At 40.7% G+C, this 144,179-nt stretch overlaps 1 long non-coding RNA gene across 1 annotated transcript; it reads left to right on the forward strand.

Annotated features, from left to right (window-relative positions):
* The first annotated feature begins 101,619 nt into the window (after positions 1-101,619).
* On the forward strand, positions 101,620-105,954 carry LOC134299690 (uncharacterized). The gene is made up of 2 exons (XR_010006951.1): positions 101,620-102,504; positions 105,112-105,954. It is a non-coding gene; the product is annotated as an uncharacterized LOC134299690 (long non-coding RNA).
* The last annotated feature ends 38,225 nt before the right edge of the window (positions 105,955-144,179 follow it).

Consider the following 144,179-nt stretch of genomic DNA (forward strand, 5'->3'; position numbering starts at 1 on the left):
TGTTGTACTTGTCTTGCCTAGCACTTTATAGTTGGCCTTGCTCACTCTGAAGCCCTGGCCATTATCTACCCCTGCTGATGGAGCATTTTGTAACTAGTTTTTTTAAAATTTTGGTCGTTGTTTTGAATTGTATAGTTCTTGTTTCATGTTTATTATTCTTTATTTTGTTTAATTTGTTGTATGGTTTCTTTTGCTAGGTTGGAAATCGCCCTGAGTCCTCTTGAGTTTCTGGGCCGTCTTCAAGGGCAGCCCCATGTAGAGAGCATTGCAGTAATCCAATCTGGATATAACCTAGATGTGTACCATCATGGCCATGCCTCTGAAAATGGGATCAAAATCAGTGTTTCTCTATGAACCTCATAAGATGGTTTTCCTCCTTCATTTCTACACATTTCAAAGGCGGACTTCCATGGAGCCCATAAAAGAATACAGAACTGTTTTTGGTGGTTAGTCATAGGACTCTGTCTCCACAGCGCAGAAACAAGAGAATTAGAAAGATGGTAAGGAATTGACTCCACTCCTCTCCCTGCATGTAGAAATGCCTAAAAATTGGTATTTTCCTGGGGATGGGATTGGGCAGTGGTGGATTTCTTTGTTTACACTCCTTTTTGTGAAGTGCCTTTCATACTCCTTCTGTCCCATTAATGGTTTAAAGATAGTGTGGTTCTATTGAAAGGAGTGTTTAAAAGTGTGCTGGTCTATTTGAGAGGAAGAATTCAAAGGGGGAAAGGATCAATTGAAAGGAGTGTTTTAAAAGTGTGCTGTTCCCCTTAACATGGGAGGAGACATTGCCCACTTGTGAGATGGGGTATGAAGCAGATGGTTAAGTGAGAAACAGGAGGAGGTGATGGTGTGTGATGAGGGTGAGTAAATTCTCCATCTTCTTTAAAGATGGGACACTACTAAACAAAGAAGATGATTCATCCCGCTTCCCCACTCCTCCTTTTGGGATGAGGTCTTATGTTTTCTGAAATCAGCTTCCCTAACTAGCACATGTGTCTGACTATGTTTGGCTTCCCTTTTCTTTGTAACGAACACCACACTTAAATCACAATTTGTCTTGACATGCTTGCAACATGTTTATTTTGCAAAGAAAAAAAAGGCATCTGCTTAAATGCTGGTATGCCATTCATGATAAACAAGGTACATGTACAAAGCATTACACTGCACATTATGTGTAAACTTGCTTTCCACCAGTGTATTATTGGCACCTGCCAAACATGCTAGCCTACATGTAAATACCTAACATGTCTGAATGTTGCCTTCCTATTTCTCATAGGATAAAGCTGCAAGATTCCATCATTGATAGAGAAGATATTGATGGAAAGCTTGTTAAAATGTCAGTAACACATTATTATCACTTTGGTATTGTGCTAGTTGAATGTATTTCGAATTTATTTTTCACTTGATCTCTGCAGGAATAAATAAGGGGATTTTGTTGACTCAAAGTGAAGCCAGAAAGAAATATTAATTCATCAGAGCTTTTTGAATATAAGAAGCTCCCTAGTTCCTCGACAAAGCACTGACTTCATCCTGATAATGTCCTGTCTCACATTCACGGATAAGGGTATTTTCGGTATTGTGATATCATCAGTTAATAATAAAGGGCACAACCTAGTCAGAGTCAAGAGCTCTAAATCCCATCGATTTCAGTGGCAGGATTAAGCAGGCCCTTTAATTCCATCTTCCTAAAACGATAGAAACTCAAAAGTAGTTGTATTTCACTGGTAGCTTAGACTGAAGATTTTTTGATGGTGATACTAATTAAGAATCCATGTGTGTGTGACTGTTCAGAAATAAGTATCTTCTTTTCAAACTGAGCCATTATCTATTATTTCATAATCTGCTTTAAGATTAGCTTTTGATGGGTTTTCCTGTCCTCATCTACCAGGATAGAGAAGGAAACCAATACAGGTAGAGGCAAAAGAAAGATTTGGTGGGAAGAGTACAACTAAATATTCTCTTTGATGCTGAATTCTCATTTGGAAAATCCACTGTTCAACTTCTTAATAAATCTGTTTCTTCTTCTTAGTGAAGTACGTTTAAGTATTGCAAACTAGAGCAGAAATTTTTTAAGATATCTTCAGTAGCCAAATAAGTTTTCACTTCACTACAGAACAGAGTGGCCTTTGGCTGAATTTGGCTCTTAAAAGGTAACATGAGGAAAGGAAATTTTGCTCCATTCTCCCACATCCTTCTATAATTCTCATCAAATTTAATGTTACATCATTATATAGCTCTTAGTTAGAATAAATACATGATGATTAGAACAGTGGAACCTTGAAAAGATACTTTCTCTTTGAGGCAGTGTAAAAGAAAACAGGAAATCAAAGGGTGGACTGGGTGGGAGGGCTGGACCACAGCATTGAGAGTGGTGCAAAATGTCACTAGCATTGCTGCAGCAAAATTGCAAGAATCTTCAGAGTGTTGTGGGCATATTGTAGATGTCACTTTTTTCTGTTTTACTTCCCTATTCTCAAACTGCCCATTCAGTTTTTGATGAGCAACCAGAGAGGACCTCCAGCTATGTTGACTTCTTCCCATTTCATGCAGACGATGACTGTGCTAGACAAATAGCCTCATCATAATGGCATCAGGAGGAAAGAAGGAGCAGCCAGGTGAATCAGTCACCACTCGCACAGCACTCTCTCCACAGCACTGTCCCCATCACATGAGAAAAGCGTCACCCTCCTGGCAAGGCCTCGTGCTGGCTCGATTAGAATTAGCACAACAGGGAAAGCCTCCAGTGTTGGAGGGAAAATGTCTGGTGATCCTTTCACCCTGGCTGGGGACTGGGTCTCCACCAGAACTCAAACAACATCATGCTTCTACTAGAACTCATGCAACATTGTGTGATGTCTAGCGTGGGACTCTGACCTCCAAATAGGGTGAAAGCATCCTAGGATGTTGAATTCATCCTGTCTGATGAGGTCCTGAATCTAATCTAATGTGAGTACTGGAAATGGGACAGTGGCATCCAGTGAACTTGGGGGTGGTGGACGTACAGGGTGCATGGCACAAGGAATTGTTATCCTCAACACATCAACAGAAAACCTTCCCTTTCTATTATTTGAGTCATCTGATTCACTTTGACTGCTTCTACACAGCCATAAGGATCAGCATGTGGATTAAAGAAATCTAGTTCCACTCTGGAGAGTCTCCAACACACTGCAAGAATCATTAAAAAGTTCCTGATGTGTCCACAAAGCTCCCCTCCCCTTTTTGAGAGTGCCATGTTCATTTACCCAAATTTCCCTGTGGTGGTGCTGTTTACACGAGTGCTCACATGTCCCTCCAAATTTCTATTCTACAGTGTTCATATCAACTGCAGTGCATTGTATCACTGATTTTGGACTTTCCTGACATTTTAACATGTGTTTTCCATGTGGATATGCATTGCAGTGCATGTAAGGTGTGTGCGTTTTCTAGACCCCCAGCCCAATTCACATCATTTTGGATTTTACAGCACATGTAGTTGGGACCTCAGTCTAACAATAGAGTAAGTCCTGCTTCTCTAGTTTTTTAAACCTATCTTCACAAATGTTCAGCAAGACTCTAAATTCTCTTTTGAAAGTAGCAAATGAGGATTTAGAATATCACATAATGAGAAAGCTGGGATGGAGAAATATTATATATCACTAATGTTTGTTTGGTTCTCTTTTCAGATTTGCCATTGTTAGTTACACAGGTCAACAGAGCAAATTTCAATTCTGGTCAAAGTTCTGACCAAAGCTATGCACATTTTGGCACTTTCATCTTGCTCTGATGCTTATTGTTCCAGCAGACTCCAATTACCTTCATTTTCATTTAATCTTATGGAAAAGGAAATAAAGCACAATAAAATATTGCTCCCAACAGGGTGGTTACATGGCATAATCTGCATTTCTGTTCTATTTCAGGCTGCCTCAAGGGGACAGTGTGTTGCCAAGGTTATACTGCTATAATCATCATGTATTTATGCAAAATAAGAGCTATGTAATGGTGCAACATTAAATATGATGAGATTTACAGAAGGGAAGGGGGAAAGAGGAACAAAAGCCTCCTCTTCTTCTCATGTTACCTTTTAAGAGCCAATTTCAACCCTAGGTCCCTCTATAGATGTACACACAGAAAACACCTGCAAGTGTCTATGGCCAATGTCTAAATCATTCTCTTTAGGTTAATGGGGATTAACATCCCCATTGATGTATCAGAAATGTTGGCTTTTAGATCGTCAAGTGCTTCTTTATGAAAGTGTGTCTTTTTAATATAAGCAATAAAAGAGTCTTTGTTCCACAAGCTTCAAAGCCAGTGCTGCCTTGGCAGTTTTGTGGCCTGTCACCCAAACATGCAGTAGATTGCAATCAGCTCATCATCCTCCTGCCTTTGCATTTGTTTGTGTAAACAGCGGTCCCAGTTCAGTCATGTGATGAACTTTCTTGTCAGAAGTGCTAAAATCACATATATTCTCTTACAAGGGTCTAGACATACCCTTTCATTCCAACAATAATTCAATAAGTTGCAAAAGAAACCCCAGACTAACTGAATGAACTAGAGAATGAACTAGACAGTTTTTGGCAGATTTTCCTTTCAGAAGTACACAAAAATGTGGTCCATTTTGCTAGCCACTCAATTTGATGTAGGGGAGAACATAGCATTTTCAGGCAATAGTTCCAAGATAGCCATAATAGCTGGGGGGGGGGTGGGGGGGGTCAGTGGTATTTTAATTCAAAAACAAGAATTGGAATGAGGAAAAGGATGGGAACACAAAAATTCTTTCAGGATCATTTTTTTTAATTGTGAAACTCAACATGACTTTGGGACTTGTATAAAAGGTTCTCTAGAGGAAGTATTTAGACCAGACATGGGCAAACTGTTTTGCCTTGGGGCCGCTTTGTGGGCCCGGCCAAGAGAGGGCGGGTTGCTGAGCATGTGCTGGGTGGGATGGGCCCAGGGGAGGGAGGGCCTTGTAAAGGGCAGGACCGGGAGGGAGCAGGCCCAGCTCATCCTCAGGTTGTCCTCCTGGCATAAGTATGGAGGTGCTCGCCCCATCCTTATGTCAGGAGGAAAATGAGACATGTGGCAACTGCACCCATCCTCCCTGATCCTTCTCCCTCAATCTTTGGGCTGTCCTCTTGGCATTATGCCAGGAGGAAGCCAAGACAGGTGATGGCTTAGAGCACTATGGAGGGCTCTCAGCAACTACGTGCCTTTCTCAGGCCATCCTCTCATCATAAGAAAAGGGTCACTCACATCAACCTTATGCTGGGAGGAGGGTAATACATGCAGTGGCTGAGGGCGCTGCAGAAGGCTCTCAGCTGCTGTGTGTCTTCCTCCCCCATCCTTTCTGCATAAGGATGCAGCAGGCCACCATGTCCTTATACCGAAAAGACAGGGGAAATTAAGAGGGCCTGAGGTAAGCAACAAGGGGGCCGCATTCGGCCCCCAGGCCTTAGTTTGCCCATGCCTAGGCCCTCCTGGTGATTCTACTATCCATTTCTACTGAAAATTTCTCATTAAAGTCTCATTAAAGGACTTAGAAAATTGCTAAAGAGAATACCCTGCTGGATCTAGGGCTGCTCTGAGGAAGATAAACAAAGTGTAGACAGGATCCTAACAAACCTTTTGAATCAGAAATGGCCTTCATTTGAAAGGTGCTACAAAAATAATTTCAAACCTCTAATGTCAGAATACAGACAGCCAGAAGGCAGAAAGGTAGGGATTGTCATTGAAAAGTTTTTAAAACTCTGGTCACTGGTATTTTGAACCTGTCTGATGGAGCAGACTGAAACTGGATTTTAATTTTTGTGATTGTTTTAGCAGGGTTGTATGTTTTTTTATTTTATGATGCTTAATTTTGTTGTATGGTCTCCTTTTGACAATTTAATGTTTTGCCTTATGTTGGAAACTGCCCTGAATCCTCATGGGGAGATAGGGTAGTATATAAATAAATTATTATTATTATTATTATTATTATTATTATTATTATTATTATTATTACTATTATTATTTCTGCAGTTTTAAAAGTGATAACACATCTATGTGGTAGCTGTCCAGAATCTGCCCCTGATCTTATAGAGGAGGAAAATGATTAGTGGACCCTCACTGACAATGGCTTTCCCTTTAGCACCATCTCCTGCTCATAGCACCTATGGCCCTGTTTATGACCAATGATCTTTCTTTTTAAAGCTCATATAAGGGCCAGGAGGCATGTCCTATCCACCCACCCCAATTCTCCTTCTATTTGTCTTTTCCAAGGACTCACTATATATAGAGCCATGACAATCGAAATCAATGTGCCTCCTGTATGCTTCCCTGTGTTTCCATTTACCTCAGCTCTTCTGGACTGTCTCATCATATTTGGGTGAAGGTCCATATTTCATGACATTGTGTTTTACCCTTTGCTGCAATAAGACTGTCAGGGACTGTTAAAACACAAAGTCCATCAATAGCCCCTAACACCACCATGTTCTTGTGTGGTGAGTCTGAGTGTTTCTTTGGTGTACTTTCCTCACTGTAGTTGTTAAAAATATGTATTTTGTCATGAGCCATTTTGCAACTGTAAAGTGTTATAACAATATAAAAATTAATATTAATGAAGGGAAAGTGGAACAGTAGGAGGGTGGAGTTACACCACCCACCTGGAAGTGGCACAAAAACAGCAGTTGTGTGAAGCCACCTGTCCAGGATGATAAATTGTCTTTGCCTCTCCTAATGTGAATAGCATTGTAAAAAGCAGGGTATAGATCAATTAAATACAAAAATATTATATATTTAATATGCATTAATTTACTAACACTAATTTTAACATTCCTATCATTCCCCCTATCCCTTTCCCTACCATACCTTTTGGAAACATATTAATAAAAATAAATATTCAGTAAATAAATAAATAATCTATGGTTATTATATATATATGGAAATATATGTTATTGTGAGACTGCCAGTGGTGGTCTTTTAAATATGTTAACTTTATTTTTTTGCTAATTTTAATCCATGCAGATTAAAATACATGCTGTATTTTTGGTTCACAAATATATATCCCCAAAACAAGGATTCTAGTGTATTATAGGGTTCACAAAGCTCATCATATTCAATGTGGCTACTCAAGAGCAAGTCTCATAGGCTTACTCCCAAGTAAGTGAATATAGGATTTCAGTCATTACTATGTGTAGTGTAGCCAAGAATAAGCATATAAACACATGTATCAGGAGTCAGTGTTTTAAAACCAGACACAGTGAACAATTGACCCTCATTTGTTAAATTATGTAATTGCAAATAATGACATGACTCACAGATGGAGAAAGTATCTCCTCTATGCAATTTCCTTCCATTCATGACATTGCAAGATCAAAACCAACAGAATGTCCAAACAGGAAGTTGCTTCCAAATTATAGCTCTTCCTTTGAACCTGACATCCTGACTTTTCCCCCATCACTTTGAACATGAATAATTGGAAAAGCTCAGGTTACAGAGTCCGGTTCTTTTGAAAGCAGAGCTGTCTACGTGAAGGTTACTTCTAGCTCAGGGGTTAATCAAAGACCAAGATTTCCATGTGTGTCTGACTGCTAGAAGAAGATGGAGGGAAAGATTAAATACTTCCCTTGAGAACTGCATTCAGTCTCCATTGTTAATTGAAATTCATAACAGTTTTCCTCTGTGTTTCTTCACTATTCTTTCTGTTACCAACACAATTCCTATGTCATTTCCCTTCAAAATGTGGGACAATACGATGTTTATAGTGTGTGTATGTGTATGTATATTTGTGTATGAGAGATAGATGGATAGAGTTTATGGGTCTTAGGAACGGTCCCCACATTGATGGATGTTAAAACCTGGAGTCATCCACTAAAACTGAAATTCAAATAGTAGTTCATTTTCTGAAGCTTTGCAGAATGCATACTTAAGTTAAATGGTAGCATTTTGGTATCTTTAAGGGAGAGGATTGTACAAATTCATGCAAGACAGTAACAAATTGCCTTTCCAATTTAAAGTGGTTTGCAGTGATACATATTTTCTAGACCTATTTCAAACTAACTTCAGAGCAGAATTTGAGTTAAGGTCACTATGGCTGGTTTACTGTCTGATCTTCACCAGGACATTGATAGCGGGAGTGTGTCCCTGCTGATATTTTTGGACTTTTCAGCTGCATTCAATACTATCCTTCCACAATGTTTGAGAGATTGAGAATTCATAGAATCATAGAGTTGGAAGAGACCTCACGGGCCATCCAGTCCATCCCCCTGCCAAGAAGCAGGAAATTGCATTCAAAGCACCCCCGATAGATGGCCATCCAGCTTCTACTTAAAAGCCTCCAAAGAAGGAGCCTCCACCAAACTCCAGGGGAGAGAGTTCCACTGCCGAACAGCCCTCACAGTGAGGAAGTTCTTCTTGATGTTCAGGTGGAATCTCCTTTCCTGTAGTTTGAAGCCATTGTTCTGCATCCTAGTCTCCAGGGCAGCAGAAAACAAGCTTGCTCCCTCCTCCCTATGACTTCCCCTCACATATTTATACATGGCTATCATGTCTCCTCTCAGCCTTCTCTTCTGCAGACTAAACATGCCCAGTTCTTTAAGCCGCTCCTCATAGGGCTTCTTCTCCAGACCCTTGATAATTTTAGTTGCCCTCCTCTGGACGCTTTCCAGCTTGTCAACATCTCCCTTCAACTGCGGTGCCCAGAATTGGACACAGTATTCCAGGTGTGGTCTGACCAAGGCAGAATAGAGGGGGAGCATGACTTCCCTGGATCTAGACGCTATTCCCCTATTGATGCAGGCCAAAATCCCATTGGCTTTCTTAGCAGCCGCATCACATTGCTGGCTCATGTTTAACCTGTTGTCCACAAGGACTCCAAGGTCTTTTTCACATGTACTGCTGTCTAGCCAGGCATCCCCCATTCTGTTCAAACACAAATGACCTCCTATATATACAATTGAAAATAAACCAGTTCAGTAAACAATATGTCTGGCAAATTAGTTATACTGTTTAAATTCACAGTAATAACAAACACCATCAAATGGATTGTCCAATGTACATTGACATGCAGTCGGCGTTAAATTCACAGTGATAACAAACAGCCTCAAATGGATTGTCCAATATACATTGAAATGCAATCGGCGTTGTGTATTCTAATGCCGAGAAGAGTAAGTCCGCCACGACCAGTTTCGGCCCTGCATCAGGCCTTCCTCTGGTGGTACAGTTCCAAATTTAACACTTGTTCTCCTTAGAGATACATGTTTTTTACAGTGGAATGGGTGTGTTGGATTCTAATTATGAGTAGCACCCTCTGGGTTCGTTCGCTTAGCCAATTACAGGTCCACCTAACCATAGTTTTGCCTAGCCCACATTTGATTAGTTTGTTTGCCAGAAGGTCATGGTGGACCTTGTCGAAGGCCTTATTGAAATCCAGGTATGCTACATCCATGGCATTCCCTGCATCTACCCAGTTTATAACTCAATCGAAAAAAGAAATCAAATTAGTCTGGCATGACTTGTTTTTGATAAATCCGTGTTGACTATTAGCGATGACTGCATTTGTTTCCTTAAACGTCTTTTACAGAATATTGCCTGGTATTGGTGTAAGGCTGACCGGACGGTAATTGTTTGGGTCGTTCTTTTTTCCCTTCTTGAAAATAGGGACCACATTTGCCCTCCTCCAATCTGCTGGGACTTCTCCCGTTCTCTAAGAACTGGTGCACTATACCTCAGTGGTATAGTGCACCAGTGGCCCCATTTTTATTTCTCAGGCAAGTTCCCAGTGGCAGTGGTAGGAGATAATTACTCCTCAAAACAAAAAGCTGTTATATGACATATAACAAGGTGATATTCTGTTGCTAATGCTGTTTGACACAATGGCTATTATCTTCTACCCAGTGCTAGAAACAATACGTTTCTGTGCAACACTTACTGGAAAACATGAGTGGGTGGCTGCTATTGCTCTCATGCCCTACTTGTAGACTTCCCAGGATCACAACTAACTGACAGTACAAACACTGAGCCACCAAACTCATTTTACTCCCTCTTTACCTCAATCACCATAGTGAGTCCCGAGCTCAGGAACGTGCAAAAGTCACTTGACAGTGATCAATGCTGAATATCAATTGAAAAGACTGTGATTTATATATTTGTTAATTTTAATTAAAATTTTGGTATCGGTTCTACTCTTTTATATATTTTTACTCTTATAGATATAATATTATTTATGCCATACATTACTAAAATGTCATTATTTATTATAATAAGCATAGACACTTTTGTTTCCAGTAAAGAGTCCATGAAGTGTAGTGGTTTGAACATTGGACTAAAACTTTGGATACCTGTGTTCAAATTCCACCTTGGCTATGAGGTAACCTTGAGTAAGTCACATTTTTGAAACATAGAGGAAGGCAAAGGCAATCCTCTTCTGAATATATCTTAACAAAGAAAACACCTTAGGGGTGCCATGTCGGAAACAACTTGGAGTCAAACAAAAACAACATTGACAGAGTTAGAGTAAATCCTCTAAACAAAGAATCTACTTTTACAAAAACCTGGAATGCTTCTCCAGCCCCATCCTCCTCCTGGCCCTCTATCTAGATGGATGTCATTTAGTAGCATCAGCATTGAGATAATCTTGAAGCAGGGCTTGACAAACAAGCTTTCAGTGTTAGGTTATAACTGCGTTGCTATAATAATCAAAGTAATAAAGCCAGAACTGAAAAAAGAATGGGATTATGCTCTCACCAATATTATTATAGTACCAGCCTACAATAGGCTAGGTAATAAGCATGTGCTTCCTCAGTCCCTGAGTACATATGAAACACAAAATAGAAGGGAAAAGAAGGGTGGGGGTGGAAAGAGAAACCTGCTTCTCCTGGCATATTAAAAAAGAATAGTGTGGGTTGTTGTGGGTTTTTTGGGCTGTATGGCCATGTTCCAGAAGCATTCCCTCCTGAAGTTTTGCCCACATCTATGGCAGGCATCCTAATGCTGGAGGTGTAGGAAACAGAAAGGGACATTCATCCACATGTGGTGGACGTGTGTGACCATACAGGCATTTTGGGACAAGGTAATTAAAGAGACAAATAAAATGCTACATAATAAGATTTTAAAAAGCCCAGGATTGTGTCTATTAGATCTACATAGAGAAAACAATAACCAAAAGGACCAAGAAATATACCAATATAGCTTTGCAGCAGCAAGATTGACCATAGCCAAAGACTGGAAAGGGGGAAAAGGTTTAACTAAAAAGGACTGGAGAGAAAGAATGCGGGAATATATGCTAATGGGCAAATTTACCAATAATAGGAAGAACAAAAGTAATGAGGACTTTTTAAAAACATGGAAGTTGGCCATAGCATATCTGAATAGCGAGTCAGTAACACAGAGGAGTTCCATTAGAAATTTAGGGTTACTATTAACAAGGATAGATCAATTTGCTTAAAGGCTTCATAGTGCTTCAGGGTTGGAAGTAATGGTGAAGGGTGCACGGGTGTGGGGGAGCAGTTTTATTTTATGTGGGATAGGCGTTTTGGGTGCGTGCAGGGTTTGTTGTGTGTAATACGTTGTATGTCTTTGTTTGAATGTTAGGGTTAAAAGGTAAAGGTTTTCCCCTGACGTTAAGTCCGGTCATGTCTGACTCTGGGGGTTGGTGCTCATCTCCATTACTAAGCCGAAGAGCCGGCGTTGTCTGCAGACACCTCCAAGGTCATGTGGCCAGCATGACTGCATGGAGCGCCGTTACCTTCCCGCCGGAGCGGTACCTATTGATCTACTCACATTGGCATGTTTTCGAACTGCTAGGTTGGCAGGAGCTGGAGCAACAGCGGCCGCTCCTGCCGCTCCCGGGGTTTGAACCTGGGACCTTGAATGATAGGGTGAACTCTTATATTTAATTTCTTTAAAAAAATGAGTAGAAACCTAGATTGAAAATAGTGGATAACATGTAGAAAGAGCAACTCTATATGTTTTGAGTAACAGAAAATAATATGTACTCAGTGTTAGAATTAACAGGCTGATTGACTAATGTAGATATGCATGTATATTTCAAAATGATTGTTATCTGACTATATCTGCTATAAATTTACTGTTTGTTATGTAACATTTCATTAATAAACTGTTTACCCACCCCCCCACCACCACCCCCACCCCAAAAAAAGCCTGGCTTCTTCCTGCCTGAGTGAATCCTTCATTGGGAGGTGTTAACTGGCCCTGATTGTTTCATGTTTGGAATTCCCGTTTTCTGAGTGTTGTTCTTTATTTACCATCCTGATTTTGGAGCTTTTTAATACTGATGGGATTTTGTTCATTTTAATGGTTTCCTCCTTTCTGTTGAAATTGTCCACATGCTTCTGGATTTTAATGGCTTCTCTGTGTAGTCTGACATGGTAGTGTGGTCCAGCATTTCTGTGTTCTCAAATAATATACAGGGTGTTTGAAAAAGAACTCCCTAGTTTTAATGTGTTTTTCAAACACCCTGTACTGTGCCCAGGTTGGTTCATCAAGTGTCTGCTATGACTGGCTTCTCTAGTTGAATTAGTCTGCAGTGCCTTTCATAGAATAGTGTGTTTGACCACTGAAATAGAAATAGTTAAAAAATGGTGGTTGATGAAAACAAAAGTCTTCCCTAGATGTATTTTAGAAGAAGCCTTCAAACATTCTCAAGAAGACTGAATATGTTTTTGTTTGCTTATGCAAGGCTAACGTGATATGGTTGTTCCATTTCAGAGGAACATATTATTAGTTTGAATGCAATATCTTTTGAAACACGTTGAGATGCTCTTTGTTTTTGTATACCAATTTTGTTCACTTTTTTTCTGCTTCTGGTACCAAAGCTTCTGTTATGCTAAGGAAGATATATGGTTCACTAACTGAGGTCTACTTGGACTTGTATTCACTCTGGGGTGTTTCTGTGATATTTCCCCCCTTAATATATGGCCTGTTTCTTATGTAGAGCAATTTTTAATAAATTACTTTCATGTTTAGAACTGAAATTTAAAGCATGTTGGTACCAAACCAAGCAACATGGAAAAACATTTCGTTTCTAATAGAAGCAAGATACACACTGATCTTCCTGTCCAGCAACTTTGAAACACTCAACAGGATAAGCCAGCCGGCAGATGCTTCCCCGCATGTGATAAAGTGTAGATGCACTTTATTGTTTCATTTTGATACATCATAAAGTGTGTGACTACTGAACAGGCTTGTGCATTTCGGCTGAACCTTGATCTGTTTCTGCTGGCTGAATTCCAAGAGATCTGTGGGTCTGTTTTCATGAGCCTCCTGAAAATGGATGGGTTGCTGAATAGCCATTTCTGGTTGAAAGGTCTGGGAAGATCTGACCCATTGAGCTCCCCTTACGAGCTCCCCTTTCTGTTCTTGGGATTCTTTCCTTTCTTCTTTCAAGGGATCCTGGGTTTGTAAAACAGGGTTAAGGAAGCACCCCTCCTGGGACCCTTTCCTTTTTTCCTTTCAAGGGTGTCTGGGTTTAAAGAACGGGGTTAAGGAAGCATCCTTCCTGGGACCCTCTCCTTAGACACACCTTGCGTAAGACACGTAAGACACCTTGCGTAAGACACCTATTCTGATTGGCCCAACAGGCAAGGCTCACAGGGAAACCCCGTCCGAGCAGCACACGGCTTCCTCTCCATGCCGTGTGGTGATGGCCATCCAGCCAAGACAAACAAGCTGGTTTGGCCGAAGGGAACAGACCACTCCAAATCTGTGCAGAAGCCTACTACTGAATAAAGTAAATAGCTAAAATGAAATTAGAATCATTCCAGTTATTTAAAAAAACACACTGTAAAAATAATGCATGAACTGTTTCTATATTTCATAGAAAATGCATATAAGAGAATGAATTTACTTCATGGAGGAAAAAAAACCAACACAACAGTGATAGGATCTCTTTTTTGTTTCCTATTCTGATAGAAGACAATTTCTACAATGGCAGCACTCTTTTTCTTGTTCCTTTGATTTATGATGAGGATAAGTAAGGGAGGAAGGTACTTGGCAATCTCCTTCCAAGTCGTTATATAAGTCCTCATTATTTCCCAGCAAGCCAGTCTGCCCTGTTACACATCTTCAATGTCAGCAAGTAGAAATGCACTGGCTCCATAGACATCAAATATTCTTAACATTGGAGGGCCTGTTGCTAACTTTTGTGGGTTCACTAGCTTACAAGCTTACAAGCTTACAAGCTTACTGCATGCAAGTTCAGTTCTGACTGACAATGAGATCTATGTCTATCCTTCCAGACCAGATTTTTACTGTGCAAGTGCCTTGCCTTGACTGTAGAATTTTATCAGTCAACATTACCTTCTATCTCTTGTGCTATTACATTGCTGCTTCTGTGTTTTTTCTCTGGATACTCTGCAGGGAGAAAGGAGGGATATAAATCAAATAAACCAAAAAAATCCCCTTTGCACAAATAAAAGCTATTAAGAAGTGAATTTCCAAATAGCTGCACAAAGCCAGTTGCTCAAGACAGATATCACTTCCTCTAGCTCAGTGGTTCTCAACCTGTGGGTCCCCAGATGCTTTGGCCTTCAACACCCAGAAATCCTAACAGCTGGTAAACTGGCTGGGATTTCTGGAAGTTGTATGCCAAAACACCCAGGGACTCACAGGTTGAGAACCACTGCAGGCCTAGGTGCACCTTAATGCAATTGGACACCACTTTGATTGCCATGGCTCAATGAAATTGAATCCTGGGTGTTGTAGTTTTACAAGATCTTTAGTATTCCCTGCCAAAAAAAGTGATGTTGCCTCATTAAACTACAGATCCCAGGGTCCCACAGCATTGAACCATGGCAATTAAGGGAGTCTCAAACTGCAGAGGCTCCTTAGCAATGAAAACTTATTTTACCAACTTTGTTCTTTCAGGCTGGATCTACACTACCTTATAATAGTTTCTGAGCCCAGTTTATCTGCTTTGAATTGAATTATATAAGTCTAGACTGCCATATAATCCAGTTTAAAACAGATAATCTGGATTGAGAAACTGGATTATATGGCAGTGTATATGGGGCTTCAGTTTCTTCCACAGTGTTCATATTGGTAGATAGGAGCCATATGATTCAGTTTCCCACAAAGGTGTAGCCCCACTTGTTTGTTTGTTTTTGGTAAAATGCATTTGCTGATTGTGCATAACTAAAGTCACTACATTTTTGTTTTATGGAACAAGCATTTCATTTTCAGAAGTCGTTGTGTAATTATCTCATGCTTTCCACCTTAATGGATTTTATGGAGGGAGGAAAGGTCAAAATATATGATTTTCAGTAAACTATGTGAAGGAGGTACAAAGGTCTGAAGCATGGGTGCTGTTAGGCAAGAAAAAGTGAATTTCAAGTCAGAAATCTCAACCTCCAACAGTTGTGAGATCTTGCTGCAGGATGCACAGCTTTACTTGAAAGTAAGTCTTTGTGGAGACTTTATGGCAAGTCAGCTTCAAATTACAAGGGTCTCCCCATGTTCATTATGGAGATGTGATGTATGGAAATAGCTCACGGTGCTAAGAGCAAATCACAGCTGGAAAATATTCTGAGCAGTAATGCCTTTGGTACTGCTGACAAACATAGACTACTTGTGTTTCAAATGCTCATTAAACTGTAGTTCCTTTAAGTCAGTGTTTCCTGAACAGCTGAGGCACTCTATTTGGGCATTAATTGGAGGTACACTTCATTTTCAGCAGGAAAAGGCCAGGTTTTAAGATGTATGCTGGCACAATCTGCCTATTTGTAATTCATGAGTAAGGCAAATAGACAAATTAATTTTATTAACAGAGCTTATACATCAAGCATTTCTTTCCCCGATGTATCTCAGGCTTGATCTTGATTCCTTGAAACTTGCTTGCAAGGAGACACACTGATATGGTAACGGATGTCTTAAATTTTAATTTTAATGAGGAATAGAATATAATAACTTTATTATCATTGTACATTGTACAATGTAAATAAATGCTTACCCCAGCACACATCACAAAAACAACACACCCATTGCTTCACATTCCTTTTAATTAAAGGATTTCTCATGGCACACAAGTAGCCCTTTCCTGAAATGTGAGCTCTTCCCTCTTTCTGAGGACACCATTTAAGAATGGCTGCAACCTTGGTTACTAGATGCAGTAGTGCTTCTGTGTCAAAAGAGGGAGCCCCAAATACTAAGCAATAACGAAACAGGATCTTATTTTAAATAAGTAAAAAAAAAAAAAATAGATCGAATGCAGCCACACTTTACTTTGCAAGGAAATGCACACAGGAACAAAACCTGGAAACTAAAACAAAGCAATTGGGTTGAGAATAAAAAATTTCAAGGGCTGCTGAAATATTTTCTTACATGATAAATTGATATGGTTGTTGTATGTCTTTCGGGCTCTGTGGCCATGTTCCAGAAGCATTCTCTCCTGACGTTTTGCCCACATCTATGGCAGGCATCCTCAGAGGTTGTGAGGTATGGATAAACTAAGTAAGGAAAGGAAAGAATATATATATCTGTGTAGAGTCTGGGGTGTGGCAAGGGTCCTTTGTCACTGGGAGCCCTTGCCACACCCCAGACTCTACACAGATATATAAATTCTTTCCTTTCCTTACTTAGTTTATCCATACCTCACAACCTCTGAGGATGCCTGCCATAGATGTGGGTGAAACGTCAGGAGAGAATGCTTCTGGAACATGGCCACACAGCCCGAAAGACATACAACAACCCTGTGATCCCGGCCATGAAAGCCTTCGACAACACATTAAATTGATATGCATTACAAGTACGGATGGATATAAAATGTTGTTCTGTTTGCATTTTTATTCACACCAGGAATGTAGCAAGAGCAGTGGGTGATGGTGATGATTATTATCCCATGTTGCTCTCCGAAAAGAGACTCAAGAAAGCTAACAATGTTTAAAAAATAAATTTAAAATCAAAAGGATTTAAACATTTAAACAGAATTAAACATATAAAGTAAAGGTAAAGGTTTCCCCTGACATTAAGTCCAGCAATGGTATTCCCCATAGTAACCTACAGATGTGAGAGCTAGACCATAAGGAAGGCTGACCGAAGGAAGATAGATGCTTTTAAACTTTGGTGCTGGAGGAAAATTCTGAGAGTGCCTTGGACCGCAAGAAGATCCAACCAGTCCATACTCCAGGAAATAATGCTCGACTGCTCACTGGAGGGAAGAACATTAAAGGCAAAGATGAACTACTTTGGCCACATAATGAGAATAAATGAAAGCTTGGAAAAGATAATGATGCTGGGGAAAATGGAAGGAAAAAGGAAGAGGGGCTGACCAAGGGCAAGGTGGAAGGATGGTATCCTTGAAGTGACTGGCTTGACCTTGAAGGAGCTGGGGGTGGCCACGGCCGACAGAGAGCTCTGGTGTGGACTGGTCCATGAGATCACAAAGAGTTGGAAGAGACTGAACGAATAAACAACAAACATTAAAAACAGCTAAAACCGTCAAAATAATTGAAAATATATTTAAATACATAAATACCAGTCAGCATTCTCTGTCTCAGTTTTAAAAATGCACTTCTTTAAAAGCATGCCCAAAAAGAAAGGTTTTAGCCTGCTGCCAATGAAAATGAAGGCATTGTCGCATCAAATAAAGTCTACTTCAGTCCTCAAATATATCATATCATTGACACAGTAAAAAGAGTTTAAGCATCCAAAGGAAAGGGCAAGGAAATGGAGACGTGGGGATGTGAACTCAGCAAATATAGTTCTAGGTATGAAAGTTTTTATTGTTATATTCTCTGCAATGTTACAAATTTGTGAAGCAAAGGGACATTTTATTTGAGTGGGCAGAATTCTTTTTGAGAGATGCATACAATGCTCTGATTTCACATCCTCATATCTAGAAAAAATGCACACTTTCTGAATCCAGGCACAAAAAATAATATAGATACTTGCAAGATAACACTGAATCAAGGGAGAGATAAATGTAAATAAATAGGTGTGTGTGTGTGTGTGTGTGTGTGTGTGTGTGTGTGTGTGTGTTTGAAGAGGATGTGATAGTAACTTGGAGTTGTTTGGAAATAAGTGTGAAAGTGTGCATCTACACTTTAGAATTAATGCAGTTGCCACCACTTTAACTGCCATAGCTCCATGGTATGAAATCAAGGGAGTTGTACTTTGGTGATTCCCCAGCATTATTTGGCAGAGAAGACTAAAAACCTGTAAAACAACTACTCCCAGGATTTCAAAGCACTGCATTCTACAGTGTAGATCAGGCATGGGCAAACTTGGGCCCTCCAGGTGTTTTGGACTTCAACTCCTACAATTATTTATTTATTATTTATTTATTTACAACATTTATACCCCACCCTTCTCGCCCGAGGGGACTCAGGGCGGCTTACAAAAATTGACAATTGATAGGCCAGTGGTTCTCAACCTGTGGGTCCCCAGGTGTTTTGGCCTACAACTCCCAGAAATCCCAGCCAGTTTACCAGCTGTTAGGATTTCTGGGAGTCAAAGGGCAAAAACATCTGGGGACCTCAGGTTGAGAACCACTACGATACGCTATTAGGAGATGAAGTCCGAAACACCCGGAGGGCCCAAGTTTTGCCCATGCCTGGTGTAGATGCACCCAGTATTTCTTCTTGGTGTTGGACTGCCATTTCAAATGTAAAATTATGGAATATGGCCAGCAGAAATTTTTGAATTGAGAAATTCAATCCTTCTTTTGCCTCAATAAATGCGAGCTATAAAAGAGAGGAAACAGATAGATAGATTTTATTTTTTTCACCTGTACTAAAATAAATCTGCATTTATTTCAATTTTGTTGTGAGCCTCCTTGAGGCCCAGTTATGAGAGAAAAGTGGGATATAGAAATTCAAAAGTTAAATACATTGTACACTTTCTTTGAATCCCTTTCCTGCTCCTTGACAAAAGGATATTGAAGCAGTGCTTCACGCGCATTTGGAATGTCCACATTTTTTTATACGTACCTTTTAAAGGGTTCCCCTTAGAGACAGTCTGTGGTGAAGACTTTGGAGTATAAATTGTATTTGCCTCATTGACAGTGAAGGACGTACAGGTTAAGGAGAGCCCATGAAACCTCAGACTGAAACCAGATCAATGACACATCTCTAACATGAAATCTGCTTAATGAGAGAGTAACATCTGGGATCCTCACTTGCTTGTCTGAAATGTATGCTCATCTAGTCATTTTGGGAAGTCTGGCAAAGATCCAGATCATGGCACCAGTAGCAGCTTCAGGGCTTTGGAACATAGATCTAAAGGAGGCCAATTTGTCTCTTAGCCCACACTGTACTTACAGCCTTGGTGCATATGTATAAAATAAATTATCTAGTGAAATGCAAGAGGATGTTTAAAGCCTTGTGGTTTGGATGTGCATGTATCACAACCGTTCCCTAATTTCAGGCTGCCACAATACTAAATTATAACTATGGTTGGAAATTCCCAACATACAACAGGCCTACCAGACAGATTTATACCTTTTTAATATATGATTTTAAACAGAATATAAAAGATTGGCATGTATCCAGTTTGTGAATTAGGTTCTTTAGTCATTTTAAAGAAATGTTCCAGAGCATCAGAAACATATAACCTAAACGTATTTATGTTAATTCAGATCTAATAGTTTTAATGGTGAGTGTACAATCATATAATATTTACATAATATATTTAGAAGTTAAGTCCCAACTATTAAATTATGCTTACTCTTGGACAAGTATACAATGAAATTGTCAAATACAAATATTTGCATAAGGAGAACAAGAATGTGTCTGTAGAAGAGTCACTCACTTTTTCACCTTTTCTTCCTTTATCTAATGACATACCCCACTTTTCTTTTTTCTTTTCTTTTTAAAAAAGATGTCACAGATAAAATTACCTTATTTATTTTCATCAGTGGAAAGAAGACAACAGTCAGAAAGACACAGCAATTGAAATGGATTTCAGATCTCATCACAGATACTAGCAGGATATCTGGGGAGTCAATGCTTTGCAGAGTTTTGCCAGGAATCTCTTTTTAATAAGAGATATAATACTTCACTCCTTTTATTCTTTAATAATAAATACTAAATAATAATAATAATACTAATAATAATAATGATGATGATGATGATGATGATGATGATGTATTGCCCACTTCTTTTTGCAGCTTGAGGTGGGATTTTTATGAAAGCAGTACATAATTTTTAGAAAATCTCATTTTGGACCTTACCCCCATGGCAACCAGAGTCCTTCTGGAGCACAAGCAAACAGATTGTTTTTCACAGGAGATGGGGGCTCACTCCCTTTCTAAGGCTGGACTACACATGATCAGACAAAATTGGGCCACCAATTCTCATATGACATTGAGACTCCTTAGGCATTATCAATAAGAATCATTATAAATAATCAACAGTAAGTCACTGTGGACTTCATCAGATGGAAGTCCATAAGCCAGGGGACAGTGGGGGAATCTGTGGAGTTGTGGGGAGGATCCATGGGGCAGCGGGGAAAACCATTGGGCAGTGCCTCGCATCACCCCTGTTCCGTCCCCCAGGACGATGGTTTGCCTTACCTATTGGTCGTTTGTTTGTTTTCCCTCCTTTACATTTTGTTTGAGCCTCTGGCTGCAAAAGCCTAGGAAAAATGGCTTGGAATCTGCAAGAGCTGGCTGCAGTTTTCTTTGCAGTGATTGGTCAAAGAATGCAACATCTTAGGACCGCCCTTTTTACCAGGGTCTAGTCTCCATTTTGGAGCTTCATTCTGGCTATAGTCTTCCAACGTGCTGGAGCTGTGCAAGGCTAACTGGGACAAATCATCCTCAAAACCAGGCCAATCTAAGCCTATCCAAATTAGATAAGTATTGAATTATATTGATCTGGAATAGGAAATCTAGTTAGGGGAGCAGGGTTATTCTGTCGCTTCTAGAACTAATCTTTGCTGTAAAGATAGGGAAGGAAAGAGTTTCTCCTTCTAATATAGGCAGCGTGATTAGGGTATAGTGGTTTTATAATCACCTTTGCTTTCTGGAACCAGGGATAATTCTGTACCTAAAACCTATAGAAATTTGTTTCATTTTCTGCAACTTTAAGATCTGTGCCAGGTTTACAACCTTGTATGAATAAACATCCTTTTTTGAAGTTATCCAGACTCAGTCGTTCAATATCTATAGGACAGCTTATAGGGATTTGCAGTTCGCCCGGATAAAGGACAGCACGTTTCAGTTTTATAGTTTTTTATTGTCCGGCGGACGGCACAACCCCCTTACCATTGCACGGCATTTCTGGTCTGCCCCGGCTTCCTCCCGTACTGTCCCTGGCTTCTTGAATGAGAACACAGGGAGTTACCCATGTTCTTAGGCAGCCTTTGAACATGCTGCAGAAATGGAGCCAGGACAGAGCCCCACCAGAAGTAGCTCTATGTCATGTGATGGGCTCTAGTGTAGTGGTCTGAACATTGGACTATGACTCTGAAGATTGTTCCATCCATGGAAATCCAATGGATGATACTGGATAATTTACATTCTATGTGCCCCAGAGGAAGTAAAGGAAAACCCTCTCTGAAAAACTCTTGCTGCTCCCCCCCCCCCCCCACCATGCAATAAGTTCTCTTTCAGGCCACCATACATCAGAAATGCCTTGAGTCCCCTCCGGGGTAGAGAAAGGTGCGATAGAAATATCGCAAATTAATTAATTAATAAAATGACTTGGAGGCACACAGCAGCAAGAAATGTCAAGTCAGTTATTGTCACTGAGCTCTCCCAGGAATAATTGAGGGTGCTTGCAATTTAGAAGTAAACTACACTGAACAGATGGGACCCCCTTCTAAGTATACATAGTGCTCATAGTTTTCATATTTAATGGTGCTTCAGTAGTAATAGAAGGAGAAAGCAATTTGTCCTTCCCCTCCAATCAGGCAAAATTAATTACAACCTGCCCACCAATGTTGAACCCTTCCCATCTCCTTCCTAAAAATATTCAAAGGCCTCTGAGCCCTGGTAACACTGGATGTGTGGTATGATGAATGCATGCATCTTCAGGAACAAGTGCATGTACTGCCCTGTCTACCATTCAGTTGCTAAAGGTGTGATCAAATGTGATCTTAGCCGTATCCTGCACACACTATCATGGCCAAGACTAGAGAAGAACCATAGTGATATCACCAACAAGTGGTGAAACAGAGTGAAACAACCACTCTCTTCACTTTTGATGAGGATGAAGCTACCACCTCAGAGGGTCAAGAAGAGCAGTAGTAACCCCTAAGTGTTTCTTTGAGTGCTACTGATTATTTCTCTTTGTTGGAAGACAGGATAAGTGTCACATCACCTTTATGGCATGCCTAGATCACCCTGCTGCCCTTAGATGGAAGGCAATTTCATATTGTCAGTGTTAGAGCAGATTTCAAATGCCATTCCAGTGTGTTTGCATACATTGCATAAAGACAGGCACCATCTTGTCCTGTAACTCCAGAAGCAAGACATTATTTTTTTTTTTGGGGGGGGGGGAGGCTCTGTCTTCTGTTCATATAAATCTTACCTCTTGCTACAGTTTATTAGCAAAGGGGAAAATATTAGAAATGGTGAGTGAAAAGTAATATAACTGGGGGAATTTTGCAGAGAGATATATTTTCACCATGTATCAGAATAATGGACATGAAATGTAAGTGCAATGAGTTGTTATCTTTAAGTATGAGAGTGGAGTTTTTAATTTTCTACAGTTCTGTTATTAATCCTATATTTAAGTATAAAACATATACATCACTAGAAGGGACATTGTTTTCTATTGTTTTAAGCATATTGAATTGGATTGGGGGAAGGCTTCATAATGAATTATATAATTAATTCCTTTGGGAAAGTCACTTTTCTCAAGTTGTAATGATCTGAAATAGCCAACTATGAGCCAAAGGGGAGATTCTTCAAAGTACGTATGTGAGCATGTGGCTTTTGATATGTGAACCAGCAGGAAGAAATCTTACCATTCTTCACGTTCTCTAGTTCCAACCACATTTGAGGAAGTGTTGACAACCTCTTTAACAAATTTAAAATGATAAATACCTGAGAAAAATATTTGAATTGACAACATTAATATTTTTATTTCAGGGAAGATTAAAACAGTCAGTAAAGTGTTGTTTCTACCTGTTCCTATACACTGCAATAGCATTTCATCCCCATACATATTTGTGGTTTTTCTGAGGAATCACTTGATATATTATAGTAAACCAAACAGCCCTATTTGCTTTCCTATAAGCCCTTATGTAATATAGATATAAAAGTATAACTCAGTTAATGGAATAGATGTGTTCCTGGATGTTTCTTTCACTGAACATTTGATATTGGAGGCAGAAATAGCATGGATAGAATAGAATTAGGGTTCTCTACTGGAAAAAAGAAGAGTTCAATACAATCCTTTGATACAGAACAAGAACTATGTATAATCAGGTCAGGCAAACCTTGCATAAGTTATAAAAAACATTTTGAACTTTCTTCAGAGGGGTAGAAGGCTTCTTCTGAAATGTATCCAGGAAGATCTGCCTCCCGACCCACCCACCTTCCTTTCTTTTCTCACACAGCTTTGAACACAAATCTCCCCATATAATTTTTATCCAAGTTAGGTTCATTTTTTTTAATAGAGCCTCTAAGACATGAGCCAGCCCCAAAAATTAAGCCATATGACTTTTTCTTAATACTCCCTTCCTCTTTGTGATATTCCTTTTAGCAGCCCATTGTATGGATCTGCATTTTTTGACATGCTGGAGGGGGAGGGGTATGCCGAGCCAGGCTTAGCTGTACTCTTCTCATTGTTTGCATATCATTGCATACAGAGGGTTTTTAAACTAAGGACCTTGTCACATTGAGGTCCAGAATCTGGGGGACAGGAGGGAAACTGTGGCACAGTGTAACACTTTGTGTCTTTACCGTGGTCGGTTGTGGGATTCATAGAATCATAGAATCACAGAATCATAGAATAGTAGAGTTGGAAGAGACCTCATGGGCCGTCCAGTCCAACCCCCTGCCAAAAAGCAGGAAATCGCATTCAAAGCACCCCCGACAGATGGCCATCCAGCCTTTGCTTGAAAGCCTCCAAAGAAGGAGCCTCCACCACAGTCCGGGGGAGAGAGTTCCACTGCCAAACAGCCTTCACTGTGAGGAAGTTCTTCCTAAAGTTCAGGTGGAATCTCCTTTCCTGTAGTTTGAAGCCATTGTCCGCGTCCTAGTCTGCAGGGCAGCAGAAAACAAGCTTGCTCCCTCCTCCCTATGACTTCCCCTCACATATTTGTACATGGCTATCATGTCTCCTCTTAACCTTCTCTTCTGCAGGCTAAACATGCCCAGTTCTTTAAGCCGCTCCTCATAGGGCTTGTTCTCCAGACACTTGATCATTTTAGTCACCTTCCTCTGGACGCTTTCTAGCTTGTTAACATCTCTCTTCAACTGCAGTGCCCAGAATTGGACACAGTATTCCAGGTGTGGTCTGACCAAGGCAGAATAGAGGGGGAGCATGACTTCCCTGGATCTAGATGCTATACCCCTATTGATGCAGGCCAAAATCCCATTGGCTTTTTTCACCGCCGCATCACATTGTAGGCTCATGTTTAACTTGTTGTCCACAAGGACTCCAAGATCTTTTTCACATGTACTGCTGTCTAGCCAGGCGTCCCCCATTCTGTATCTTTGATTTCCATTTTTTCTGCCGAAGTGAAGTATCTTGCATTTGTCCCTGTTGAACTTCATTTTGTTAGTTTCGGCCCATCTGTCTAGTCTGTCAAGATCGTTTTGAATTCTGATCCTGTCTTCTGGAGTGTTAGCTATCCCTCCCAGTTTGGTGTCGTCTGCAAACTTGATGATCGTGCCTTCTAACCCTTCGTCTAAGTCGTTAATAAAGATGTTGAACAGAACCGGGCCCAGGACGGAACCCTGCGGCACTCCACTCGCGACTTCTTTCCAAGATGAAGACGACGCATTGGTGAGCACCTTTTGGGTTCATTTGCTTAGCCAATTACAGATCCACCTAACCGTAGTTTTGTCTAGCCCACATTTTACTAGTTTGTTTGCCAGAAGGTCGTGGGGGACTTTGTCGAAGGCCTTACTGAAATCCAGGTACGCTACATCCACGGCATTCCCTGTATCGACCCAACTCGTAACTCTATCGAAAAAAGAGATCAGATTAGTCTGGCATTACTTGTTTTTGGTAAATCCGTGTTGACTATTAGCAATGACTGCATTTGTTTCTAAGTGTTTGCAGACCACTTCCTTAATGATCTTTTCCAGAATCTTGCCTGGTATCGATGTGAGGCTGACCGGACGGTAATTGTTTGGGTCGTTCTTTTTTCCCTTCTTGAAGATAGGGACCACATTTGCCCTCCTCCAATCTTCCGGGACTTCTCCTGTTCTCCAAGAACTCTCGAAGATAATTGTCAGTGGTTCTGAAATAACCTCAGCTAGTTCCTTCAATACTCTTGGATGTAGTTGATCTGGCCCTGGCGACTTGAATTCGTTTAGAGCAGCCAGGTGTTCCTGGACAACTTGTCTCCCTATTTGGGGTTGGATTTCCCCAAATCCTTCATCCATTTCATGTTGCTGAGGTTGAAGATGGCTTTCTTTTTGTGAGAAGGCCGAGGCAAAGAAGGCATTAAGCAGTTCTGCCTTTTCCCTGTCCCCTGTCGCCATCACCCCATCTTCTCCTTGCAGAGGCCCTATCGCCTCCTTTTTCTTCCTTTTTCTACCAACGTAAGCAAAAAAGCCTTTTTTGTTGTTTTTAATGTCCCTGGCAAGCCTGAGCTCATTTTGCGCTTTAGCCTTGCGAACGTTTTCCCTACAGGAGTTGGCTATATGTTTGAATTCTTCTTTGGTGATTTCTCCCCTTTTCCACTTCTTGTGCATGTCTCTTTTGAGTCTTAGCCCGGTTAGAAGTTCTTTGGACATCCATTCTGGCTTCTTTGCACTTGTCATTTTTTTTCTTTGTTGGCACTGTTTGCATTTGCGCCTTGAGTATTTCACTTTTAAAAAAACTCCCATCCATCGTTAACTCCCTTGTCTTTTAATATTGGCGTCCATGGAATGCTGCTCAGTATTTCCTTCATTTTTTGGAAGTCAGCTCTCTTAAAGTCCAGAATGCGTGTTTGACTTGTCTTAGTTTCAGCCTTCCTTTGTATGGCAAACTGCAGGAGCACATGGTCACTTGCCCCTAAGGATCCGACAACTTCTACTGTATTGATCAGGTCTTCCACATTTGTTAAGATTAGATCAAGAGTTGCTGATCCCCTTGTTGCCTCTTCTACCTTCTGGACCATAAAATTATCTGCAAGGCAAGTGAGGAATTTGTTGGACTTTGTCCTCTTGGCCGAGTTTGTTTTCCAGCAGATATCAGGATAGTTGAAGTCGCCCATGACTACTATATCTCTTCTTTGTGCCTGTTTGGTCAGCTGCTGACAGAAGGCTTCATCAAGTTCTTCATCCTGGTTTGGAGGTCTGTAGTAGACACCCACAACGAGATCTTTTTGAGTCCCGGTTCCCTTGATTCTTATCCAGATGCTTTCAAGCTGGTTTTCCGGATTACAGTCTTGCATTTCTTCTGCAATGTAACTGTTTTTGACATATAAAGCTACTCCCCCTCCTCTTCCCTTTGTTCTATTTCTGTGAAAGAGGTCATATCCCTCAATGGCTACATTCCAGTGATGGGAGTCATCCCACCAGGTTTCAGTGATGCCTATGACGTTGTACGTGTGGTGCTGTGCTAAAAGTTGGAGTTCGTCTTGCTTATTTCCCATGCTCTGTGCATTAATGTAAAGACATGTAAGCCCCTGTGACCTTCCCCTGGGCTGTTTATTTGGGGTTATTATGCTCTCGGTACTTGGTCCTTGCTGTGTTTGTGCAGCCCTCCGTTTAGCCTTTTGGCTGTTCCCTGTGGTCGTGGGTAATATAGTGTTTGCCAGGCTGTTGTTCCCCTCCCCCAGTGGATCTAGTTTAAAGTGCGCCTGATGAGGTTTGTGAGTCTGTGTGCAAAAAGATGTTTTCCTACTTGTGAGAGATGCACCCCATCACTTGCCAGTAGGCCATCCTCCTGGAAGAGTAGACCATGATCAAGGAAGCCAAAATGCTCCTCTTGACACCACAAATGCTCCTCATTCCCTCCCACAATGTTTCCCTTCCATCTCCGGCCTGCTCCACATCCTGTACACCCAACTACTCTGAAGCGCTGCAGGCATGCTACGGGCCTGCTGCTTACCAAAAGTATCCCTACATCATTTGATGAGCTCCAGGGGACTCAGTACCAGTAGTGCCGAGAAGACTCCATGTGATGATGTGCTAAGATACACATCTATAAATATTCATGTTCCCTTTTGCATTTCCCAGCAACTTGTATTGGGATACAGAGTTCTCTCACACTGGAAGTAAAACATAAAATATTATGTTTAATAGCCATTAATAGCTTACTCCATACCAATGGCCTATTCCAAAATGAAGTTCAACAGGGACAAATGCAAGATACTTCACTTAGGCAGAAAAAATGAAATGCAAAGATACAGAATGGGGGACGATGCCTGGCTCGACAGCAGTATGTGTAAAAAAGACCTTGGAGTCCTCGTGGACAACAAGTTAAACATGAGCCTACAATGTGATGCGGCGGTGAAAAAAGCCAATGGGATTTTGGCTTGCATAAATAGGGGTATAGCATCTAGATCCAGGGAAGTCATGCTACCCCTCTATTCTGCCTCGGTCAGACCACACCTGGAATACTGTGTCCAATTCTGAGCACCGCAGTTGAAGGGAGATGTTGACAAGCTGGGAAGTGTCCAGAGGAGGGTGACTAAAATGATCATGGGTCTGGAGAACAAGCCCTATGAGGAGTGGCTTAAAGAACTGGGCATGTTTAGCCTGCAGAAGAGCAGGCTGAGAGGCGACATGATAGCCATGTACAAATATGTGAGGGGAAGTCATAGGGAGGAGGGAGCAAGCTTGTTTTCTGCTGCCCTGCAGACTAGGACGTGGAACAATGGCTTCAAACTACAGGAAAGGAGATTCCACCTGAACATCAGGAAGAACTTCCTCACTGTGAGGGCTGTTCGACAGTGGAACTTTCTCCCCCGGAGTGTGGTGGAGGCTCCTTCTTTTGAGGCTTTTAAGCAGAGGCTGGATGGCCACCTGTCAGGGGTGCTTTGAATGAGATTTTCCTGCTTCTTGGCCAACTCTACGATTCTATGATTCTATATCATTAGCTTACTCCATACCTTATCCTAGACAAGGGCAAACTTTGGCCCTCCAGGTGTTTTGGATTTCAACTCCCTCAATTCCTAACAGTTGGAGGGTCAAAGTTTGCCCATGCCTGCCTGTTCTATGACTCATTTATACTGACCATTTAATGTGCCTCTGAGCTGACTTTAAACTCCAGTGACCACAAAATGTATGCTTTCAATGCATGCTGCAGTCCAAATTATAGGATATATAGTCAGCACATTAAAGAAAGTGACAGGAAAGTTCCAGTTAAGCCCTTTAATGCACTGTTTCAGCTCTCAATATATCCCAGATCCCAAGGTAAAATGGTTTCTGCAGAATATGGGGCATACTGTAGTTGACACTTGCTTTTGCTGAAGTGCTTTGTAGTATTTGGAGTGGGCTGCTCAAAAATGCCTCAAGGACATAGCTGGTTGGTAGGGGCGTTCTGTTATTTGAGAAACAGAACATATGCCATATACCAGTCACCCATGGAAATTCATGATGACCATATCTAAGAAACTAGAGCTGATGCGGTCTATCCAATTCAATTTTCTGATTCAGCCCCCTCCCCCAAATGCTAGGACACCAAAATTTTGTTGTGTGTTGGGCTGTGTAATTACCTTTCTGCTAACTTTTCCTCTCTTTTTCATTCGTGAAAATGGGGGGGAACCACAGAATGGTTTGAGGTTTCATAGTTCATGTAATCACTTTCCTGGACTCAAACTAGTTCCTGACCTATCAATCTAATCACCTATATAGTGAAACTGGCTTCTTCGAAAACAGTTCCAAGTTGCATATAGTGTTGATGTTAATGTGCCCATATTGAACTTAAGGGACTCTAAAATGTGTTACAGTTTAAAAGAAAACATATCCCCCTTCTACACTGCCATATAATCCAGATTATCAAAGCAGTTAATCCAGATTATCTGCTTTGAACGGGATTATATGAGTCTACACTGCCATATAATCCATTTCAAAGCAGATAATCTGGATTTTATATTGCATTGTAGAGGGGGCCACAGAAAAACAAATTGACTTACATTACAAAATATGTCCTGCCATAGATTTATTTGCCACAGTTTTTGTCAGAGGGTTTTATTACACCATCCTGTTGTTGAAGCAAATGAAACCATACAAATATGGAAACAATCATTATCACACTTCTCTGAAATCATGCAATGCCACTGCTTTGGCAATTTGTGATCCCATAACGACTCTTTTGCACCACCTTGCCTTCCTCACCATGTATGCTCTGCATACAAACCTTTCATTTTGAAAATGTATTTTTGCTGATAATGTGCAATTGCTGTTATTTCACAATTAGTAAAATTAATCAGTAAAATTAAGAAATGGGGTAATGTCAACCTTTTCCTGATGGGGAAGAGCAGGGTAGGAGGAGAATTATGGTAACTCATGCCATATGAAAGTAAATAAATATATAAAAGAAAGTATATAAAGAAAGTAAATAAATATATAAAATATCTGACATATTATATTTATTTAAAGAAAGTAAATAAATACATAAAATATCTGCTGAAGCAGACGGCAATGCATGACAGTTATGCTGGACAGTTCTTTCTTTGAGTCTCAAAGGTGAACCTGCATGGTCTCTTTGCTCGTCGGGGGAGGCCCTCCTCTCGTTCCCGCCACTCTCACAATCGCGGTTGGTGGGGACGAGGGAGAGGGCCTTCTCCATTGTGGCCCCCTGCTCTGGAACTCTCTCCCCAGGGAGATTAGGCATGCCCCTACCCTCCTAACTTTTCGGAAGAGCCTGAAAACCTGGCTCTTCCAACAGTCCTTTGGTGAATTATTTCGCCCTCATGGTTAGGGATCGTCCCATTGTTTATAGGATCTCTGCTGCTCTTTATTCAATTCCTCAGTCAGATGTAGGTTCTATGCTCATGCCTTCCCAAGTACTTTATCTGGATAACAGTTCCGGGTATCTACCTCTCCCCCAGTTTATGCACTTTCCCTGGCCCTGTTAATTTTTAGGAGCCTACCCAGGTTTTTATCCTAGTATGTTTGATTGTAAAATGTTATTTTAATATGTTTTATTGATTTTTTTTCTTTTTTACTGTCGTGCTGTTTTATATTGTTTGTATTCACCTGGGCCTGGCCCCATGTAAGCTACCCCAAGTCCCTTCGGGGAGATGGAGGCGGGGTATAAAAATACCAGAGGCAGTATTGGAACAACAGCAATGACTGGAACCATTGATAGGTTTTTCTGCCAATGAAAACATATGCTTCACTTGAACTGTAAAGCAGCAACAGGAGAAACATGATGCCATGTGAAAAAATCCAGGTTATCCTGTTGTAATTTAGTTTTTCCAGGCTCGTGTGATAAAGTTCTCAGTCTCCTCTAGAATCTTTTTTTTTTTTTTCAAATTAAGTAAACTTAATGAAAACTTAATGGAGCTGATCTCTTGAAAATCATTCTAACCTGTTATTCCCTTTATGAAAGCACTGACTTGATCTGATACTTACTTACTTAAGCGATCCCTCGTTGTCCAAGTATGATGGCCTTCCAAGTGTAGTGTCTTCGCAGTAGATACGTAGGTGACTGATACATTACTGGGCAAATATATATCTAAGATGTTCTACAAATCAAACTGTTGTAAATTATATTGTGTTGCAATGCTAGCAAATGATGGAATCTCTGCAAATGATGGGTCCCATGAGGTCAAAGAAATGTGGTGCAGGCATAAAAATCCCTAGCTGTTACTAGCTGAGATGATCAAATTGTGCCAATTAATCAAAGAATCTTAAAAGAGGATAATGGAGGATAGAAAAGGTATGGATTTAAGAAAAAAATGATCTGATGATCCAGGAATTTAGAACAAGCCATGAAAAGTGGTAAAAGGCTTAGGAAATGTGTGTGGAATTTCAGGAAAAGAGCAGTCCTAAGAAATGGAAGAAAAGTGGAGAGTCAAAACGGAGAAAGAGTAAACGAGAGAAAACAACCAGTAGGTTCCAGAAGGTTAGGGAGTCATAGGCTTATTTCATAAGAATCACTTAAATCTTGAAAGTTCCAAGGAAGGATGTATTTTACCTAATTACAAATTCTGTTAAAATGTGTTCAAGGCTGTTTTTAGGTTCTCCAAAAATATGTCAGGCACTAAACACCTCAAGGCTAATAAAATAGTGCAAGTAGTTTATGCATATGCATATATACTGCATGTATATATACACCATATAGGTATGTACTATTTACAGAAGCTTGCTGTAATTATGGATTGCATTCTGTCAGCAATTCTTCTGTAAACATCATCTTCGGGATTTGCTCCACGGCCATAGGATTAAGGACCATAGCTAAAATTTGGCAGAGAGGAACTTGGCATAGATTTCAAATATTTTTTTCCCAGATTTCTCCTTGTAAAGAACTGGCTTATAACATATACAAATGCAAACAGAAACAGCTGTTTGTCAAGCTTTATTTGCACAGGCATAATTTAAAAAACAGCTCTCACCCAAAGAAAGGTTCTAAACTGAATGGAAACCACATTTTTTAAGAAAGTCTACTTCACAGATCTGTCACTATCTTGTATCTGATTTTTTTTTTTTGGAAAAATAGGGTTTTTTCTTTTTCTTTACACTTCTTGCCCATCACCTATAGCATTTTTTTTTTATAACTGCACCTTTGTAATGATCAGATGAAAGGTTTGTAGAGTTGAGAAGCTTTTCTAAGGAATTTGACATCCAATATCTGTTCAAGAAAAAAAGGAGTTGATTGAATAGGATTTCAAATGCATTCGATTTGCAACATCTAAATTGAAACATTCTGAAACTGATCTCAGTAGTGTTAAATCAGGACATGCCCTCTGATAGTGACCAACAAATACACAAAGTGACTGTGGCCAAGCCCAACATTCAGCAGGGATGATCCATTTGTGTAGTCATCCATCCATCGCTGTTTGACACAATTCAAATTCATTTACAAATTTGCAGATTTATATATACACGTGCACCCACCTTATATTAATTCAATATCTACTTATCAGACCTATTTATAAAAAAATGATTTATTCCTGTTTACCAAGGTAATTAGATTATCAAATTCATTTACATGCCCCCATATCTCCATCCATTCATGCACTTCCAATTCACGCAGAGAGATACTAATTCATGTACCATGATTCTAACAATTATACATACCCCATTCATCAGCACACATCTATCTGTACACTCCCATTCTCATCCAGTTACTCACAGACAGTCCTACACACATTCACCTCAGTCACACCTCCTCCACTACATACATTCAGATGCACTAATCCTCCCAAAGCATTTACCCTGTTCATTTCTAGATAACTGGCATCAACTTTGACATATGGTAACCCTATGGTGAAGAGACCTCCAATCATCAACAGCCCCATTGAGTCTTGTACACTCAGAGCAGCCATGGCTTCCTTGATTGAATATATCCATCTGGAACACAGCATTCCTCTTTTTCTACTGCCTTCTACTTTACCAAGCATTTTCTAGCAAGGAAGGATTCTTTGTGGCACGTCCAAAGTACAACAGCCTCGGTTTAGTCAATCTGGCTTTTAGTAAGGGGTCAAGATTGATTTTCTCTACAATCCATGTATTGGTCCTTTTGTCAAGTTATGATATCCATGACACTCTTCTCCAGCACCATATTTCAAATGAGCAGATTTTTTTCACTGTCCTTGTCTATTCATTCCGTTCATAAACATAAGCACATTAAAAAAGACTTTCCTTTCGCTTCCTGTGGTGACCCAAATCTCTAATAGTAAAGAAAAACGGAGAAGAAGTGAAGAATAATTTGTGATCAATTTCATGATTTGTTTGTTTGTTTTTTCTGGACTGGACATTGAAAAAAGCATTTCTCCCAACAAGGAAACAGAATATGATCAAGAAGGAAAAGTGCAGCCTTTTCCATCTGTGATAGCAGTCTCAGCTTCCTTACGAGAAAGCAGAGCCAGTCTATAAATTAGTTTGCTTTCCGGATTTGCCAAAATATTGCAGTGGGTTTTTTTTTCTTTTAAAAGTCAACAGCAATTGGCTAATCTCACAGCATTTCATCTCCCTTCTTTCCCCCCACCTCGTTTTCTTGACAATCTCTGCCACACAAACAGCATAAGTGAGGTTGCAATCTGTTCATTTCAAGTTGTAACTAAAATGTAACATATTAATGATGAACAGATGAACAACATTGGACTAAAAATGCCCCCCCCCCCCAATCATAATGACACTGTCATTTTTCCCAATACAAAAAGGTAGTCCTAGATATTTTTTTAAAATGAAGAAATTCCAAGCCGGAACATGCGGACAAGGTTCCTTGCACGCATATTAAGGTGCAGATGAGTCCTTCAGGTTGAAAATGAAAGGTCATCAGCTGCTATGTTTGTGGCCAAGATGGAAATGAACATTTTTGCTCTAGGCACAATGCTGATTTTGTCATTTCCAGTGAGCTGGAACCGTGAATTTGGCAAGCTCATTCATCAAGGCTTCTGAGGGTATGGGTAGGAGGAGTACATCACTGAAATTTGAGGTAGATTTCCATCCTTGGTGTTCCTTGTCAGGATTTGTAAATTACACCGCATTTCTTTAAATGATAACAGGATCAGTATCTCAGGCTTAGCCACAGGTATCATTGTAATTGGAGTGTGGTGGCTATTGCTGAGACTATAGTATATAAGTTGCAGTAACCCTGTGTTAGGTTGAAGAGTGTTGGAGATTGATGGATGAAGATAGGAAAGAGTGTTTGTACATACTGTGTTACCATTTGTACTATTACTGCAACCTAAGAAAGAAAAGCCTTTCAGTTGGAACAAACAGCTTTTTGTCTGCATATTGTTTTTGTTCCTGAGGAGACCACTTCACTGCAATAAGGTATTTGGCTCCCTACCAGGAGCGAAGAGTCCCTTCTGCTATACAACAGGGAATTTCATGCTGATTTGAACCCCTGACCTCCTTGAAGTCCTTTATTTGGTGCAAGTTAAACCATAACAGTTCTGAATCTCATGGGTATGGGTTTCAAAATCAATAACCTAAAAAGAGTCCAGTCATCAGAAATGCACTGATTGGGAATGATAGATCTGTAGTCAAGCCCTTTTAGACTTATTTATTTATCGTGTCAGACGTGAACCAAGGGTACAGTTGTAATTAAAAATTTGGCATTATACTAAATGTCCTTTGACCAGTAGCTGGTCACTTGGGGTGCCTCTGGTGTTGCTATAAGAAGGTCCTAACCTAATGGTGCAGTGATTTTCAAACTTGTAGAAACTCAAAGGATATAACCAAAAGGTTTTGATAGATATGACTATTTTATTTTATTAACATTTACATTATACATAGAAAAAGATGCAAACATTAAGCAGAACAATATCTAATATTTGAACAAAGCTATTAAGCACAGAATGCAGAATAAACCAACAAATATCCTTATGCCAATGTTACCCAGCTTCTCCTTCTCGTTGGCCGTGATGTCCATCTGCATGGATATTTGACAGCCTTTAAAGAAAGCCTACCTCCAGCCCCAGGATTGCAGCAGTAATTCACCAGGAAAGCAGTGCAGTAAGTTGCTTTCAAAGCAGAAACCAGCTTTCTCCCACTTGCCCAGTGTAAGACAATGCTACAGCTGCAAAAGAAGCAATAGCTTTGGTTTATGCCACTGATGCTGTTAGAGCGAGAGACTGCCTGTTCATCCTGTGTTTAGTGCCATTTGATGGCAATTTGAATGATGTCAAATAATACTGTTTTTAAAAGTCTGTCTCATTTAGAGTCACCTATACTTTTATTACAAAAGAACTGCTGCAATTTGAACCTTCGGAAAACATACAACACAGCTGCATGTGTTACATTTATTTTGTGGTCCTGGAAAATGTAAACAAAATTGCTGAGAAATCTTGCAATTAACATCTCTGTGATTTTCCAAGATATTTTGATACAAAGGTAAATTTCCTTCATTTACTGGCCTCTTTCCTTTCAGTTATTTGACGAGGATGATACATTCTTTATTCAAGTGATTGTGTATGTTGTATACATTCCCAGGTGGAATAAAAAATAGTCTCAGAACTGTAAAATGGTAATATTGGTCATACAGAGTCAAGAGAAGTTTACCTTTAGTAATATGAAAGACTGATGTATCTGTGTGAAATTACTGATATCCTTTTTCTTTTAATAATAATAATAATAATAATAATAATAATAATAATAATAATAATAATTTTATTCTTGTATCCCGCCCCATCTCCCCGTAGGGACTTGGGGCGGCTCACATGGGGCCTTGCCCAACATCACAATATAAAAACAAATCAAAACACATAAATTTACAACAATAAATCAACAATATCAGTAAAACCATCATAAAAACAATATTGCAGGAAAAAGCGTTAAAAACAGATATAAAACACGAGTCTAGGCCAAAGGGCGAATGTGTCAAATCGGGGGGAGGTAGTTACGTAATTGACATAGTCATTAAAGTACTAGAAATGACAATAATGACAATAAGAAGGCGAATCAGTGGGTCTATTATTATGTAGGCAGGCAACTTGAACCAACAGAATTCACTCATCAAAGGCTTTCCGGAGAAGCCAGGTTTTCAGGTTCTTCCGGAAGGAGAGGAGGGTGGGGGCCAGCCTAATCTCCCTAGGGAGCAAGTTCCAAAGCTGGGGGGCCACGACAGAGAAGGCCCTCTCTCTCGTCCCCACCAACCGCGCCTGCGAGGGTGGTGGGAGCGAGAGAAGGGCCTCCCCCAACAAGCGAAGAGATCATGCGGGTTCGTAGGGGGAAATGCGGTCTCTAAGGTAGGCGGGTCCCAAACCGTTTAGGGCTTTGTAGGTAAGAACCTGCACCTTGAATTGGGCTCGGAAGGTAAATGGCAGCCAGTGGAGCTCCTTAAACAGAGGCATTGAACGTGCCCTGTAATTTGCTCCAGTTAGAAACCTGGCTGCCGAGCGTTGTACTAGTTGCAATTTCCGAGCCGTCTTCAAAGGCAGCCCCACGTAGAGCGCATTGCAATAGTCCAGTCTAGAGGTAACTAAGGCATGGACCACCATGGTCAGATCAGACTTCTCGAGGTATGGTCGCAGCTGGTGCACAAGTTTTAATTGTGCAAAGGCCCTCCCGGCCATGGCTGACACCTGAGCCTCAAGAGTCAGCCCCGAATCCAGGAGGACCCCCAAGCTACGGATCTGCGCCTTCAGGGGGAGTGCGACCCCGTCAAGCACAGGTTCCCACCCAATACCCCGATCAGACTTGCGACTGACCTGGAGGACCTCTGTCTTATCAGGATTAAGTCTCAGCTTGTTCGCCCTCATCCAGGCCAACACAGCGGCCAGACACTGATCCAGTATCCGAGGGGCTTCCTTGGATTTTGGTGGAAAAGAGTAATAGAGTTGGGCGTCATCCGCGTAGAGATGGCACCGAACTCCAAAACCCCAGATGACCTCACCCAGCGGTTTCATGTAGATATTGAAAAGCATGGGGGACAGAATAGAATCTTGTGCGACCCCACAGGACAATAGCCAGGGGTCTGAGCAGGTGTCCCCCAGCTTCACCATCTGGGAACGCCCCCTATTTTAATATCATTTTGCCAGCCAAAAAGGAATGTGTAGTCAGATATTTATATATGGACACTGCTTCATTATTGATGAAATGCAAGTCTAAAATACCACTGTTCACACATTGTAAAAGAACCTTTTGATTAGACTCTGCATCAAATACAACAACTGGCTGAAAAAGATCTTGTAAGGACTTATCTGGTGTATTGTCCAATTCCACAACAGGTTTTGTTGTCTTTTTAGGTTAAGATTTTCTGGGCTCTTTTTGTTGAGGTGATATTGTCCCATGAATTACAAAGCCTCCTAAATGTTTAGTCTTATATTCCACACATTCTCCATGCCAATACTTCATTGGTTTGGTATGCCTTTCTTTAGTCTGACGAACATTTCGTATGTTGGTGGGCAAGACTCATTTGTACTTTAGTGTATTTGAAGCCAATCCATCCAGGGAGTCTATGAAGTCTCCAAATTCATTTGAACTTGATTCCTTGCTGTCAAATGTCTCCTCATAATTGGATATTTTGCTGTCAACAAGTGGGTCACTGTTCATATTTACATTTGGAATAGAAGAATAGCTGTCTGCACTCCTCTGAGGACATGGTTATGTATTTTCAAAGAGAAGACTTTTGCAAATGCTTATTTGATATGTAAACGTGCATTTGTCAACTGCACATAGATTTTCATGTTAAATTTGAAAATGATGATTGTATAATTGGGAATGGGATAGAACCGATTCATGGGTCACACATACTGGGGGCCCCATCCAGACAGGCCCTAAAATGTGCACCCTCCCACTTCTTCAAGTGCGGCGTTCAGATGACGTTCCACAGAAAAGTGATTGCATTCACCACAAAGCAGGAAAACCAGGACTGAAGTGTTAGAGCAGAATTTTGTCATAGCCAAAGCTGAGCTGGTGCAGACACAGCTGTCTTCACTGATAAGGCAGGCAGCAAATACTCTAGGGCTGCATGAAATCATGTTAATTGCTTACTCTGTGAGAGACATGCAAGCCAGCTCACAGACTCAGCCTTGTTCTTGAATCCAGACTATTTATCTGCATGCTTCCCTATTGATTTTGATTCTCTACCTTTTGACTGACATCTTGAATCTCCTAATTGACCAATTGAGTTATCATTTCCCCAAGTGAACTACAACACTGAACTTCATGCCCCATCGGCTCTAGCCAGCATAGCCAATGGTGAAAGGATGGTGGGCTTTCCAGTTCGACAACAATGGGAAAGCTAGAAGTTTTCCATACTTTCATAGAAGAATAAAATGGAAGACTCAAACGCAAGGAGGAAAGGACCAGCAACCATCTAAAGCATGGAGCCCTTGGGGCTCCGCAAAGCATACTGAGGTGCTCCACAGTTCCCCCTTCCCCTCCAAACTTTCCCTCCTCTTTCCTGCTCCTTCCCCATCCCCTGTCTCCCTCATTGCCAAAAGCCTCCCTTCCCTACTTCTGTTCCCACCAAAATCCTTTTTCCCTCCCACTGCTCATGGGATACTTTGATTGTGCTTTCCCTGCATGACAGAAGGGAGTTGAACTGGATGCCTCCTGGGGTTTATGCTGCTGCTGCTGTTGTTGTTGTTGTTGTTGTTGTTGTTGTTGTTGTTACTACTACTATCACTACAAAGGTTGGTTGGCCATCTGTTGTGGTGCTTTATTGTGATTTTCCTGCCTGGCAGAAGGGGGTTGAACTGAATGGCCTCTTTGGTCTTCCACTGAAATACTGTTCAGTTTATGTTCATTAAAATTGTTCTTCAAAGGTTTGCCCATGCCCGAAAAATATACTTTATATACAACACAATACAATACAATACAGTACAATACAATACAATATATAAACATTTATTGGGGCTTCACAAGAAACTTTTGCTTCAAAAATGGCTCCGCAGCTGAAAAAGTTGGAGAACCCTTCATCTAAAGGGATTGCCTGAATGGTTCCTCCCTCCCACAATTATCATATAGAAGAACTTGTTTTATATTTCATGGCAGTACATTCTTACACCTCATTCTTACATACCTGCAAGAGTGCTAACCACACTGCTTAAACTCGAACTGTCATAAATCCTGCTTATGCTAATTTGACACATTTTCCATGCCTGGGTGAAAAGGTCTCATGACAACTGCTTCCTCCTTATTTCCACCATATATTAAAAACTCAAAATTTGTATCAGCAGAAGTCCAGAGAAAAAGAAATGAAGGGGAGAGGGGAAGGATCTGCATATTTATGACATAAGCACTGGTACTTAGGATAAAAGCTTCCCTTTTATCACAGGCATTTCTGCTTAATTAAAAACAATAATTTATAATGTGGCAAAACGGGATCTCAATGAGGATGGGAGTAAGAGGTACTGGTAAATGACAGTCAGTGGTGACCAGAACTATTCAAATGTGTTGAAACCTTTACCACATATTAACTGAAAAATCACTTCTCAGCTACTAGGTACCTGACAAACATTGTCCATTGGTATAAGAGTTAGATCAGGGGTCCTCAAACTTTTTAAGCCGAGGGCCGGTCCACAATCCTTCAGACTGTTGAGGGGCTGGATTATCATTTGAAAAAAAAATACAAACAAATTCCGATGCACACTGCACATGTCTTATCTGTAGTGCAAAAACAACAACAACAACAACAACAACAACAACAACAACAATGAAAGAACAATCCAATATTTAAAAATAAAAACAATTTTAACCAACATACATTTATCAGGATTTCAATGGGAAGTGTGGTCCTGCTTCTGGCCAATGAGATAGTCAAGTTAATTAGGGTTGTTGTTGTTGTTGTTGTTGTGTGCCTTCAAGTCATTTCAGACTTTGGGTGACCCTAAGTCTAAAATTTATTTTTTATTTACTGCATTTATTTACTACATTTGTATCACACCATTCTCACCCCAAAGCGGACTCAGAGTGGCTTACAAATTATATGTACATACAATATATTATATTATTAGCATAGCACAATATTAGCATTATATATTACTATATTGAACTATACCACTATACTGTAATATTATTAGTAATATTATATGTAATATAGAATATATAATTATTATTATTATATGGTATTATTATTAGTGTTATATTGTATTACATTATATTATTATTATCAATATTATATGTATATACACTATATTATATTATAAAACTGAGGGCGGGGGCCAGGTAAATGACCTCAGAGGGCCGCATCTGGCCCCCGGGCCTTAGTTTGGGGACCCCTGAGTTAGATAGATTGTGCTTTTATTTACCCCTTTTAAGACAGCTTCCAAAATGACTTCAAGGACAAAAACCAAGGAAAAGTAACCTACCCCTCTGTTTTGCTTTCTTCTATATTTGAATGTTGAGCGGTGAGACGTGTTCTGGTTTGGGTTTTTTTTTTTTGTTGGTAAAACCTGAACAAAACCAAACCAAAAATGCTATCTGTCCCCTTACTCATATAACCACTGCACTTCAGTACTGTAATATAGCATGAGGTGTTTTGTGTGTGTGTGTTTTAAAACACCAATTTTTACTAAAAATTTTGCAAACATATGGTGTAATATGGATACATGGATAGACGAAGCAGTTAGCAGTTGCTGTGGTACTTCTGGCTTATTTCCACTTTACAAATTCATAGGAAGCTAAAATATCGCGCTGGTGACATATGCTTACCGGTTCTCCATTTACTGCCTGCAGCGATGGGCTGCCGTATTCTAATGGTAATTCGACAATCTGTTCGCTGACAGCTCAGGGGGCCAAAATGATATGCACACTCCTGACAGGGATACCGCTTTCATGAAACATTTACTTCTCTGCACCTGAATATTGGAGCAATCATATAGGGAGTCGACATGCCATGAAATAGAGTTAGACTGAAAATTTGGAGAAGAAAATAGCAGACTGTCACTCAAAATAAACTTTATGTGATACCCAGCAGAGCTATCTGAAAAGACACTTCAATATATGGCATGCATGTACAGACGCTAAGGTTACAGTGTATACACACACACACACACACACACACCCATCCCTCACAGCTTATTTTTTTTATTTTTCCTTCAGTGGCCCTTTGGAAAATTACCCTCAAACTCTACTTGAAAAGCATCATGCTGTCTGCTTTGCTTCCCTTGCTTTAGCTCATATCCCAAATCTACATTTGATGGTGGTTTATACCGTGATTCAGAGTTTACCTGCAGAGATTCTAAACAATGGTGTGCCTCAGAGGAAACCAAGGAAAGAGTTTAAGTTTCTAATCCTGGACTATTTCCTCTTCTTTTAAATACCCACCTGAGCTTAATGAATATGCATTGGGGATCTGTGCTAGTAACAAAAGACTCTGAAAGTTTGTACTTTACTTATGTTCAGTTGCAAAAGTATTGGATCGTTTAATCATTTTTAAAATGCTGCCATCTTTTTGCAACATTCTTTGAAAATAGGATGCTTCTATCATTTCCCTGTCATAAGGCAAAACTTCAAGGCAAATGTTGCCACCTACTGATGCACAGATGCATACATATACACACATGCTAGAAGTTATGTATAACAAAAAATAGTATTCTCAAATTTAGCTTAGTCCACAGTTATCCTGATACACCATTTCAGAGCCCTGAGAGCATATGCATGCACGCACACATTCATCCTTTTATTTATAACCCGGCTTTTTCCCAGATGACTTTATCACATGAGGCTGTAAAGTGCAATTACAGCAGGATAAAAATGCCTGTTGATGGGGCTCATCACATGGTGTGGTGGCTGTATTGTACCTGCCTTGTGCTGGAAACGATTGAATAATCTATTTTCATTGATGAGAAAAACCCATAAATACATTCACTATCAGTTTTGTTCCACCTCTGTTCCTTATGTGATATTTTTCTTTCACTGCAGTCCCATTGGAGGATGGTCTCCTGAGAATGCTTTAACAACTGCAGCAAAATAGCAAAGAGAAAATGAAAAGAAAAAAAACCCTCAGAAGGGAAACACAGGTTGAAAGTTAGGCTGTGTGGAAGACTAATCATGAGAATTTGCATCAGAAAAGTACCAGCATCTTGCAATCGCGCTGATGTGACAGAGACTTATTCCCATTTTTTTTTTATTTGCATAAACAATACTGTTGTAGCAATACAATAGTCTAGTGTGAAAAAGCTGAGGAACTTTTAAAAAGGCAGAACATTTCAATAAAAGCCTTAGTTAAAAAGACATTCAAACATTTACATTATATTAAATGACAACACAATTAAAGTCATATAATAATAATAATAATAATAATAATAATAATAATAATAATAATAATCTATATCAAATATTATCCTTAAATTAACACGTTCAATTGCTGTTCTTTCAAGTCGTTTTTTATCAAATCCCAGTTGTTTGTTTTTTCAGTCTGCCATGATTATTTTTTAATAAATACATCAACTTATCCATATTCATTATTTCTAACACCTTATTTATCCAACAATTTATCTTAGGAGTTTCTTTCTTTTTCCAATATTTGGCATATTGCTGGCGTAATGAGATAGCTAAATAGTTTTTTTTCTTTATCAATGTTAAGCATCCCTAAAAGAAAGTATTTTGGGTCCAGATTTATTTTAATTTGCAACATTTTTTGAATTTTTTGATGGATTTCTTTTCAATAATTCTTTGCTTTTTTGCAGGTCCACCAACAGTGGAAAAAAGTTCCCACTTGGTCACCGCATTTCCAACATGGTTGAGGCTTTTTTGAAGATAACATTGAGAACAGAACCAGGCCCAGAAGGACTAACAGCACTATACTATAAGGCTTAAAAAGACCAACTATGGCTACCTTTACTCCAAACAATAAACAAAACATTAAGGAATACAATTCCAGACTCATGGAGATTCATGGCCATTAACATTAATCAAGGTGATTAATTACAACATTCACACTGGCCTCCAACAGACAGGAGTTCTTTCTCCCACCCTGGATGTTCCACAGGTATATAAACCTCCCTTGCTTAGTTTTCCAATATACATCACAACCTCTGAGGTGCCTGGCATAGATGTGGGCGAAACATCAGGAGAGAATGCTTCTGGAACATGGTCATACAGCCCGTAAAATGCACAGCAACCTATTAAATATAACTTTGATTCCTAAAGAAGGCTAAGTCCTGGAGGATCCAAAGAATTACAGACCTATATTCTTGTTTAATAATAGTTACTTTTTTTTGCTATGATCCTAGAAGAGAAACTGAAAAAAGTTTACAGACTTAAATACATGAGGATCAGGCAGGATTCCTACCAAGAAGATGTGTAAGTGACAGTACTAGACGTATTTTTGGACATTCTAGAACAGTGGCTCCTAACCTTTGAGCCTCTAAGTGTTTTGGACTTCACTCCCACAGTTCCTAACAGATGGTAAGCTGACTGGGATTCCTGGCAGTTGAAGTCCAAAACACCTGGAGGCCCAAAGGTTGGGAACCAGTTCTAGAATATTATGAGGTTCATAATGAAAAACAGGCTGCTTTGATATTTTGGATGTTCAAAAAACATTTGACAAAGTGTTGTGGCCATTTATGTGGGCTGTCATGCAGAAAACAGATTTTGGGGAAAAAATTCCAAAAATGGATTAAATTGATCTATAATAAGCAAAGTGCTCAAATTTTGTTTAATGGGGAATTAACAAAATCAAGTAAAATTCAGAAAGGGACTAGACGAGGGTGTTCTCTTTCACCACTGTTTTTAATGGTGATAGAGGACTTGAATACAGCAATAAGAATGGATGAAGATATTAAAGGAGCAAGAAAACAAGGTCAAAGTTACAAGTTGAAAGCATTTGCTGATGATGTAGTGATATTTTTTAGAATATCCCTCATATATTTTTGGGAATTCTAGTTTGAAATAATATGGAAAGAGATCAGGATTTAAAGTCTACAAAGAGAAAACAACTGCTTTGACTAAGAGCTTGACCAAAGTGGGACCAAAAACTTTAAGTGAGAAACTGAGTTAAATATTTGGTTAAATATTTGGAAGTTAATATCTTCATGAAAAAATCTAACTTAATTAAGAACTATGATAAAATATGGAAATAAGTTTTTAAATAAATCTGCATAGATGTAAGGATTTACAACTGTCTCTTATGGGTAGGATCTCAGCGATTATCACTTAAGATGTTCTTCTGATTCCAAACTTTACCAATTATAATTAATTATATTCCATTTAAACAATGGCACAAAAACATTCATTTGGCAAGGAAAGAGGCTCAGGGTTAGGTTTATATTACAAGATGATAATACAGGAGAAGGAATGGGCCTCCCTAATTTGAAAATGTACTATCATGCTTGATATTTGACATGGTTGAAGAACTGTTTAACCCATAGAAATAAAAGACTACTACAATTAGAGAGAATCTGAAATTTGGGATACACGCTTACATCTGTATGACAAAATAGAAGCAGATTCAAATTTTAATAACCACTTCATAATAAGATCAGTATTGCGAATGGGGAATAATGATAAGAATTAATTATATCCAAAGATGCCATTATGTTGTTCCCCACATGAAGAATAGTTTTAAAAATAAATTTATCTGGAAGAAAAATGGTCGACTTACAAAGATTTGTTGTTATTGCATGATAAGTAATACAGGTTAAAGACAAAAAAAAGTAATAACAGAGAGGCTTACAACTCACACAACACTACTAAATGCATCCTACGCATACAACAATAAAAATTAATCTGTAAGTTTCCCACTCTCTGCCTGTATCACATGACTCATTTTAATAATGCTCTTTTATGTTATGTTGTCCTCATCTTTGGTGGGGAAAAAGTGATAAATACATCCCAGCCTTTCTTAAAATTGGTCAAGGATTTCTCCTTGATTAACATAACTAGTTTGTCCATCTCAGCTAGTTCACATATCACAATATTTAATTAATTATACTCTCAATTATACAATATTTCACCTGTTTTCCTTTCTTTTCATATTTTAACAACAGTTTATACATTTTAGCAATCAAATGATCATCTCCAGAGTATAGTAAGGTCTCAAATTCTGATCTCTCTGTTACAAATCCAAATAAGTTTCTGTCCATCTTAAATCTTTCTGCAATTTGTCTATGCGATGGCAGATGATGGTGTTAGGTTCCTAACAATATAATAACCTGATGTGGTTTGGTGCTTAAAGTGATGGCTCCTTCCCATCTGAAAGAAATATTTGGAGGTGAGCAGGACGGTAGCCAGAAAATTGGGAGGGGGAGTTGAAAATTTGGGCGGGGTTGAACCCCTCCCCCCCCCCCCACACACACACACTACAGGCCTGTCAATATTTGCTTGAGATAGTGCTTGTAGTTCTGGAGGGACTCTTAATTTTTTTGGATCTCATAGATTCAGCATGGAGAATTGGTTAACCAGCTAAAATTCATGAGTAAACTCCTAACACTCCCCCCCCCCCCCCCCCCCCCGGCTACAGCCCTGGAGGTGAGTGCTTTCAGATAGAGGCAGTTCTGGAAATCCAGCAGGCTGATGTGGTGTACACATAGAGTTATGGTCTGTTTACATTACTCTCTTTATTAAGTGTTAAGATGTATTAAATTATGTGCATTGATTTTATTTCCTTGTGATGCAAAACCATGTGATATAGGATGGGGAATAAATATGCTAATGAATAAATAAGTGAAATGGCTGCCATAGCTCCCAACAGCCCAAACCACTGCATGTTGAAAGCCGGATTATCCAAAGTGGAGCATATGCTGCAGTTCCAAAGAGAGAGAGAGTTGTACTCAAACACAGCACAAGGTGGCAATTTGGTATGTGAGAATGTCTTTGCAATTCATTTTTGGATAATAAAACAAAATACCAGAACTTACAATGTCTTGATATTTATATTTCAGAATTGCAAGTGTTGTGATGCAAACTATGTAGTAAGTGAAATAGGTACCTACCTATCTGATATTAGCCTTTGAATTCTCATCTGTCTCTCTCACACTGATCCACTTGTGTCCAATTGGTTGAAATTGCTCCATCTTAGTAAAGTACTGAGGTTACAACCATGTCCGTGTTTACTGAGATAAAGTCCCAAATAAATAAACAATACTAATGTCTAAGGATACAGACATAGAGCTTGTCCATACTGGCCTGATAAAATAGTTTAGAGACATCACACTGGCAACAAAGATCCCCAAGTTAAAGCAGTGGTATTCCCCGTAGTGACCTATGGATGTGGGAGCTGGATCATAAGGAAGGCTGAGCGAAGGACGATAGATGCTTTTGCACTTTGGTGCTGGAGGAAAATTCTGAGAGTGCCTTGGACCACAAGATGATATAACCAGTCCATCCTCCAGGAAATAAACAGTCCTCCGACTGTTCACTGGAGGGAAAGATATTAAGAGGCAAAGATGAAGTACTTTGCCCACATAATGAAAAGAGAGGAAAGCTTAGAAAAAGATAACTGATGCTGGTGAAAATGGAAGGAAAAAGGAAGAGGGGCTAACCAAGGGCAAGATGGACGGATGTTATCCTTGAAGTGACTGGCTTGACTTTGAAGGAGCTGGTGGTGGCAATGGCCAACATGAAGCTCTGATGTGGCCCGGTCCATGAGGTCACAAAGAGTCAGAAGCGACTGAACGAGTAAACAACAACAAATACTAGCTCTATGCCCAACATTGATTGGAAAGTGAACCTGGATGTCCAAACAACATCCAAGGACTTCCAGTCCTTTACACATGTAAAATGGGTTCATCCAGTGTTATCCTGCATTGTGCAAAGTCAGGGAATGCTCTGGAGTTTTGGCAATACTTCAAAGCATTCTCACTCTTCAAGATGTGTGTGGACAGCATGAACTTCTCTAATCCAAACCAGTCCACTGTCTAAACGGGCCAGGGCTGTCATCTCCTGCTCTCAGTGACAGAGCTGCCACTAAACATCATTGCTGATATTGATACTCCAGACTGGTCTCAAATTTTATGACAGGTATAGATGAGCCTATAGATTATATCCACAATATAGAGTTTCAGCAGTTTAATACCACTTTAACGTCCATGACTTCATTATCCTAAAAAAATCCTGATGGAGGACTTAGACTTTTTTTCCTAAAGTCACTTCCTTGGACTCCATTAATTTTAAAGCAGAAAAGATTATGTAACTCACCAAATCCCAAGATCCCTTAGGATGGAAGCACAGACATCAAAGCAGTATTAAACAGATGTAACTGTATAGTATAGACACATCCATATGATAATGCTTTAAAAACTCTGTGATCTCTGGATCTGATCACCTTCCAAACAGAGTAAAGATGAATGATCCTACAGACAGATTCCAATATGTATTACATTTCAAAAATTCAGACACTTGAAAGGATCCTGCTAGTTCCTTGCTCTGTTCCTTAAACCAGAACATCTGCAGCGGGTTCACTTGTTATCTGATATCACTGTAACCCGTGCTGTACATCACACTTCAGTGATAATTAGTGGAACAAATACAGCAAACCACCCAAAAAGGAATGTGCATGTGAGGGTATAATATAAACCAGACTTCAAAATTTGCATTTTCTTTATTTCCTTTTACTTAACAAATGGACAAGTCGACTGAATGTTTACAACAGCTGAGCCCCTTGAAAGAACCCATTCTGAACAGCTAAATCAACTCAGGAATAAGCAGAGAGGCATATGAGGATTAGGAATCTAATACGCCTTATTGGTTTGCAATACATTTGTTGAAAACCAGGGCTCCATTGGGATTTACATAAAGTACAAGGTGAAGAAAAGCTATCTTGCCTGGAAAATAGAACTTATCTTTTATGGAAAAGGAAGCTCTTTTAATGATGATGAAGAGGTGCATTGTAGGAACAGTCTTCATCTAAGAACATTCCAAATACTTTCCAGTTTACAGCTCCAAACCCAAATTTAGCGTTACTCACATAAATCTGTCTAATTTTAACAAGTTTTGTGGCATGTGCAACTGAGGCAGAAATGGCAGTCATTATGAAAACATTATTGCAGGGAGGAGGCACCATGAAAAAATTTTGATATCTATTTTCCCTCTCTTTTGCTCAGGCAATACATCCAGATTTTTACCAAGTGCATCTTCCACACCGACAAGAAATAAAGATGATTAAGGATTTTGTTGTTCCCATCAGATTGAATTGTTTTTATAAGCATGGGTTTGGCATCCCCACATTAACTTTCTTATTTTGATTCTCTAACTCAGTGGTTCTCACCATTTTTTTGACCAGGGACCACTTTCACCAGGGACCAATTTGACCAGGGACCACGCTCCAACATTAGTACCAAAAGGGTTACAGATCAGTTTTTGATCAACTTTAGATTTGGTTTTGTTATTTGGGGTGCTGACTCAGAATATTGCATTGGACAGATAACATCAGCTCTAGTTTCTGATACAGAATATATGCCATCCAGTAGTCACCATCTGGTCGCCCACAGAAAACCATATTGAATAATCTAGAGCTGATGTGGTCTATCCAATGCAATTTTCTGAATCAGCACACTAAATAACCTCAGGAACAGGTCTAATAACAAAGACACCAAGGCATCACCACTTCCAGCCACCACATGGAATGGCTCTGCTCAAGGGGAGGGAGGAGGAGAAGCAGCAGCAGTCAGGAGGCTTATTGCACTTTTCCCTTCTGACATCCCCATTGCCTCGGCACTAGAAGAGGGTTTCATGAGACCAGTCACTCTCATTTCAACAGTGTAGTAACGGTTAGGCTGCAGACAATATTTTAGTTTTTGGGGACCACTGGTGGTCCATCCACAGGTTGGGAAGCATTGCTCTAGCTGAATAGAATGAATAGATAGTGGTTGCATCCTATCCCCTTTTAGAATTGAGAACAGAAGGCTATTTTTTTGTCCTTGCACTCTGTCCAAAACCTCCTATGCCCCACAATGTCCAGCTCCTAGGACATACAGGAAAGAGAAAATTGAGATAAGGCCACCAAGAATCCATATGTACTTTCCCAGCACACACATATTTTTATCCAATGGAGCTGACATTCTAATCCCTTCCAAAAACAAATGCCTCCAAAGCAAAGAAATAAGCAATTAAAATCTCACAATACATATTATAGGGCAAGAGCTTATTGAAGCCAAGGATCAATATTGAATAGGGCCATTCAGCTCTTAGAACTGCTTCCATCAGCAGAACTGAGAGGGAAATATCTTCTTCTCTCTACAGTTCTAATGCACTTCACCCACCCCATCCAACTCCACCCTCCAACCCTTACCCCCTCCCCGCAAAAAAGGATCAGCTTGGAAAATCTTAGGAACCATTTTCCAAGTAGCATGGAACGCTGCGAGCAACAGGAAAGGATATTCTGCTATGCTAGTAGCCAGGCCTAACACAGTATTGGATTAAGCTTAATGCTTTTATTTATTTTATTTATTTACAGCATTTATATTCCGCCCTTCTGACCCCGAAGGGGACTCAGGGCGGATCACATTGCACACATAAAGGCAAACATTCAATGCCATGACATAGAACAGAGACAGAGACAAGACGTAGGCACTGGGCTGGCCTCGAACTCATGACCTCTTGGTCAGAGTGATTTGTTGATTTGTTGCAGCTTTTAGTAAGAAGTGCAAACCATTTAAAAAAACAATTATGTTAAACAGAAATGTAAAACAATGAAAATGCTTGCATGAATTAAGACCCTATTAAAGAAAATATGAGACTGCCAGAGTTTTAAGATCATGATTGGGATGGCTTCTGCTTGGCTCCATTAACATTTGTTGGCATGTTTGGTAGTTGCTCCCAGGCCATGGGACACTTTCCTGAAAGAGACCAGTCTGGACCACTTCCTGTTCTTGCATTGTACACAAGTAAAAGCCTTTTTTTAAAAAAATCAAACATTTAGTGACTAAATGACTATGTGGAAAGGTCTTTGCATGCACATGATGCCTTTTGATTTTTATGGTTTTAAATGATCTAATACTGTTTCAAAGTGCCGGTGCTTTAAGATAGTAGCTAATAAAAAGTTACTACTATTTTTAATTAATGTATCTTACATTCATGTGTGAGCCACCCTGAGCCACCAGGTCACAGGCAACAGCAAAACATGAAAGCCATATTGCCACTTTCTTCCCTTGCCAGTATAAAGAAGTAGAGTTAATAATATGGCAGTTCTGGAGAATTAAATCCTTGTTCTTAACCTGAAACAAATTAAAGCTGCACTCCTCACATCTCTATATCACACCTAGACAATAGGAAAGGAAGACATCTCTTCTATAAAAAAAAACCTTAACCAGAAGGTCCTAGCAGAGTTTGCTTCAGTTCATGTGACAACAGCACAGACATTTCTAGCTTTTTGATACTTCATAGGCAGCAATGGAATATAATGTCTATTCAAAGGCATGCCTTTAAAACTGTTATGTTCCTACTGTAATGTTGCATCACCATCCAATTCATTCAGGAGAGGGAAGTTATCAGCCAGAAAAAAAACCATAATAATAATAATAATAATAATAATAATAATAATAATAATAATAATAATAATAATAATAAACTTTATTTATATCCCGCCACCATCTCCCCAACGGGGACTCGGGGCGGCTTACATGGGGCCATGCCCAAAACAATACAATGTAAACAGTATATATATATATATAAAAGCACAGCACAAAACAATAAGCAATACAGTAAATAATATCCAATACAAAATAAAACAAGGAGACAATGAAAACAAGGGCAGACCACATGAACATTAAGTTAAAACTCGGGGTGAGAAAGACATAAAAATAAAAACCACAGCGAACAGGGTCATAAGGGAGTGGGGTATTCTGGAGGATAGATATTAAAGGGAGCAACGGAAAAGAAATATTAAATGGTTACTCTCCGAAAGCACAGCGAAAGAGCCATGTCTTCAAGTCTTTCTTGAAGATCTAAAAACCATCTAAGCTCAAGGCCAAGGCTGAGGAGGAGGAGGAGAAGAGGTGTCTGCTTCGAAGGAAATTCTACCCAAAAGGCTGCCACGTGAAGAAACCTCAGTGGTACTTGTTTGAATGAGGATTGGGTCAACCAGGAAGGACCCCCTTAAAAGACCAGTAGAGAAGGCTGGTGGAAATTAGACTTCAGCAGGCAAAGCCAGCATGGGACGAGGAGGATGACATACTTATGGTGGCTGGAATATAATTCTGGGTGCCCCAGAAAGCGCTATGGGAAGGGAAGGAGGAAGACTAGAAAAAGAGGCATCCAGAAATAAGGTCTTCCAGTGCAAAGCCACTACTCTGGCCACATGCCAGCAAGGAGGAGAGCTTGCTTACCACAGTCAGAAGGCAAATGGAACTTCTCCAGAGGGGAAAGAAAGAGAAAAGATCTACCTGATATGAGGCCCTACCAGAAAAAGACAACGAACTCCAACAAGGTGGCTATCCAAGTGGTAGATCTAAAAAAAGTCATAGTGGCTCAGAAGCATCTCAGGAGGAACTTCTGGAACTTTTTCAGAAGAGACACAACCAGAAGAAGTGCCTGAGGAGAGACAGCCTGGAACTGAAGCAACTGAAGCCCACAGCCATCAAGGACGACCAACTTTTGAGGTGATGAAGCAAATCAGCAGGGTTGAGAAAGCATCAGAGAACTGGAGTAAACAGGCAAGTCAAGAAAGAAGGGAAGCATGAACTCAGAGCCCAGAAAGGCCATTGTTTGGGAGTTTCTTAGAGGGTGAAAAGATAATGATGATCAAGCAAGACAAGAAAACCTGTCCCAATAAACACAGCACCTGGCTCATCACAGAAACTAGGTTGCACGAGATAGTAAACCATGTATTGGTATCAACCACATGGCAATATTTCATTCTTGGAGCCCCACTTCCTGGTGGCTGAGAGATCTAGGCTGGAGTGGCCCAGTGGGCACCTCTCACACCATCTCTTTAAGATCCTGCATTGGGCCACATCCAATAGCTCATCAATCAACCAGCAAGTTGGTCAATGACAGGATCTAGATTCATGTGTGGAGTAATTATTATATACAGCTGTAGTCAAAGTTGCAGCCTATTTTCCTCCAACGTATTGGGTTATTTCTGATCTTTGGGGTTGTATGAAGATCTACCATCTAATCATGCAACTAAGTTTTCCCTGAACTATACATCTATAGAAAAGGCCTCCCTAGGACTGATCTCTCAAGAATCTTAATAGCTTAATGAGACTTTACCCATCTCTTCAGACATTTAGGGAAGGGTTGACTTTACTATTTCTTTGGAATATAATTCAAATTTTAAAGGATGCTTTCTAGTATTCTAGCTGAACTTGCGGACCGAAAGGTGCCAGGTTCAAATCCCAGGAGTGGAATGAGCGCCCGCTGTTAGCCCCAGCTCCTGCCAACCTAGCAGTTTGAAAACATGCAAATGTGAGTAGATCAATAGGTACCGCTCCAGCAGGAAGGTAACGGCGCTCCATGCAGTCATGCTGGCCACATGACCTTGGAGGTGTCTATGGACAATGCCGGCTCTTCGGCTTAGAAATGGAGATGAGCACCAACCCGCAGAATCGGTCATGACTGGACTTAACGTCAGGGAAAACCTTTACCTTTACCTTCTAGTATTCATTGCTTCCAGGAACATATTTTCATCAGTCTGCCCCCAAAAAATACACAAATGCACATTGACTGAGAAATAAATCCCATTGGTTGTGATAGTTTTCTGAAAAACCATCATTGTATCAAATTATAAGACAAACGTTTACCTGGAACCAAATGTGTACTCTGTATACAAGAAATACTTTGTTCTGATTATGAGATCAAATATTCTTTATATATCCTGAGAGTTCTCCTAGGTCTGTGTGCACCTTTCCAAAATTCCACAGTGAATTCCCTTGAACTATGTGAGAGTGAGAATGTATGTAAAAATATGGTTGTAGCTCAGCATTCAACCATAACTTTGGCATTTCCTGATTTTTGAAAAGGAAAATACACTGTTGGCCTAGCTCCCTTAACTTCAGTGAAGTCACACCAGGAGAAAACCTCTTCAGCCTCCTCGTGCAGAACTGTAACATTATCACATAGCAAAGAATTTGATTCTCTAGGCTTTTGAGAGTAGAGAAATGGTGGAAAATAGCATTCAGATAAACCATCTTTTTGTTTTTTTCAAGATATTTGCAATTCGGCTGTAATATAGGATGCATTCCACACATCTATCATCCACATGCATTTTCTGTAGGTACTGTGGGAATTCCTCTTTCTCATTTGACAGTTAAAATCTCCCAGGGTTAATCTAAATTACTTAAACATCAGTTAGTAAAGAGATCTTGTAGCACCTTTGCAATGCAGCACTCACATTAGTCTGGGGCATCCAAATGATGCACCCAGGCAAATGCATTTGAACCTGGAGTAACCATGAGTTAAAAAAAAAACACCAGTAAAGATTTGGCTCTTCCGGGAAGATCTGAATCTTTGTGGGTGCTGTGGCAATGGAGACTGCTATCTCAGATCACCATTCACTATTCCAGATGGCATCCCCAGAGCAGCCCAAGGAGGTGGTGTGGCAGTGCCCCGCCCCCAAGCCACCCTGTACTTTTGACTGCCTACAAACAATATGGATGCTGTCCTGCAAAAAAACCACAGGATGTTGTCCCCTCCCCATCCTGGATTGCATCACTTAGGACACAAAGGGGCTTTGCAGGAGGGAAGGGACTTCTTTCTCCAAAGCTCCATCATGTCCTGAGTGACACAGAATTAGGAAGGGAACACCCTCCAGTGACAGTAAGAAGGCTTTTCCTTCAATTGAGGGAATGGGTGGAAAGAGACTTAGGAGACACTGCCCATGCCCAGCCATGCTAAGCTAGCACTGGCATGGCTGACCTGGATGAGGTAGGTTATTGCAGCCACATGTAAATTAAATGCTCATTTTGCATTTGCGTGGAAGGGCCCTAACTAAGAAAATTAGTTGGAAGCATAAATTTTTGAAGACTTAAATAAGCAAGGTTAACAAAGGCTGCCTTTGAAAACTCTTCCTGGGCATGCACAAAGAGAAAAAAGAGAGTCAAGGACCTCACCACATGGATAAGGTCCAACACCATGATTTGCCAGTCTCTGTGGTGAATCATGGCTGTGGGAGGAGCAGCTGGGCAATCCCGGTGCCCTGGCTGCCAGCTGACACTTCCCCATCCCACGCGATGAAGTGTCGCCCCTGCGCCAAAGCTCCATTGTTCCTTATGGAACATGGGGCAGCCTCTGTGTTGGCAGCATCCCACCACACTGTCAAACCAGTCTGCCCATGGAGCCCACCAGAAGTTGTAGTATGTCTTTTGATATGCAGCATGGGGCTCCACAGGTGAACAGGGGCAGAAGCATCCTAGAATGCTTCAATTACCCCATGAAAGCAAATAAGCCTTATTAGTTATTTCCAGCATATTAAAATAAAATATAGATCAAGTGATATTCCTCATAATCCAAAAGTAAAATACTAGAAAAGTGGAGGTTAATAAAAAAAGGAAAATAGTAAATCTTGGATGCCTTTTTGGAAGAGGCCTCAAAGTAGTGTCACTACTTTCAAATGTTTTTGTTTACTTGTGCAGTACATACCAGATGACATGTTTTAGTACTTAATAAATGGTCTGCTGTAAAATGTCCAAATGGTTTTTATAAAAGAAAAATAGTAGTAGCATAGGAATCTAACTCTATTCTTTCTGCGCCTTTTCTGTCCCTGGTGCCAAAGTTTCTGTTTTAAAAGTAACACTTATACTTGGTTAACTCAGATATTAACAAACCAAATGAGAAATTACTGCCATTCTGTTGGTTACTCCCAACTACAGCAAATCCATCCAATCACCTGTTGAATGGTAAATCAATGCATGGGTAAATCAGACTTTCTAGATATTGTGATATTCCTCACAATATCATACCCAGCATGCACTATTAACTTTCATTTTGTATCTGGGTGTGCATAAAGAAAGGTATAGTACCTTCATTTTTAATTTGCCAAATGGCATTAAAGGGTAAGTGGCACTGTTGGGAGAATTTATGTCTAATCTAAGGCCCAGAGGTCCTTTTTCTATACAAAATCATCTTTAAATGAACTGAGCTATGCCAGATCAAAACTAAATTCCATCCAGGCTAAAAGCATTAAAATGGCATTCATTAGTGAGGGCACTATAACATATGCCAAGCAGATAAGTTGAATGCCCTAAATTTTACAGTCCACAAAGACAAAATTGAGCAATTTGTTATAATCCACAAAGATGGAAAGCTGAATGCATGTCCTACACAAAATTACATACCTTGTTTGAAAGCAAGATTGTGTTCGGTCTAATCAGGGCTCACAAGCTAAACAAGAAGAAATTGGACCATAATTATTTTCTCCGAAGTGAACAAAAGAGCCATAAGAGCAGCTAATAGGTCCCTTTGAAGATTTTGAAAACCCTGAAATGAAGACGTGCTCCCTGTTTGCTGCAGAAAACTGCCCTTATTATTTGTTTTAGGCTCACCAGTGAAAATGTAACACTCATTTACTTGCTTGGTGATTTTATTTATAAGAGAACAGAAATCTCAGTCTCAATGGACATGACTAGAACTCTCTCTTTTATGTAGTGAATATCTTTTAAAGTCTAGAAACCAAGACAAGGAGCAAAGGATTCAAACTGCAGGAAAAAGGATTCTACCTAAACTTTAGGAAGAACTTCCCGACTGTAAGAGCTGTTCAACAGTGGAACAACTTTGGAGTCCAATGGAGTCTCTTTTTCTGGAGGTTTTTAAGCAGAGGCTGGATGGCCATCTGTTTGGAGTGCTATGATTGACAATGAGTATGTATTTGTGCATGGCAGGGGATTGGGTTGGATGGCCTTTAGAGCCTCTTCTAACTCTATGGAAACAGAACTAGAATTGTCTTCTCAAATCTAATGTCTCCCCAACTTCTAATATTATTAGCCATGTTCTATTTCATTGAAACTCTGTAGGAGAGAATTCTAAGTACACCTCTCCAACGTACAAATCCCAGAATGCTGTAGAAATGACTCATGAGATGGCATCAAACTGATATACTAATGTTGTGTAGATTCCTATAAGGATAGGAAACCAGATGCCTTATAGATCTTGTTGGACTTCAAATTCCATTATCCCTGACTAGGCTATCTGGGGTTTATGTGACTTGGAGTCCAGGAACATCTGCAGGCCATCACCTTCCTATTCTCCTTAAAACGTACTTACTTACTTAGGCGATCCCTCGTAGCCCAAAGATGATGGCCCTCCAAGTGTAGTGTCTTGGTGATGGATGCGTAGGTGGCTGTGGAGACCTATTCTTGACCTGCATGTTCTTCTGCAGTGAGGACATCGGTTTCCAGGTGAAAGGTGGTCCCAGTAAGGGTTGGCTTGACCGTCTTCATCTTGGCACGTTTCTCCTTTAAGCCCTCCATTCGTGCCTCTTCGAATTCTGCAGCACTGCTGAGCTCCAATTAGAGTGCTCAAGGGCCAGGGCTTCCCAGGTCTCAGTGTCTATGCCACAGTTTTTAAGGCTGGATTTAAGACCATGTATTAGCAACTGCTTTGTGAGATTGTGATGGAGCATTCAGACAACATGACCAGTCCAGTGGAGTTGATGGTGGAGGAGCATTTCTTCAATGCTGGTGGTCTTTGCTTCTTCCAGCACACTGACATTTGCCTGCCTGTCTTCCCAAGAGATTTTCAAGATTTCTCAGAGGCAACGCTGCTGGAATCCTTCCAGGAATTGAGTGTATAGACAGTCCATGTTTCACAGGCGTATAACAGGGTTGGGAGGACAATGTCAGAACCCTGGCAGCAGAGCACCAATAACCATACGCAGAGGCCAATCTCTATCTAATATCTTTATTAAAGAAATATATAAAAGCAATAAAAACAAGTGAAGAATATAGTTCAGAAGCAGACCTTTCAAAAGAAGTCAAATATAGTCCAAAAATGTATTGTCCAATATAAGATATTAGAGTTCAAAGTTTTAATCCACTTGACCGAAACACACACTTTGCCAAGCAATAGTGTGGGGAATTAGCAGAGTCCTAGAGTTCATTGAAGCTTGACAACAAGGCTGGAATTAAACTTGATTCTTGGCTAGATTCATAACTGGAAACAAAGGCAAAACATGAGCGTGGAGCAGGGTCCGTGGTAAAACTGCAAGGCTAGGCAAGGCTTGAAAACTTGATCCGAGAAGCAAGGAACTGGGGTACGAAGTCCACACACGATCTCTCTCCTGAAGCTGATCAATTGACTCCGCAAAGAATTCCTCGCGCCAACCACCTATATTGGGTCTCGTTTTCCCGCCAACAGAACTCTTTCCCTAGAGAACGAGAAGCGAAACCCAACTCTGTCCAGATGTGTGACTCCTTAGAATTTCCCAAGGGAAGCAAACCTAATCAGCTTGATTTCTGGCAGCAATGCGTAAACTCCTCCGTTGAGCGTCTCTGTTTCCCCTTTCTCTGGAATAAGATTCTTTTCTGGGAAACGGGGGGGAGTTCTGCCCAAGGCCTGTTTGGCTGAATTCTTGAGGACAAACATCAACATCCTGCAGGTGAAGAGACTCCGGCTCTTGCTGAACCGGCAAAAACCCCATGTTTTCCTCTTCGTCTGCCACAATAGTACTAGGAACAGGACTACAAGGCCCATGAGTCATCACAGACAATAACTTAATAAACAATCACCTTGATATCCCGACGGATGTCCCATTCCTCAAACACTCTCTGCTTCATTCAGAGAAATGTTGCCCTCGCTTGTATTTCAGTGTCAATGTTAATTTTTGCGGAGAGGAAGCTGCCAAGGTAGCTGAAAGGGTCAACATTTGCTAATGTTATGCCATTAAGCTGTATTTCTGACATTGCAGAAGGATTGACTGGTGCCTGCTGGAAGATCTTGTTAATATAAACGGGCTAGCAAATCAGCCAGCATCTCAGGAAAACAGAAAAAGAGTTTGTCCTCCCACCAGTGCAGTGTGCCTGACAAATACCAGTATTTATTTTTAACATTACAATTGTCTAATTAAAGCAACATGTTTTCATGGCATTCCAAATCACTTAAATTGGAAAAACCTGGATTTCAAATGTCTGTGGTGATTTATTCAGGCCCTAACCCCCTCTAGATTCTCTGATCTTCATCTAAGCAGTTATGTTCTTTTTGCTTTAATGAGGTTGTCATTTAAAATATCACAAGTGCTTGTCATTTTAGTGGCATGCAGAAAACAAGCAACTAGCTTGTTAAGAGTCACTTGCTGTATAAATGAGATTGACAGTGTTCATTGAATTGCGATTGGATCCTTGAACCTGCAGTTCTCAGGTCTATATAACTTCACTTTCATACAAGCTGTAGGCCATCCCAGAAGAGCATTTACAGATATCATGATTATGGATTCCCTTCAGTTTGAGTGTGGGTTTTTTTTATTCACAAATGTAAGGCATTATTGGGGGGGGGGGGTAGCACCATTACTTTAGTGACAAAAAGATTATATAAGTCCATATATGGACATTAAGTTTAAAATGTACATGGTTGTGTAGTCAGTCTTCATAGGGGCAACACTATCAGGAACACTATGACCTGAACATTGGGGCTCACTGTGATGGTAAATTTCCCCCCTGCTGCCTCATAGACCAAGCCATAACAGTGACTAATGGTTATGCCAAAAAATAACCTCATTAGGAAAAACCACCCATCATTAATGCTATAATATGGACAAGATGGTGCTTCTTCCATTTGATGGAAGAAGCATTGTGACTGGGCAACCAGACAGATATTGCTATACCAGTGGAGATGGAATAATGTTTTTGAGTACCCCAGAGGGATTTAAAAAAGGAGAGGACTTAGGATCACCTGGTAGGTGGCCATTATAGTTATGATTTTTTATTTCACTCTACCAGATGTTACTGCTTTAAATGTTGGGTTCTATCTAAGAGCCTTTCTACATGGACTGAAAATGCAGGCCCAATATGGACTCCCTAAACCACCTCCAAGTCCCCCCTGCCCAGTCACACCAAACATCAGTATCCCAAGTATCCCAAAATCAGTAACCCTGATTTTTTTTTTCAAAAATGCATAAATTCAAGCAAAAACAAATAAAAGCACATTTAAATTCTGGCACCAGCCACCAGGAAGGCTCTGTTTGCTTTGAGGATAAAAGTAAAAAATGGCTCAATATTTCAATTCAACCTCACCTACAACCATTCTACTCAGGTCCCAACAGGCCTTCCTAAATCCCAGCAAAATCCTAGGTCAGTCCATTTTGGTGCAGCCCACTCTGGCTGGCAAAGATGGAAGTAAGTGAGAGTCTGCACAAAGGAGGAGAAATACAAGGTTGCATGTGTGTAGGGGGAAGATTTCTTCAGGTACACGTTTTTTCTGAGTCCTAAGGTTTGGAAGTAGAAGGGGAGCTCCTAATTACTTATGAGCACCATGCAAGGTTAAGGGCAGAATTCGGGAACTTAAAATAGTGATTTCAGTGAAATGGTCAGAGCTTAGCTGAATCACACTTCCAAGCACAAGGTGTCAATGGGATGAAAAAGACAGACTCTTTGAATTAATCTATATTTCCTTGAAAATGGTCAATCCACGAAAGAAAGGGCATGTGGTGTCCCTTGATCACAGATAGAGTGATGGCCTCCAGTCATCATCATCAGCACCATTCTTTTTCTTATTCCAATAGTTTCAAGGTAACGGAAGTACATGCAAACTTGTCATTTTAGCTTGGAACTGGGTTTATATTTAACAGCTTAGTTACTACAGTGTAATGAGGTTGTTGATATGAGCTTGCTTTCAGAGGTGGTCCTCCAGCAAGGCCAATTAGGCACTCGCCTGTGGCGCATTATTACCGAGGGTGCCGTTGAGCCCCCCCCCCCCATGTGCGCCGGGAGTCTTGGCCCACCTAGGCCGCTCCACGCAGTGCCAGGCCAAAGCAATCACTCGGCGCAGCCCCAGGCGATCAACTGCGTGGACGGGTGGGCGTTCCGTGTCTGCTGGGGCGATTGGAAGGCCTGCGCATGCGCACAGGCCCATCGACCATGCTTTTTGGGCAATGGGTCTATGCGCATGCACAGGACTTCCAATCGACCCTGCGGATGGGTGGCTGGGGCCTCCATGTCCGTGTGCGCCAGTGTGCGTGCTTTCCAGGGGACCGCCACCACTGCCACATGTATTTTTCAGCGATTTGTTGGGGGGGGGGGGAATTCGGGGGGGGGGTGCCAAAATTCTGGTCGCCTACTCCCACAAATTACTTCGGAATGGCTCTGCTTGCCTCTATCACCAAAAACACCTGGGATCAAAAGAGAGCTCTAGATGTGGATGCAAGACAATAACAGCACAAAACAAATGCAATAATTAATCAAGTAAAGGGATTGATCCAAAGTGAAAAGATACTCATCAAACAAAAGGATTCTAGGCTGGATAGTCTGGTCACATACTTCATAGCAAATCAATGAGAGTTTCATCAAGACTAAGTGGCTGACATTAAACAATGTCTGCACATGGAAACATCTGGCTTTGGCTGCCTTATCCTTGAAAACAATGAGTATACATGCTCAGAATCCTATTTGACATGTCAGGATGGAGAAAAATCTGTTTGGAGAGAAACGTGTTTGACCTGAATATAATAAAGTGAATCAGCTAGCAACAGAATTGCACATTTTAGTTAAACAGGTTCCATATACATTATCTCAGTAATGCAGCGATGATGTAAGGCTAGACAATTTGTTAGGAGGAAGATAGGGCATATTTAATGTTGATGAACGCTGATTTGAAAAAAAGATTAAAACTTCTAACAGCCTTATCAGATGGGGTGATTTTAGCATCCTAAGATGCTTTCACCCCATCTGGTGGACAGAGACTGACACTAGACATCACTCAACATTATGTGACATCTGGCTTAGGCCATGCCCCCAACCAGGGTGACAGTGTGTTGCTGTGTTGAACTAGCCCCAATGGAGCCAGTACAGGGCCTCCTTGCAATGGCACAATGGCAACACTTTCCCCATGTGATGGGGAAAGTGTCATCCAAAGGGAGTTGCGCACGGGGTGACAGATTCGCCCGCTACTCCCTCTTCCCTCACAATTCGTTTCTGATGAGGTCCCTAATATATATGAGGAAGAGAAGAAATCCTTTTCTCATTGACATTTGTACAGCAATACAGAAGAAAGACCTGAACCTTTGTCACTTAATGCCCCCCCCCCCCCCCCCACACACACAATACCATTCTTCATCAACAAGGACATATTCATTTTTGGTGAAGAGGGCAGGGACTACACTGCTTTAAACAGTGTTTCTCAAACTCTGCTCTTCCAGGTGTTTTGGACTTCAGCTCCCAGAAATCCCAGCCAGTTTACAAGTTTTTACAAATTGTGGGAGCTGAAGTCCAAAACATCTGGAGGAGCAGAGTTTGAGAACCCCTGGATTAAGAGATGAGTTTGGGGGCAAATAGCATCAGGAGATGTAGTTACAAAGGTGTAGCAATGTGATACATGTTCATTTCCCAATGTAGTAACTTTCTGGTATTTTTAAGGGAGGGTAAGGTGAGGGAGCCACAAAGTTATGGAAACAGCCTCTTGGATTGATTCAAAAATATATTAAGGTGTTTCTCAGCAGGCCAGGAAGGAACTAATTTCTGAGCCATTTTAATACCATCTGAAGAATTTCCCTCATTAGTTCTATGTAACCCATGTTCTAGCATAAACCTGAATGTTAGTCTTAATTTTGTAAATCCATAAAAACAATAACATTTGAATCCATAAAATCATAACATTTACTTGTGTATAAGTCTAGAAATTTTAGTTACAATCAACTCCAAAAACTTGAATTGACGTATTTGTGGATCATTGTGAGTACTGTAGCTTAACTCTTTATCAAAAAAGAATAATCCCATTCTCTGAGTATAATGGCACATGTGAAGAGCTTAGTCTGTCATGGGAGACTGTAAAAGAAGCACCAGACCACTCTGCTGTTTCCATCATGGCATCATTTCTGGCCTTTATGAATGCCTGAGTGGGCAAATGGTGGTGGCTAGGGCAGCTGATCCCCTGAGACAGCATTGTTGCTTTCCCCTCTCATGGGTGATATCACAATCCATAATTTGGGCCCCAAAACCTTCCCTTGACTTAAACATGAGCTCAACGTACATATATGAGTGTATTTCAACTCAATGTTTGTTAGGCTGTATGCCCCTCACTTCTCCCTTTTATGCTTATCAACATGAGCAAAAATGAAAACCCAGTCTGAAAAATAGCTATGGGAAACGGAAACAGGTTTGAATATAGACATAACTCAGTTAACAAAGACTCTAAGTGCAGCTTTACAGAAACTTTTATGTGCCTGCCCACACCTCCTATGTTCCTTCTTGTGCTCCAATTAAAATAATTTATTTTTCTCAAGATTAGAATTGGGAAGATGGTGAAGGACAGTTGATTTAATTAAATTTTGTGTTGCAGCAGCATGTCTGCAGTATTTGTGTGTTTTTGTATTTGATATCACTGTATGCTTGTTTTATATCTGTGAGCCGCCACGAGTCCCTCTGGGGAGATGGTGGTGGGGTACAAAATAAAATTATTATTATTAATAATAATAATAATAATAATAATAATAATAAGGCCAAAGGTATAGCAGACTACTGCTGTAGCCAATTATAGCTGTATGTGCCTCCCATAGCAAACAAGGCAGCAGTTGCCTCCAGAATCCTTCACTGAGACACCCACAAAGAGCAAAAGAGAGAGATTTCCAACAGAGGTTTTCTCTTGGGCAAAAAAGGCCCAACTATTCCTTCATTCACCATTTTTCACTTCCATGGAGTGTTGCACCCCTACCCTCAGTAAATGTGGAGGGCTGACTTTATAATTATCTAATTCTTACAAATCCTTTTCTGAATATTCCTAAACAGAATAGTATTTGAAGCCTAAGTTTTAATCTATCTCTTCTACTCGCTAAGAAGGCGGGAGGAAGGGAAAGAAGCCTTTAAAGGAAAGGAATAAATTTTAATTAAAAGTATTTAAATTAAAGAATTAAATTAAAGATATGGTGGGCATACTGATGATTTGAATGTGGATATGTGGATTTAGCCAAAGTAGCTCATCATGTTTGATTGCATTGCATAGTATTTTCAGAAGAGAACACTTCTGATAGCTCTCTTTAAACTCTTGAACCAAATCTAGCTCTGAATTAACTCAAAGAAATTCCCTGTGGCATTTTTGTGCTTTGCTTGCAAGAACAACGTTCAGTGTAGATGCCTATAATATAACAAAATTGTAAGAATACATTATGTTTTACATTAAGAGTAATTTTATATAACATAAAAATAGTCCCTTAAAAGGCAAACACATCCTTTTCATAATGCCATTCCTGTTGCTTCAGTCCTATTCAATGCTGATCACAGCACAAGACAAAAAATGAACATGGCCTAGCATGATGTTCCAAACAACCCTGTGCTTATACCCAAAAGAAGATTATACCTCTAGATCTGAAATTTGCACAAGTTCAGAGAAACAACATAATAGGGCAAATGATGTTGCCATATTAGATGGAAAAAGGCAGCACTGTGCAAATAGTAGTTTTCAGCTGCAGGCATGGTTTTAACACTACTGTTTTTCTGGTTCTTGCTTTGCCTTTTTAGAATAACTCAGACTTATATCCACAGGCTGCTTAGAATGTTAAAAATGAAAGTCTGCCACAGAACTTGGAAATGTTTAGGACTTCAACTAACAAGATTGACATGGGTATGAAGGGAGCCACCGTACCAAAAAGTTACTTTTCCATACCTTGCTACATGGCATTGATTGCTTGAATTGGTAGAAATGCATTTCTACCAAAATGAGAATCATGGTGACTCAGAAGGTAATCAAAAGGTTACAGCTTCCAATGATCCCACTGTGCCAGACTAAATCTACACAGGATATAGAGTTAAGCAATGAAGAGCTGGTGCATGAACCCAAAAGGACTATGTCTTGTTTACAGTTTTGCTATGACTTTTTAGCAGAATACTGGACACAGTGGAGTGCAGTGAAAGACAGCACTTCTTTGCACATTTCTGTCAGTGCAACCAGCTGTATCCTTGCCCTTAAGTGCCACTATGTTCACCACTCCACTTTCTTACAATAGCAATGGGCTAGGAATTATATTCAGCAAGGTGAGAAGGAGTTGGGGGAACTATAAAAAAAACTGGGTCATCACAAGAACTTTGATTATGTATGCACACATAGGCTGTTTTAAAGTAAAGGTAAAGGTTTTCTCTGACATTAAGTCTAGTTGTGTCCGACTCTGGGGGTTGGTGTTCATCTCCATTGCTAAGCCAAAGAGACAGTGTTGTCTGTAGACATCTCCAAGGTCATGTGGCCCACATGACTGCATGGAGCACCGTTACCTTCCCACCGGAGGGGTACCTATTGATCTACTTACATTTGCATGTTTTTGAACTAATAGGTTGACAGAAGCTGGGCCTAACAGCGGGAGCTCACCCCACTCTATGGATTCAAACCTCTGCCTTTTCAGTCAGCAAGCTCAACAGCTCAGGGGTTTAACCCGCTGTGCCTCTAAGGGCTGTTTCAAAAGCACACAAATACAAAAATATAAACCAGTGCTGCCTGTTGTAAGGGACTATTGGTGCTGCCCCCTCCCCCACCCCCCAAAGGGGCTGGGTATCAGCATCATATCTTTGCCACTTTCTCTCTCTGGAAGATCAGAGAGGCAACCAATAGCTTGTGGACTACAATTGGTTCATGGATTATCGTTTTTATAGCACTGCTATATGAGACTGTTCCCTGCCACACAGCACCTCAATGCCAAGTTAACAGTGATACAAAAATATTATTCTATAAATTGTTACTCCCCCTCTTTCCCAGATTGCTCAAGGCAACATATGATACTTTCCATTATCCTGTGAACAGTCTTACGCTGAGTGAACGCAGGCTCTAATAGTATATTCTAGAATCCCCCCCTTGTCCCACTTGCCCTGAAGCTTCTGTGATACCAGGATGAGAAGTGTGCAGTCCTTCAAATCTTTTGGGACTGCAACTCCTACCAGCCTTAGGAGTTGAACTGGTCCTGAGTGATGATGAAGTCAAACAACTTCTGGAGGGCCAGAATCCTTTCTATTAAAGGTTGTCCTGTTATGGTATAGATGGGGCATAAGCTCCCCAAACCACATGAAGATTGGTGCTGCAGGTGAGGGGGCTGTTTGATGCTCTCTAGGAAAAGATTCCAGATTAAAGCAGCTTGAAGGGATGCATCGAAATTTAGCACATGTTGGGGGCAGAGCCTAAATTATCTAAAGCCAATCCATTTCCTCACAATCACTATTGGGTTTGGTGGGGGAAAGGGATGAAGCAGATACTTGTTCCTTGTCACAGGCAAGTATCCTTGGAAGAATATGCCTTGGCAGTCCCAAGTGGCAAAAGGTATGCTTCTGCAGTGACCTCATTATTTTCTGGGACCTCTGGGGTTGCAAAGGAAGCTGATTTTAGGGCTCAACTAGGGGTTTCCTCACTCTTACAAAGTTATGGGGCTTGGAAGGAAATGCACCGGGTTGGCCTTCCAGTAAATGACTAGCTAGGGGAGCAACTTATAGAACTGGATTGGCCTTAAGGTCAGGTATTTTACTGAAGATAAACTGAGGAAGGACTCACAGGTTGACATCTGGCCTTAGCTAAACCTGCATTAGGATGTTCTTGTACACCTTCCATTTCTCTGCTCATTCCCAGGCAAAGCTCAACCAAAATAGGCTATAAGTCAAATAGAGTTGCCCTTGTTAAATCACATCTCCTGGTTCTGGTTACACTATTTCATCAGTGTGCTGAAATGCTATAGCTTCTTTTCTGGTGTCATAGTTGTTATGATATCAGACAGTTACTATACAATTTAGAGAGATGACTTAGAGCTGAAAGAAAGAAACTAGTCCAGGATGGCTATGGTGAAACATATAAAGTCGCAACAAACCAATCCCAGATTTATCTAACCTGACTAAACATCTACATTAGCGACATAATATTCAAGAGTGAGGGATTTATCTTTGAACAAAGAGAAAGCAAAAAGGGGCTTGATAATCTGGAAGAAACAATGGAAACATGTGGATATACTTCAAAATGGATATTTTTTCACACGTTAGCATTTTTCTAAAAAAGATTATCTAACCTGATTGTTTTCCCAGATGTCTTGAAAGGAATTAGACAGAAATGCCTTTGGTGTCTCGGTCTCATTTTTTTTAATGAATCCCTAAGTCAAACAGTATTGATTCATTATGGATGGTAAATATATTGTAACATGCAAAGACCTGCAAAAACTTTTGAGGTCTGTGTCTTTTGCTCCTGTCTGTTTTGTTGCATTCCGTTCGCGTTTTATTTTGCTATGAATTAAACATAAATTAAACAGAGCACTCTTTTTGATTAAAGATGTTACTTTTAAACTTTGATTTATGCTGATGACTATAAAGGATTTTTATTTATCTTGTGGCTCTCTGTGTGTATGTGTGTATGCAAGCATTGCACCACCATTGTGCAGTTTTTGTTTGCAATTATTTCATTTAATATTTACTGATTCTGCCACTTTGATCTGTCTACTTTTCAATATATGGTGATGCCCTGCAGCCAAATCTATCCTTCCTGGGATTCCACAACCATTTCCCTTGATTCTAAAAAAATGTTGAAATGCTTTTACTAAGGTCAGCCCTTCGACAAGAGAGCCAGCATGTTGTAGGGGTTTCAGCATTGGGTTATGACTCTAGCGAGCAGAGTTCAAATACCATGAACATCACTGAGTGATTTTGGGTATGTTACTCTCTCCTAGCCTCAGAGAGAGAACTCATAATCTATAAAAGATTCTTTCAATGACCTTGGAGACATTCTTTCCCAGCACATCAATTTGCAGAGCCTCCTCAACTGAAGAACTTCACCAGAACAATGAGTTAAAGCCTTGTGCCAGCAGGACTGCTAACTTGAAGACTGGGTTGCTGACCTGTAGGTTGGCGGTTCAAATCCAACCCGGGGAGAGCGAGGATGAGCTACCTCTGTCAGCTCCAGCTCCATGCGGGGACATGAAAGAAGCCTCCCACAAGAATAGTAAAGCAACAAAAACATCCTAGCGTTTCCTGGGCAACGTCATTGCAGACGACCAATTCTCTCACACCAGAAGTGACTTGCAGTTTCTCAAGTTGCTCCTAACACCAAAAAAACCCCATTATTCTGCTAACTTTAAGGAAATAAGGCAGCTGCTTTCTAGCAACTTACAACTGCTGTCAACATTTTCTTTCCCCACATGGTTTTCATAACTGTGTGTAACTTTCTGCTGAATTTTTTATACACAATCATTTCTTTCACTGAATATATTGAATTCACTTTTGAAATTTCTGGATGTTCTTTTCTGGATCATTTGCACGACTGTCAACAGCCTCCTACATCCTCCTTTACACATTTTCACTCACATTAAAATCTTTCATCTCAGTTTGTTTAAACTCTTGCAGTTTATTTTCAGACGGTTATTATTGCTATTCTCCTGAGACTTATCCATGGACTTTTATTTATAGGTTGTTTATAGGTTGTTCTTTTTCTTCTCTTTGTCAGATCTTAAGAATTTGGACAAGGAAAGGCAGATAAAGTTTAACATTGCAAATTATTGCATAATCTTACCTGACCCATGACTCTCAGAGTAATGTGTTTACGTCAGATCTCAGCAATCCAGTTGATTTCACACATCTATGAATACTGCAGTGTATTTCCTCACAGTTTCAATGTGTTAATGTATTTATTCATTGATTTATTTCATGTATTCAACTTACACCCTGTTTTTGTTCCTCTCTCAGTAAGACCTTACACACACACACACACACACACACACACACACACACACACACACACATTATTTAAGTGTAACTCCAGATACATACACACACACACACACACACACACACACACACACACACACTTTGGATCTTGAAAAATTGGCTTCTAGTAGACACAAGGATTGGTGATAACGCTTCGGTAAAGATTCAGTAGATGCAGATCCCTTTTCCCCATGATCACTCTTTCAGTCTTTTTGCAAGAGCGCATTCTTAAATTGATTTCCACCTGGTTTCAGAGAGGCAAACTGACTATTAAGAATGTAACAATTGAGTCTTGAAACAGGATGGAACAAACCTTTTAACAATTTAGACTTTTATGTTGCTTAAAAATATAATGTTAGCTTAATTCATTTCATGCAGAAACAAAGTATTTCCAGTTTTTTCGGCCTGCTAGGTCAGATTTTTGATCTCATTTTAGTTTCTTGATACACTTTTTGTCATTTAAAAGTGTATTTTCCCACAGAATGGGCTGTTTTTGAGGGGAAAAAATAGTATGATCTTCGTACCAGCAGGGCCAGTGCATGTGGTTTTCACCTTACCTTTCCCCACTTCGGAACATTCTGCACTTTGCCTGGGATCTATGAATTAGTCTCCTGTTTTTAACATTGTATACTACATGTTGATTTTAATGACTGTTTTTTTACTGATGCTGATGTTTTTATTGGGATAATTGTGTTATTGCTTTGTTATTGTTATTTGATTGTTGTATCGGGCAAGGCCCCATGTAAGCCGCCCCGAGTCCCTTCGGGGAGATGGGGTGGGGTATAAAAATAAAGTTGTTGTTGTTGTTATTATTATTATTATTATTATTATTATTATTATTATTATTACCTGCATCCAATAGAATGAATCCTTTTTAGAAATGTACTAGGTCATCAAAATGATTCTGTAGTACACTTCCACTGGAAGTTATCACAGATTCACCATGGAGGACATAGCAAATTTCTAGAAATTATAACTATCTCAAAATACCCCCATCTAATCGTTTACTAGTTGATCATTTATCATTGGTGTGTCTCAATGAGCTTTTGTCATCAGTGTATCTCAATAGGTTGAAACACATTTTCTCATCAAGGACATTTGCAGTATCCTTTATATTCTTCTTGTTGCTACTTAGTTTTTCTGTTTTTATTTCTCTTGTTAGGTCTTTGGATCAATTACTAGTGGCTTCTTTAATCTTCATGTATATTCATTAATCTAAAATGTTTTGATTAGCCTATCTGTATAGCTATTGAAATCACGTAATGCCTTCTATGTGTTTACAAATGATCTGGAAATGGCGCTATATTATGTACGTTTTTGAAAGTTGTTGTAAGAGGGCTTGAACATCATTTTGATGGGAAAAGGTGGTATACTAATAGAAGGATGATTTTGCAGCAAAACACTAGTCCAGTATTTGTTTGTTTTACGGAGGCATTGAATGTTTTTTGTTGTATGTTGGAATCTGCCCTGAGTCCCCTTGAGAGTTAGGGCTGAATGCAAATAAAGTTGTTGTTGTTGTTGTTGTTGTTGTTGTTATTGACACAAAGACACAGTATGACACAGCAAATGAGATAGATATGCTGGATTTCGTATCACAGAATCACAAGTTGAACACTTCCCAAGTGTCTAGGACTGTGTGATGTATTTTCAAATGATGTCCGTAGATCCCAGTAGGGTGGCCTTTTGCAGTTGACAGATCATAATTTTGTAAATGTCTATTGTTTCCAAATGCCAGCTGAGATCTTTTGGCACGGCACCCAGTGTGCCCATCTGCACTGGTTTCTGCCAGAGTCTTTGAAGTTCAATCTTGAGGTCGTGATATTATTATTGTTATTATTATTATTATTATTATTATTATTATTATTATTATTATTATTATCCTCCCCATAATAAACAGGAACCCATATTTACCATTTCTCTAAATTCATTTTAGCACTTATCTGTCAAAAGTATCCTTAGGTCCTCTCTGTCTCTGTCATGAGGCTTGAGTGCATAAGATCTCTGAAATCCCAGGCAAACCTGGAGTAAGGCAGAGGAGAAAAAGAGTCCTTATTACAGGAAAGATTCCTGCAGAAACTTGTTCCATAAGAAACAGAATACAATATTTCTGAACAGTAAATTCATTGCAGGAAATCATATTTCCCATACATTTCTTACAATTTGCGCAGTGCATTGCAGAAGTCCAACCTTGAGGTTCCCAGCATGTGCACTACCATCTTTGGGTCTTCTGATTCTAGGAAGAGGTGCAGCTGGCATATCAGCTAAAAGGCATGGTGGGATAATGTCCCAAACTTGATTACTTTGCATTCACACACTGAATGCCCTTCCATGCGGCCTTATAACCCAGAAAATCAAGGCAGAAAATCCCATAATATCTGCTTTGAACTGGGTTATCTGAGTCCGCACTGCCATATATTCCAGTTCCAAGCAGAAAATGTGGAATTTTATTCAGCTGTGTGGAAGGGGCCTGAGCCTCTGCATTGCATCTGTCCTCAACTATGAAAAAGGCTTTCATGAGATGGGCAGTGACAATCCCTTAACTCAATATTCTTCATCTGACAAGCTTCTCTCACTGCTTGAGTCTAGCACCACATTCTAGTTTATCCTGCAACACGGATATTTGCTCCCGCTGCCTTATGGCAGATTCCATCTGAGTGCTCTATGCACATCATTAATATGAAACCTATGAGTGGTTAAACATGGCCTCACACAGGTAATTGGAAGCCTTTCAACCCCATTTCCATACTGACATTACCTTTCTTGTTCTCAGCATTTTTAGTTTCAGTTTAAAGCACAATTTCACTGCCAAATAAGACATAAAGTAAGAACTGCCAAATTGATGGGCACAACAAATCCTCTGCACCATCTCCCCTCTCTTTCTCTTAAAAGCTGAGACAAAGAAATTGTTATTATTTTGTCATTGCTTTCTGAAGCCCATCTAGTGGAGCTGCTAAAGAAACTGTAATAGCAGCTGGACCTGACATACAATCTTGCCCTTGGTGTATTAAATCATTCTGATGTAATGTCTGACAAATCACAGGGCTTGCCTATTAAAAGATCTTTCCAGAGCATGTGTTACAGCAGTAGGATAGACCATGTAATGAGCCCCAAATTCCCAGCAGATAAAAAGGAAGCATTATTATGAAAACAAATCTTCAGGAAGCTCCCATTTCATGGAGAAGACAGTGCTTGGAAATGAAAGTTCATAGAGAGCCTCTCTCCACTCCAGAAAAAAAAAATGTTCCCAAAATCCGTTTTAATGTTGCAAAGCTATTTGAGTCAGGAGTAGTTTGTGCCTGCATTCCAGGTGGTGTGATGGAGCTCTTCATGCACTAAATAAATTTTAAAAAAGCATTAATATGCTAAATACATTGTAGCCTATTGACTCCCATGGTGACAGCTCCAAAAGCTTCATGAATAATCCATGGAGCACCTGGAAGCATGAAATTTTCATGTGCAGTTCCTAGGAATTTTTTTAATAGTAAGTGCCTTATAGGAACAAACAAGCTACTGATATGTTTGGCATGCAGAACATAGCAAATGGTGTGTGTGTGTGTGTGTGTGTGTGTGTGTGCCAGAGAGAGGGTTTTAATGCAAGAATGAAACTTGGTCTCCTCATCAACCATTAAAAAACTCATGAAGGGTATGATCTTATATCCAGTTATTTGGGAGTAAGCCCTCTTGCCTCCAGCAGAACAATTTTATGAGTAGTGAAGCAAAAGATGAAAATCTAAATTATTCCCTTATGAGCATAAGAACAAGCAGCCATTACTTGAAAGCCAATTATTGCTCATACAGTCCCATGCAGATTTTGTATCTTTACTTCCCTGCAGTTCTATAAGATACTTAAATATGAGAATAGGGAATTCCAGCTGAAACATAGTCATTATTCTTTCATGTATATTTTGATACTGGATGATTGAAATTATTTTCCAACCAGGACATGCCCAACCCCTCAATAATCAAATATCATTCTTGGCATACCACAGATTGTCCTTGATGGCAAAACCTAGCAAAACTGTGTAGAAAGGCGCTTTTGGTATCCTAAATGCTAACAGGCGTGGTTGGCTTCCTTATCATGATTTAGTAAAGGTAAAGGTTTTCCCCTGACATTAAGTCCAGTCATGTCTAACTCTGGGGGCTGGTGCTCATCTCCATTTCTAATCCAAAGAGCCAGCATTGTCCGCATACACCTTCAAGGTCATGTGGCTGGTATGACTGGATGGAGCACCATTACCTTCCCACTGGAGGGATACCTATTGATCTACTCACATTTGCATGTTTTTGAACTACTTGGTTGGCAGAAGCTGGGGCTAACAGCGGGAGCCCACCAACCTTTTGGTCAGCAAGTTCAGCAGCTCAGCGGTTTAACCTGCTGCGTTACCAGAGGCTCTGATCATGAATTACAATTGTGTAAATCAGATTAGTGGGGATGCAGCTTGCATTGGCAGGGCATCTAAAGGTCCTCTGACATCCTTCTGTGCATATAGCTACAGGAAAATGGTTGGACACTTTCTCACTGATCCCCCTGCTCTCCAACAATAGCTAAGGGTAGAAAGGATCACTCAGGGATAGAGGGATGCACTGCTTACAATGATAGTTTTGGGAGGGATTGTTGTGACTCTTGGAATTCTGTTCTGACTGCTGCATGATCGGAACAAAACTCCAACCTCTGCACAACACAGGGAAAAAGTGATGGTGGCAGTGTCTATCTGGGCAAAGAACTGGGCCAAGTTGGACTCAACCCACCTGTCCAGACTGTCCCAAAGAAGTGGGATATTCCAGCTATGCCTAAAGTTGGTTTAAAGCCAAAACAAACTGGATACTTGCTGTAGGGCACTGTGTATCAATTGTGCCTTCACACTGAATAATATGAATATGGTTTTTGGGGCCATGTAGGCAAGTCCCCAGCAATGGAGATGTAACTACATGATACAGGTACATCTTCCAATGCAGGATTCTTAAACTGTGTCATACACTTTCATTGCTTATGGTGGGGGGGGGGGTACTCTAGGACTAACCCTAAAGGCCACAAGACAACTGAGAGGTGGAGAAGTCCTCCCTGTGACTCAAAGATGGGTCACCATTGTGTGGGTATACTGGAGGGCATGTTTCATGTTGGTCTACTGTTTAAAGGCAGTATTTATTTGTTGGGAAAGAGAGGGGGGGTTTTAACGTAAAGTACCTTTACAGCTAGGTGCATGTAAAACAGGTTAAAATTAGCTGAAATCTATTAAACACCAGTTCTTCATTAAAATTAATAAAATTAATCAGAATCCTAATATTGATTGCTAGTGAACAAAATCCTTCAATTGTATTAGGCTAATTATTGTTAAAATATTTTAAACACTATAAAATATAAACATGAACCTATGTGCATTTTAAGTAGCTTGAATTGACAGAAAACTGGCTTCAATACTGAACTAAAAGGAAGTAACTCAATAATGATATAAACTGTTCCATTGCTTGCTATACATTGAGTTCCTTCCTTCATTGATTAAATATCTGACACATAATTAGGTACACACAATAATCAGTTATTGCACCACTTTAAAATGTTTAGATTGGAATAAGCCCAGAGAGAAATGTCAAAAATTGGGAAATAAATGTCAAAAGACAGAATGTCATTGTCCAGTTTTCATATTTGGCATTTTAGAGTCTTAAGTCTTACCAAATTTCCAATGGTTTTCATAATATACCATGATCTGAAGCCATACAAGAGCAAACAGATACAGCAAAAACAATGTTTATGTATGCTTATGATAGATTATATAAATAGACAAACACATAGATAATGTGATAGTTACATATTCAGTTTCAGTAATTGGTGGTCTATATCTGATAGCGTTATTACAAATTTAAATTTGTTTTGTGTGACAAAAAATGCCATGGAATCAGAGAATCATACAATAATAGAGTTGAAAGAAACCACATGGGCTATCTAGTTCAACCCCCTGCCATGCAGGAAAAACACACTGAAAGTATTACCCCCCACCGACAGATGGTCATCCAGCCTCTGTTTAAAAGACTCCAAAGGAGCTTCCATCATACTCCAAGGCAGAGAGTTCCACTGCTGAATAGCTTGTATGGTCAGGAAGTTTTTCCTAATGTTCAGGTGGAATCTCCTTTCCTGTAATTTGAACCCATTGCTCCGAGTCCTAGTTTCCAGGGCAGCAGAAAACAATCATGCTCCCTCTTCCTTATGACACCTTTCACATATTTATGCATGGATATCATATCTCCTCTCAACCTTCTCTTCTGCAGGCTAAACATACCCAGCTCTTTAAGACACTCCTCATAGGGATTGATGGTCTCCAGACCTTTGATCATTTTAGTTGCCTTCCTATGGACGCCTTCCAGCTTATCAATCTCTCTCTTGAATTGCGGTGTCCAGAATTGGACACAGTATTCCAGGTAAGGTCTGACACATGTACTGTTGTTGTGCCAGGCATCCCTGATCCTGTATCTTTGCATTTCATTTTTTTCTGCCTAAGTGTAGATCTTTCATTTCTCCTTGTTGAAATTCATTTTCTTACTTTTGGCCCATCTCTCTAATCTGTTAAGGCCATTTTGAATTCCAATCCTGTCCTCTAGAGTATTAGCTATCGCTCCTAATTTGGTGTCATCTGTAAGCCTGGTAAGCACTCCCCCTAAACTTTCATCCAAGTTGTGCCGTCGCGCCTGGGGCTGTAAACTCTTAGTGAAAGAGGCATGGACGTGACATCTTTTCCCAGGGGATTGCTTCTTGCCCTCCTTTAGGGAAACTGGAACTCCCAAGGACCAAAACACTGTAGTTAACTCAAAAACTGGGTTTATTGTTCACAAAGGGGGTAAAAGAAAATATACATTACAGTCTTTGATTGTTTAAGTCCATGAAGCTTGTCCAGATCCCTCTTTCTCTGGCTGTGAATGCCGGAGCAAACTCAGCCTCAGTCCAATGACCTATATCTGAAGACAAGAGTCTTCCTCTGTTGCCAAAGGACTGATGTGAAGGCGCTTGAGACTCCTCAACGTTGTTCAGGTTGGCCCTGAACATGAAGTGTGAGTCCCAAGGGTAAGAACCTCAGAATTGGTGCTGAGAGGTAACTTTTGAAGGGCTTTCAGAGCCAAGCCTCTCTTTCACGTCCATCCGATAGAGTGGAATGAAAAGGAGGAAACACAGTCCTACTCCAGGAAGAGGCGGAGCCAAACAACTTTGCTGAGTGAGCAATATAACAGGTACAAACAACATTGATTGACAGATATAAATAACCAATCCAACTACATTTACAGGGTAAGGGCAAAATCAGGCATGATACAACAATTCAAATCTTGAAACTTATAGTTCCAACATATAAATGGCGCCACTCGCGCCGTCACACAAGTCATTAAAAAGATATTGAACAGAACTGGGCCCAGGACTGAACCCTGTGGCACTCCAGTAGTCCTTTCCAGAATGAAGAGGAACTATTGAAGATATAGATTTTAAAGAGTGAAATAGAAGTCTTTTGTGAATGTAAACCTTCAGCCTACTACTTAATGGGCTACAATGTAAAATAGGATGGAGAATAATGTGGTTCCCCAGATTAATGTTGACCTGTAACTCCCAACATTCTTCACTATTGATTATGCAGACAGAGAATTGCAAACACAACAATGGAGTGTCACACAATTCCTCCTCCCTCTAGAGTAGAAAAAATAGGGGTCAATTGATATGGACTGCTTGCTACTGGGCTGGTCTAGAGTGGCAATACTCAGGACCAGCTCTTGGTGTCTACACTGTCACCTTCTATCCTAGACAAAGCCCACACTGTCCAGTCAGACTACAGTGACAAAAAAATGACACAGGGAAGTGTCATCCCCTTTTTTCCTATGCCATGTGAACAGCAGGGCCATTTCAAATTGGAACTAGCCCACGCCATCTCAAAATATGAGACTGCTCCAGAGTTTCAGAAGCTCTGAAGTATTCCTTGAATTTTCCTAAAGTAGTGCAAAAACATGTTAAGGGGCCTTGCCATGCTTTGGGGGCAAGATGATCCTGTGCATCACGTAAATGCCACAGAAACTATTTTTGCCCATGTCAGAGTTTATGGCCTGGTAGATGTGTCCTAGGTTTGAGGATAACTATTATATTTTTTAGCCTTCCTTTTTCCCCAATAAATAGATGCATGCAGATAGATATAGATATTTAAAAACATGTGTGCACAAATAGTCCAGTAGCTCCAAGCCAGATTTTCTCCAGTTTTAGAGTTCTGTTTTTGGACTCAGAATATGCAGTTTGAAATAGCACCCATTGACAATCTGTTTAAGGAATTGAAATGCCATGCTGATTGTATAAATAACTTTTCATTTGGAAAAGCTGTATGCATCTCTAAATGGGGACAATCAATACCTAGCATGACTGATGGGGAAATTAGCAAAGTGATAAAATCCATGCATGAGTTGCTGGTGGTGATGGCAGGGCTGCCGCTGCTGTACATCTAAAGGCAAACAAATGTTACCTGGAAGAGCATCAACAGGCTGAACATGTATTCCATCTGTCTGTTCCTATAATGTGGAAGGTATTTTTCAATGAGCCTATTAAAAAGGAGACTCAATGAGTTATTATGGTTAACAAGCTAAATGTTGCTTGAGCATGTTTGACGTGAAGTGAAATCAACGTGAAGTTAAATTTAAAGCTGTGAGGAGGTAGAAGGGAGTAGAAATGTAAAGCAAGGCAACATTTTGTTATCGCGTTAGTAGAAGAAATCAGCAATCTGAGTTGAAAACTCACTTAGATTCTACCACATTCGCTTTCCTGGCATTGTCTTGCTGGTATTGTTCAATCATTCACACATGAAGATCAAGGCATGTGCATTATTCCCTCCATTCTTATGGGGCAGATTAAGTTGAGAAAGAGTCTTAAGCTCCTCAGTGAACATCATAGCTAAATTGTAATTTACAGCTGAATTCTCCTATACTAAATCTGATATTTTAAATCATGAGTGGGAATGGAGTAGCTATTTGTCAATATTTGTGGTCTTAGACCCCTCCAGACCCATTTTCTATCCTGCTCCCAAGATGAATGACCTTCCTGCAAGCCTCCAATAAAGATATTTTACTTTTGATTAAGTTGCAATATCCTTTTTAAAAAAAATAAAAAAAATGACAACATCCACTCTTACTGATAGTCTATGTAGTATCTGGAGGTAAAACAATGCAAAACAATGGCCCCTGGACTCATTAATTAACACCTCCCTAAAGAGGTCATTCAGCCTCCTCGTTGATGGCCTTTCGCTCCCAGGTTAAAACCTTTCTATGGAATCAGGCCTTCCCTGACGACCCATAATATGCTATGACTAGGCAGCCGGTGATTACTAGTGTTGTGTGCGGTATTTGTCCCATTTGTTTAATTTGTGTTTCTGTTTCGTACCGTCCATTTGGATAGCACGAAATGGAAAGCTCCCCCCCCCCCCCCAAAAAAAATCAATTTGATATGAAAGGCAGGCAGGAGCTGATATCGGATCAATGTAGGCCCAGAGTGCTGGGCTACAGGCAACCCAGCACTTTGGGCCTAAGGGTGCAGGCTTTAGGCCTGCGCGCCCCGGCCTCGCAGGGTCTGTTGCAGACTCTGTTGCAGTAAGGAGTGCTCCTTTCTCAGCAATTGGCTGCAGGCCTTGCAAGGCCCAGGTGCATAGGTCCAAAGCCTGCACCAATAGGCCCAGGCACTTTGGGCCTATGGCTGAAGCCCCCCCCCCCCCCAATCCAATAATGGGCTGAAAGAAAATGGATCTTTCGGCCCCTGAAAACAAAGAAACAAATGTCTGACCTCCTGATTTCGGGAGGCTCAGACAAAAATGAATCATGATGAAAGATGGGACAAGAAACAGAACAGGGTAAGTCCCGAATGCACACCACTAGTGATTACTACCAACACTCATCACTGAAGGCTTTTTCAGTCTGGCAAAGTTTACATGGCCAAAGATTTGGAGCTTCGTGATTTTTAGTATAATATTTAAGGGCAACCTCAGTGGCCTGAGGCCCAGGGATTTTTAATGATAATGATAAATGTTGTTATGTATTATGCTTATTTTATTTTATATGGTTTCTATAATGTTTCTAGGTAATGTGTTCATTTATTGTTTAATTGGTTGGGTTGGGGGGATGATGATGTGTTCTTGCATTATGTAATTGCTGTTTTTAACCATTTGTTCACTTCGAGTCCCACCCGTGGGAGAAAAGCGGGAGAAAAATTAATAATAATAATAATAATAATACACCCCTACTTTGCACCTTGCTGGTTCAATTGTTGATTTTATATTCACATGGATATATCTAACAACATTCTAGGAACCTATATCATTCCACACAATCTCATATTTTTGTAAATGCCCCAAGAACCTGAAAAAGTACAAGTAGAAAGCTGACACCTTTCCTTGTTACATTGATGGCCTACTTTTCCTTCACAAACCTCAAGGCATTGTACATAATTCTCCTTCTCTTCATTTTACTCATGCAATAACTCTGTGAAATAGATTAAACTGAAACCAAGGTCATTCAGAAAGTTTTGTGGTCAATGTGAGAGCTAGATTCCCCCCGGCCCCAAAGTTTCAGTCCACAACACCTCTTTTTGTATGAAAGCAGCTGCTCTTTTTTTTAAAAAAAATCTGTAAATGCTTGTGTAGGGATGACTTTGGTGAATAAAAAACCCAAATGAATTCTTTCTGCTTAAATTGTTCACCACATATAACAATAATGACTTGAAGGTTGGGTTGCTGACCTGAAGGTTGCCAGTTCAAATCCAACCCAGGGAGAGCGCAGATGAGCTCCCTTTATCTGCTCCAGCTCCATGCGGGGACATGAGAGAGACCTCCCACAAGAATGGTAAAAACATCAAAACATCCGGGCGTCCCCTGGGCAACGTCCTTGCAGACAGCCAATTCCCTCACACCAGAAGTGATTTGCAGTTTCTCAAGTTACTCCTGACACTGAAAAAACCCTACTTTTTATTCAGCCAGCACATTCATAAGACAGTTATAGAATTTCAACAGTAGAGTCCACTATCAAATGCATTAAAAAAATCTGAAAATCATTTCTTAGTTAGAAGGTCATTGCTCAATAAGAATCAGCTTGAAATCCACTGCTTAAGAAAATATTTGCCCTGTTTAATACAAAGTGTTGATTGTGTAAACCACTTTTAAACACTGTATGACCTGCACTGCCACAGAAGTCAATATAATCACAAAACAAATACTGAGTGTGTTAAAAAATACCAACACGCAGTGCCCAAAAGCTGCCAAATCAAACAATAGACATCACCAAAGGAAAACAGAGCATGCAGGTCTACAAGGTGGTAGGGGGTCACATATTCATGAAAGATTTCACAGTTCTGGCAAATAATTCATCCTGTCACCTCCAGTTGGCTAGGAAATTTTAGCCCATCCTGTGGCTGACGACAGCTCCAGTTACACATCTCTCTTATCACCTTCCAGATGGATTACAGCGATGTGTCATTGCTGGGCATGAAGCTCTCATCCATATGGACAACCCAGCTGGTTCCCGATGAAGCTGCATGTCGCCTCGGCAACACAAATTAATTTGAGCACATCCAATGTGCTCTTTTGGATTCCAGTGGAATACAGAACTCAGTTCAGGATCATAATTCTTCCCTTCTTTTTTTTCTACTGTGATTTCCAAAACCACAAAAAAGTAAGAGAAGCTTGCAAGTCCTTTGTTCAGATTTATTCTGATGGCAATCGTATACACACTGAATTGGAATGAAGCTCGCCGGACTTAGGTTTGTGTAGGAATGTGCCATAAAAGAAATTTAGTACCTAGTAAGTTCCTTAATCAGAAAAAGCTTTCCGGTAGGCAAGTTAACTTCAGGAAGAAAGCTGATGCCTTCTCTTCTTGGCTAATCAACAGATTTTTGTATTTTACAGCTGCATTTTTATTTTTGCCTTCATGATGAGGGAGGGAAGAGAAAAAGTATGGGGACTCTTTGTCTTTCTGGTTGCAATCTATCCTATGTCCACTCACCCAAGAGCTGAACTCAATGACTGTGATCTTATACTTATGCTGTCATAATTACATCAATGACAGAGACAGAGATAACAACATAAACAAATACACAAAGAGGTGGTTTGTTGCAGTTTGCGCATAAAGTGCGTGCATATTACTTAACTGTACAAAGATCCCACTTGGCCACCACGCTCACCAAGAGATGCAACAAAAGCAAAACATTCCCATCACATGCACCAGCTGTGGCATGTTCCGCTTTTTCACACAAAAACTAGACAACTACATCTGCTCCAAATGCAAACAGATGACTCTGATGGAGCAGAGGATCCAACAGCTCGAGCACCGTATTAAGACCCTTAAGGACATTCAGGCACTCGAGCTCTTCTTGGACACTGCACAACACGCTGCTGTAGATCAGCAGCCTGCACCACACCAACACCACCAAGACCATGATCAGGAACCTTATGGGGAGATCAACTCAAAGGTAGACAACCCTCAGGCTTGGAAGGAGGTCACCCATAGAAGGAGACGCAGGACCAGGCAGCCTCCGCAGAACTCCTCTGCTCAGCTGCATTTACACAACAGATTTGAAATTCTTACATCATTAACATACAATCAGGAAACACATCTTGTGGAGGACCACAGTTTCTTAGATACCACTCAGTGGACCACCCTGGATCAATGCGCAGGGGATAGCCCTGACGGGGACAGTGCATCACCACAGTCACACTTATGTAATCATGCAAATGCTCCATCCCCAATCATAGACCAGGAGCAACAGGAACATCCTTGGGAGAGTAATGGGCTCTCGGATGTATCTCAATGGATTGTCATTGATGAATGCACTGGGGATGTTGAGGAGGAGGACAACACTTTACACCTACATGATTCACTTCAACAGGAACACTCTTCAGGGGACATACACACTGTCTTGCACAAAAGGGACCCTGTCAATCCTCAAAGGAAACAGGTCTTGGTAGTAGGTGACTCCCTCCTTAGAGGAACGGAAGCCATCATTTCCAGACCAGATGGGATGGCTCGAGAAACATGCTGCCTCCCGGGGGCAAAAATACACCATATCACTCAGAGGCTCAGCAGGCTCCTAAAGCCCCATCACCCTCCCCACCTTATGTTGATTCATGTAGGTACCAATGACACCCCTAGGCATACTTTTCAAAAGATCACAAATGATTTTCGAGCTCTGGGAACAAAGCTAAAACTGTATAATGTACATGTGATCTTTTCATCCCTCCTCCCTGTTGTAGGACACGGCTCTACAAGGGCCGGAAAAATAGTACAGGTCAATAACTGGCTCAGAAAATGGTGTCAAGAGGAGCATTTTGGCTTCCTTGACCATGGTCTACTCTTCCAAGAGGATGGACTACTGGCAAGCGATGGGGTGCATCTCACACAAGTAGGAAAACATCTTTTTGCACACAGACTCACAAACCTCATCAGGCGCACTTTAAACTAGATCCACTGGGGGAGGGGAACAACAGCCTGGCAAACACTATATTACCCACGACCACAGGGAACCGCCAAAAGGCTAAACGGAGGGCTGCACAAACACAGCAAGGACCAAGTACAGAGAGCACAATAATCCCAAATAAACAGTTCGAGGGGAGGTCACAGGGGCTTACATGTCTTTACACTAATGCTCAGAGCATGGGAAATAAGCAAGACGAACTCCAACTCCTAGCACAGCACCACACATACGATGTCATAGGCATCACTGAAACCTGGTGGGATGACTCCCATCACTGGCATTTAACCATTGAGGGCTATAACCTCTTTCACAGAAATAGAACAAAGGGGAGAGGAGGGGGAGTAGCTTTATATGTCAAAAACAGTTACGTTGCAGAAGAAATGCAAGACTGTAATCCGGGAAACCAGCTTGAAAGCATCTGGATAAGAATCAAGGGAACCGGGACTCAAAAAGATCTTGTCGTGGGTGTCTACTACAGACCTCCGAGTCAGGATGAAGGACTTGATGAAGCCTTCTGTCAACAGCTGACCAAACAGGCACAAAGAAGAGATATAGTAGTCATGGGCGATTTCAATTATCCCGATATCTGCTGGAAAACAAACTCAGCCAAGAGTACAAAGTCCAACAAATTCCTCACTTGCCTTGCAGATAATTTTATGGTCCAGAAGGTAGAAGAGGCAACAAGGGGATCAGCAACTCTTGATCTAATCTTAACAAATGTGGAAGACCTGATCAATACAGTTGAAGTGGTTGGATCCTTAGGGGCAAGTGACCATGTGCTCCTGCAGTTTGCAATACAACGGAATGCTGAAACTAAGACAAGTCAAACACGCATTCTGGACTTTAAGAGAGCTGACTTCCAAAAAATGAAGGAATTACTGAGTGGCATTCCATGGATGCCAATATTAAAAGACAAGGGAGTTAACGATGGATGGGAGTTTTTCAAAAGTGAAATACTCAAGGCGCAAATGCAAACAGCGCCAACAAAGAAGAAAAATAAGACAAGTGCAAAGAAGCCAGAATGGATGTCCAAAGAACTTCTAACTGAGCTAAAGCTCAAAAGTGACATGCACAAGAAGTGGAAAAGGGGAGAAATCACCAAAGAAGAATTCAAACGTATAGCCAACACCTGTAGGGAAAAGGTTCGCAAGGCTAAAGCGCAAAATGAGCTCAGGCTTGCCAGGGACATAAAAAACAACAAAAAAGGCTTTTTTGCTTACGTTGGGAGAAAAAGGAAGAAAAAGGAGGCGATAGGGCCATTGCAAAGAGAAGATGGGGTGATGGCGACAGGGGACAGGGAAAAGGCAGAACTACTTAATGCCTTCTTTGCCTCGGTCTTCTCAGAAAAAGAAAGCCATCTTCAACCTCAGCAACACGGAATGGACGAAGGATTGGGGGAAATCCAACCCCAAATAGGGAAACAAGTTGTCCAGGAACACTTGGCCTCTCTAAACGAATTCAAGTCCCCAGGGCCAGATCAGCTACACCCAAGAGTACTGAAGGAACTAGCGGAAGTTATTTCAGAACCACTGGCAATTATCTTCGAGAGTTCTTGGAGAACGGGAGAAGTCCCAGCAGATTGGAGGAGGGCGAATGTGGTCCCTATCTTCAAGAAGGGAAAAAAGAACGACCCAAACAATTACCGTCCAGTCAGCCTCACATCAATACCAGGCAAAATTCTGGAAAAGATCATTAAGGAAGTGGTCTGCGAACACTTAGAAACAAATGCGGTCATTGCTAATAGTCAACACGGATTTACCAAAAACAAGTCATGCCAGACTAATCTGATCTCTTTTTTCGATAGAGTTACGAGTTGGGTCGATACAGGGAATGCTGTGGATGTAGCGTACCTGGATTTCAGTAAGGCCTTCGACAAAGTCCCCCACAACCTTCTGCCAAACAAACTAGTAAAATGTGGGCTAGACAAAACTACGGTTAGGTGGATCTGTAATTGGCTAAGCGAACGAACCCAAAGGGTGCTCACCAATGCGTCGTCTTCATCATGGAAAGAAGTGACAAGTGGAGTGCCGCAGGGCTCCGTCCTGGGCCCGGTTCTGTTCAACATCTTTATTAACGACTTAGACGAAGGGTTAGAAGGCACGATCATCAAGTTTGCAGACGACACAAAACTGGGAGGGATAGCTAACACTCCAGAAGACAGGAGCAGAATTCAAAACGATCTTGACAGACTAGAGAGATGGGCCAAAACTAACAAAATGAAGTTCAACAGGGACAAATGCAAGATACTTCACTTCGGCAGAAAAAATGGAAATCAAAGATACAGAATGGGGGACGCCTGGCTTGACAGCAGTACATGTGCGAAAAAGACCTTGGAGTCCTCGTGGACAACAAGTTAAACATGAGCCAACAATGTGATGCGGCTGCTAAAAAAGCCAATGGGATTCTGGCCTGCATCAATAGGGGAATAGCATCTAGATCCAGGGAAGTTATGCTCCCCCTCTATTCTGCCTTGGTCAGACCACACCTGGAATACTGTGTCCAATTTTGGGCACCACAGTTGAAGGGAGATGTTGACAAGCTGGAAAGCGTCCAGAGGAGGGCGACTAAAATGATTAAGGGTCTGGAGAACAAGCCCTATGAGGAGCGGCTTAAAGAGCTGGGCATGTTTAGCCTGCAGAAGAGAAGGCTGAGAGGAGACATGATAGCCATGTACAAATATGTGAAGGGAAGTCATAGGGAAGAGGGAGCAAGCTTGTTTTCTGCTGCCCTGCAGACTAGGACACGGAACAATGGCTTCAAACTACAGGAAAGGAGATTCCACCTGAACATCAGGAAGAACTTCCTCACTGTGAGAGCTGTTCGACAGTGGAACTCTCTCCCCGGGGCCGTGGTGGAGGCTCCTTCCTTGGAGGCTTTTAAGCAGAGGCTGGATGGCCATCTGTCGGGGGTGCTTTGAATGCGATTTCCTGCTTCTTAGCAGGGGGTTGGACTAGATGGCCCATGTGGTCTCTTCCAACTCTACTATTCTATGATTTTATGATTCTAACAGTGAGAAGGGGAAGAAAAAAGTCACTCCTCCCACTTCCACAACATTACATGTTTAGTTTGCCACTATAGCAGGGCTAGAAATCACACGGTCTTCCAAATGTTGTTGGATTGCACTATTGTCATACAAATCCATTGCAAAATATATGAGTCAGATCCAAATTCTTCTGCAATCCAAACCTAATTTTGTCATTTCTTATCACCATAGCCCAACATCTCTGTCATCTTGAATGCAGGAGGGTAGTAGCTTTACAAAGGCTTTAGAGCCTCCTCTACCAAAGATTGCAGATGCCTCACCAAATGACCACTCCCAGGATTCCACAGCATTGAGCCATTTAAAATGGAGTCAAGCTGGATTAATTCTACAGTATAGATGCACCCAGAGAGATCACATATAATTTCCCATTCCTTATGTTTTGTCCCCGGAGGTAAACACTCCACTTCATCCAAGCATTCATGGCATGTGTGCAGAGACTATATCTGTATAAAAGTCTTAGAAATGTTTTAAGTAGCTCTTTCTCTTTTTGATTCTGTCTAGAATTTACAGATTTTCAAGCCGTTTAAACATAATGCCACCCTTACTGATTATATCATGATTGCCGACACCAAGTAACTCTCAGGAAGAAATTACTTCCTCCCCTCAGTATAATTTCTTCTAAAGGGTGAAGCACGGTCAGTTATTCATACCACACCATGAAACTCTTTCCCAATGACACTTGGCTTAATGCCTCAATAAATTATTGCCAAGGCCAAGCACGATTGGCCATTAGCTTCCATCACTACCCAGCTCCCTTCTTCACCCTCCAAGAGCTCTGACTTTTTTGCTTTGCCTTTTTCATGTTTCCTACCTTTTTGATTGACAAACACGACTAAGCATGGAACCCAAAAGCATGTTATTTTTTCCTTGTCTTTTGGGGAGGAAAAAAATAACAGAAAGAGGGATATATGAATATTTTATTAGCAGCTCTTTTCTTCTTGGGATTGATTGGCAGCTCACTCCAGATAGGGAGAAAAAGCTGGTTTTTAATTATTTCCTTCAATGTGCAGCATGCCACTATCACCCTCTTTTCCTGCAGCAAGCTAGTCAGATGTCGGGTTTTTATTATTGTTATTAATAAAGCTGTAGCAGCCTATAATTGCACTAAATAATTTCTTATCTTTTTAGAAAATTTCTAAAGCTTTAGCATTTTTAAACAGCAGATACAATTAACCTTGCAGCTGCTGATAGACCATGCAAGCCTTTTTTTCTCCTCACCCTTCAATCCCTTTCTGTTTCTCTTCAGCTGTTTGTGAAAGACTGTGATGTCATAATGATATTCATTTCTCCAGAGTAGTGGAAGCAGTATATACATACACTCTCCTTTGGGGAATTCTTCTCAGAATCTGTGTTCAGTATCAGATACATCAAAGACCCTTCCATCCGAAACTGTGCACACATCTAAATAAACAGGACCTCTGATTTCAATCAGAGGTTCACCATTGTTTCTGCCTTGTGTAGTGAATATGCCAGAGTGTTGTGGCCATTTTAAATGATTCCATACATTGGACCATTTGCAGGCAGTACTCACCATGTGGATCATGCCATTTTTTGTCCTGTCCCAATAAACAGTCATTCTTTTCAACAGGTAGGTGGTGTAAAGAAAACAGGCAGGTTGAGGTTTTGCAGATTGCTTAACATGTGGAACAATTTATGATAGCCAGTCTCCATGTGCAGCCAGAATGGGAAAAGGACTCAGGCCACAACTGGTTCTCTTTTACTTTGAAGCACATGCACAATAGATGTACTGCTTCGAGTAAAGACAGATGTAATATAAAAACAAATTCCATAGCACATTCTTCAGTTGTTGTGTGAAATTAGCACTGGGAATAGAATAACAGACTGAAATGAAATGACAGATGTATCAGCAAAGCAATTGCTGTCCATTCTCAATTTTTCCCTTACCTTTTGGAGATCAGGAGGCAGACTGATACTTTTATTTTTAAAAGCACTGTATGAAAGGTCAGGCCTTTAGCCATAAATTTCTTTTTTGAACACAAAAACATTGCCTAGCATCTTGTTACTGGCCTACACAAGCATAAGTTCTAATTAAATCTCCGTGTAACCACCCTTGTTGATTATTGTGTAGGTGTTATTGATAGTTAGGAGCCCCGGTGGTGAAGTGCGTTAAAACACTGAGCTGGAGACCGAAAGGTCCCAGGTTCAAACCCCGGGAGCAGCGTGAGCGGCCGCTGTTAGCTCCAGCTCCTGCCAACCTAGCAGTTCGAAAACATGCCAATGTGAGTAGATCAATAGGTACCGCTCCGGCGGGAAGGTAACGGTGCTCCATGCAGTTATGCCGGCCATATGACCTTGGAGGTGTCTACGGACAACGCTGGCTCTTCAGCTTAGAAATGGAGATGAGCACCAACCCCCAGAGTCAGACATGACTGGACTTGACGTCAGGGGAAAACCTTTACCTATTGATAGTTATACTCCAAAATTATGAATTATTATCTGTGTCTCCATTGAGATGGACAGCCAGCACGCATTCTATTTTTCCTTGCCTTCTAGTAAACTTTCACAAATCTCCCTTGGAATGTTTTAGAATGTCTCCCATCACACCTTAGGACCTTGGGGAATGGCTTCATAATTATCATAACCCTCTCACAACACCCTGGAAAAATCCCAGGACACATAATGTTTGGTTTATTTGTTTTTTTTCATGAAGAGACACAAAGGTTTTCCACCTTTATCTGATTTTATCAAAAACTTTATCTTGGGAGCATTGCCTCTCTATAGCACCTATGTGGACCCTCTCTGTTAATCCTCTGTTGTATGTAACTGTACCTAAAACACCTTTTGTCAATCTGGCATTGGATGGCACAGCCTAAAAGGACCATGTGAAGAGGTTCTTAGTTTCTTTCTCCAAACCATTGGCATGCTTGCTCCTAAAATCAAGATCTCTAACTGCTGCATGCTCTCTAAACCACAAACATTCATTGCTGTGATGAACTTGTTTCTTTCCTTCTAGTGCAAGTCTTTTTAACCTGGGTTTAACCCAGTGAATTATAATCATCCATTGTTGATGTTTGGGAAGATGTGTTCATTTGTGTTGTTGTTCTCATTTGTACTCTACTGTGGCTCTAAATGTTTTTATGTCCCTGTTTTCTTCATAGTAAAAGGTAAAGGTTTCCCCTTGAAATTAAGTCTAGTTGTGTCTGACTCTGGGGGTTGGTGCTCATCTCCATTTCAAAGCTGAAGAGCCAGCGTTGTCTGTAGATGCCTTCAAGGGCATGTGGCGGGCATAACTGCATGGAGCACCATTACCTTCCCGCTGAAGCGGTACTTATTGATCTATTCACATTTGCATGTTTTCAAACTGCTAGGTTGGCAGAAGCTGGAGCTAATATTGGGAGCTCACCCTGCTCCCCGGATTTCAGCCAACAGGTTCAGCAGCTCAGCACTAACCAGCTGCACCACCAGGGGGCCCTTCTGCATACCTTCTGCATACTTATTACCATTTCCTCCCAATAAATAGTTCCTTTCTGAACATACAATTTTTTCTCTTTGCCAGAGACTGGTCACTCCTATCTTTGACACTGAACGGGAGATTCTAAAATATTGGTCCTCCTTCTCCATGTACATTCCCTCTTTCCTTCTTGAACTTCTTTTGGGAATTTTTGATAGCATGAAAATGTGGAGATAGTGCTGGCCCTCTGGGAAGATTGGAAGCAATGAGAAAGAGAGTAGACACTTTGGACATATCAAGCTACATAAGATTTTATTCAATATTTCTTTCGTTTATGCTCTGCTTTTCTCAAACTGATTATAGTCCTTTCTCACCATGGAGAAATGATTTCTCAGTAAGGCACTATGGTAGTACCTGGCCTTGTCAAATGCTCTTGCCAACTGAGTCATTGATCCAGCTTGACATTGTACTTACTGTGTCATCATCAAAACAAGCCAAAGAATATGCATTCAATTCACACATCATGTTGGATATTTCTCATGCTACTTGCTGCTAATTAGGCACCTTCTACATTGTACATCCCAGGATCTGATCCCAGATTATCTGCTTATCCCAGATTACATGGCAGTGGAGACTCATATAATCCAGTTCAAAGCAGATAACCTGGGATCAGATCCTGGGATATAAGAACAGTGTAGAAGGGGCCCAAGTTTCCTTTGGCTACTTGTTTTATTATTCCACAGGTATTGAGGAACAACTCCAAGAATTGGTTTTCATATGCTGTTAGTATTCTGGCTGTATCCAATACGAAAGTCTACAAACAAATCATCAGTTGAATATTGTGACAACCAGGCCTTTAAACTAAATGTTTCTTAGAAGAGGGGAAGGAGTGGAACAGATGTAGGAATGACTCTACGTTTCTTTAAATAAAACTCACATGGGTTTTTTAAGTCACATCTGTGCTTTACAATAAATCTTCTGGCACCATCCCAAAGTGCTCCTTGTCTGGGAGTCTGGACATAGTTTGTGCTACCCAGAAAAACCTATACATGATTTATGTATACACTCTACTCTGCTTCTTATGTTCTGCTAAGTTCATTTAGCTGTTGGTCAGATAATGTTCTGGCAGAGGCCAACATGGCCACCGATGGTAATAATTACTATTTGTGTTCTGCCTCTGATGCACAGCTGTTTGATGCATTTCTCTTTTGAGAGAGCTGACTTCAGTCCCACTGTTCATTTCAGGAGGAATCATTCTATAGAAAAATAGACACTAAATAAAGTTTAATATCTCTTGTGACTGATTCACTCATGCCACACATATCTACAATAAGAAATAACTACACATGGGAGTCCAAAGCAGAAAAATGGGGCAATTTTGGTGGACAAGACATTACCCAAGGCTTTTTAATTTTAGCATTGAGCTGAACAGACTACCTTTTGCGTGCACAGTTCCCAGGAGGGGGAATCTGCTTTAGGGGACTTTCTGAATATTTTCAGCTCAGGGCATGGGAGCTTTTGCCTACTGTTGTGTGCAGGTAGCCAAAACAATAGATAGATCAAAGAGATTAATTCTTTAGGATATCATTCTCTCAGATGGTAGGTTGTTGCAAATCTGTGAAAGTACGGGTCATACCAGGGCCATAGCCAGAAAAAAATTTCGAGGGGGGGGTTGAAACCTTTTTTTAGCAAACCATGAAGAATAGTTCCGTAACAGAAAATAATTTAGAAATCAGGTTCGGACGATTAACTTCTGTGGACACTCAAGACAGATAAACTTCAATGGACACTCATGGAGATTTGATCAGTCAGTTAAAACTCATGAGTAAGCCAGGTTTTTTTAAAAAACCTGAAAATTTGCGGGGGGGGGGGGGGTGTTGAACCCCATCCCGCTCCTTGGCTACAGCCTATGCATGGTCAAACATCAGACCTCCTCTTTGGTAGTCTTTAATCGGAGGTTGGATGGGCATCTTTCAGAAATGCTTTCATTATGTATTTCTATATAGCAAGAGTGGAGCAGACAGCCCTTTTGACCCCTTTCAGCTCTAAGAGTCTACGATTCTATGACTGAACCAGAGTACAGTCAATTGAAGACACTGGATTTAAGAGGTATGGTAATAGGATTTATTTTGTAATGGCTCACTCTACTATGGTTGATAGTTGCTAGGCTCTGCTAGACATTGCCTTTACTTTTTCAACAACTGTCTGTTTTTGGTATTCATCATGCAGTTGCACTATGGACAGAATCTGGAAGTAACTAGCTGTAATCAGCCAGTTGTCTTTCAGTACTAGTACAGTAACTATAGATTATGGCACCCGTATCCACGTTGTCATTTATCCACTTCAACAAGGCATTTTCGAGATCCCGCAGCACAACCCTATGATATTATTTGGCCAGAACTCAATAATTTCAGTAAGGTTCACAATTTTGTGTACAAAGTTTAGGAATGTATCCTAAATTGATATGGGGGTTGTACTGTATTACAATATGATTACTACTTGAAAAGGTAAACGCTTTTGTGATGTAACTATTTGAGTTACTTTTATAGTGATGTAGATGCTGGCAACATTCTAATATTTTCTTTAAAAAATAGAAAGTAACTATTTTTGTCAGACTGAAATAACAACAATGTAAAGTTTGAAAATAGTAGTAATAAAGCCTAGTTCCTATCAAAACTTGAAGAAATTATTTAAGAGACTGAAACTCCCATCCTCCCAACATACTACTCCTCTCCTTAAAAAAAGTGTTTCCAAATTCTGCTAGGGGCTTGGTACTGCAATGGTAACTATTTACCTTTTAGAAGAAACATTCCAAGCTCTGATTGTAAACTGGCTTTCTGGATATTGATTCTTACTTGACCCAGCAGGTTACAGATTGCCCCGACCTCTGATTTGGCTTGGCTGAATGATAAGCTTAGGTCCACACCTGTGTACATTCCTGACTGATGTCCATCTCCACAGAATCTATGAGATTTGGCCAATATTGTGGTAAATTGAAACATAAATCCTTGTTGGGGAAGAGCTCAGACAAGCTTAAGCCTGTAATGCATGGGAGCAGCTTTACAAGTTGGAGCTTGCCGGACAGAAATAATATACATCTTTCCTTGAAATGCATTTTGATTTTTCCCTCCCCCTCTCTCTTTGCCTAGCAAATAGTTTTAAGTTGCAATTTTAATGCTTTTTACTGGGCTTCTGGAAACTGGTATCTGAATATTATTTACATCCTACAACCAAGCCATGTCTGGAGAATTTCACTTGCCTTGTTTTATGAGATCCTACATGCCGGAGGCTGGAAACCCTTCTCCAGAAAGCGCTTTTTTAATATACCGTGCGTGTAAGAAGACTTCTATTGGAAAAGGAAATTATGTTTCAGTTCCCAATATTAAGAACTGCACAATGTATGGATAATAACATAGCACTCTTTGCTGTAGATTTGGTTTGGAATTGCTTTCTGGAATTGGGCTGGGTTACCTGGTTTTATTTGACTTAACAGACATATAATTTGTCCTTTGTAAGAAATGTTAAATACCTATGGTCAATGAATGGCAAGATGGGAAAAATCTTTCCTATTAAGCTGACTCGAGACTAATCCGTCAAAAAAATACTTGTCTAGAAAGTATGAATCTGAATCAGCATAAAAAGCTATTTAGTGATGTTCAGGATGATGTTAGTGATGTTATTTTAATCTCATCAGTCTCCAGCCATGATATGGGTTCTACCTATCAACTGTTGCATGTAGTGACATCAACCAGGACACCCCTTCCCTTGGCATCCCATTGTCCTGGTTGACATCACTGCATATAATGAATATGTAGAACCCGTGTTGCTCCTGGAGATTGTTGTGACACGGAAGGTGGGGGACACAGTTAGGGTAGATGCCCAGCAGTACCAAACTGCATTCAGTGCTGGGGAGTCCCTGTGTGATCATACCTGGGGCAGTCTTGCATTGGACATGTAGACTTGCTCCCAGATAATGGGTCAGTGTAAATCTGCCCAAGGTGACAGGATAGCAGGGTTGGCAAGAAGGTGTAGACTCTAGCCTGATAGCACTGCAGATTGGGAACAGAGTGGAGCATTACTGTTCTGGAGTGGCCTTGAATTAACCTGCCAATGTAGATATCCTTCCCTTTCTCTGACACATACAGACACACACGCTCTTCTAGTAGGGAGCCTCTATTCTATTTCTATACTATCCCTATTTTGCCTTTGTTTTGCATTTGGAATTGGATATTGAAGATGTATTTTTGCATTTTGTTTTTCAAAAGCTTCCAGGTTTCATTCCTCTGTTCCTGATCTCAAACAGTTAAATGCTGGAAGGCAGGACTATGTTAGATGCCAAAGTCCAATAAAACATACAATTAAACACTTTGAGGGGGAAACAGTTCAAGGGGAAATCCTTAAAATGCTTTCACCCAGCTTTTCCATATTGGACTTTTTTAAATGGCCAGCTTGTAGTAGTTGCAAGATAGAAATTTTGTGGCAGATTTGAGATAAACAAGAAGAGCTATTTTGATTTTTAAATAAATTGATTACATGGGCTTTATAATGGTGTGATATTGTCATACTTGTATAACACCATTTACTTTAATAAAAAAGCACCCCAATGCCTGTAAAACAAGAATTGTCAACCTTATGGACTTCATGGCATGGAAGTGACAAACAGGAACAGAAGCAGGACCAGTTTCTTTGGTGACAAAATACATTGCTGGTCCACCATCTCTGCATGACAATGTAAAACCTATCAATAGTCCCTGACAGCGCTAGGGTTTTCTTAAGCAAGGAATACTCAGAGGGGGTTTTGCCTTGAAACAGAGCATGAAGCACATGGTATTCATTGATGTTCTTTCATCCAAATACTAATCGGCACAAACCCTGTTTATCTTCCAAGATTAGATAGGATCTGGTGCCTTTAAGATGTCTAGGCTAAATTACACCTCAGATAACAAAAGCCTACCTTCATTATTGGGGAAACTTATTTATAAAACTCATTATTTGCAACTAGTTATTTCCCAGCACTGCTTCCATGTGACAAATAGCTTTGAATGTGTGCAGCATCCTTATTCCTGATGTTGTTTGTATTGCTGCAATTTCAGGCAATCCTTTTGTGTAGGAAATGGGAGCAATTTAGTCAATGAATGGAAAAGGCAATGAGTAATTTCTACATTAGACACACACACACATATTTGCATGTGCACACACACTCACAAACCACTGGCAAATAGATACTTCTTCCAGGAGCTAAGTATGTTCAGCACCAGCTACTGAGCTGGAAGACATGTATCACTTCCAGCTGTGGAAAATAAAAAGTAATATAAATTCTAGCCTCGCCTGCAAGGGTTTGCGCTTAGGATGAGATCAGGTTGTCTGCTGAGAGTTATGGTACTACTGGGCCTGTAAGAGGAGGCCGAGTAGATGTCAAACAAAGAGAGATCAAAATTCTCACTGTATGCCAGCCCTCAAAGGAACGTCAAGGTCTCTGTGGTATGTCCATAAACTTCATAAGTGGAAAGTGCCAGATTCATGTTGCTGTACAATAAAAGAGAGGAACAAAACAGTACTTTAATTTATTTAATTTAATTAGAGCAGGGGTGGCCAATGGCGGATTTTCAGACACTTTTGGACCATAGCTCCCATAATCCCTCACCATTGGCTATGCCAGCTAGGGCTGATGGAAGTTGACATCCTGGAACACCAGAGAGTATGATAGTTAGAAATCTCATTTCTCCAGATGTGTTTCTGAACATAACAGCATTTTGCATCTAAACATACCGAACTACTCCCTAGAGCCCTTTGATATCCGCCAGATCAGTCGTCTAACAGCATAGTAGGGCTGCTATTGCTTCCACTTTTTTGCCAGTCAAAATTAGTTACCTGGTAGAGCCTTGCTGGTGACATCGATTCTGATGAGGTCTCAACAGGGCACTCAACCATGTGATGAACAGAAGTGATGTTGTCAACAAGGCTCTACCAGGGAGCTGTTTCTAGCTTGTGGTACAGCAGTGGTCTGTCTGATGTGAGGGCACGGGATCAATTTAAATCTAGCTGTCTATACCTTAGAAACACCAGTATCACTCTGGAGCTTCCTTGAAGCTCTGGCAGTTCCTGTTATTCTATATTAATGGTTGGAATTGATGCTTTTGCTGCAAACTAGCTGTATGTCTGTGGACTCCTCACAGCCATTACATAATGAGTCCATTTTATCTGTCCCATGTAAAGACAGCCATAGTGTTAATGACTGTGAACAGAATTATGGCCACCTAGATATGGTTTAAGAAATAGTGAGATGGTGATTTGAGTGTTGGACTAGGACACCATGGAAACCCATTGGGTGACTTTGGGCAAATCACACTATTTCAGTCTCAAAGGAAAACAATGGCAACCCCCTCTGTACAATCTTGCCAAGAAAAAGCCATGATGAACCTTGGAGTTGCTATAAGTTGGAAAAGACTTGAAGGCACACAGCAACAGAAAGTGCTCTTGTTTTATGTGTGTAGTTTTAGGAGTACAGGTTAGAATGCTCTGGATTAAAAAAAAAAAACCTTGCTCTCCTCACTAACCACAAATTCAATTATTAGGGGAGGACAAAGATTACTCCACATTCCATAAGAAGTCACCCAGGGGCCTCAGAGCAGCCCCTAAACTCTCTCATTAAAAAAAGCTCGGAAATGACAGTTAGTGCCTCAGAAGCCTCATGAGAACAATCTGTCCTTTAAAGGGTGTTTCAACTCCCCAGGCTTCTTTCAGACCCCAAATAGTCCCCAATTATTTTGAACAATTCTCTATCTAGTCCTGAGGCTTCTGGGGTATTGCTTTTGCAGTGAAATTGTGCAGCAGATGCAAGTACTAATGTGGTAAATGAGACTGTTTGAGACAGGGCAAAAGTGGTTTTCAGACTTTGCCTGTTCCTGATCAAAATATTTTCCACAGTAATAAGTTAATGCATTATATATGTTTGAGGTATCAGCACAAGATAAAATGCTGCCATAGATAGGCTTTCAAAACAGAAAGTTTTTACAGAACTGGCTAGGAGTTGCTGTAATGTTTTAACTGGACTTTTTAAAAGAGCATTTAATCTTTTTATAAATTGAAAATTATTCTTTTATTCAATTTATTTATTATAATTAATTGAATTCTATTTAACGTGGAGTTTTAACCTTTTATATGTTTGATTATATTGGTTTTTTATTTTGTGGAAAATAAATAAAAAGAACAATAATAGACTTTGATGTTGACGTGCAGGAAGCATACCTCCCAAACTTTCACTTCCTTTATGACTTTCACTATGATATTATTACAAGTCAGGAGCCTGTTAGCCAGGCTTCTAACTTGAAGTCTAGCCAACATACTTTGATGTCCATTTCATCACTAGTTGCCTTTTTTATACTTTACCACTGCCAGTGAATCCTAGCTGTGTGAAACGGAACCATTGAGCTGAAGATCTCTGGAATATGTTGAAGTCTGGCACAGAGTTAGAGAGTTTGCCCTTCAATATCTACATAAATTCAATGCCCTTTCACTTCATCAAACTATTATGAGCACCTGTTCCATCTTTCAATAAAGGATTGATGTCCCTTGACACAATTAGAAAAGAAACTCTTTATCTGAATCTGTCTCGGGTATATAATCCAAATACACCACAACTCAGATGGAACTAAGATCCCTTCCAGATCTCCAAGGATGGCTGCCAAGCTTTTCCCTTCCAAGACATCTGCAAGGTTTCTTCCAACAGGATAGAAAACCTAGCATAAAGGAAATAACCTCGGAAATATCAGCATTTGTCATAGTAAATCTACAGTGTTTGATCTGGTCTCTCTCAACCCCTTAGTAGGTTGTTTCCTTTTTAAAAGGTAATTGCAAATACATATCAAGCAGCTTCTTTTTCTTAGAGAAAGGTATAGTCTCATCTCAGAAAGTTACCATATGGACTTTAATAACCACAGTCTTCAGTGGACAGCCTATCCTAGATCCAAATATTTCAGTGCCCACACTTGAGACTGGCAGATAGGCAGTCTCAAGTATCAAATAGTCATTGCTAGGTGGCGCAATGGATTAAACCAGTGGTTCTCAACCTGTGGGTGCCCAAATTTTTTGGCCTTCAACTCCTAGAAATCCTAACAGTTGGTAAACTGGCTGGGATTTCTAGGAGTTGTAGGCCAAAACACCTAAGGAGCCACAGGTTGAGAACTACTGGGTTAAACCCTTGTGCCGGCAAGACTGCTGACTTGAAGGTTGTGTTGCTAACCTGAAGGTTGCTGTTTCGAATTTGGGGAGAGCACAGATGAGTTCCCTCTGTCAGCTCCAGCTTCCCATGCGGGAACATGAGAGAAGCCTCTCACAAGGATGGTAAAAATCATCAAAACATCCCAACGTCCCCATGGCAACTTCCTTGCAGACATCCAATTTTCTCACACCAGAAGCAACTTGCAGTTTCTCAAGTTATTCCTGACACCAAAAAAAGTTTTTGAAGAAGATCAAGTATATTATTTACTATAAGAGCTCAGAGAAACATCCTGTCCATAATCCTTTAAGTGTTGTTGGAGTCAATTCATCTCAGTTTTGCTGCTGTGATTTCTTGTGTGACTTATTCAAACACACACACACAGCTACCACAAAGTTTTTGAGTCTAAAAATGACAGATGCCCCTTCTTATGAAGACTTAGTGTCAGCTGGTAATGATTCACAGAACATTTTAAGAGACATTCAGTGAAGATGGGCTAGAAGAGATGGTTAAGGGATGGTTTCTTGGAACAGTATATACAGGTTGTGTTAGTCTTAGCCCAAAATGCATAGGACCAGATGTTTTGGGGACTTTGTATTGTGAGGGAGGGTGTGGAATAGCTGTATTGGCATATACATAATGAATGAGGGATTGGGGGAAAGAGGGCTAGTCACATTCCCAGAGCCCTCTGAGGTTTTAAGGACCTCTGATCCTTCCCCAACTGATAGTACACCTTCTGCCTCTTTGGTAAAGTAATTGGGAAGGGAGAGTGAAATCTCCCCACTCAACCTAACTGCCCTGTCATGAGTCTTTTTATTCTCTCAAGGCTGGATAAAAGTGGTGGCCAACAGGAAATTGCCATACTCACGTACATGGCAATTTCCATGCTACTGCATGCTGCCATTGCTATGTAGAAGGTGAGCATGGAAATGTCTGGGATAGAGGCCCAATGTAAGCAAAGTACTTACTTTTTTATTTCTAGAGAAGAAATACTCAATTTGTGTATATGAATATAATTGAAGACAGTGGTCTCACCCTGAGATTCATCCCCTTACCAGTGGACCCTGAAATGTAGGACTAGATACTGGGGATATTGTGAGAATTGCCATGTAAAGAAAATCCAAGCTCTGGCATTAAATATCAGTTTCACTGTACCATGTTGGAAACTCCAAAAATTCAAATCAAAGTATTTCCAAATATGTAGGCAGCAAAGCAAAGAATATATGCAGGTTTGCAAGAAAATATATGGTTCTATCTTCTGAAACATAACTTTCACATCTGCTCTGAGTACAATTCCAGTGGAAGAATAATTTATTCACTTGTCCTAGTATTATGCTTCTCTGTGATTTCTGAATGTCCATTCTTACTTATCACACTACATCCCATCATTTTTCCATATTGATCAGGGTGAGCTGCTGAGTGGATATTTGAACCAAGGTCTCTAGGACCACATTGAAGACTCACACATTGCCTTTGATCCTGGATTAAGTTTTAGAGGGTTTAAAAAAAAGTGCATTTGTTTTAAATGTTTTTTAAATTATCTTGTCATTTCCTCATAATTTGCTTTTGAGGTGAAAAGGCAGCCTATAAATCAAAATATTGGGAAGCAAAAAAGAAAAGAAAAGAAGAATCCTTGTTTTAGTGTTCCTTTAAGCTGTTACTTATGGACACCTTAAGGCAGACCTATCATGGGATTTTCTTGACAAGATTTGTTCAGAGGGAGTTTATATTTGCCTTTCTCTTAGTCTGAGAAAGTGTGACTTTCCCGGTCATCCAGTGATTTCCCAAGTGAGGATTTGAACTCTGATTCCAGAAATCATAGTCCATGCTTTTCCAACTGTGCCTAGATTGTCCAGCCAGTCTGAATCCAGTTCAGCCCTGCTAGATGGTCATCTTCTCAATCCTCTTGCTGCCACTGTAACCACATGGCCACAATACTCCAGGAGACCTCCTGGTCATTGCAGGTGTCTGACATCAGTAGAGTGCCCGAATGGCCAGGGACCAGGGAAAGGATAGGATTGATCCCCTTCCTGTCAAGCTTTTATAACCATGCCTATAAATTAGAATTGGAATAATAATTTTAACTTTGCTGTTTTGTAATATATTTTTATAGAAGAAATTATCTAGTTCCTTCCTAGGTGTCCTTCCAAAGCCACATTGACACTGACTGAATCTGGCATGTTGTACACCAGATCAGCTCCAGTATGGGTCACCCAGCTACTCCCACAGCCTCTGCCGGGATAGGAGGGAGTCCCAGTTGTGCTGAATTAGGTTGGACAACTACCCATATCATCCTCTTCTGCCCTCTCTGTTGCAGCAATATTGAGCCACAAAACAGGTCATACCTGCAGTAACATAATCTGGGGCAATGGGTCACCGAGGGAAGGAGAAGTGGGGAGATAAGGAATCCCCAGATCACCCCATTGCCGTATCTGACATCACTGTGAATGGTGGCTGACATATAGGATCAATGTCACAGTGACATGAAGATCAGGAGAGGATGGTAACCTCATGTTCCTGGACTGTCCAAGTGGGAACAGTTGTACCTGGATCCATTCTGAACCATTTGCTACTCAAAATGTCATGGCTAACAGCAATGCAAATTAGATATATGGTTCAATAATACAAAAAAAATACACTTGTGACAGTTCTAACTCATGCAATGCTTAAATAGATCAACAAAGGAATAGCAACCACGTGTTTTAATCTTTTAAAATGTATTTACAATGCTTAATACAAAGAGCACAGTTTTAAAGCCAGATGAGTTCAAGGGGGTCATTTCTCTGACTGGCACCTGAACCTGAAACATTCATGATGATTTATATAAGGCCCTGAGATAATGTGGTTACAGTGATCATATAATGACATATATTTCTTTTCATGATAAAAAAAACTGATTTTTTGTATTAGCTCTGTGTTATACTGAATATGCATTCTAGCACTGGTATTTGGTATTGCCTGACTGCGTAGAATATGGATTTTACTCAATTTTGCTTTCAGTTTGCTTTCTTACCTGTTGGCTTGTCTTAAGCAAGTTATTGATCGACTGACTATTGCTTTAGGAAAGAATTTGCTAAAGCTGAGTACAGTGCAAAATAACAAAAACAACAAAATCATTCAAAAACACAATAAAATGTATAAATCTGTTATAGTAAAGCATCCATTTCAGTGTTTACTTCAATAAAAGAATAGCTAGCAATTGTCAAGGCAATACCTCAGTGCATACTTCAAAAGACTTATAGTACAAAAACATATTAGCATATTTGTTACTCTAATCATGGAATTAATTATTGCCACAAGTTTCAGATTCGAGGGAACATTTATTTCCATTATCCATTTCACTGATACAAAAAACAGGGGAAGGCTTCATGTTATGTCAGTTTTAAAACATGTCTTATTTGAAGAGATTGAAAAATATTATTTCTTTTATAACAAGTTTCTACCCTAAACTTTAGTTTACTTAGCTTGAGCATAAACTTACCCCAGTCAAAAAAATATTCTTAAACCAATTCCATTTTTGGATTAATGAAAAAGGACAGTTGCTTCTTGGTATAGGGACAGCGAAAAAGCCACACAGCAGTTTGTAATGGACATCTGGCATGCAATAAAAGCATTTAGGAAGTAATAAACAGTCCATTTTGAATGACTTGTGAAATTGGTTTCAGCACAAGCCCTTGGTAAGAAAACTGTGCTTTTAAAAAAAGTCATTTAGAGACATCTACAAACCCATCTCTTTCAGTTAAACTGTTTAGCAGTGTACAAACCAAATCCTGACCTGAGAATTAATGGAGTCTTCTGGTCTAGTTGTCACAATTCATAGAGTGTACACACTGCCCTAGTTTTGAGGCAAAACAGCACTTCGGTGTCTGAATGACATACCTGGCTGTTCAAATCAAAATTGAACCCACAGGGACTGACTCTAGAACAGGAATCAGCGATGTGCAGATATCAAGATATTGTTGAACTGAATTCTCAGTATTCCTGGTTATGCTGCTAGAGCTACTGAACCTGAAGCCCAATGAACTCTGGAGTAAGTCTATTATTCTTCTCCAAGTTTCTTCTCAAAAGGAACAATGCATAATGTAAGCAATTTTCTACCCACTGGCAGAAAGATCTTTGTAAACCATATAGATTTTGAAAGAAAAAATACTTGAAATATTTTCTGTGCAAAAAAAAAGGTTTTCTGCACAAAATAACCATGTTCAAATCTTGTGGAGAATAAGTCCCAAATTGTGAGGATTCTGTCATAAAAGTTTAACACTCAAAAAACAATTTCAAAAAACCCCTAATTTCCAAATATTTTTGATTTTTTTCTTTCTCTGTGCTAGAGGGCTGTACTTTGTGTCATGCACCAGGGCAGCGGAGCACCAAGAACTCAACACAGAGGCCAATAAAACTATCTAATATCTTTATTAAGGAATTATATAAAAGTAATAAAATCAAGTGGAGAATATAGTTCAGAAGCAGACCTTTCAAATAAGGTCAAATATAGTCCAGAAATGTATTGTCCAATAAATTATATTAGAGTTCAAAGGTAAAATCCAACCGAAACACACACTATTTGCCAAGCAATAGTGTGGGGAACTGTCCAAAGTCTTTCGAGGCTTAAGGTAAATCCGAAGGGAAACTGGAAAACAAGGCTTGAATCTAGGAAGCAAGGTCCGTGGTTTAAAACAAGGCAGGTAGTCCAAAACTTGTCTCAAGAAGCATAATCTGTGGCTAAGAACGAAGCGAGGCAATTCTTGAAAACTTGGAAAGGCAAGGCAAGGAAACTGGATTGCGGACTTGGCAAAGTCCGCACTAGGCTGGGAACATGGAATTCACTCTCGAAGCTGAGCTGTTGTCTCCGCAAAGAACTAACAGAGCCCGATACTTTTATCTGGGTCTCGTCTCCCGCCAAACGGCGTCCAGCGATCCCTTTCCCTAGAGAACAGGGAACGAAAGACCCAGCTTGCAGGTGTAAGACTCCCTGGATTTTCCCAGGGGAAACATGGCTAATCAGCATCTTGCTTGGCAGCAATACGGGCACTCCTCCGAATTCTCTCTCTCGCTCCCCTATCTGCCGAGAAAGACTGTTTTCTCTCAAAGGGAGGTGAGCATTGACCAAGGTCAGTTTTAATTGATTCTTGGACAAGAACTTCAGGCAGCTGGAAAGACTCAGACTCTGGCCGTAAATCTGGAGAAAACTCCATGTTTTCATCCTCATCTGTCACAATGTTACTAGGCACAGGACTACAAAGCCCATGAGGCATCACACTTTGCCTTCAAGCAGAGCCGGCCCTAGGTATTTTTTCAAGTGTAGGCGAACAGAATTTTGGTACACCCCCCCCCCAAAAAAAAAACAATCACTGAAAAATAAAAGTGTTGGATAAGCAAAAATGTTGGATAATAAGGAGGGATTAAGAAAAAGCCTATTAAACATCAAATTACATTAAGATTTTACAAATTCAGTACCAAAACATCATGTTTTACAACAAATCAACAGAAAAAGCAGTCTCAACTGAGCCCCCGTATGTTTGGCGCCCGAAGCGACCGCTTAATTCGCCTCATTGTTGGACCGGCTCTGCCTTCAAGGTAGTGATTGCAAACAATTGCTTCAATATACTAACTGTAGTTGATTTCTTGCAAATTGATCTGTTGTGGTATGGGAGTAGAAGCTTGTCGGAAGTTTAGGGTTTTTTTTTTCTTTTGTGTTGAACTCCATATTGTACATCTCTTGCCTAAAATGACTCCTTAAGTTTAACAAGACAGGAACCAATGAGGTATCACCACAGGCAAAGAAACTTTTGTTAACACAATCAGGAGCAGACGGTCTTTCATCATCACTTCAAGAACTGCTCCAGGAAAAACCTTCACAGCTAATTTCCAAACTACACAAATGGCTGCATTCATGAGAGGAAGCAAATTAAATTCTGATTTAAGACTCTAGTCTGAGGGGGAAAGATTGTTCATAAATATTCCAATCCCAAGGGTAAGAGGCTTTCCCAAGTGTTAGGAAGCTATGAGGAGAAGAATCCTAGACAGATAAGAAAATTCACATTTTGGAAGTTACTGTGCATAAATAAATAAAGACCAGGTGGATTTTTTGTTATTTTCTGTGACAAATGAAAGTTTCTCTGAGCAGAAAGTGTCTGCATATTTAAATTGGCTCCTGTCTACATTGCTAAATTGACTTGCCAATCTTCATGCTACTTCCGACACTACATAAGAGATAGCAGCCAGATAAGGAGGTGAAGGAGGCTATTCAGGTGCTATTTGGGGCTCAAGAAGGATGACATTTCTCCCCTCTGCCATTAAGAGAGCAAGGCTGTGACAAGGACCCTGTATCTAATTGTAGTCTCATTTAATGGTGTGTGTATATATGTATGTGGAAACATCCTCCATGCACCCAAATGGGAAGCTGAATGAATTTTTTTACCCAATGTAATTATTGGCTCTTAAGGTGTCCTAGGAATACACACACACACACACACACATATATACATATATATACACACACATATACATAATGTTTCCAGGACCTTCTCACATAATATCTCATCTTTGATGTACTTTGCATATTGATTTCTATGAGGGGCCATCACACGATGAATGGTTTGATTCATGTGTAACCTGTAGGAACTTGTAGGAAAAGGATCTGCAAACAATATTTTTGTAAGATGGGTGGGAATTGACTCCACTCATCTTTAATTTCTCCATGTGTATCAAAACCACAGTATTCAATATGTGATGGTAGTTTGTTGGCATTTCACCATCTATTAATAGATTGTGAGTTTCCCATTGAAAGAAACATATTAACAGAACATGGTGTTTCCATGGCCTGAAGTAGTTTAGCAGATTGTGGGTTCCCATTGAAAGAAATTGATTAAAGACCATACATTTCTCTACATTTACTCTCTTTTGTTTAACCTACATTTATTTTTAAAGGTGTGTGTGTGTGTGTGTATACATATATATATAATCTCAATTTCTCCATGATTGTAGGGTTTTAAAAATAGTGAAGATGGACCTGGCTGGGAATAGTGAAGATGGACATGGCTGGGGTAAGACGAGTCCCACTCTTTCAAATGCTTTCCCCCACTTCTCTCCTGCCTGTGGGATAAGGTCCATAGATTTACTGGGAACCTTATCACACACACTGGACTAAATGCTTTTTAAAGTCAGATCCATAACTGCTCTTCACTCAGTAAGTTGACATAGACTTATGAATAAAAATCAGTTATGGATCTGAAATTCTACAGGGGCATGTACACTGTAGAATTAATGCAGCCTGACACCACTTCAATACCATGGCTAAATTACAAATCTTTAACTGCACTATTAAATGTCTGCCAATGTTTTCCAAACAGAAAACAAAACTTATCACTTGAAAATACTGCTTTTTAAGGAAAAAGAACAAGGATTGTTGTTGTTGATGCTGTTGTTGTTATTGTTGTTCATTGTGTCCCAAAAACTGTGGTTCAGTAGGACCATATCTTCATACAATACATGATGGGATTGTCAAGTGACATAATGATCCTGGCAGTACATATTACCAGAAATTAGTCAAATGGTGAAATACCCCATGCTTGGTCCAGGATTGGCACCACTAAATTGATGTAGATACGAACATAAAGAAAATATACATAGGGATCTGGCATCCTTTCTGTTACTAACAGCCAGGCATGTCATTGTCAGTAATTGGAAACACCCTTCAATGTCTTGTTTAGATCTCTGGTATATAAAAAAGAAAGACTGACGTTTCAAGTAAGAGAAGCAAAAGGACAGAAAGATAATAATATATTTGAGTTAACATAGCTCCCATTTGTTTTTCATGTAAATCAAACTAATGAGAGGAAAAGCAATATTCCACTTACCCACGAGTCCATCTGGAAATGATTAATCAAACAAAACAAATAATTACAAAGGGATTCATTTTTGTATTTTGTGATCATGAAAGTATAGCACATGTCATTTGTAACTATTGTTAATTTCTGTTTTGTTGTTTTACTTTTAATTTTAATCTTTGGAATTTTATGCATATTTTTAAATGAAAAGAAAATGCTGCTTTCTATGAAAAACCTTGTGAGGTGAATTTTTCACAGAATAATAGTTCTTGAAAACTTTATTGTTTTGGAGAATGTTTCTTGCTGGAAGATGACCAAGGGCCCTTGGTCCCTAGACAGGCCCTAAATCCTAGGGTCTCATCCCAGGTTTTCTGTTTATCCGAGATTATTTTGCAGTGCAGACTCCTATAATCCACTTTAAAGCAGAAAAGCTGGGATCAGATCCTGGGATATAGTGCCTATCTGAAAGGGCCCCAAGAAAAACACACCTTACCCAGAAGCAAATCCTATTGCAGCTAATGATTTTAATTCCAAGTAAACATTGTTAAGATACTATTTTAAAGTAGAAAAAATAATCCTCTACATATCGTGTTACATGCCTCTAGATTTTACTCTCAGTTTATCCATGGGCACTATCAGCATACATAATTTTGTTCCCAAAGCCTGCCCTCCACATATATAGAAGTGCATACACTAGCTTGCCTTTGATAATTGTACTTCAGGGATCCTTGTATATAAAAACAAAAAAGGTAGAATACGGGAAAAGTAAAATGAAAGGGAAAGAATGGGGGAAATGTTAAACAAATAAATGTTACACAAATAAATATATGTTTGAATAGTGCCATAAGAAACAAACAGCAATTTTCTTGCATTGAGGCAAAGCAGACCAGATTCAACATATACTTTCTCCTTGGAAAAATAGTATCTTGCCAGGCTTATGATACATAAGGAAGAGCAAACCGCTGGGATAACTACCAACATTATGCTTCAATTTTGTTTGGCTTTCAGACTGCGAGGTGGTTTTACACCAGTTCAAGAAAGAGGGCTGCATATTGACATAACTTGATAAAATCCTATGCTTACAATACTAAAGCTGTGTATATTTGACAGTCACAGTAGAGCGCTCCTCTGTTTACAGTGAAGTGCTTTCTTGTTTATTTGGGAACACTGTCTCTGGGCACTTGCCAGATTCCTAGTGCTGCTGCACTTTATGTGGAGTTGATAAGAAAAAAAGAACTAAGAACAAAAGGCATGCTAGTGTCATAGAAGATGGTGTTTCCTGCTTTACAGGAGTGTGTAACCCCATACTGTTAGATGCAGCTACGACAATTGAACTCTTGCATTGTTAGATGCAGCTACTTCTGCCAATGTCATGCCCTTCAGTATGACTTTTTCAGACAGGCAGGATCTCAACTGAAGGGCATCTGAGTCACTGCAGACTGAGGCTCTGGTAAATTATGACTGAAGAGGACCCACAGGGTACTGCCATAAGCTCTCAGTGGCCAGGAGTGCATAGTAGACATTATTTCCCAGCACACCAATTTACAGAGCCTCGGAAATTCTTCAACTGAGGGCCCTCCTGATTTAAGAGGTTTTAGAGATCATATTTGCTCATTAATAACTCCTAGGCAAATGTGTATAGCAGTATGCAGTCTGCTATACCATTACCTTGCACGAAGCCTCCTTGAACTCCTTGGAACTTTGTTTGTACAGAGATGCACTCTTAATAATCTAATTGAATTGAATGTTTTTACTTCTGTTGTATTGCAATGAAATACCCTCTTATTGAAATCTCATAATTTAACATTGTCTTTTCTGATTCAGATGGAGGGTCACTTCGGCAAATACCTACCTAGATGCTTTCAAACCACAAGCTCAAGTAAATTAAGGTCTTCTGAAAATCCTGGTGAAATGTGGCTATTTTGGAGAATCTGCTTCTCACAGTCAGCTCCCCCATTTTTACTGGAAGAAGTTGCTATTTTTCTTGCAAGTTAATAACACCATCCTCTCATATCTAAGTAGACATGTAACTAAGTAGACTCAGGACCTCATCAGATGGGGTGAATTTAGTGAATCTAGAATGCTTTCACCTCTTCTAGAGAATGGAGCCCCACACTTCAACTTCAACTGTGGTGAAAGCTTCACTGGGTGCTTTCCTCTGAATACAGGAGACTTCCTATGTTGTCCTGGCTTCAATGGAGACAGCATGGGGTCTGATGTGATGGGGAAAGCATTGCCGAGAAGGAGTTGTGCATGTGGTGACAGATTTACCCACTGCCCTTCTCTTTCCTCCCAGATGTCCCAAGAAGCAGGACACTTTGGCCCTAAGTAAATCTCATTTCCAGACAGATGTCTGATTTTGAAGCTTTGGGCTTTCCTGACAATTCTGTATTATTCGAAACCTTATGTTAAAGTTTTGCACTTATCCTATTCCCTTGTCCTATTGTTTAAAGCCTGACCACATTTACAGTAGCTTACAGCCATTGGTTGATTAGCGCTATTTTAATTGAGTTTTATATGTCTAAATGTTTTATCCAGTTGTATTTTATATTGTGTTTTATTTTGTGTTCTATTTCTCAGCACCTTGTGCTGTGTGTAAGCCGCCCCAGGTCCTTTCGGGGAGATAGTGGCTGGATATAAAAATAAAGATGATGATGATGATGATGATTATTATTATTAAATTAATTTAAGCACTGAAAAAGTGGATGTTAGTGGATGTTAGTGTAGTTTATGCAGAATATGGATCAAGTTCATTAGCTAAAGATACCCACAATTAATCAAAAGGATTGTTAAGATGGGTTCTGTATAGTTCCATGGGGTTTATAAACACTAGGAATTCCACTTGATTCTTCAACTTTCTGAATATTGCTCTTCAAAACTCAGAATATTTAGAGTCCCTTTAATGTCTAAAAATACAGGTCCTGATGTACAACTGGTGCTTGAGCGACATGGATGAGAAATAACTCTAGGGTATGGGTTTTTGTGGCATTTTAAAAATTGTTTTTAACTGACTTGGTGATGGATGGGTCTGACAGGGGTTTTACTTTGAATTTTAGAAGACCTCCTTAATGTATTTTGGAGATAGGATTTAGCACTGAACTATTAACCTTACCATAGCATGGATGCTACCTGGTAGCCCTACTCAACTGTCCATGGCCATTGTATTTTACTTTGATTTTATTCTGTCTTGTTAATCACCTTTACTATTCAACCTATGAGAGACTGCATAATTTGTATGAATTCTTTCCCCATGCATCGTGTCTGGGTCAACCCAAAACATTTTGCTATCTGAACCAAAATACCAGTTTGCATCTTCTGTCTGATAAAGACAGTTACAGCATTATCCAATTTTGTCAAAGAGGGGAACATAAAATAATATAAAATACTATAATTCTCCCATCTGTGATAGTAAATATACCAAACAAGCAAGGTATATAATAAAATGTGATGCTTGTTTACGGCAAGTTGTTTGAGGTAGTTAATAGTGACACACTTCGCTAAGAAGTGATCTATCCTTGCATCAGTCGGCCTCCAGTGTAAACCCATTTTTACCATGGCAAATTAGACTGGGGTCAGGTTTCTCTAGCACCACCCTCCTGATATAATGGTAAAATAAGAATGGTGTTTACAGTAAAAGAGCTTTTGACCCATTAGCATTTTAAATTCTGCCAGCATGTGGTGGGCGTGGGGGGGGGGTGTCTCCAGGAGGGGTGGGTGAGAAGATAAATTATTAGAAATGCAGTCAGAATGTGCAACACATTTCCTCACAGAGGTTTGCTTAGGGGATGGGAAGTGTGCTAGTCTTCTCATTTTGGCAGGCAGCCACACTGCAGTTGGAGTGGCTATAAATGCATAGTCTGGCATCACATGGTACTTATTCATGGAGGTGGGGGAAGAATTAGAATTGCAACTTTGGCATTCATGAAGAGTCGTTAACCCTTTCTTCTTGCAGTTTTGGGACAGCTCCCAATGAACTCCCACTTCTCTGATGCTGTTAGATGCTACCATTAGAAGCAAAAGCAGTGGGAATATATATGGCTTGTTATTAGACTGAAAATTCATTCATTGGCCTTGGATCAGGTTGCCATATGTCAGAAAAGACTTGAAGGCACATGGAAAATAAATATCAGAAGCCTTTGTCTCATTTCTTATAAGCAAGGATACACTAATCTGCAAATTTTTTGTTTCTATTCTTCAGTTCAATTCATTCCATCTGTGAGAATTTATGTTTTCCAAAAATAATTGTCCCACTCCAATATATTTTAAGTGTTCACAAATATATGTATGTTGCTATGTGTTCACAAATTCAGAAAAGTCATGCTTTCTTTCAAACAAGTGGCATAAGGTATGTTTACCTTCAGATACTAACAAATTTCTTCCCAATCCCATATCAAAACTAATATTTTTCCTAACCGTTTATCCAATGTATAGAAAATTCTACAAAACAAAAAGCAAATACAGTGGGACCTTGCTATTTCTAGCGTTTTGTTCTGTACATACTAAAATATGTGGGTGCTCAAGGCACATTATATACAACAGTGTAATGAACTGTTGTCACTTATATAAAATTGCAAAATCAAGATGGGCTTTGTTTTGGAATATTTTCAAATATTGATGGATGCAGAAACAGGCTGTATCTGACTGGAATTACTACAAGGCAATGCTGATATGGTAATTAAAACAGAAATAGCCCGTGCTTTCTAAAATGTGTCCTGTAATGGTGTCCTACATAGTAGTTACAAGAGTGTGAACTGGATTTGCAATCTTGCCAGAGTCAACTCAGAAAGGATGTATACAACTTAAATGAACTTTCATGTTTGTTAATTTTTTAGAAAACAAGATAGAAGAGACTTCAGGTATAGAGGAGAACTGGAGTGAAATATTCATTTCCATGTCAATCATTTAAGTCAATCAGCATCCCTCTTCTATCCAGCCATCTTCTTCTGGTCTTGGATCGATGCCAGAAGCAAAAATGAAAAGAAAAAAAAGATTTCAACTGCACTAATAGGAAGAGTCCGCCAGGTGGCATATAGATATTAATCACCATCCCATGCATTAATCTGAAGGTGAACTTTGTTTTTTGATGTAATAAATTAAAACCATATCTTGATCTTTCCCACATGCAATCCAATTTGGCAAACATGTTTTCTCTATACTTCAAAGTATAATCGCAATACTGAACTGTTGAGGGGGAAAATGTATTTGCATTGCCCAAAGTTAACCTCATGTGATAAGGTATATACTTATGACTAGAGATTTAGGGACTTTTATGAATGTGGGCTGAAAGATTCAGGATTGGTTTCAGACATTTTGCTGCCTGAGGTGAAGAACAATAAAGCTGTTGGGGCAATAGTGAAAAATTCATTCATGTAGGTGATGGAATAGTGTAGTCCACAAAGGCTTACTTATTTCCCCTTATGAGTTGTGAAGTTTCTGTTTAAATATATAATTATGTAGTACATCATAAACTTTCTCATTTGTGGTTGGGGATGAATAAGACAGCAAAAGCAACAACTAAACAATAAATATCCACCGTACAAATTAGTATTAACTATTGAGCCCCCCCCACACACACACACACACACATACACACAATGTAGTGAATGATAAGAGGTAATGTTAATTGGTGTTGTTGGACCAAAATAGACATAATATAAATTATGTATATTCACAAAGCTACCCTACTAGAACAATACTAACAGACAACTGTAATATTTAGCAAAAAAAAGAACCCTGATTAGCTGATTATTTTTCTATAGACAACCAGGAATGTCATCGTTGGCTAGTGGATGGGAGCTGTGTGGACCTTCATATTTTTCTGTAATACCCAAAGTTCAGCTGATCTTGGAAGCTAAGCAAGGTCAGCCCTGGTAGTACATGAATGGGAGGCCATATTTCAGAGGAAGGAACTGGCAAAGTATTCATTTGAGCATTCTGCATGGAGGCACTCCTTGTGAGCAAGAACCCTTAAAAATAAAAGTGGGAGGGGGGTTGTGGTAGAAAAGCTTCCACATGTACCAGAACCTTTCCTTGTAAGAGCTCATCTACACTGGCCTCTTATTGTATGGCACATACAGAGCAGAAATGGACCCACAATGAAAATTGCTCCAGACTGGCCCCATGTCAGGACCCAGGCTGCAGAGCACCAATAACCATACGCAGAGGCCAGAATCTATCTAATATCTTTATTAAAGGATTATATAAAGTCAATAAAAACAAGTGTAGAATATAGTCCAGAAGTAGACCCTTCAGGAAAGGTCAAATATAGTCCAGGAAAGCAATGTCCAATATATGATATTAAAGTCCAAAGTTATAATCCACTTCACCGAAACACACACTATTTAGCAAGCAATAGTGTGGGGAACTGTCCATAGTCTTTGAGGCTCAAGGTAAATCCGAAGGAGGGAAAACAAGGCTGGGATCCGAGAAGCAGGGTCCGTGGTTTAAAACGCAAGGCAAGGCAAGACTTGAGACTTGGCAAGGTCCAACTTGAAACAAGACAATCGTGGAACAAGAACTGAGTCCATAGAAATCCGTGGAACAAGGCAGGGCTGGAAACTTGGTTCAGGAGCTGGGAACAGGGGTACGAAGTCTACACACGATCTCACTCCACGAGCTGACGAATTGACTCCGCAAGGAATCCTTTGTGGCCCAACATCTATATAGGATCTTGTTTTCCCGCCAAAGCACACTTTCTCTGGGGAACAAGAACCGAAACCTATACTGTCCAGATGCAGGACTCCTTAAACTTTCCCAAGGGAAACAGACTTAATCATCTAATTGTCTGGCAGCTATCCGGGCGCTTCAGCGAGTCGCCTCCCGAGCGTGTCTATCTTGATTATAATAAAGGCGGCGAGAAAATGGGGGAGATTTCTCCTCAAGGCTTGTTTGGCTGACTTCTTGTGGGCAAACATCCTGCAGCTGCAAGGGCTCCAAATCTGGCAGAAACGGTGGGAAACCCAAGTTTTCCTCTTCATCTGTCACAACAGTACTAGGAACGGGACTACATGGCCCATGAGTCATCACACTATCCCCCTCAAACTTGGCCTCTCTCCTTGATTCGCGGGGTTGCGGCTTGGCAGGGTAGGCCTGATGGAAGCGGCGGGCTAAATCAGGGGCATGGACTGTGGAAGCGTCTTCCCAAGAGCGTTCTTCGGGTCCAAAACCCACCCAGTCAATGAGATACTGAAGGCGGCGGCGGTGGAAGCGAGAATCCAAAATGTCCTGAACCTCGAATTCCTCCTCCCCATCCACCAAAACAGGAGTGGGGGCCGGCCGGTCTGCATCAGGGCGCACACCATCCGCCGGAAGGAGCAGGGAGCGATGAAACACTGGATGAATGCGCATAGAGCGCGGAAGTTGGAGTTTGAAAGTCACGGGGTTAAGTTGTGCCACCACTGGATAGGGACCAATGAAACGAGCATCTAGTTTTCGGCAGGGGCGGTGAGAGGGCAAAAAGCGAGTGGACAGAAGAACCCGATCTCCTACCTTGATCACGGGGCCCGGCTGGCGATGACTGTCAGCGTGGCGTTTATAGTCCTCCTCGGCTTGGTCCAGTTGCTGGAGCAATAGTTGTTGTACCGCTGTGAGTTCTTGCAGCCAGTCCTCCGCTGCGGGGACTTCTGAGGTTTCAATGACAGGAGGAAAGAAACGTGGATGGAAGCCGTAGTTTGCAAAGAACGGGGTTTCTTTAGTTGAAGCCTGGACACCATTGTTGTAGGCAAACTCTGACAGAGGTAACAGGGAAGCCCAATTGTCCTGCTGATAGTTTACATAACAGCAAAGGTATTGTTCCAGAGTGGCATTGGTGCGCTCAGTTTGCCCATCCGTTTGGGGATGGTGAGCTGAAGATAAACGAGAGTCTATGCCCAATAGTTTTTGCAGTGCCTTCCAGAAACGAGAGGTGAATTGAGATCCACGGTCTGTGACTAAACTCTTGGGCAATCCATGTAGTTTGAAAACATGCTGAAGGAATAAATCTGCAGTCTCTTTGGCCGTGGGGAGGCCTTCGCAGGGAATGAAATGGGCCAATTTGGTAAAAAGGTCCACCACCACTAGGATCGTGGTGAAACCAAGAGAAGGTGGTAGGTCAGTGATAAAATCCGCAGAAATTATCTCCCATGGACGAGATGGAGTAGGAAGGGGATGCAGTAGCCCTGAGGGCTTCTCCCTTCTTGTCTTGGAACGCTGGCATACCGGGCAGGTATTGACATATTTTTCTACATCCTTGCGGATCTTGGGCCACCAAAAATCTCGTAGGATCAAATGCATGGTTTTAAAAGTCCAAAGTGCCCTGCTGGCTTGCAGTCATGACACAGACGAAGTGCCTTTTCTCTGCCTGGTCCTGGAGGGATGTAGACGTGTTTTCTGTAACAAAGTAACCCATCCTTAAGTGAGAAAGGGAAACGTAGTCCTTGGCGAATTTGGTCCTGAGCCCAGGCATCCGCCTGTTGACTGGTTCTGATTTCTTGAGCACAAAGGGGTCCTGGAGTAGAGGGAGTTGGTTCAACTGCAGTGGATTTGGTGTTTCCCACTGTGAGCGTGGCAAAGTTCTCGGGCTGCAGCAATTGGGATTCGAAGGTCTCTCTGCGCCCTGCAGCATACTCTGGTTTTCGTGATAGAGCGTCTGCTTGCTTGGTCTGAGTTGGGGTTACATAATGGATCTGGAAGTCAAAGCGTTCAAAAAACAAAGCCCAGCGCTGCTGCCTCTGATTTAACTTGCGGGCAGTTCTTAGGTGTTCCAAATTACGATGGTCAGTATGGACCTCAATGGGAAATTTGGCCCCTTCTAACCAATGCCTCCAATTTTCAAAGGCTGCCTTTATGGCCAAAAGTTCCTTCTCCCAAATAGTGTAGTTTCTCTCTGGGGCTGTTAGTTGACGGGAGTAAAAGGCACAAGGATGAAGATGTTCTCCCACTGGTTGCATGAGTACAGCCCCAATTGCCACATCGGAGGCGTCAGCCTGCACAACAAAAGGGGTTTTGGGATCAGGGTGCTGTAGAATTGGCTGGGACGTGAACAACTTCTTTAGTTGCTGGAACCCTTTCTCTGCTTGCTCCATCCAGCGGAAAGGCTGTTTTCCACGGATGCAGCTGGTGATTGGGTCAGACCAGCGGGCAAAGTCTGGAATGAACTTGCGGTAGTAGTTCGCGAACCCCAAGAAGCGTTGCACCTCTTTCTTGTTGGTTGGCGCTCACCATTCCAATACTGCTGAAACCTTTGCCGGGTCCATGGAGAGCCCTAGTGGCGAGACACGGTAACCCAGGAAATCTACCTCTTGTAGATCAAAAGCGCATTTTTCCAACTTGGCATATAGTCCATGATCCCGTAATCGTTGTAACACCATTCTGACGTGTTTCTCATGTTCCGATTGTGATCTAGAGAACACCAAAAAATCGTCCAGGTATATGATCAAGAACCGATCTAGATAATCCTGAAAAATATCATTGACAAAGTGCTGGAATGTTGCGGGAGCTCCGGATAAACCGAAATTCATGACTAGTGACTCGAATAATCCGAATTTAGTCTGGAAGGCGGTTTTCCACTCGTCCCCCTCTCTGATGCGAACTAGATTGTAAGCCCCCCGAAGATCCAGCTTGGTGTAAACCTTGGCCCCTCGAAGCCGGTCTAATAGGTCCGAGATCAAAGGCAGGGGGTAGCGGTTCCATTTGGTGATATTGTTCAGTGCTCTATAGTCCACAACCAAACGTAAATCCCCTGACTTCTTTTTCACAAACATCACTGGGGAAGCGGCTGGAGATTGAGAGGGTCTGATGAACCCCTTGCGAAGGTTTGACTCTATGAACTCCCTGAGAGCTTCTTGCTCTAGTTCAGTCAAGGAGTAGAGATGTCCTCGCAGGATCGGGGGCCCCTCCACCAAGTCAATGGCACAATCATAAGGCCTATGCAGGGGTAGTCTCTCGGCTTCTTTTTCATTGAAAACATCCCAAAAGTCTGAGTATTTCTTGGGCAAGGTGATGATGGATTCAGCGTCTGTGGCATGACAGACCTTGGCTACAAGACAATGGTTTTGGCAATATTTAGAAGCAAACTGCAGTTCTCTGTTGGTCCATGAGATGCTGGGGTCGTGGAGTGTCAGCCATGGGATTCCCAAAATCACAGGGAAGTGAGGAACCTCGGTAACAAAAAAGGAAATCTCTTCCATGTGTTCCCTTATCCACATTCTGGTGGGTTCAGACCATTGGCTTACTGGACCTGTCTTTAGGGGGCGGCCATCTATGGCTTGCACCACCCGGGCGTTCTTGAAATCGTGGTATTGCAATCCCAGAGAGTCGGCATACTCTCTATCGATGAAATTGTTTGTTGCTCCTGAGTCTATCATGGCATGGATCATGACGGGTCCTTTTTTCGCTGACCATAAGGTGACCACTAGGAGAAATAGGACCCCGGTTGGCGGCTCTTGAGTGGGGTTTCTGACCGGGTTGGCGAGCCTCTCTACGCCCGGTCGCTGGCTTCCCCCGCCGGCTTTGCGCCAGCCGCCTCGGCTGTCTCCGTCTCCACGGAGGACGCCGCCGCCAAACGAGCGGCGGGCTTTCTTTTGGCTGGACACTCTCTGGCAAAGTGGCCCCCGTCTCCGCAGTACCAACAGAGGTTTAAACGTTGGCGGCGGGCCTTCTCGGCAACGTCTAATCTGGGACGCACATTGCCCAACTGCATCGGCACCTCCCCGCTTTCTCTGGGGTATGGGGGTGGTGGCGGGGGTCTCCACACTGGACGTGGCTGGATGCCGGCGGGAGCGGGAGGTTTTGCTCCAGCTCTCCCACTCTGGCCTCGGAGCCATTGTTTTCTGTTGGCAAGCATGACTTCGGCTCGTAAACATTGGTCAATAAGTCTTTCAAGAGAGTTTGGAGGATCCACCTTGGAGATTTCTTCCAACATCTCGATGTTGAGACCCTCCCGAAACTGTCCTCTGAGGGCTATGTCATTCCAACCAGTGTTTTGGGCCAGCACTCGGAACTCGGCTATGTACTGGGACAAGGGCCTGTCCCCTTGGGAAAGGCGCCGGAGTTTGTGGCCGGCCGCCTCTAAATTGTCCTCGATCCCCCAAGTCGCCTTAAGGTGATTCAGGAAGTTTTGCGCGGAACTTAGGTGTGGGGAGGCTTCATCGAACAGCGCCGTCGCCCAATTGGCCGCTGGCCCGTCTAGGAGACTGTAAATCCACGCCACCTTGATGTCTTCTTGGGGAAACTCGGCATGACGGGCTTCTAGGTATGCCTGGCATTGACGACGGAAAACATGAACCTTGGAAGCTTCTCCAGAAAACTTGGTTGGCAACGCCAGGGCAGGGAGACGGGTTCCGCGTTCCTTCAAACCCCGTATTTCTCCCTCCTGCGTATGGAGCATATCTCGGATTCTGTCCACTTCATCCTTGGAGATGGTGTAGCTGAGTGGTTGGGCTTCCGCCCCGGTTCCAGTAGACATTCTGGCCTAGGTTAATTGGTGCTTAAGGTGGCGGAGTCAAACTGTCAGGACCCAGGCTGCAGAGCACCAATAACCATACGCAGAGGCCAGAATCTATCTAATATCTTTATTAAAGAATTATATAAAGTCAATAAAAACAAGTGTAGAATATAGTCCAGAAGTAGACCCTTCAGGAAAGGTCAAATATAGTCCAGGAAAGCAATGTCCAATATATGATATTAAAGTCCAAAGTTATAATCCACTTCACCGAAACACACACTATTTAGCAAGCAATAGTGTGGGGAACTGTCCATAGTCTTTGAGGCTCAAGGTAAATCCGAAGGAGGGAAAACAAGGCTGGGATCCGAGAAGCAGGGTCCGTGGTTTAAAAGGCAAGGCAAGGCAAGACTTGAGACTTGGCAAGGTCCAACTTGAAACAAGACAATCGTGGAACAAGAACTGAGTCCATAGAAATCCGTGGAACAAGGCAGGGCTGGAAACTTGGTTCAGGAGCTGGGAACAGGGGTACGAAGTCTACACACGATCTCACTCCACGAGCTGACGAATTGACTCCGCAAGGAATCCTTTGTGGCCCAACATCTATATAGGATCTTGTTTTTCCGCCAAAGCACACTTTCTCTGGGGAACAAGAACCGAAACCTATACTGTCCAGATGCAGGACTCCTTAAACTTTCCCAAGGGAAACAGACTTAATCATCTAATTGTCTGGCAGCTATCCGGGCGCTTCGGCGAGTCGCCTCCCGAGCGTGTCTATCTTGATTATAATAAAGGCGGCGAGAAAATGGGGGAGATTTCTCCTCAAGGCTTGTTTGGCTGACTTCTTGTGGGCAAACATCCTGCAGCTGCAAGGGCTCCTAATCTGGCAGAAACGGTGGGAAACCCAGGTTTTCCTCTTCAACTATCACAACAGTACTAGGAACGGGACTACATGGCCCATGAGTCATCACACCCCATAGGCCTCAGAGATGGCCACATACTTTGTGCTCAATCTTCAGTGTCAGCACAATATAGTCTACACATCCAGCCTGAACAACCTGAGGCCCTCTAGGTGTTTGGGTCTCCAACTCCCAGAAGATCTAGCCAGCTGTTCCAATGATCAGGAATTCTGGGAGCTGAAGTCCGAAACACCTGGAGGTTGTGCAAATTTGATCTGCATGATCGAACCAGATTAAGACCCTCTCTATCTGGTCACAGAAGCATCTTTACTGAGATCAGCACAGGATGCCCACGATGGCCAGCAGCACTCATGGAGCTCTGTGGACATCTGACAGCACCAATTCCCTGTGCAGAAAAGGGGAAATTGCCACAGTAGACTGGTCCACATTAGACCTGGTTGTATTGTCCACATTGTGCCCCAATTACAGGATTTGTTCCAGAATATTCCCTGATTTCCCTTGGTATGAAGTGAAATCAGATTAATCAGGTACCCCACAATAAGGACTAGTAGTCCTTGGACATCAGGAAGATATCCAAGATCAAACTCACAATGAGTGCAGGACACACTGATGTCTTTATGAGGGAAGTGATGACAGTGAAAGTGGACCTAGATGTTTTCCAGATCTCATGATGGCAGAAAGTCATGTTGAAGTAATGAGACAAATAACATCTAAATTGGGCTTAGCTCAGAGGTGACTTTCAGGGCATTCAATAGGACTACAATTTTAGAGAAAAGATGACTGAAGGACGTGTTATGTATGGAGTTTCTGATAGCTATCACAGGACACAGTCTAAGACTGTGACTATGAAAAGTAACAGCCATGCATATGAAAAAAATCATTGCCACAATTTTATTTTATTTTCTTTCCGGAGTGAACTCAAAAGCACATCTTTGAAATTGGCATCATTATCCGGCTTATCCTAGCACATCCATTTAGCTTTAAAGTTGACAAGTCTTGTTCTTTCTCTTCAATTGGTCGCCAGCTGTCATGAATTCCATTCCTTCCCAGAGCACAGAGCTTTGTAAGTACCCCCTCCAGCAATATCAGTTTTTAAATGATGTGAAATGAAATAGGGCAAACAAGAGAGAAAGCAGGGAGAAGGGTTAGCGTGGAGGTGATGCTCCTTTGTTTACAAGTCTGCTAGGTTAAATCTATCGCTGTGTTTAATGAAGACGGCATACCTGTAAGTACGTCTCCACTTCAACTCTTGTCATTATTGGGTTTTACACACCACTCTTTCAAAGCAGCTCTTCTTGCTGCCTTGACAAGAATGAACACTTTCTCCTTCTAGCTAAATGCAAGGGAGAAATGTCCCCTTTCAAAAGCATATTTCCTCCTTTTTTAAAAAAAAAAAAAGTTGCTTTGTTTCAGAACTTGCAAGGACTAGCTGCATGGTTCTATCTAGTCAAGTGAAATATAACATTGAAACAGATATTTCAGCCTGCTTGTAGGCTAAGGTCAAATATAGGTCATGGCTCAGAGTAAAATCCACATATACACATGTGAACAAAGAAACAGACGGATGAAAAAGAGTCTTCTGGCAAGAAAGCAGTATCTTTGCTTTCATTTAAAGTTAGCAAACTTTTGCAGCCAGAAAGCCACATTGGACATCCCAACCCACACCCATCTTATCACTGCTAAATTTGGAGAATTTGCCATTGTTCAGCAAGATCACTAAAGGAAGTGCTCTCAGAGGCTTCTGGAAGTGGGGTTCTCTTTAAAAATGAGATACTCTGTCCCTTTTTACCTATTAAAGAATAGTGTTAATATTGACACCACGGGAAATTCAGGAATAGTCAAAACTCTGGTGAGGAGTGCATAAATAGCTCCATGGCACATTCAGCTTGTAATGCACAACTGGTACAACACTGATTTCAGATAATAACAGTCCAGCAGTTGCTTGAAGTCTGACTCAACGGAAAGGTTGGATGCCAGCAGAAAGACAATAGCTTCCAAACCTATGGATAGTTTGTTTTCAAGAAGCCCTCCTCTGTAGAGGACAAAAATAAAAAAAGGGAATTTGATCTTTCCATTAACAGATATATATTCACTGACATGTCTTCCTAATATCTGGATTAATAGGGACAGTCCTGATTAACCCTCTGTAATCCAGTTTTTTCAGCTAATTCTGATCTGTCCCAGTTTCTTCCTGCTTTTCCCTGTTTCCCTTTTGTCCTCAGCTTATTTTAGCTGCTTACTTCAAAGTGCAAAAGTGGTTTGTATTCAATTGACTCAGTAAAAGAGGAGAGGAGGACATGAACCTCCCCAAAAGATTCAGGCAAAAGCAAACTGTGGGAGCCTCTCCTACCCAGTGCATTTGTCCTCCTTAATAACGTTTGCCATTTGATGACACTCTGATGTTACTTGGCCACAACATCCCAGTTTTAGGACTTCTTTCCATAAGGGGGGAGGGAGTGTTATTTCCCGTTATGTTAGAAAGCAAATTGTATCATTTCCCAGATCCCATTATGCATTGTTCTTCCTTGCCTTTACTCAGTGTTTCACAACTTGCCTTTTTTTGAAGAGTGATTTTCAATGAACTCTGCAAAAGGTTTTGGCATTTAGAAAATGAATTAAATTATCTAAATAAATGCAGTAACATAACTAAAGAACATGATGAGTGAAAACAGCAACAACGCAAAGGTAGAATTGGGTCCAGATTTTAAAAATCAAGCTTGCATTTGCCATACGGCGCTATATGTTAGCTCTCCTTGAAATGGCTTAGAAAACCTAGAGATCTAAGCAGATACTCTTGGGAATATATAACTGCAGAAGTGGATATGGGCAAAAATAAGTTATACTGAACCTTAGAAATGATTGCTTGATTTGACCAGTATTTATTGCTCGGGTAATGCACCGAAACAGTAAAATGGCAAAACACAACTTGCCATCTGTGGTGCATTATGCCCTACTGAAGCACTATTTTTCATCTGAAATGGTAGTAGCCCTGAAGACCTTCTTGCTTAGATATTGTACAGTACCATACATGTGATGATATAGTATAAACATGGTGACGATAAATCTAGTGCTTACGTTCTTGAAAGCCAAAATGATCCAGTTCTCATTTCTCACCAGTCTTGCCTTTGTTGTAAGAGCTAGCTTTCGCCCTCAGTTTCTTTTAAATGAAAACAAGACTTGCTCTTTTGGATATTCAAATGAAAAAAACAGCACATAGAATTACAATACCAATCTTTGTCTACAGCACATCTTTTTGTCAAAGTCTTCTGAACTGCTTTCCAAAGTTGCCAGTTTTCAGCTGAAGACAGAGAGATCGGACAATCCCACTCCAGTTTATAATAAAATGTTAAAGGATAGAAATTATGCATACCCAGATGCGCCAAATGCTATAAAGCCAGTCACATCTAGGCAGGTGGATAGTTCCCTGTGCCTTCCATTGCTTCATCTCAGGCTTTCTTTATTACTCAGAACCACAAATGTACTTCTTTTGACATCTGTTTTGGTAATAAGTTATGTGTTTGTTCATATACTACCTCCAAAGGCTATGTTACAGTAATATCTTTATGAGGTCAACCAAAAAATGCAAGAGTTTATGTACAAAATTTTGAATCCACATATTTTTTCATTAGGCAAATATGGTTCAAAAACTATAAAGAAGAGGGGTCAGTGTCAAAATAAGAATCAAATGTTGTTAATCTCTAATGTTTCACAGATGAAAGTCAGGACACTTAGGGGCAAGCAATGGGTATGGTCAAGGTGTCAAAGGTTATTAATGAGTAAAAATAGATAGCCTAGGAAAAGCTGCAGCAGTTTGGTTTTGCCTGAGCCTACCAAGACATTAATGTTTCCATCTTCTCCTTTAACCCTCCCACTGAGTTGAATGCAAGCTACTTTGTGCTTCATTTATTTATTTATTTATTTACAGCATTTATATTCCACCGTTCTCACCCCGAAGGGGACTCTGGGCAGATCACATTACACATATAGGCAAATATTCAATGCCTTTTAACATAGAACAAAGACAAGACAAACATAGGCTCCGAGCGGGCCTCGAACTCATGACCTCCTGGTCAGAGTGATTCATTGCAGCTGGTTGCAGGTGGCTTGCTCTCCAGCCTGCGCCACAGCCCGGAGCTTTGAACTGAGTTTTTAGAAATTGAAGAAAGCCGAGGACAAATGGGAAATTGAATTTATTTTTCTGCAGTTCAAGTAAGCTGAGGGTAAGGGCAAGGAGAGTGGGAGAAGGAAAGAGAAACTGGAAGCAGAGGATTAATTAGGAATGCCTTGTCAAATCAGAACAAATACTGTGTATGGAGTATAGCTATAGATAAACAGGGTTTTTTTTTTAAAAAAAAACCTAGCATATGGCATGTTTGTCTTATATATGTTGTGCTCCGCCCTGAGTCCCTTTCGGGGTGAGAAGGGTGGAATATAAATGTTTTAAATAAATAAATATCAAGATATGTTTTTGCATCTTGACTCCTTGTTGCTTAGTGGAAGATGCATTCTTTATCAGTGGGGTTTCTGTCCATGAAAAAATTAGAAGTGCCCTCAGAGCAGCTATTCCAGAAAAAGAGATAACTAGGTCTCAAGGGAAGATTAGCAGGTGAGAAGAAACAGAAAAATGGATGTCATTAGCTCTGCCTCTGGTATCTCTGTTAAACCACCTCATCACAAGGGCAAGATTTTAGCAGCATACATCAGCTCTGCTTTACATCACTCATGAAGTCCACCGGCTCCCATCAAATGATGCCAGCAGGGATCCATGAGCGATGTAGGGTGGAGCTGGTGCATGCCACTACTGTGACAACACAAGAGGCATCCAGTGTTGCCACATGGGGGAAGCTGTGCAATCGATGCTTCTCCATGGCATCAGCTAATTGAGAAGCCAGGTGATGTGGGGCATGGGGTGGCTGGTTCCCCACACCCCTCAATGACATGGGATGATGCTGGCAGCATTGTGACAAAGTCACTAGTCTGCCACATTGGATGTAACGGAGTACAAGCTACTACTGGACTGGTAAAACTCCCATTTCTGAAACAGGTAAAAATGAAAGACAAATTGATTAATCCTTTTCAGAACCCGTAAAGTTATATTTATGAACTATAAGTTCCAGAGATGTCTAAATAGCATAACCACGGGCAGTAGTAACTGGAGAAATTCTGACAAGTGCAGCTCCAGAAAAACACTTTTTCCATGTGGAAATTGTTGTTCTCCTCCTGTGCAGCCTAGTTCCATGCATATTAACAGCCCCCCCCCCTTGCATTTCTCAGGAACGATTCCCAAGCAGGTCTGCATTGGATTGCAGGCTTATGTTTAAAATGAATTGCCACAAATCATCTTCCTTATTGACTGTAGGTATTAAAATCTGGCAAGGTGTGCATTAAAGCCTTCCTATTTATATATGCAGTTAAGAAACAGTTTCATCCTATGATCAAGAAGTGGCACAGAATCCCTACAATCCTGTTCCACCCCATAATAAAACTACACAGCAAACAACTAGCAAATGCAAGCATTGCAATTATCACCATTGTCCAAATGTTCTGGCTGGTTCCAAACAATAAAGAAAAAAAACCAAAATGCTCCTGTGCTAAGTGGCAATTGTAATATTTCCTTACAAGTGATTATGCTCTTAATTTCATTCATAGTTCTGTATTTTAGAAACACCTTCTTTGCAGGTTTCAGATAGTTATTAATTTAAATTAAACATAATAATTATGCACCAGTGGGTGATTTATTACTTCCCATTATTACCTTGAAAAATAGAGCAATAGAATTATAGTATACATATTTCACCTTCATGGAACATGTGGATTCTATCCCCTTTTAACCAGACTCCCATTATTTAACATTAAGGGTGTTTCATGGAGGCAGAGAATGTATTGACTTAGTAGCCCAACCTGCTGCCATATGGATAACCCCATTTGAAAGCAGATGGAGAGGAAAGTATGGCACAGGCAAAATACATTGGGTCTCTGGAGAAAGGATAGAGGCGGCTTTGTTCTCAGGCTGAGATACTCTGCCAGGCCTTCTGCTCAGGTTGGATATCTTTTCGGTACCTGCTTAATATATTAGCATCTCTTAAGTGAGCCTGCAAAAGCCAGATAAAAACCCTGCTCTGGACTAGCCAAAGACTGCAGAGGGATAATATTATCCAAATTGTTTTCAATGCTCAAAAAATGAAACAGCAAATCATTATGTTTTTTCTTTGTTTCAATAGTATCTTATGATATTTCCACATCATTTCCAAAATCTGCCTAAACTGTGACAATAATACATGCACCTGTTCGTTTTGTTAACATTTGGCAACCTCCAAAATTGCATGCTTCCCCCTCTCTGATCCATTGAAGGCCAATTGCAAAGAATGGGCAATTTTAGCAGATTACTTCCTACTGCAAGAACTTCTTTGAAAACTATTTGTAGTTCAAGATTTATTCCGCACAAAATTCAGATTTGGTTGTTTTGCAGAAAATTATGTTTTTGTAGGAGGGAAATTTCATGTGGATTTGACACAGAATATGTCACAGACAGTGAAAAATTGCACCAGTGCAGTAGATAGTTTTGGAAAAGTAGCAAGGAATGGGATAGCGGTCTTAGGACCAAATCAGTATTACAATAATTTGCCACAGTCAAAAATTGCAGTATCTGCAATTTTATGTTTAGCTACAATTTTTAGAGGTGCTGATTACCATCTTCAGTTCAATGTTTTACAGGAACAGCAATAGATTATACTTACAGTATGTTTTAAGTTGCCTAGAAAACGAGACTAAAAGAATGTAATTATTTATAAGATTAACTACTTTGGAGCCAGGCAGGTTGTTCAAGATTCAGACTCCAGGATGCCAAGGTCCAAGACAAGGAACAGCAGCGTTCAAAACAAGATTGCAGGAACGAAGTTAGGGTCCACAGGTCTAACCAGGGGTAACAGCCAGAATCCAATACACAAGTACCAAAGTATGACATTACTCTTCCAGACCCCTTATTTATCCAGAGAACTCAGCTGCTGCTGGATAAATAAATTTCATCAAGCCTGTACAGGACAGAAGCATTAGTCAAAAAGGGAAGTTCAGCTAGCTTGACCTCTTCTAAGCAGCTGAGTCAGATTAACCCCTTCCAAACTCCCAGCAGCAGCTGAGCCAAGCCAGACAGACTGCTGTCCATGACACCTGATTCCAGTCTGCAACAAACCCATTAACAGACTGAAATCATGATACAGTTCTGGTTTTGTGCAGGTATGTGGGTGGCATCGAGGGGTGAGATTGCCCTCCTCTTCTACTGTCCTCCCACTAGAATTAAAGATTTAGAGTTTTCTTTTTCAAAACTCACTAAAACTGCAAATCTATTTTAACAAAATAAATGAAAAACATACTGGAGCAGCAATACTGCAGGGGACTGTGTAGTGCATCCTTCACTAGAAATGTGGCCATGGGAGCACAGATTGCCAAAATGTCAGAGTTGTGTGATGCTCCAAGATGTGCTAGGGATGGACACCATACCAGGTACTCTTGCTGATGATCCTGATCACACACATGGCATAGGATCATGCAATAAAATCATTGCAGTATTTTAACTTTCTGAAATTATGTCTTTGGGTAGTTTAGCCTCAAAATAACTTCATATTTGTGATATACAACAGTGAAGTGTCATCTACTATGTTAATTCATCTGACCTCTCACAAATATATTAATTCTTTTCTATTTGCAATGCCAGGGAACAAATCTATGGGGTAACAGTGGGAATGTTTATTTCAGAAAAAGCAATTATCGAGAAAGATTTACAGACATTAACCATTATGGACAAAGAGATAAATTTATTTTCTTCTTGGTGATTGCTCCTAGACTCCAAATTTCCCATTGAATGACATTAGGTCTTGTCATAGCTGGAGAGCCCTGTCCTTCTGTAGGCAATTTACTTAGAAAATACTTTGATTTTTACTTTTATGGCTGAGGGATTATGGAAACAATAATTCTAAAATTAACTTTGCCAGCATGGTGTCTTGGTTTGGTTGACTGTAAGGTCCCTTCTACCCTACCATATAAAATCCAGATTATCTGCTTTGAACTGGATTATATGGCAGTGTAGACTCATATAATCCAGTTCAAAGCAGATAATGTGGATTATCTGATTTGATAATCTGGATTAGATGGCAGTGTAGAGGGAGCCTAAGACTTCAGAGACCAGGATTCAAATCCTTGCTCAGCCACAGAAACTCAGTGGTTGACCTTCATGTGAAGGTAAAGGCAAAGTCTTCTGAGGAAAACTTGCCAAGAAAAGGCCATGATAGATGCATCTCGGAATCACCATGAATTGGAAACAACTTGAAAACACATAAAGGTAAAGGTTTCCCCTGACATTAAGTCCAGTCATGTCTGACTCTGGAGGTTGGTGCTCATCTCCATTTCTAAGCCGAAGAGCCGGCACTGTCCGTAGACACCTCCAAGGTCATGTGGCCAGCATGACTGCATGGAACGCCGTTACCTTCCCGCCGGAACGGTACCTATTGATCTACTCACATTTGCATGTTTTCGAACTGCTAAGTTGGCAGAAGCTGGGGCGCTAACAGTGGGCGCTCATTCCGCTCCCTGAATTTGAACCTGCAACCTTTTGGTCCACAAGTTCAGCAGCTCAACGCTTTAATGCACTGCGCCACCGGAGGCCCAACACATAGCATCACAATAAGTTTGGCAAATTTGTAAATTTGAAAAATCATTTAAAAATAGAAATGAATGGGGTCTACTTTGTTTCCAGGTTCCTGAATGCAAATATATTATTATTAATAATAAAAATAATAATTAAAAAAATTATACCCCGCTCCATCTCCCGAAGAACTCGGGGTGGCTTACACTGGGACAAGCCCAAAACAGTATTACATCAATAAAAACAGTAACACAATAAAATCACAATATAATAACTCTTCTCACAAAAGTTAAAATAACTTAAAACATAGACAGTAATCCCATTCCTCAGTCAAGCACCATAGGCCATGGGCCATTTTAAGGGGAATGGAAATCTGAAAATGCATATTCTCAAAGGGTTGTAGTACATAGTTTTGCTTGGCATTTTTCCTTTGTAAAAAAAAAATCTCAAATTTCCCATCTAGCTAGTTAGCTATCTGTTTATTTGAGATTGTCTCTTGACACAACCAATAAGCAAATAATAATGTTCATACTGCTCTGCAGTCATTATTATCTTCGATTATCTTCCCTAAAGATACCAGAAATCAGTCATATGCTGCTGGCACCTTACAGTATTTGGGGCTTATGCTTACTTCTTTGTGAAGTAAGGACTTGTTGAAGGAGAATGGCTATTTAAGAACAGCACTAGAAGCATCTGTTGGCCAAATCCTTCCTTACGTTCTGTTTCCTCTCCTAATTTATGATGACAGATCAAGCTACATGGTGTTCCTAGACAGCAGTAAAGCCACTGAGAGCAGTGGGGGATCCTTTTTACATCTGTGTAAAAAAGCCAAATAAAACCAAGGAATAATCTATTATGCCCAAGAAGGGCAGGGTTCTAAATAATATCCCCTGCTGTGGAATGAACAATAAGATAAACCCACTGTTTTAGCATTTATAAATGTCAAAGTAAGAGTGGCAATCATTTTAATGGGGCAAGACACGTATTGCCTAAAAAGTTCCCACTCTTGACAACTTATTGATGTTATGCTTCATGGGTGGTTTCAGAATCCATCACTGGCATTTTATATGGCCCTGACTTTTAAAGCTACCATATGAAATACCAAAAGTACTTTTATCCATAGGAGCACCTAGAACAGGATTGTTTGTATGTTGTTGTTGTCTCTGAGAATATAAATGCTCACTATGTTATTCTCACATGCAAGGATAAATAATCAAGGCACTTTTCTTCCAGCTGTGGAGGGATATGAATATTCCTCTGAAGCATTCCCCTTGTATGCTTATGAACCAACATTTACAGAGAAAGTTTTCCACTGAGAAAAACATCTGGGTTTGTTGTTTGTTTGTTTGGGGACAAAAACTTTTGGGGGACAGAAAAGTCAGAGACTAGGATTGCACAAAAATTAACATTTTTTCTGCAGAACAATTTCTTCATTTTAGCCATAGCCAACTAATGCAAAATAAAGACAGGTGGATTACAGGTGTGTGTGTGTGTGTGTGTGTGTGTTTGTGTGTAGAGAGAGAGAGAGTAAAGGTAAAGGTTTCCCCTGACGTGAAGTCCAGTCGTGACCGACTCTGGGGGTTGGTGCTCATCTCCATTTCTAAGCCAAAGAGCCGGCGTTGTCCATAGACATCTCCAAGGTCATGTGGCTGGCATGACTGCATGGAGCGCCGTTACCTTCCCACCGGAGCGGTACCTATTGATCTACTCACATTTGCATGTTTTCGAACTGCTAGGTTATATATATATATATATAAGCTTTGGCTAGCATAGGGAAGGGTTAACACACCCGTGGTGTCTGTTTTGCTGTCTGTGCACCTGGTCAGAAGATTTCCCTTCACTTTATGTCCCTGTGATTACTTAATTTTGAAAAAAATAGTGATTGTTGTTGAAGGATTGGGGATAAAGCTTCACCAGAAACACATTTTCCCCATGATAACTCTTCCAGAAATGATCCAGAAGTGCTCCAGAAGAGTCATTTGTAAAAAGGATGTTTTTTTACTTGGGGACTGTCTAGATTTGTTGCATTCTAAGCGGCAGGTATATAATTTAAAAGCATATGAACATTTACACATGTAAACATTTTCAGATGCAAAACTAGTACATGGGAATGCCTCCCACCACTGCACATACTCACATAATATGCATATAGGGCACTATGCTTCTTTTCACTTACAGGTCAAACCGCACAAATACATCTTAACTGATCTATTACCCATCATGAATAATAACATTTTCTCTTGGAAGGGTTGAGTAGCAAGCCTATAATTGATTACAGACAATCCCAATTTTTAAGCATCTTCCCATTAACATCCCAACAAGCTTATAAACATTTGGGTTAGAGAGCTTGCAGAATACCTAGATACCAGTTCAGCTCCTGTTTCTATTACGGCAATTCGGTATCAGGAATCATCCATGACATTATAAGAGCATTTGTTTGGGCATGTAAGACTTTTTAAGGATGCTCTGTTCCCAGCCATAAAATAGTCTTTGTACAGAAATGCCACTTTCAAAGGGATATTAATGATACAAACATCTGAATAACAACAAATCAGAAAGTTCTCATTTATTAGCAAAGGTGCTAATCATGATAAGAGTTTCTTTTTTGATGGTCTCCTGCCAGGAGGATTTCAGCAACAGTTTTGGGAATGACCAATATCAATGATGTAATTGTCACCATGTACTTCCTGCATATAATTTTCCTCTGATCTTATTGTCTCTAGTTGTTCCCATTTCCAAACATGAACTGCACATCTGAAATTCTGCAAAAGGCATGCTTTTCACAAAGTTGGCTCTAATCCATGAAAGCTGATACTGCAATAAACTTGCTTGCCTTTAAAATGCTAGGGATTCCTTCATTATTTATGTAGGAATGTGTTTCCTAAGTGAGAAAGAAAGATGTTTGGAGGAAGAAAGTAGGAAAGGCCCAAGTAATAAACAAATGTCTGGCTCTGTATTTTTCATTCTTTTACACCCCAAATCAGCCACAACCACCACTCACAAAGAGTTTTATATATGCTGATGACCTTGGCCTAACAACACAAGCAAAAGATTGTCTGGAGTCTGGAGAACAAGCCCTATGAGGAGCGGCTTAAAGAGCTGGGCATGTTTAGCCTGCAGAAGAGAAGGCTGAGAGGAGACATGATAGCCATGTACAAATACATGAAGGGAAGTCATAGGGAGGAGGGAGCAAGCTTGTTTGCTGCTGCCCTGCAGACTAGGACACGGAACAATGGCTTCAAACTACAGGAAAGGAGATTCCACCTGAACATCAGGAAGAACTTCCTCACTGTGAGAGCTGTTCGACAGTGGAACTCTCTCCCCCGGGCCGTGGTGGAGGCTCCTTCTTTGGAGGCTTTTAAGCAGAGGCTGGATGGCCATCTGTCGGGGGTGCTTTGAATGCGATTTCCTGCTTCTTAGCAGGGGGTTGGACTGGATGGCCCATGAGGTCTCTTCCAACTCTACTATTCTATGATTCTATGATTCTATGAAACAGTTGAAAAGCAACTCACTAATGCCTTGAAAGATCTCTCCAGCTACTACAAAGAGAACCACCTGAAGCCTAACCCTGCCAAGACACAAGTGTGTGCTTTCCACCTACGTAACCGTGAAGCCAACAGGAAACTGAAAGTTACTTGGGAAGGCCAAGAGCTCGAACACTGCTTTCATCCTAAATACCTTGGTGTCACCTTAGATCGAACACTAACATATAGGAAACACTGCATGAACACCAAGCACAAAGTAGCTGCATGCAACAACATCCTGAGGAAATTGACTGGCAGCACATGGGGTGCAGACCCACAAGTAATAAGAACATCAGCCCTGGCCTTGTCTTTCTCAACTGCTAAGTAAGCCTGTTCTGTCCGGCACAAGTCTGCCCATGCAAAGCAGGTGGACATAGCACTGAACGAAACATGCAGAATAATCACAGGATGCCTTAAACCTACACCTGTTGATAAACTGGCATTGCCCCTCCTGACGTGCGACGGGAAGTTGCTGCTAATGGTGAGAGAAATAAGGTTGAACATTGTGAAAGCCACCCACTGCATGACTATCAGCCTCCTCCCACCAGACACAAATCAAGGAAAAGCTTCATGAGAACCACCACTCCTCTTGATGTTCCTCCAGCAGCAGCAAGGGTGTCCCTCTGGGCAGCTAAACCTGGCAATTCTAACTGGATGGCCCCCCAAGAGGGTCTTCCTCCAGGGACAAACCAGGAATGGGCAACTTGGAAGTCCCTGAACAGACTCAAAAGCGGAGTGGGCAGATCAAAAGACAACCTGGCAAGATGGCACTACCTGGAGGAATCCTCCACCTTGTGTGACTGTGGAGCTGAACAAACAACTCCGCATGTGTATGCTTGCCCACAATGTCCTGCCTCATGTACGGAGGAGGAGTTGTTTAAAGCTATGGACAACGCAGTCGCTGTTGCCCGCTTTTGGTCTAAAACTATTTAGCTGTTTGTGATTCCTTTATTTTATCACTTTTGGACTTGTTTGTTATGCAATGTTTTTGACACGAAATTAAAAAAACCCAAATCCAATGCAGTTTCTCTCTTTAGAAAATAGTGATGAATATGAAGTATGGTGACTTTAGGAGACCAGTGCCATTTTGTGATTTAATGAGCCCCACTGGGCTACTTGACTATTGTCCTTCAAAGTCAGGAAGATTGCTTACCTTCAGCCAAAGACTAATGGCCACCATTAATTATGGCAGCACCATGCAGGCATGGTAATACACAAAACAGTCTTGAAAACTGTCACATAAAGCAAACAAAAGAAAAAGAGATGCTTGTTCTTTTTTAAAAAAATCATTGTTAATATTACATTTTTCTATAGGCATTTTGTAAGATTTAAATATTTTACAAGTCACTTTTTTAAAGAGTCTTCACTTCCCCTTTAAAAACAAATTTCAGGAATGAACCAGTACAAATGCTGTGAGCATATTTTAGGTATTGTAAACTGAAAGCAAAAGAAAAACAAACGTCTTTCCGTTAAAAATCATTTTGACTCTCTCCCCCCCAACCAAATTAAAATACTTTCTTTCATCTTAAAAGACCACCAATGTCCTGCAACTGCAAGAAACTGGTGATTGTGATGTCTTGGGAGACAGGACGTCAGCTGTTAACTTTCTGCATCAAAGGACTCTTTGGATGTATGCATTTAACATCACTGTAGTAAAATGTAGAGGGGGGGGGGTTAAAAGCTTATCTCCCTTTTGATTTTCCAGCTGCACAAAATTTGTCAAAGTTTGCTTATTCATTTGAACAAGTAAAGAAAAGGAAATTAAACCATCAGACTGGGAAATGGCTCCTTTATAAGACTTAGGCAGGATTTGCTTGTCTGTCACTGTCTCCTTGCTTTGGGGGCCAGGGTGAAAGCTGCCACACAAAATTCATTGGATCTCCTATACTGGGGTGAGATGAAGAGCCTCTGATCTCTTTTAGTGGGGATCAATAGATCCACCCAACCAACTAGAAGTGCATGTCCAAGAACCCTTTCACACTACACAATAAATTGTGATGTTTCCACGTTGGCTGCTTCTACAAAGCAACATAATCTGGATCAGAATGTGGATTAAAAATCCACTTTCACTCTGGAGAGTCTCCACACACACCCTGGGAACCGTGAAAAAGCTCCTATAGTGTCCACAAAGTTCCCCTCATGATGAATCAATCCAACAGAATGATATTTTTTGTACCCCACTTGGAAGAATGCCCTGAATTGCTGCAGGAGTAGAGGAAAGATGTTTACCTTTCTGAGAGTGCCATATCTGGTTCCTTTATTCAAATTTTCCAGCAGTGGCAGTGCCACACACGTTCATCCCACATTTCTGCTCTGCAGCATCCATACGATCAGCTGCAGTACATTTTATTGCCAATTTCAGACTTTCTCCTGACTTTTGAAACATATGTTTTCCATGTGGATGTGCATTGCAGCGTGCATTAGAAGTGCACAATTTCTAGCTACCCCCCTCCCCCTTATAATCCATATTATTTTGGATTTTACAGCATGTATAGATGGGGGTAGCCTTAAACTACTATGGAAGCAGCCTCTGATTTAGAATTTCAAGAGGAGTGAATACAATATTTGGCCGGAGAATTCTATAGCCTCCTGAAATCAAACATTTCTGAGATATTATTTATTTTTATCCTGCCCTTCTAATATAAAGACTTAAGGATGCTGATGATAAATATATGGCACAATGCTAATTAAAACAAAGTAAAAAAGCATTAAAATATAATATAAAATTAATAAAAAAATAAACAAGGTATGTTATTTAAATCATACAATTTTATACCAACCTTAAAATCCCAACCTAAAAGTTCAACCTTCATCAGTTTATAAATGCCTGGTGGGAGATAAATTATTTTATCCGCCACCAAAATATGAGCAGGGACAAGGACATAATGATCTCTCTTGGGGGGGGGGGGTCCATAACCTGGGAGCAGCCACCAAAGCTTATTCCTAGCAAATGAGCTTGAAAGGGTAATGGGGCAGAAGCAAGACCCTCTCTGGATGGTTGTAGTGTTCTGACAGGTTCATAGAGAAAGATCATGTCCTTCAAATAACATTGGCCTTGGAAGTGTAGCAGTATAGAGCTTTATAGATCAAATCCAATGGATCTCTTTCAACAGGGAAGTTATATGATCCCTGTATCCATTCCCAATTAATATCCTGGTTGTTGCTCTTTGGACTATCTGAAATTTCTGAGTACTTTTCATAGGCAAGCCCATATAGAGTGCATTAAAGTAATCCAAATATGATCTAACCAACTAATGTACCACTGTGGCCAGAATTTCATAGAATGCAGCAACAGCACTTAAAGAGGAATCTAGTACTATACCTGTGTTGTGTGAAGGAAGCTTCAGTGGCATTACTAAAAGATGAGAGGGGAATTCTAACTTCCTTTTTTAAAAATTTTTAATCTGACAATAATTGTAAACATGACTGAGAAGCATCAAGAATCAGGGAAGAAACCAGGCACATTAGGCACTTGGGTGGTATTTACCATCTGGATGAAAACATTGGACTCATAGAATTTATCACTGTATGGTTTAGTCATTTTATGGCACAAGACCTCAGTTGTTTCTGGGTAGAGTCAGGCCCCTTCCACACAAATGAATAAAACCCCACATTATCTGCTTTGAACTGGAATATATGGCAGTGTAGACTCAGATAACCCAGTTCAAAGCAGATAATGTGGATTATCTGCCTTGATGTTCTGGATTATATGGCTGTGTGGTCTCTCTACACTGCCATATAATCCAGGTTATCAAAGCAGATAATCAACATTATCTGCTTTGAACTGGATTATATGAGTCTACACTGCCATATATTCCAGTTCAAAGCAGATAATCTGGATTTATATGGCAGTGTAGGGCCCTTCCACACAGTCATATAACCCAGACTATCAAGGCAGAAAATCCCACAATATCTGCTTTGAACCGAGTTATCTGAGTCCATACTGCCATATATCTGAGTTCAAAGCAGGTAATGTGGGATTTTGTTCAGCTGTGTGGAAGGGGGCCTAGAAGGAACCATAGTTTAAAAAAGGATGACAGGAAGAGAGGATTGCAAAGAAGCAAAACCAAATCTTACATATCACGTCTTTACTTTGATGATGCTTTCAGATATTGTGATGTTTATTGAAATGCTGGAGCAGATTTGTTTTACCCCAAGACATAATAGCTGAATAATCAAGTCAAAAAGAATGGGCAAAAGAGGAACTTTTAGGGGCAATTAATCAAACACAAAATAAAAGTGACTTGATATGCATAGAATACATCTGAAGTTGGCCTCCCAACAAAAATAATACAACTGACCTCATTACAAGAGGACTGAATGACTAATATCATTCTATGTAAAGTAGACTTAGGCACTTATCATTCACCTAATTTCAGTCTAACTGTGCAACTTGTGAAAAACATTTGAGAAGGCTAGAAAAATTTTTAGCAGAAAGGTAGGCCATCCTTTTGGCCCTTTCCTGAGACTTAAAAGGCAACATCTCAGTTCCTTTGGTCAAACTAAATCACAGCCCAAATGGAGGGGTTCAAGGCCACTCAAAATCTATCCATGTGGTCCTTTATTCTGCTAAAAGAACAAGTTCCTCACAACTTAAAATACTACAAGGGGAAGAAGAATTGGCTTCTGAAGCCATGCATGACAACCACATGTGTCTTCAAAATCTAATTCTCCCTGCCCTTTCGCACCCCATTCACTATGAACTTTTTTCAAGGCACTGACTTGTATTGTTTCAAGTGCAGGTACCAAAGGAAATGCCACTTAAAAGAAACCAATAGCAATCAATCTTCAATCGTCAACTTGTATGAGGTCACCTAGCAATTTGTGATTCAGTTCTGTTCCATGCTGGAATGCTACTTGAAACGTTCTTTGCTGTATCTATCATGCTGTAAGAGATCTCTGAAGAAGGACAGACTATTCTTGCCTTTCAGTCTTTAAGCTTTTAGCTATATCATTAACACTATTTCGATATAGATTTTTTTTAAAAAAAAAGAATTATTGTAAAAAGCCACATGCCCACAGGTGATAAAGGGTAATGGGATATATATGTAGTAAATCATTTAGATAAAATTGTATTATCATGTTTCTTATATTAATCCATACCATAATCATAAATTTAAATGGCGATCGATTGAATTTTAGGCTATAGATAGTTGAAAGGAAGTTCCATCATCTTCCATTCAAATATTTCCCATTGCTTTCTATTTCCCAAAAAAGAGAGAGGAATTGTTGACTTTATAATGGATGAACACAATGGGCACGATTCCCACTTTCAAAGTACCCACTTTCACGTCCCACTAATTTGGGAACCACGTATATGTATCTAATAGCTTCCATCTGAAATGAATGCAATATAAATAGTTCACATTATGTGAAAAGATATTTTAGGTTCTCAATTCCCATTTTGCTTAGTGTATGTAACAAGAAACAAAATTATGCTTATCTCATTGCTTCAAGCCCAAACAAAAAATAGTAGGTGAAATTTGAAGAGTTTTTGGACATTTCTTGGCATCTAAGAGATATTTTTGGGTAAAAAATTCATTAAGATTTTGGGAAACTAAACCTAATGGTGTTTGCAGACAAAGCCATCCAACACTGTATAATGAGTGTATATAAAGAAAATCCATGAAAAATGTTGCAAACAAATCCCCAAATGTTTTTCTCAAAACAAACAAACAGAACACCACCAAAACCAAAACCACTTCACAACCTTATATTTGGAACCAAGAACCAAATCTTTGAGATGTGTTGCATCTTATCTACATTCCAGTAATGCGTCAGGGAAGATCTCCTGAGTGATATTGATTTTATAACTTATAAGGTTTCTCTTTACATCTTTGCAGACATGAACATTTGGGCAAAACTTCTTGCTGATATTGAAGTTCATTGATTTGGAGATGCTCTTATCGAACCTAAAGTTTAATATTGTTTATACTTAATGAGTTGTGTTTTTATTATACTGAATTTTGATATGCAAAATTACATGCCAATTATTTTAATTACTACTTTTATATTATTTTACATTGCTGCACTTTTATATTATCTTTCTATATAATCTAAATAGGCTATGGTATTAATACAAAACTACATGTAAAACTATTTGTCTAGACAACTACTTCTTCTACTTGTTTTACTGTATCTGCATATCTGCATATCTCAAGACATCCTTTGTTATACAAATGACTTTTGCATTCCTCCTATGAAACAAATCCTTCAGGGTTTGACTGGTGCAGTGCTGCTCTCCCATTGTTCAACAGTTTCCCAGCTCTTAGGAGTTCTGACAGAACCATAGAGTTGAAAGAGACCACAAGGGCCATCTAAACCAACTCCATTCTGCCACGGAGGAATTCACAAAGCTCTCCTGATCTATGTCCACCAAGCCTTTGTTTTAAAACTTCCAGAGAAGAAGACTCCATCACATTGGTTATTTTCAAGTAGAACAGACCTATTGAATTAATTCTTAAATGAAGAGTCAACATATATCATTTGCACTGATTCAATGAGTATGCTGTAGTTAGAAATACCAGAACATTTCAGGCCAATGTCTTCTTTAATCACACAGGAAGAAAGAGAAAACTTCCAAGTTAAACAAACATTATTACGTGCAGTAATTGATAACTGTTATTAAGTCATCTAGGTCCTTGAACCTAATTTAAAACTACTTCCAGTTAAGTCAGTCTTTTCTTTGCATCCTCTCTTCTCTTCTCTTTGCTGCTTTCTCTCTTTCCTTTAGAAGACTGGTTAGATCATTTTCATTTACTGCAAAAGTGGGAATCATGTCATAGATGTTGTTGGACTGCCACTATCAGTAGCCCAAGCATGTGTGGCCACTATTGAAGATTACAACTGTGCAGTAACATCTGGAAGGTGATGTGATTCCCATCCTCTCCAAAACAACCTTCTTCAGAAGAAATGGCAGAAAATAATTAAATCATAGAAGAGAAAGTGTCAAGTAATAGCACACACAAAAACATAGCAAAAGGGAAAAAATCACAGTATTTTGAATCTTCAACACATCAAGGTTTAGAGTTCAGAAGGGATGGGTAGCCTCTGGCCCTCTAGGAATTATTACACTGCAATTCCCAGCAGGCTTAGCCAGATCAGTGATGCTGGGAGGTACAGTTCAGCAACATCTGAACGATGGTGCCCAACCCCCTCTATATATTTATGATTTTACAGAAAAGAATTTGCCAGAAACACATTCTTATTTAGCTACCAAAAACAGGCTTTAATTTTTATTTTTCACTTCCAACGGTGGGTGCCTCACATTGCTGTTCCCTCCTGAACATCTGAAAAAAAAACATTGCACACAAAATTATGAAAGTACTACACACATAATGGTTATATTGAAACACATAATAAACAATGATCTATGAATGTCTAGTGTTAAAATTATACAGAGTGAAATATCTTCCACAGGCAAGGGAGAAAATAATTGTTCACCTCTGAAATTGTATTATTATTGTTAAGGGTTTGGAGAGGTACCTTTGGGTTATTTGTTAACCCCAAGTGCTAAATAATTTACTACTTTGTACTTTAAGAAGAGAACCAGCTGTTGTTCTACATCAGGCAGCAAAATGGCTTGGGTTGGCTTTGCCACTTATCCCTGTTCTGCCTAGACTCTTTCAGTTGCTTTCTTTTTCACATGATAGAGAAACACAGAATAAGAATTCACCAGTCCTACTTTTTCATGGCCTGGTGCATTTTAGTTCTTTCTCTTCCCTAGTAAGCCCTTATTATGCCTCTCTAGCACCTAAATCTCAACTACTTTACAAGGTGCTGTCAAGAATTTAGTACCTTAAGGCTGACTTCAACACCTTTCTTTCATGTTTTATGCTTTTACTGAGTTTTATAGTCATTACACAGCTGCAATAAATGGCAAGAAATCAGGGAAAATAACTTGGAGCACCGCACAGAAGGTGTGTATGTGTGAGGAAAAAGCTCTTGCCAACTCGTATTGATCAAAAAAAAGTTAAATGCTTATTAAACCTGTGAGGAATATTTTGATCCTCACCAATGTACATTTCCCTCCCTTCCATGTTTGAGAGACATAAAGTGATTCCTTCCATTCAAATATACCATATCATTGACTTACTCCTCCTCCTTCCTCTTTAGCAGCTGTCCTTTCTGCAGATTAGAATATTCCCCACATGTTGTAGATCAGGGCAAATCTAGCAACCCTAATGCAAAGTGGGAAAAGTTACTCGTGGCAGCAAGTGTTACTGAAGATAGGAAAACTGATTTCAGTCTAAAATACGCCATCAGAACTATCATGATGCAGTTTTGCTAAGTGGTATCATTTCCAACTGCAGATGGAGGCAACTGCAGCGTTGATTGCTCCATCATATAAACAACTAATTTGCTTTCAGACAATTTGCAGCAGCATGTAATTTGTGGATTTGCCTTTGTTCTGTAGCAACAGGGATGCAAGAGGTGCTGTTGAATATTGTTGCACCATAGTGGTTAAGACTGCAATCCTAAACACATTTATTATCCTGGATTAAGCTTCACTGAACACAGCAGGGTTTTCTTCTTAGTAAACATACACAGGATTTGGGATGCACAGGACTGTAAAGATTTGAGTAGCAAGCTGGGAAATCTTTGCTTCACATTTCTTATTTCAGCAATGGATTCATAAGGCCGTCTCAGGCAATGCACCCCTCCAAGAGGATTTAGCCAAGGAATTGGGGAGAAGATGAGTGTACGTTAGAAATGGAAATAATATTTGCCATTATTCATTTCTTAGCCAAAAGGTACATTTCTTAACACTGAAAAAACAGGTGAGAGTACTAATACAGAGAGTGGTAGTTTGTGCAGTTTTGGGGAGGTTATTTTCTACAAAATACATCTATTTTTTTGTGCAAATGTTATTGGTGGTTTTGTGTGCATGCAAAAGACATGCTTTTCGTGTTACTAACTTTCCCCACTTTTAAAGAAATACAATTCTGTATTAAATTACTTTTCTTCCACAAATAATGGTGTATGTACTTCTGGCCAGGCTCCGTGCTGAAAGGGGAGAGCAAGCAGCGTATGCCACCACCACAGCAACCTTACCATGTTGCCTTACCAGCAATGGGGGTGTGACACCTCAGGGCAGCGTGAGCACTGGGAATCAGACACGAAGGCCAATAAACAATCTAATATCTTTATTAAGGAAATAAAGGAGACAACTAAAAATAAGCAGAGTATATAGTCCAGCAGTAGACCTTTCAGGAAAGGTCAAATATAGTCCAGTAATATGAAAGTAGATGTCCAGTATTAGAGTTCAAAGTTTTAAATCCAATAACCAAAACACACTCAAACCTTTAGGCTGTTTGAGTGGGGATTAAGGCAAGATCTGTCAAAGAGTTCCAGGACTCAAATCCGAGGCTAGGATGCAAGGCAAGGCAAAGTTAGTCGTGGTAAAGCTGAATCGCTGTCCAGGCTTGACAGGGAGACGAGATGCAACGCCAGTCTACTCGAGAGTAGCACGCTGCAGAACTAGAGTCGATGTGAATTCCTCAACTGACACGTTGAACATCGCAAGGGACAGTTGGCGCCCAGAACTTTTATGGGACTTCGCTCTCCTTTCCAGCCAGGTGTCTGAACACTCTTTCCCAAAGGAAAGTGGACTAAGTCAACAACTTGCCAGCTGAAATCCTCCCGGAAAACTCTCAAGGGAACCGGCTTAATTAACGCTTGCTCTCTCTGCTAATCTAGCGCTTCTCCTCAAATTCTGTTTCTCCGTGTGAGATGTTTCCCAAAACAATTTGCGGTTAAACATAGCGTTCTCTGGAGAACTGGGCTGTGAGTCAAGGCCCTTTTTAATTAACTGTGGGCTAAAACTGTCAACAGGGGACATCTGGAAGGGAACAGAATCGTGGGGAAATGGCAGAACCCCATCTCTTCTTCGGTCTGATCCATAATGGTGACAGGGTCATGACTCAGAGGTCTCTGAGACACTACAGGGGGAAGCTGGTCAGCAACACTCCCTTCCCCCCCGTGGGATGGGGGCAAAGACAAGTCATGTGATGTGGGGCATGGAGCAGCAGGTTCCCCACACCTCCCACCGGGAACCCATGGATTCACCATGATACATGACAAATCCATGGGCCTTTGTGATGAGGTCCTTACAAATGTGTGTTCTAAAAGAACATGTTTTGGAATTTTGGAATTTGAGAATGTTAAGGAATTACTGAAAGAAGTGTGTTTCTGAAAATGAGATGATTTTGTTTGAACAACATGGATTTTTGCATCAAACATGGAATTTTGTACAGAAAAAAACTGTTTCCAGAATCACCCTTTTTTCCCTGTTAGCAGATTGGCCAATTTTGTGCAAGAAGTGTATTCCTAGAAAATGGCTTTTTTGCATGTAAGAAATGGTTTTTGCACAAACCCCACAAATTTGTTCCCCCAATTTTCCACATGTATTTCTGCACGGAATAAATTCTTTAAATGTTTTTGGGTTATATGAGCACCAGGCAAATCTGCACTGTAATATTTGTTTTCCAGTATAGTGGAGAGAAAACAGGAAATTATTCATCCTTGCATATAAGGATGAAATGATCCCCCTATCCCCTAGACTAGGGGAAAATATAAGAGTGAATGCAAGTAATATAGGAGCCCTGGTGGCGAAGTGCCTTAAAGCACTGAGCTGGAGACTGAAAGGTCCCAGGTTCAAACCCCAGGAGCGGTGTGAGCAGTCACTGTTAGTTCCAGCTCCTGCCAACCTAGCAGTTCGAAAACATGCCAATGTGAGTAGATCAATAGGTAACACTCTGGCAGGAAGGTAACGACACTCCATACAGTCATGCCGGCCACATGACCTTGGAGGTGTCTATGGACAACGCCAGCTCTTCGGCTTAGAAATGGAGATGAGCACCAACCCCCAGAGTCAGACATGACTGGACTTAACGTCAGGGGAAACCTTTACCTATACCTATGCAAGTAATGGGTGAGGGAGGAAGAGATGTTTAGCTAGTAGCTGGAGTGACGAAATGGGAGAAGGAGGATGAGAATTAGAAAGAGAATTGAATTGGGAAACTAAAAACTTTCATGAACCTAAAAACCATTTCCTCTCAATGATCACTCTGTCCTAGTTTGGTATGAGAGACTTTGAAGAGGGAGAAGATGTCTAGGTAGGCATAGGTAAAGGTAAAGGTTTCTCCTGATGTTAAATCTAGTCGTGTCTGACTCTGGGGCTTGGTGCTCATCTCCATTTCTAAGTCGAAGAGTCGATGTTGTCCATAGACACCTTCAAAGTCATGTGGCCGGCATGACTGCATGGAGTGCCGTTACCTTCCTGCTGAAGCTGTATCTATGCATGTTTTCAAACTGCTAGGTGGGCAGAAACTGGGACTAACAGAGGGAGCTCAACCCACTCCCCAGATTCCAACCACCAACCTTTCAGTCAGCAAGTTCAGCAGCTCAGCAGTTTAACCTGCTGTTCCACCGGTAGGCATAACTTTTAGCAATTACACAATATCAACAGAGGCTAACAGTACATAGTAATTATTTTTCACTTCAAGGCTTCTCTCTTGCTTTGAGATTTCTCCATTATCTCTGAGGCCTTGCATAGTGGGAAATCCACTCAACAGTCTTTTTCTTTGTCCCTTCCTCCAGCTCATGGTTTTAAGCAGTTGCTTTAGATTTCCCTGATCTGGTGCTTTTCAGAGGTGCTGAACACCAGTTTCCATTACAATATCCATGCCAGCTGGGGATAATGAGAGTTGTCGTCCGTTGGCTCCTGAGAGCATAAGAATGGGAATACCAGTTATAAAGTCAAACATGAATAAAATATGTCAAAGTCACACTGGTGCATTTTATTCATACCCCCCCCAACCTGTTCGTATGACGTATTGTGTGTGCCTTATAAGGCCATATGTCTTCTTTGTTCTGTGCAGTATCTAGTACCAGAAGCTTCAACCTGAATGGCTTTATAGCCATTCGCATCAGAAGGGCCATTTCTGCTGGTCTTCCCAAAGCATTGACACTCAAAAAAAGTATTTTGAGGATGCAAAGGAAACTTATTGGAATCAGGTCCACCCGCATGATCATAAATGATTCATTATTACAATGGGTAGGGTAAGATATATCAAAACAGTTCCCATGGGAATACTTGATAGCAGTGATGTTTGAAGGGTGCCCAGTCCAATGAGCTTCACAGCTCTTAGTGGAGCCTTTCAAATGTTTCTATACATTCATAAAATGTGTGATGGAGTCCAATAGGCATAGAAACACTGTATCTTTCTAGTGATCAACTTCAATCCACCTAGACGCCCAGCTATTATTTCCAGAAGTTTAGGAATAAAAGCAGTGCTTGGGTGGGAATGTAAAAGGCTTCAAGGCTAGGGGCAGAGATCAGAATGCATGTTATCCCTGTAAGATCCTTTCTGACTGAAATAAAACTTGATTTTTAAAATTAATTTCCCACAGGAAAAAAAATCAAAGCATTACATACCATTGTAACAAGATATATTTAATTTGTCATGAACTCTTTCTCACCACATTCTATGTCATTTTTTAATGCAAGTCAAAAGAGCAACACTGTAGTGTGCAATAAGAAATGAGGAAGAGATGGAAGCTCTAAGAGTTAAAACAAATATTCAGTATATTTGTGTAGTTTTCAGAGCTTGGAGCTAGTATATTGACACCAGGTGAAGTGCTTGTTCATAGTTTCCAGTGTGCAAACTCTTAACCAAGGATTTCTAACGCTCTCGGTGCTGAGTCGAAGTAATCAACAGATACTGGAAGGGAGGATTTCAGGGTTGAGTAAGGGACTAGGTTAAAGAACTTTCAAGGACGTTATCTCATGAAGCTGCCATCTCATGGTATTTGCACAATCGCAAATGTTGACAACTTACCAATATGATCATCCCTCAGTGTTGCACATCTTTGTGGTCTCATGACAGTGATGATCAGCCAATCCGTGATCGTTGACCATAATTCCAGTTGGCACATAACTCTCCTCTCTTGCAGTTTATTTATTTACAACATTCCTTTCTCAACCCCGAAGTGGACTCAAGGCGGCTTTAGGCATAGGCAACTATTTGATGCCTTTATTAAATTATTATTTTATTGTGGAATATATATATATACACATTCACACACACACACACACACACACACACACACACACACATACACACACACAGAAACATATCATCTTTGATACTCCACAATCAAAATACAATCAAAAGTCTTTATCCCCAGTCCTGCCACCTCCCCATTCCCACCCATGAATCCCCACCCTTGACTTCTCCTTACTTAATATGAAGATACAGGAATACTATTGAATATTTATACCTCAGTATGATCAAGCATGTACAGTGTTCCCTCACTACTTCGCAGTTCGCTTTTCGCAGACTCGCTGTTTCGCTGACTCACTGTTTTGCAGTTTTTAATAAACACTAAAATAATATTATAAATCATAAAAAATATGATTTACAGTGGTGGTGGTCTCAATCGGGTGCGGGCGGCAAGATGGAGAAGGAGCCCAAACGACAACGGGAGGAGGAGGCAGCACCATGTTCCCCTGCCTCTTTCTTCCCTTCTTCCCTTCCTTTCTCCTCCCTCTTTCTACTTCCTTCCTAAGGAGAAGCCTAGCATCCCTACTTCACAGATTTTCACTTATCGCGGGTGGTCCTGGAATGTAAGTGAGGGAACACTGTAATGATTTCCCTTGATTTCACCAGCTATTCTATTATCACTCATACATAGCCGTCTGTCTGAGGTTCTCAAAAGTGCTCATTTTATTTTCTTCATTATCCTGTATCCCATTTTACATTATTTGATGCCTTAAAATAATGTACAATTAAAATAAACATCCTGTATCCCATTTTACATTATTTGATGACTTAAAATAATGTACAATTAAAATAAACATTTAAAATAGAATTACAAAATATATTAAAACAATTAAAACAATACTTTCACATTTAATCACATAATCCACAAGCATAATCCAAGCTGTTCCTATAGTCATTGCACATCATTCCATATCTATCTATTACACAAGTTCTCCAAAGGCTTGGTCACAAAGCCACATTTTCACCTTCTAAATGAAAACCACCATCCCTCTTAATGTTCCCCCAGCAACAGCAAGATTGGTAAATTGATGGTCCCAGAATGTGAATGAAGGTATGTGTATGTTGGACGAGATACTGTTGAGCTGAAAGAGATAGTAGAAACGAGGGGTAATTTTGAAAGATTAGAGAGGTATATTATAGGAAGGTTTTTGAAAGGTAATAGGAATGAGTTGGCAGGAAACATCGAGGGAAAACGAACTCTTTTACTTATGTGATCTACTGGGAAAATCGTTCAGTACTGTTTTACAACAGTTGGAGACACTGAACAAGAAAATTGACCATCTTTTCAAAGGAATTTCCCTAATGGTGAAGAATCCTTCTCCTATAGACATTATACAAACTGTACCAACCAGCTTTATTAATATTAATGAGGAATTAAATGCTCTGGAAAGCCAGGGAAGAAAAAAGCTAGAGGAGCAGAAGGAAGGCAATAGGTCAGGCTTGGAAGGGGCCAGGGATGGGGTGGAGTCTTTATCTGGGGAAGAGAGTCAGAGTCAGGGGAGGGACGGCCGGAAGGAAACTAATAGAGTCTCTCAGAGGACAAACAACACGCTGTCCCCAGAACTGTTTGGACACTCCCTGGACACTTACTGCAATCCCCAACATCTGTTGCGGACTAATAAGGTGGCAGTGGAAGTGCAAGACTCACTATTGAACAGAGGAAGATGGACATCTAAGCGAGCGGTCCGGACATCTCTCTCACAAATTCTATCTTTAAGCTGGTCGAAAGTGAAGATCAAGACTATCGACTGGCTTCGTAGAGACTATCAGTCCTGGAACCGCTCCATTTGTCTTCTCATTGGATTGGAAGACAGAACGCTGATGGAGGAATTGTTTTTTTATAGGCCCAAACTACAACAGTGGGGCATTACTCTCAGGAGGGTACTAGTAGACCCATTGATTCGCCCCCTGGACATCAGGCGGAATCTTGGTAGACAAGATCCCCCAGTTTTAGGCCATGTCTATGTTACCTCTCAGTCCCGTTCTCAGACATCATTAGTGCCTAGCCCCCTTCCCATGCTAGATGATGATCTGTTAGATGACTCCTTTCCTCCTACACCAGCGGAGATAGGCCCCTCCTTTAAACAACCAAGTATTGCTGGTGATTTTCTATCTCAGGACAGCTGACTATCCCCTTCAATGGGCAACCTCAATCAGTCATCTCTCCAGGGGGAAGAGGGTTTCCACGGGCAGGGTCTCATTGAGGTGGTTTGGGGGAGAAGGAAGAACGGTCACTTTCGACCCAGGGAGAAGCGCAACAGAGTTTTTGCGACCCTGGAGAGGAATAGGTGTGGCAGTCTTCAGGACAGACCTCCCAGCCTTAAGGTCTTGCTTTTGAACGCCAGATCCGTCAACGGTAAAACAGCTGTTATCCAGGATTTGATCCTGGATGAGGGGGCGGATCTGGCATGCATCACCGAGACGTGGTTGGACGAGCAGGGTGGTGTGAATCTCACTCAGCTGTGCCCACCAGGTTTCGGGGTGCATCAGCAGGCCAGGGTTGGGGGGCGGGGAGGAGGAGTCGCGGTGATCGCTCGGCAGTCCATTGCCCTGATCAGATGCGCTGTTCCGCAGTCTTCGAGGTTTGAGTGTGTCTTCCTGAAGGTGGGAGCCCGAGACAGCTTGGGGATTCTGCTGGTGTACCATCCACCCCGCGACCCAGCAGTCTCTCTGTCCGAGCTAGCAGAAGTGGTCTCCAATTCGGCCCTGGTCTCCCAACAACTCATAGTTTTGGGGGACTTTAATATTCATGCCGAGACCACTTTGACAGGTGCAGCTCAGGATTTCATGGTTGCCATGACGACCATGGGGCTGACTCAAGTTATATCTGGGCCCACACATCAGGCGGGACACACGCTGGACCTCGTCTTCATTGTGGACGGTGGGACAGTCAGAGTGGAAGAGCAAAATATTCTTCCATTGTCATGGTCTGACCATCATCTGATCTGTTTGAGTTTCGCCGTGTCTTCTAACCTCCGCAGGGGTGGTGGACCCATTAAGATGGTCCGCCCCAGGAGGCTGATGGATCCGGATGGACTCCTGAGGTCTCTTGGGGATCTTCCTGTTCTGGAGACTGGCGATCCTGTTGATGTCCTGGCTGATCGTTATAACAGCCAGTTGGCAAGGGCACTTGACATGATCGCTCCCGAACGTCCCCTCTCGCTGCGTAGAGTCATGTCGACTCCTTGGTTCACTGAGGAGCTGGCCGTGATGAAGCGTGCGAGGAGGGGACTAGAGTGCATCTGGAGGAAATCTCGGGATGTGTCTGACCAAGCACGGGCTAAAGCCGCTATTAAGGCTTACTCCGTGGCTCTGCGAGCAGCC

Source organism: Anolis carolinensis, chromosome 1, assembly GCF_035594765.1.
Source record: "Anolis carolinensis isolate JA03-04 chromosome 1, rAnoCar3.1.pri, whole genome shotgun sequence".
Classification (NCBI taxonomy): domain Eukaryota; kingdom Metazoa; phylum Chordata; class Lepidosauria; order Squamata; family Dactyloidae; genus Anolis; species Anolis carolinensis.